Source organism: Ambystoma mexicanum, chromosome 7q (genome assembly GCF_040938575.1).
Source record: "Ambystoma mexicanum isolate Mex_15411 chromosome 7q, UKY_AmexF1_1, whole genome shotgun sequence".
Taxonomy (NCBI): domain Eukaryota; kingdom Metazoa; phylum Chordata; class Amphibia; order Caudata; family Ambystomatidae; genus Ambystoma; species Ambystoma mexicanum.
This window is the reverse complement of record NC_090941.1, coordinates 424,290,313-424,434,491: the sequence shown is the minus strand read 5'-3', so window position 1 is coordinate 424,434,491 and position 144,179 is coordinate 424,290,313.

Sequence of the window (144,179 nt, the reverse complement as noted above, 5' to 3'; positions counted from 1 at the left end):
AATGGATTCATGCGTCTTTAAATTCACCTCTAAGGCATAATGTTTGCCTAACATTGGATAGATACCCCAGATACTACCAAACTAAGCTTGTGTAAGGAAGCAGATATCTGGCCTACATGACTACAAATCATTCTGCCGTAAGCTACATTGAATAGGTATAAAACATCTATCAAGAAGACAGTGAGCAAACCTTCACTGAGTTAGCTACTAAGTCCCTTAGTCAGAAACATATTGCCCAGTACTCTGAATTTAATAGACCTGGTACCAGTTGGAAAGAATATCCTCATAACTGGATTGTTAAAATATATATGGGAATTCAATTCAATAATGTGGCATCTTTTGAGGTGCTGGGTGGAAGAATGGGCTTGAACAGAGATGAGCGCTGCTGTAGATGATGTGGAGTGCAGGTCATTGAATCGACTAAACACTTGCTATTTGATTGTAAAAGCATTGAAAATGTTAGAAGATCCATACTTTAGCTTGTGGATCTAAGGTTTTGAGCTTAAATATGAAGAGTTTGTGGTCAGCATTTTAAAAATCCAATTATGTAATAATTGATCTTGTATGGACTTAATTGGTGATTAATGATTGTTTCATACATGACTGTAGAAGAAGCCTTAATGGGCTGCATTGTACTATTTTATAAATAAACTATCTGAGATATCTGGTGTTGCCCGGGCTTTCATTCCCTCATAGGTACAGGTAACTGTGCACAATTTGGTGCAGATTGGTGAAACGGTGTGTATCTGGATGAGGAACAACAATTTGCCAAGCCACAAACCCACAAACAATGTTTGACCTCTGCTGAATTTCAGGGAAAGGGCTGGGGTCATTTGGCCAGTAATGCCTAGAGCATCCTAACAAGTGACTGCACAGAATTTGGTACATATTGGGGAAACAGTGTGGAATTGTATAGGAAATATACTCAAAACACAACCCTGCACCCACATTTTCACTTTTGCTGAAATCTGGGGAGAGTGGTGGGGTGTCCAAACGTCATGTAGCCCGTAATGTCCGCAGGGTCCTAACAGGTGACTGTGCAACATTTGGTGCAGATTGGAGAAACACAGTGGAATTGTATAGGCAACATACACAAAGCTCCAAAACCACAGCCAAATTTGCACTTTTGCTGAAATCCAGGGAATAGGGTGGGGTGTCCAGAAGTCCTGTAAGCAGTAATGTCTGGAGGGTCCTAACAGGTGACTGTGCAACATTTAGTACAGATTGGTGAAACAGTAAATAGCAGCTCATTATGCCTGCATGGTATTGAGATTGCTGACTATATCTCCATGCATAAGCCTAACATGTTTGCAGTTACTGAAACATGGTTGCATGAAACTGCCCAGATATCTGCCGATAATGCCACCCCTGCAGGATATGAAAATCTACAGAGCAGTCTGTATTGGGAAAATAGGTGGGGGAATGGCGCTCATCTTAAAACACCTTGACTGTCATCCCATATATGTCCTGTGCTCAGAGGGATGTGAACATCTCTTCCTAAAGATGATAGTCAACCACAATGTTTTCCTGACTTTGCTCCTCTTGTATAGACCACCACAGATTTGACCTCTGTTTGAGGAACAAATCCTTGCATTACAGAACAATACCAGAAAAGTCAACTCGCTGGTATTTCTACTTGGTGATTTCAACTTATGGGCGGACGATCCTAACAACCCTAAGCCACTATCCTTACTATTGTCCTTAAAGCCATTGGCTTCTCCCAATTGGTAAATATCCAGACTCACCAAGGTGGTCATACTCTCGACTGGATTTTGACCCAAAACTACCTGACATCTATTTTCACACCCAGGCAGGTCCCTGGTCTGACCATTGTCTAATTACCTTTCAAACATTGTTACCCACGGCTCCATTCAGACTGAGATAACATTTAGGATTTTGAAAAACATCTTGCCTACTGACTTCTTTACTCTCCTTGCCACAAGGCTAGATACGGGAGAACAATTTGACAACTGTACTGAACTGGTATGTCACCTTTCCAAAGCTAATAATACAACTATTGACACTTTAGACACTGAAAAAACAAAGAAAGTTCAAACACAATCTTTAAAGAAAAGCTTGGTTTGGTGATAACATTACTGAGTCAAGAGAAATGAAAAGAGCCCTAGAGCATGAATGATATGATTGGTTATTTATAACACACTTAATACCCAGAGGTGTCTAAGCACGGACTTGATGATCGAACCTGTGTTGCTCAGTGTTGTCTTGCTTCCAAGGCAAGCACGTTGCCCCTGAGCTATCCTTCCGAGACTACAGAATGGCGTAAACATCCTGATCCCCTTATTCTAGGAAATACAAAAACGCTGCCCATACTTATAAGAGCACCATCTTTGAAGCCAAGGCAAAAAATGATAACTATCATATCGATAAAGCTAAATCTTTATCAAATGAATTAGTCAAGATTCTTAAAGAAATTTAAAATCACACCTCGTCATTTCCACCTGTTACTAAAGACTCAGCTTGGTGCCAGACAATTCAAGATGAATTCCTGATTAAAAACACTGGTCACCAATTGAATATTACAAATCAACTGACTCACCTAGTTCCTAATAAAAAAGACCTCCTTTAACACCAATACAAAAAGGAACCCTATGCCAACGACTCCCACATTTAAATTTCAATACTGGACCGAGTGTGAAGTTCATGACATCATTATAAACCTCAAATCCACAACATGTGCAGGGGACCCTTACAGTTCTAACATCCTGAAGGACTCACTAGATGTCCTTAATCAATGGATTACTTGGATGATCAACATGTTATTCAGGGATGGCATGGTGCCGGCCTCTCTAAAGGACACCTGGATAACTCCCCTATTGAAAAAGAACACATTGGACCCAGCCGCAGCTAAACATTATCGGCCAATAACCATTGTGCCATATATATTAAACATCATTGACAGAGTTGCATAATTGCAACTACAAAGCTTTGTGGAGGATAATAAATTCTTGGGCACTCACCAGTCAGGATTCAGAGCACAGCATGGGACTGAAACAGCACTATTAGACATTAAATCCAACATCTCAGGCATTGTAGAAAAAGGCCATGCAGCGTTATTTATGCTGTTGAACCTTTCTGCAGTGTTTGATCTTATTGATCATAGTCTTCTTTTGAAATACTGATAAACATTGTTAACTGCTCAGAGAAAGCAGTCCTTTGGATGTCATCATTTTTGGGCCCTAGAACATCAAGGGTGGGCGTTGAGAAAGATGAAGCCTCTCCCATTGTGTGTTCCACAGGGATCTTGCTTGTCTCTGACTTTATTTAACATAAACAAGAGACCCCTACTAGACCTTCTTGATGGACTGGGTGTCCAATATGCTAATTATGCTGATGACACCAGTCCTTTTCGAGTTGCGAGTTGACCGATACTTACACCACTCACGTCAAAAATGTGAACAAAATCTATAATGAAATTAAAACCTGGATGGCCTGCAATTCACTTGCGTTGAACAACGAGAAGACTGAGCTCCTCATTATCGATTTGAGCCCTCGTTTAAAGAAAATTGACTCAAGGTACTCCCATTTCTCTATCATGGGCAACCAGATCCCTGTCAGCAAGTCGGTTTAAATCTTGCGCATCATGCTGGATTCTGAGTTGTCAGTGAAACAACAAGTCTCAAGTATGTGCTCCTCTTGCGTATATGCCATTAAACTGCTCCATCATATCGGGCCATATTTTACCATAAAAGAACAGATCCCTGAGGCCACCAGGGGGCACATGTATGGTAGCTGCGCAAATGTCAAACTGCATTCCCAGTGGGTTAAGAATGGACTGAGCCCCCATTTATGAACCCTGACCAGCAGGTAGATTATTGTATATGTGTGAGGTGTTGATGTGGGGACCACCTAAGTGAAATCTCAGAACCTGATACCCAAGGGTTGCAGAGAAATTTGCAGGCAACGTCGGGCCCAGCAGTGTGGCCTGGTTTGGTGGGTAAAGAGCAGTGATGGACCTGGTGTTCCCACACTGTGTGGTTGAGGTGATGGACCCTGGGCAGTGGTTTCATCCTGGGGCAGCTGATGGAGAGAAGGAGAATGGAGCTTCTGGGTAGCTGCTGTGCCCATGCATGGTTACACCACCTGGGAGGCCTGGGGATCAGGAACTCAGCCGTGACTGCCAGCGCTTGTCCTGTGTTTTGGCACCACGTAGGCACCTAAAAGGAAACAAAGCAGGGGCCGGAGACAGGAGCTTCACTGAGACTGCCAGCACTAGTCCTGTGTGCCAACGACAAATAGGCACAGAAAAGAAAGCAAAACGGGGGCTGCAGAGGGCCCGGATCTTCCATGGTGCCACAGTTGGGAGTGTCATTCCCACCCAGGTGATAGGAGAGGTTGGCTCGAATCCACTTCCCATGTGGGTTTATATAAAAAAACAAATACAAATAAACTATCAATATCAATATTTAGAAAAAGTGGAGAAGCAGGAGGGGGAGAGGTGTCCTTGCCATAATATGAAGTGGTCAGTGGGTTTGTGCTTTCCCACCCATTGCCACTGCGGTGTGAAGCTGGGATTGGAGAGCCCACTCTTGAAGGGACTCAGTGTGATGCTGGAGGTGGGAAAGGGAGACTCCTTTAGGCCAGGCATGCAGTGTGGACTGGCCCAATACCCTGGACTTTGGTGGAGAACGGGCCCAGGGAAGGTGGAGGAGGCCTCAGGCAGGCATGCTACTGGGTATGTTATGATATGATATGATGTGATATGATACAACATTTATAACGCGCCTATACACAAGTGTTTTGAGGCGTGAAGTGCCCATCCCATATACTTGGACTGTGGTGATAGATCCCTGGAGGGAGTGTTGGCCCAATATAAAGACCCAATAGGTTGGTGGGATCCGGCGGATTGGATTTGATTGGAAGGGCACTCTGGGGAGATTTGCATTCAGGGAAGACAGACAGCATCAGAGGCAGCAGGCGTTGGACACAGGGAAGAAGCAGTGCAACATGGTAGGAGCGCCTGAGGATGTGGTCTCCATAAAAAATGATATTGCTTCCTTGATGGAGGAGATCAGAGGAATCTGGGCCGATCTCGGGGTTAAACTGGATGCACTGGACACACGTGTAGACAAACTGGGTGACAGGCTACAGAATGTGTATAATAATATGTCCTCATTGGACACAATGAAGGTTCAAGTTGATATGGGAATTTTTGAGCTTGAAAGGAGAGAGGCTGAAGTAACCATCAAAATGGACGATTTAAAAAAACCTGAGCGGATCAACTAGTGCTTTTTCTGTTTTCCCGAAAAGGAGGGTGAACAAAAATATTGGTCTATGAGGTCATTAAACTGCTGTTTGGGAGTGACACCACATGATAGACAGAGTACATCGGGCTTGGGGTGGTGGTAAAGGCCTGAGGTCCATCTTGGCGAGGTTTCACTACTTCGAGGAGAGGATCCATATACTTAAGAGAGCAAGAAGAGAGGGGCCGGTTTCTTTGGGGTCGGCCAATATAGGCCCTCTCTGCCCTCACGTTGTCAAGAAGAAGGATTTGTGGCCCCCTTACCAATTGGCTGAGCGAAAAAGGGTGTCAGATATTGTTGGGGGTTCCCCTTCTCTATAACATTTGTGCATGAAGGTCACAAGTATAGACTGATGGCAGAGGACGATACTCAAAGAGTCAGAGATGAACTCATAGGTGTGTCGGTGGGGCAAGAATTGGAAGGGTTGGAACCAAGCTCGCAGAGTGGAGAGAGAACAGACGACGCAGGGTCCGTGGCCTGAGGAAGTTCTGGAAACTGAATACCCCACCTAGGGGGAACTCTTGACTTTGACACAAAATCTGTGGAGTAATATTGGGGACTCTCTTTGGGGTCCCCTGTTGTTTTTGTTGGCAATATGTTTAGCTGATGGAGAGTGAACCCTGGGGGGGAAATGGCTCACAAGAAGAAGGTTCCTTTGGTTGAATGGTGGGTTTGGGTAATCCTCTTGGTGGTGGGAGAATGAACTTAACCTTTTTTAGTGGTGAGGTTGGGAAGTCTGGACTGGGCATTGATTATGAGTGAACAAAAAGTTGGGGAGATGGGGGCTCGGTTTTGGGGGGCTTATACCATGATCCCTGGGGTCTCGGGGTCAACTTGTTGTTCGGTCCTTTTCCAGTGCATTTAACTGGATGGGACTGAATGCAGAAGAAGGTGGGTGGTGGGTGGGAGGGGGATCGGGGAGGCCGGGGGGAGTTGGGGAGACCAATATGAAACATTTAGTTTGAATAAGTCAGAGGGGTGTGACAAACGCTACAGGTGTGGGGGTTTCATTTGAGGTGTGTGTTTCTGGCCCTGAGGGCAGGGGGGGGTGACTTCGGGCCTGTCTTGAGTTTTATGATTTGAGGGATGAATGGAGGGTTCTCCATCTGCAGGAAATGAGGTACACCTTTTACTCCCCACTGCATAGCACAAACACCCGGATTGATTATTTCTGCACCTTTGGGGACATGTGGGATAGGGTGGTAAGTTATGAGATTCTTCTGGTTAGTTGGACAGACCATGATATGATGCTGATGGACCTGGTAGTAGTGGGTCTGAGGAAGGGCAATTCCCTGTGGTGGTGCAATGAATCTCTCTGGAAGGAGAAGCCATTTCTGGAGGAATTGGCGGGGTCTATTAAGGAATTTCTTTGAGATTAATGACACTGGGGAGGTGGATTTTGCATGGTGTGGGATGCAACTAAGGTGAGATGGTGGGGTCTGTTGATAAGGGAGGGGATGAGGTGCAAGAGGGAAAGGACCATCTTAGAGAACAGATTACAGAGATCGATTTGGATGTTGGAAAGGAGAATTCGGACTTTGGTTGAAGGGGTTGGGGAATTGGTTAAGGAAGTTAAGGGTAAGAGGGAAGAACGTTTTGTTACAACCTTTAAAATATATACATCATATCGAAATGTATCACAATTACTCATCAATTTAAATCAGAAAAATTATCGACATAAAATGTATTATGCTTTGTTACAAAACAAGTATCCCAATTCAAAATAGATATAACTGTTTGCCTCAATCCTTCCCCATACATCAAATACATTTCTAGTTTATCCAAGTAGAATAGTAATGCAAAAGTTAGTTCTTTATCAGAGCCATCTGCCATATACTTCCACCAATCTTCAGCAATCCGATGCTCCCACTTTGTAAATATCCTACCCATATGAGCAGATCTTAGATCGCCGAATTTCGTACAATACAACACCAAATGCTTTAATGTTTCTTTTTCATTCTCATAGAACCTACAAGAATCATCAACCAAATCCCCTTTAGTTCTCAACTTCTTTACAGCTCTCGTCTGGAACAGATTAAGCCGAAATTTCAAAAAATATCCGCCTCTTTCGCAGATGGGAAGATGCTTAGGTACCCAGGTAGTGTATTCATTGCTTTTGCCTCCGGCGCCAACCTCAGCTATACACCTAGGTACTGCTCTTTGCTCAGAGTTCTCACACCAATCCTGCATCCATAGTTTTTTTTTACAGCATTTGGATTTTGAATCAAATTTTCAATATTTGTCTGCAATTGGGTAAGAATACAGTCACATGATTGTTTCCACACATTTAAGATCAATTTGCCTGTTGATCTTTGGGATACTGTATTCAGGATTTTAAATTGTGGTAATTGTCAGCTCCACATACTTTCCTATATAAATTATCCGTCTGCCATGTTATGTTTGCGTGTATTCAAGTGGCACAGCGAGTAGAGCGCTCGCTTTGACATCAGTGCAGAGCCTGCGAACGCAGGTTCGAATCCCGGCAGCGCCAAACTCAGCGTTTCATCCTTCCGAGGTCGATAAATGAGCACCACACACCGTGGGTAATAATAAGCAGCGCTCAGATACCTGAGGGTTCGTAGCGCTATATAAATGCCAAATTATTATTATTATTATTATTATTGATATTAAACCAAGTTCGAATCTAATGCAAGCAGTCAAGGTGCTTCTTCTCAGCAGTATTACAAGAAGGGAGACAAGGCTGACGCACTGTTGGCAGCCCATCTTCTGGGTAAGATAGATGGGTATCTTCGGTGAAGAGGTCAGATGTGACTGTGGTGGTAAAGGCAGAGGAGGTGGCAGAGGGGTTTGCCTCCTTTTACAAAAAAAACTTTATGCCACAGAGGGGGTGGGTAGATGCTGAGGAGAGGAGGACATTCCTTGCAGTGATCTCTCTACTGGCCCTGACACAGGAAGAGGCAGCATCTATTGCTGGTCCCATAATGGAGGAGATGGGCTCTTATCTCAGTTTTACCCAAAGAGGGCAAGGATCCTTCCCTGTGTGGCTCATATAGACCCATTTCCCTCCTCAATATTGATGTTAAGATCTTTACACAGCTTAAGGCGAAGCGACTGGAAGGGCATATGCCTAGACTAGTACACTCAGATCAAGTGGGTTTTATAAAGGGATGACAGGGGGCAGACACTATGAGAATAAAAAAAACATTTAATTGATTGGGCACCAACTAAGGAGGGCAATCCCATGTTATTGTTGATAGGCGCGTAGAAGGCATTTGACAGAGTTGATTGAGTCTTCTTGGAGGCAGTGCTGTGTAAATGTGTGCTGGGCCCTAAGATCCGTACGGGAATTTTGGCTTTGTACCCGTGCACCCACGCATGGTAGCAGTGAATGGGAGGTTCTCTAGATGGTTTGATCTGGCCAGGGGTCTTTTGCCTTATCACTGGAGTCATTGGCCCAGAAATTAAGGGAAGACTCTCGGGTGGAAGGCATAAGAATGGGTGAGCGAGAATATAAACCAGGTGTATATGTGGATAATATTGCATTACATATTCGGAACCCGTTGCTCTCGGTCTCGACAGTGGTCGAGTTAATTGAGCAGTTTGGGGGGGAACTCAGGATAAAAGATTAATAAGGGAAAGTCAACTTTGTTTATACTGGGACAATTGACAAGAGAGGATAGATTAAGGTTCAACCATATAGGGATGGAGCTGGCAGAGACCACCTTGTGGCACCTGGGGGTGAACCTTACAAGGCACTTGGAAGGGTTATATGAGGACAACTATCCACCCCTCTTGGAACAGATATATGATGACATGAAAAGTGGGATAAGCTAACTATGTTGTGGATGGGCCATTTAAATGCAGTGAAGATGAACTTCCTCCAGAGGTTGTTGTACTTATTTCATTTCCTCCCTGTAGTTGTCCATGATTTAATGTTCAAGGAAATATAACACAGGGGAAAAATGTGAAGGTGGCATATGACGTGTTGGTACTTCCAAAGGAAAAGAGAGGTGTGGTTCCCCCAGACCTCCAGTTATAATATAAGGCTGCACAGATTTGTGTGGTGTTATGAGGGAATGGGTAGAATATCAGTGGGTGGGCATGGATAACCATTTTCTCAATCCAAGTACGGTGGTGGAGTGGCTCTGGGCACCACAGTAGGTGATCCCTCGGAGGATACAAGAACACCCAATACTGGGCACTGTTTGGAAAGTATGGTCTAAGGGTGCAGATATGACAGGAGTGACCACTAGGGCCTCTCCTCTGAGCCCAATTTGGGCCCCTGGAGTGAAGGAATGTATACCAAAGTTAGAAAGATTCCAGTCCTTTTTCAACCAGGCTTCACGAGAGGGGGGCAATTGTGGACTAAGGGGCAGTTTATCTCCATTGGGGACTTAGATGAATTTTTGGGAATTGGAACTCTATCAGTTCTCTCTTTTTTGCAACTAAAGGGAGGGATTGAAGCACACGGTGGAAGGAGAAGATACAGCAGGAGCTGACCCCCACGAAAAAATTATGGATACACATACTGAAATGAAGGGGACAATTTCGTTAATCTATGGGGCTTTTGTGGCAGCAATACATTACATTACATTTGTAATGCGCACTATTGGCCCTCAGGCATAAATGCGCAGACAAGACAAGTAATATACAACAGTAGGACACAAAACACATCTTCCTCACAGAGACGGGAGGGAAAGAGGCATAAGGGGACAGCCAGAGTATGTAGAGCTGGGTCAACCCTAGATATCAAATCTCAAGTGCTAGGTAATGGTAGAAAGAGAGGTCATAACGAGGATTTCTCTTATTTAATTAAGCAAAGAGATGTGTTTTAAGTTGTTCCTTAAAGACTTGCAAGGAGTTCTGATTCCTTAATCTGACAGGAAGTTTATTCCACAGAGAAGGAGCCCTAACGTTGAAAGCCCCATTTTCTGCCTTAGCAGGCCTGCTTCTGGGCTGCACAATCAAGTTATGTGTTCCGGATCTGAGGGATTGTTGGTTAGATTTCTCTTTTATGTGATTCTGTAGGTATATAGGCACAAATTGTTGCCTACACTTAAAGGTGATTACCAGCACTCTCAAGTCTATCCAGGCTTCTATCTGAAGCCAGTGAAGAGATCTCATAGCCTCTGTTATATGACAATACTTGGGAGTCTGAGGACTACTCTCACCGCCCAGTTCTGAGCGACCTGCAATCTGTGTAATTCAAGTTGACTAATGCCTAGCAGAAGACTGCAGCAGTAGTCCAACTTTGCCCCAATTATTGCCTTGGCAATAGCCTCGGCACATTCCTGAGATATCATAGGCCTCAGGTGAGAGAGATGCTCAACATAATACGCTACTCCCGCCACTACCGTAGAAACATGAGCCTTCATACTCGAATTTAAATCCAAGGTAACCCCTAAGATTTTTGTTTTCGTTAGAGGAGAGATGATGTCATCCCCTAGTTTGAAGGAGCTATATGCTATATCAAGGTTTTTTAATGCCCTTGAGCTACCAATGATCAGAAGCTCTGTCTTGCTACGGTTCAGAGCAAGGACATTTTCCAACATCCACCTTTCAATTTAAGTGAACATTCTATTTACCTCAAGCTCATCCCTATCGTGATGTCCTGTTAATGAGATGACACATTGGGCCTCATTAGGACCCTGGCGGTAAGGGGTTTGCGCCAGCGTTAGCTGCGCCGACCCCTTACCGCCAACTACGAGTTCCCATAGCGCCATGGTCATTTTTCCGCCCGCTTTTTGCGGGCGTAAAAATCCATGGCGCTATGGGACCTTGGTGTTAATTACGCCACCGTAATTTACGGTGGCGTAATTAACTCCTTCCCCACTCCCATTATACCCTATGGGGCCGAAATGGGAATGGGGAAGGGTAAATGGGTCAATGGGGACTTACCGCCCCGCCGACCTCGGAATGGGGCGGTAAGTCCACCATCCGCCATGGCGTAAACGGACTTTACGCCATGGCCGGAAAGTCCGTCGATGGCGGAAAAAATCCGCCAGGGTCGTATTGAGGGCCATTGAGTGTCATCTGCATAATTTGAAAATATGACCCCCTCCTCCTCAAGCATGAAGAAAAAGGGTGCCATAAATAGGTTATATAGACAAGGTGACATGCTCGCCCCTTGGGGAACTCCATAAAGCACCGATATGGGAGTGGCTTCTGCCGAGCAGACTCTACTACTTCTATGCTCCAGGAAGGACTGAACCCACTGAGCTGCTGAGGCCGAGAGATTGGCCACATCTTGTAATCTAGGAATAAGAATGGAATGTTCAATCAAATCAAAAGCTGCTGATTGATCTAAGGAGATTATTAATGACAAACCCCTTCTATCCATATCTCCCAAGAGTTTAGTTTTAAGCTCCAAAAGCATGCAGGGGGAATACCAAGAAGTAGCAGGGCAGATGGGATTGAGATTTGAGGCAGGCAGTGGATGACATGTTATGGTAGACTATGTGCAGGTGAGCTTTTAAGGTGTCTATATCATGTCAATACAAGCATCATTCTATAAAGTTGTTACATCGCTGGTAATATGACCCTGTCCGCTTATTTAGGATGTTCCAGCAGTGAGTCCTCTGTGTTGTCTTGGATGTGGGATACAATCAGACTATTGGCATATGTGGTGGGGATTTAATAGGAGGAGGTGTTGGCATGGATAAGAGAACTGGAGAGGATTATATGAGGACTGAGGCCTTTGCTGGTACTTTTTGGCCTAGAGGACGTAGATGGGGATCATCTGTACCAATCTCCTTTGGTACGCTCTCTGTTGTTAGTCACTACAGCTTGCCGGGCTATGCATTTGAAGAGGGAGGCCCTGCCTGCAAAGAAGGAATGGGTCAGTGTGGCGAAAAATATATACATCATGGAAAGGATCACAGCCACCCTCAATGGACAGGGGAGCAACCTGTTGATGGAATGAGGGAATTTTGTAGCAGATACATCGAAGGCTGACCTTTGTATCTGGGGCCTCCTGTGGCGATGAATTCGGACCCTCCCCAGTAGTTGTTTCAAAACATGTATGAAGCCATTTTATGAGGAAAGTGGGATTTCTGTTTGGAAGCATGTGGGGAAGAATTGTGAAAGTCCTGCTCCCTGTAACCTAAATGTTTCCTGTCAACCTCATTGCTTGCATACCAGGGGTTGGGAGGGGGAGCTTGGGGTGAGGGAACATGTAATTGGAACCGTTTTAAATGTTATGATGCTCTTATATGTGATGTCTTCTTAGTTCCTTGAAAATCTTTTCTTTTAAAACAGATCCCTTCTGGCAACCGCATTAGTCAAATCGTGGTTGGATTATTGGAATAGCCTGGTCATTGGCACATTTCAATCCAATCTCGCCTATTTACAGACCATGCAGAATGGTGCAGTCAGAGCAATTTATGGTTTGGCTAAGATTGACCATGTATCGGGTTTCAGAAAGTGGTTACACTGGCTTACAGTTAAAAAGAGAATCAGGCATAAGATTCTATCCCTGACTTAAAAATGTAAGAACTGTGCTGCCCCACAGTTCTTGAAAAAAAGGATTCCCCTCCAACAATCACAGGTGCACTCATTAATGCACGCTCGCTAGGAGCACATGCTATAGAAATTCATGACTACATTATCGACTACAAATTAGACCTCCTAGCAATAACGGAAACCTGGATTCATCAAGCCTCGGGCCCTCTCCTCTCTCTAGTGCTACCACCCGGCTTCATTATCTATAGGACTGACAGAATTAACTCTCAAGGAGGCGGAGTGGCCATTATAGCAAAAGACAATCTCCTCATTATAACCCGCCCAGTGGATCAAATAGAGAGATATGAAATCCTCCTAACTAAAATAACAATTGACCCCAATACCACCATAAATACTCTGCTAATCTACAGATCTCCTAACAAAAACTCCAACCCTGATTCCGACATCCCACTACTCCTCACGCCACTCCTTAAACCCAATACCAAATGTATCATTCTTGGCAACTTAAATTTAGGATTTAATGATCAGTCAGATAACAAAGCAACTTCATTCCTTGAAGCATTCACTGATATGAAGTTCACCCAATATATCAATGTCCCCACTCACAGTCAAGGAAGAACCCTGGACTGGGTACTCACGGCTAATAGCCTAATAACCATTGATTCCATTCTCCCTCTAAACTGGGCAGACCATCATAGTATCAATTTCACCATAAACTGCCCAGGCAGAACTAAAGATACCACGAATAATCAAGAGACCTATGTAACAAGAAACACCTTTAAACTGACTGCTGACTCTCTCTCCCCTATCATCAATAGTAATCTCCAAACTAATGGATGCAACACCAGTAGCCCCATCCTACTTGCAGACATTTACCAGAACTGCCTCACCACTACTATAGACATGGTGGCCCCTGTAACCTATAAAAATCGTAATACCACTAAAGATAAATGTTATTGGTTCAACGAAGACCTAGTAGCCCTAAGACGCTCAAAACGGGCACTGGAAGACACATTTAAAACAAATCCAAATCTAGATACCAAAACTGTGTTCCAGTCAGCCAATACCAGATATAAATCAGCTATCATCAAGCACAAAGCTAATGCTTACAATACTAGGATCTCCAATGCCAACTCCGACGGCAAAGAACTCTTTAGTATACTCAGAGAGATAGAGAACCCCACCCCAAATTCTACCCCTAACATTGCCATCAAAGAGTGTTGTACCACAATTCAAAATGCACTAGCCTCGAAGATTGACTTACTGCAAACCAAAATTAACAAAAAACAGAAATTGCTAGCAGAAAAAATGAGTACTACTAACATTCCTAAAGAGACAACCCCTAATGCTATCCCTGTCTTCCACTTTACCCCAGTCACTCAGGACCAAGTGCTTACAACCATACTAAGCTTAAAGCCTCCAACTGTAAACATGACCAATTCCTGGTCCACTTTGTCAAACACTGTGCACCCACTCTCACCCCCATCATCACTGATTTCGTGAATGCATCTTTCAGCTCTACCTTGTGCCGAGCAGCATCAAAGAAGCCTGGGTTACCCCCTTATTAAAATAAAAACACTGTCCCTACTAACTACCGACCCATCACCACAGTACCTTTCTTGTTAAAAATGATTGACAAAATAGCCAAATTCAAGACCACCCAGAACAAAACCACTTACTAGGCACCAGACAATCAGGATTCCGCCCCAACCATAGCACAGAAACAGCCCTCCTTGATCTTAAAATCCAGATGGACACTATCAGAGACTCAGGGAAACTATGTATCCTTCTATTATTAGATCTATGGGCAGCTTTTAACCTTGTAGTCCACGATTAACTCTGTACCACCCTAGCAAAAGACTTTAGGATCTCTGACGAAGCAACATTCTGGATTATATCTTTCCTAGGGAATCACACTTCCAGAATTTGTATAGGTAAAGAAGCAGCCAATCCCATCCCTGTACCAATTGGTGTCCCCCAAGGCTCTTGCCGCTCACTCACACTATACAATGCCTATATTAAACTTCTCTTCGCTGTACTAGATTACATGGGTGTCATCTACACCAACTTTGCCGATGACACCCAAATACTCATACCACTCTCTGGAGACTATGAGTCAGACACCGTTCTACAACATTTATGCAATTATACAGAATTGGATGGCCCTAAACAGTCTCTGTCTTAACAATGAGAAAACTGAGATTCTCATTGTGGGCTCACCCTCCAAAATTAGCACCCTCCATCCCGACTACAACTCAATCAAAATTGATGTTTCCATCATACCTGTACTTAAACAAGTCAAAACTCTTGGTGTCTTCCTCGATGCCAACCTATCCATGACAAAGCACACCAACGCCCTAGCCTCATCTACCTCCTACACAGCCAAACTCATAGCCCTTAGCCGCCAGTTCCTCACCCCAGCCAACTCTATCACACTAGCGAGAGCCTTTCTATTATCCAAAGTAGACTACTGTAATGTTCTGTTGTTAGGTACTTCTAAGGCGAATTTAGCCAAACTCCAACTCATCCAAAACAAAGCCCTCCAAGCTTCATTAGGATTAGGAAATTCAGACCACATCTCCCATATCAGAAGAGTGGTGCAACAATACAGCACCTAGATATCTTAACAAATCCATCACAAAATATCATTAATATAATCTAATGCTGAATCTCTTCTGGCCATCCCCCTTTACAAGAGTAGTAGGGCTGGAGGAACTAGTTCCCAGGCTCCCACTCTCTGGAACACCCTTCCTAAGAATCTCAAAACCGAATCATCTTTCCCTATATTCAAGAAAGCACTAAAAACATGGTTATTTAATACAGTCTGACCTAGCTCGACCCCATCTCAGAGCCAGTCCCCTGCCCCCGTTCCACCTATTGTAACCAGTCCCACTGCCAACTCCTAATGCATACTGCCTTTACTTTGATGTTTTTACCCTTTTGCGATTGAAATTGCTCACTAATTCTGTACAAATCTACCATCATACTTGTATATTTTACTGAACTATGATTGTAATTAAGTCCTAAACTGTCTGTACTATGCCGTGATACCTCCGGGTCTGGGTGTATAATAAATGCAATAAATAAAAATAAATAAATAAAATAAAAACAGCCTACCAGAGTTTTGCACTCTAATGACTTCAACTCACTGCACGATCCCCGCTTTTGTCTGAAAATATTTGGATGGAGGCACAAGCTTTGCAGTTTGGGCACCTCGAGAGTGGAATGCACTTCCATCCGCCATGAAATCTCCCTCTTCTTTGTCAGTCTTCAAGAAGACCATGGTGGGCAGATTCCGTGTGCTGAGACACAGTATTTCTCCTCTGAGACGGATACTCTTACCACTAGGTTAATGGAGTGACTGGCTTATTGTCACTTTGATATATCCTGACCTCCTAATGAGTCTGAAAGGGCAAACTCCAAGATTATACCCCCACAACATGTTGCATTAAAACAACAGATATTTTGCTTCCCTAAAATTAAACATCTCCCTCAGTGTAAATGCTATACCAAAAGGAATGACGGAAATGGAGCCTTTCCAATATCATCTGTCTCTAAAAAAAGGATAAACCAAACATTCTTTCTTCTAAAAATATTAATGGAATTAAAACCACCCTTAAAAGTGTAAAAGAAGTCAAAAAACCTAATTTCTTAAAAAATGAACTCAGTGTCCCAGAATACCTCAGGGTAAATGAAAGGGAAGGCAAATGGGCCTAACAGCCTTTGCCAGGGTCAGGGAATTGACATTAATTGCCTGCATCTGAAGTTAATTGCCCCACCTGAGAGGCCTACAAGGCTGCAGCAGGACAGAGCAGTAGGAAGGAACTGGTGCAGGAGCATGAAGGTTAGCAGTAGTAGCAGAAGGAGAAGAGCACAAGGCTGGAAGTTCACAAGAAAGTGTGACCACTTAAGAGACGCTGGGTTGAGAGAAGAGCAGATTTCACCTGCAGGTTCTGAGTTTGGACTTGTGTTCACAAACACTGCCTGGCTGTTGCTGCACTGAGAGAAATCTGCAGATATTAAAGGTTTCCCCAGGTGCACCTAATAGCCGTGACTGCGGAGCTGAGGTTGTGCAACTACACAAGGCCCATGTACAGAAGCAATTTGAGGGAAATAGCAGAGAAGGAGACTCTCTGTGGTCGAGGCTAGATTGGAGACACCCGTGCTGCAGAGGGGTGTGGTCCCAAGAATGCCTGCAGTAGTTGTAGCAGTGAAAAAAGTTGAGAAGTGGAAGCTGTCTGCAACTGGAGTGTTTTTGGAGCCTGCAAGTGAAGCTGCTTACTCCAATTCTCTGGAAACTCCTTGCTGTTAACTGTAACCAGCTGAATTCGAACAGGCGCAGAAGTTGTTTGTTGCCATTGAAAGTCTTGACAACAAAGGAAATGTATCACTCGCACATTTTACACAACTTAAAGTGCTTGCTTATAAGAAAAGCCTTTTATATTCCATTGTTGTATTAACTAACTTTATCAGAGTAGCCCTGGGTCTCCAATTAAGAGGAATAACCCTGTTTCTAATCACTCAAAAGGTAGCAGCTGACATTCCCAAATTGTTACAAGAAAACCTACATCAAAGAAACGTCACATATGAAGGATTGTGATTCCCAATCCATGTTAAAAAGTCTTTACAGTTCTCCATTCAAAGAGTGGTTGTGTGTACCTAATTATGTTTCCTTTGTGAAATATGAACCTTGTAAAATCCAGAACAAATACTTTGTAATTGTAGAAGTTGCTGAAATGACAAGAAGAACAAGCATTACCCAAGCCAGTAGTTAAATGCTTTGTAACCTGAAACCAGCCCTATTAAGATCTAACCACCTATATTTTGAAGCTGTCAAAGTTGTTTCAAATCCGGTGTCCTATGATACAAGGGTAACAAGGTTATCAAAGGCTGGTTTGGGGTAACTGCTGGAAACAAGGAGGTATACATAAAGCTGGGGAAGGGAGCTGGGTGCTTGTAAAAATAACTAAATCAACAATCTGTAAAGCTGAGACTGTTGAAGCTGTGAGAGAAGAGCAGGCTACAAGCCAAGACAGATTCTAGTGGTAGCTGTAAAACAGACAGAAGAGGCAAAAGGCCTGCCCCTTTCCTATGGCATAGGAAGGAAGATTGCCTTGCCTACCCGTGGAGGTCGAAGAGTCTTGTCTTTAAATTGTCTAATACATCCTCAAAGTACCAAGTTGAGCTAAGAGAACTGTGGTTGTCTATAATATTGTCAGAGAACATTATATTGAAGGTGGGTGAAGCAGTAATATCCCGTGAAGCAAAGTAGCCTGCTTTCACAGTGCCATTAGCCGAAGGGCATTGTCAAGAGGCAAGCCACCCCCTAGAAGAAGCATCATGACAAGTAATATCAAAGACACTGCATATGTTACAAAAGATGGACAGTTGTTGGAGCAGATGTGGTACTTTTGTTTTAAACATTGTCAAGTTGATCCTGGAAAGAGGTTATCCAGGATTACCATTTTTGTTGTTTTCTTTGTGGAAATTGGAAAGGGAACTTTTTAACAGATGCAGAAAGAACTGTTACGGGTGGATTTTTGTTTAAGTTAACTTTTGTTTCTTTTGGAACTTTCAAGAACTGGTAAAAGACTTTACTTTTCTTTGTGAGAGAAACCCTAGAGACAGCTAGGCATTTATTAACTGAATGTCATACTATGACCAAAACAATTCAGTCACTCTTGTGCAAATATGTACATAATTTAGAAACCATTTGTGAATTGTCTTTCTGTCAATATTGTACGAACTCGGGGAATATGAGCTTGTTAGTTGCCCTTTATAATATATGGATAAAGATATAATCCAGATTGGGTCCTTTGCTATGAAATCTTGATAAAGTAGCAATAATACTTCCCTAGATAACTGATAATTTGTTTTGTTACGGGAGAACACTAGAGTTCATATTTACATCCAGCGGAGGCTTTCCATTGGAGAACATTGTTAGTTAATGCATTAGCATTCTAGCCTCGTTAAATGCATAGGGAAACTTTGGCACTTATATTTATCTCTAGTGTGTTTTATAAGCTTGGATAGGTATTATTTTAATACTATAGGATGTGTTGTTTAAAAAGATATTGTGATGTTTCTGGATTTATATTGAAATATTATTAATGTTATTTGAGTATTTTAGGATACAATGTATGTATAGATACTGTATGTTTTTTTTTCCTCCTTTTATATATGGTTTACCTGTATGACATGTGTAAAGTTTAAGTTGCTTAGACTAAATAACACTAAATAAATTAATTTGTGAGAGATTGACTTCGAACATACCTGGAAAAGGTATCAACCCAGGACAAGTGGAAGTTATCCAAGTTACTGGTTATTTGGCAATGATTTATTTATGTTGTTTATGATTTACTTTGAATGTTTTGTTGTTTACTGTTAGGGACAGTTTTGTACATCCTAGGAGATTTTCCCTTAGAACCTAGACTAGGTAGGGAACTCTCTGGTAGAGTAGGCTTAGTTAGGTTTTCTTTGCATTTTTGTTCATTAACAAAATAAAAAATGCAAATAAAACTACAAGCAGTTGTCCACCTCGTATTACTGACCTCTAACAACATTCCAGGGAGGACAAAAGCAATTGAGGGGGGTGGGGGAACAATGAAAAGAGGAGGGGAGAACTTGGTGAATGCCTGTGAGGACAGGGAAGAAACATATTTGATCCTTGTGTTGAAAACCTTGTCCCTAACACCCTACAACTCCAAAATGTCACTTGGTGTCCTCTTGCCCCCCCCACACTTCTTGCTTGATGATATTTGAATGGTTTTTACCTGGGAAAGCTATTTGTCTGTGTTTTGTTTTCCAATACCTTTGGCTGTAACCTGGGGTATAACCACAGATATCTCTGGCATTGAGTGAAAAAGAAGATGATGGCTGTTTCATTTATAGACACCGGGATTCTTCTCAATTTACCAGAGATATAACTATTAAATGTGGAAAATGGGGGCACCCCCTTCTCCATCAAATCTTAAAAATATTACTGGATGGAATAACCCCAAACCACAAAAGGATTGTGAGTCAGTGCTTCATGCCCAGGTTGTTTCAAACTAGGTCCAAATCTGACTGCAGGTTTGGGCTGTGCGTTCTGACAAACATTGACCTTGTTTCTCTATTGGAAAATGAATGGGGAGTAGGCCAAATCAGCTTTTATTTATATCTTAATAACCTATTTATTTTTTAACAAATCTTTCCAAAAATATGCTGTCTGGGGTGATGGGTGGGGTTTGGGAGAGGGCAATGCATACCTAATTGTCTTCAGAATTCCAGCCAAAAAGTTGCAATAAGGACGCTGATGTATGAACATCCAGAACGCTCTCCAAGATAAAATCACTTGACTACAGTCTAAAATTGAAGCCAAAATAAATAGCCTAGTTCAACTCCCTAATCTGCCTAATCATCATAAGAAGGACCCGATCAACAATGAAGTGCCACAATTTGAATTTACTGAGGTAACTAACTCAGAAGTCCTTAAAATCAATTCTAGCCTAAAACCGCCAAGGTCCCAAAGAGACCCCTTCCCACGGACAGTCGTTACAGGCTGCACACCTCAACTCATGCATTTCATCACCAATCTCATCAATGCTTTCTCTCTGATAGAACAATGAATGTCTTCTCTCCGAAAAGCAGAATCACCATCTACCTATTTCTTGCGTGGAGTTCCCCAAAGATTGTGTGTCTGCGCAACCTTGTACAACATCTTTACGAAGCCACTCTTCGACACACTTGACGACCTTGGTGTCACCTACACCAACTATGCAGATGACAACCAGATCCTCATACCGATCACTGGGGACCACGACACAGACTCTGCCACAGCCAACGCTGCTCCTCATAGGATCCCAAACTTAATGATGACTTCAAATCCTTTGACATTAATGGTAACTCTATCAAAGTATCTAATGAAATAAAAACACCAGGATTCTACTTGGACTTGTCAATGACCCTTACAAAACAAATAAATGCTACCACCTCAGCCACTACCTACACCTGCAAGCTCATAAACACATGCAGATAATTCCTATCACCTGACAGCTGCATCACTCTGGCTAGAGCCTTAGTTCTGTCCCAACTCAATTACTGTAGCGTTTCATATTATAGCACCAATATACACAACATCCATAAACTCCATGTCCTTCAAAATAATGTTCAACATCCCTAGATCAGAGCACATCTCCTCTACTAGACAAAAACTCCACTGGCTAACAATAAAAGAGAGAATCTTGTTCAAAACTCTAACCTTGTTGCACAAATGTCTCCACCCGGTGGCCCCCAACTACTTATCAGAAAAAATCACAATACCACACCACAGAAGACCCACAAGAACTCCTTACCTACACCTCATTGCAACCCCCAGATACAAGCTCCAAAAAGCATATGGCAGTAGCTTCCCCACGATTGCCAGCAAACAATGCAACACCCTGTCGATTCTCCTTAGAGCACAATCATCCTTCTGGCTATTCTGTAGACAGCTCAAAACACACCTCTTCCTCTTCACTCAAGGCTTGGGTAACTAACCCAAGACTGCTAAACTCTTGGAATCTCCACCAGCCATCCAAGCCCCGCAAAATGCAGCTATGGTAACTATGTAATAATAATATTGAATCTGAATTGTATATACTATGCCTTGGTTATATATAACCTTTTAATAATTGTAACTTTAATTGTAGCAATAATATTGCATCCCCACTTAGCAAGCACTGCCCACCTGGTGCCTTCCAGGTTGATGCTCTTTTTCCGTACTTAAGATTCCCTCCAGCCTCTTTTCCTTTGCAGATGGGGAGCAGGTGCAAGTGGATCTAGGTCACCTGGCCTAAGCACCACCTTAGCCGTGCCTCTTCATTCCTACTCTTAACTCTTAGATCAAGGGTGTCTCTCACCCAGGCATCCCAAGTGAAGGGCATACAAATAAAAAGGCAATTCCTGTTTGGACCTGTTCGGACCAGGAGGACCCAGGGCACAAATCCCTGTTCAGACAGCAGGTAAGCATGCACCAACATGTGTTTACTCCTCTGCCCCCACAGGCCCTCTCCACCCCCTCTGGTCCCCCCGTGATGTTCCCTTGTACCCCCCCTTCCCGCACAAAGATGTTGCCTGTTTTGTTTGATTCTTCTATCCAGCTCCGCCTGCCCCCCTTCAGCCAACTTCTGCAGGAATCTCTCCTGATACATTCTGTTTTCACCATCACCCTCTTTTGGTCAATGCAGGATTTGACTTTTATGGACTCCATAGATTCACGGTGCATCACCCTTTCTCAACTCTCATGCTGGACTTCTTTTGCATCTTCTACTCCTGGTGGCCCTGAATCATGCTGTTCCCATCTTCATCTTGTATCCTGGCTTGCAAAATTATTTGTTACTACTGACTTCTGCAATTGTATTCACTCTCCCCTCTTGCTTCTCCACTCTTTTGACTGCTTACTTTCTGTTCTATCTTCCTCTCCCTTTCTCCCTTAATCTATCTCCTCCCCTACTCCCCTTACTTTCTTCTATGCACTTACTCTATCAGAACTCATTTGTTTCTGGTTTCCTATGTAAGTCTGTCTTACGCCATATAATATATATATTACACAGCCTGCGGTAGCGGATGCATAGTTATGTTTAAGTTGCCCAACCCATAGGAAGAGCACTTATTGGGTGGCTTATAACTTTGCCCGCCTTGGACGAATCTTCACCAAACTGTGCAAAAAGGGTATATGGCCCACTCTGATTGATCCCACAAAGTTTGGTGAGATCTTGTCCAGGGCGGGGGGCAGTTATAAAGGGGTCAAAAATTTGGTGGTTTTCCTCATAGATGTAATGGAAACAAAAAGTTTGCTTATGCCTATGTGCAAACCGCTGCATGGATTTATACCAAATTTGCAGAAGGAGCTGCGGCTTGGTCCCGAAAAGTGCTTTTGAAAATGTAAATCCGTCCAGTAGTATTTTTTAAAATGGCAAAAATGTAGGTAAAAAACAATTAGTAATATCTGGTTTCAGTCCGCATCTCACATAACTATTCGGCCTACGGACAACCCATGGTCCACTCAGGGGGCAACGAGATGTCTGCAGATAATGGACACACCCTCTGATTGGATGGTGAAAAGCATGAGGTGCGTCATATTTTTGGAAACGCCCGCCATGTTGGGTCTGCAGACAACGGCCAGTGTACAGGGACATTGTGCTGGGTAAAAAGTCTAGAAAACACATTTTGGGTTATCGGATGGCCGAAAGTGGGCCTGGAAATGGTTAGGGAGTGGAATAAACATGATATAGAGCTGTTTTTCTAGGTGGAAAAAAGTGGGCACAGTGCACCCACTCTGTGGACACCGCAGTAGTCCATGGACAGCGCCGTGAACAAGCAGGATGGAAAACACGGCCACCAATTCAATGCCTGGGGATTCAGGGCAAGTTTTGTTATTTGCAGGAGTATTGTATGTACTTGTCATATGGTTCAATTATATTGTAGTGGTTGTGGCCAGTGGCCCCTTTTTTGGGGGTATGGCTATAGGCCATGGCTCCAGAAATCTTGCCACTGGCCACGACCATTATAGTAAGATGTGTATAGTAATTATAGCTACTCTAAGGGGAGAAGAAAGTATTTGTATTCATATTTTATTGAATTTATATAGTGTTTTAATCCAACACGCTTTAAAAGAGGAACCAACAATATACAGCAAGTATTACATAACAATTGAATTAAACTAGAAAGCAGTCCAAACACAATTTACATTATGGAAGGGGAAGAAGAGGAGGGAGGGGTGAAGGAGAGAGAAGAGATAAAGGGTGGGGGATAAGGAGAGAGAAGAAGTATGAGAGGAGGGAGAGGGAGTGAGGAGAAGGAAGGAACAGAGGATGGTGAGAAACGTACAGGAAATTAGGAGGGAGAGAGTGGAGAGAAAGGAGAGAGAGAAAGGGGGAAAGAAGTAAGAAAGGAAAAGGAGGGGTTGGGGAGAATATTAAAAGAAGTAGGAGAAATCAAAGGGTTTTAAGGAGGTGAGTGAAAGAGATAGGAATTTAGGGAGGTACGAAAGTAAGTAAAGGAGGAAGTAGAGCGGATTGAAAGAGGGAGGTGGTTCCAGTGGAAAAGGGCAAGGAGTTGAAAGGAGTGGAAGCGAGAAGGGGCACATGGTGGAGGTGGAGAGGAGAGTAGGAAGAGATTGGAAGAACGGAGAGAACAGGCAGGAGTGTAGAAAGTGAGGAGGGAGGAGAGATAGGGGGTGCAAGACAATGCAGGGATTATAATACGAGACAGAAGAAATTGAATTTGAGCTGGGAGTGAAATGGGAGCCAGCCTAGAGAGGAGAGAGAATAGGAGATGGAGTCATGGGGAGATACAAGACAGAGGGAGCGGATTGCAGAGTTGTAGATAGACTTGAGAGGGGAGAGGTGAGAGAAGGGGTGTCCAAAAAAGAGAGTAGAGCAGTAGAAGAGTCTAGAGAACAGTTTGGTGGCATGAAAGGTTAGGCAGCAGCGAATTCTACGGATTTTGTAGAGGTGAAAGCAGCAAGATCTAGCAGTAAGAGAAATATGGTAAGAAAGGGAGGGGTGGGGGTCAAGATAAAGACCAAGGTTGCGCGGATGGGGAGAGAAGGAGAGGTTGGAGGGGGGAAAGAGGATAAGAGGGGGAGGAGAAGGAGGAGGGAGAGTGCATGCGGGAAAGAAAAGGACAGTTTTGTCGGTATTGAGAGTAAGGAAATCAGAAGACATACTGAGAAGGAAGTATGTGGTATGTATGATTGTATTACCATTGTGGATAGTGCTTAGGGAATATGTATTTTTTTACAGTTGGTACGGTTACTTAGTTGTACAAAGTAGTAAAACTGGGATCTCTGGTACGTTTTCTGCAGGGAAACATGTATAATTTGTCAAGCCAGATTGTTGAAAAGGTTTAATGGCATACAATTTTACATATACATTGACTTTTTCTGACACTCATAAACAGTACATTCTATATAATATGTTTGGTTCAACATTATTGTGTGGTACACTGTTGCTGTATTGACTTCAATAATCATTGGGAAAATAATCCATAGAGGATTAAAATAAAAACACTACAATAATGTCTGTTGAGTTAATATTTCCATGACATCAGGAGCAGATGTCTTTTGCCCATATAGCTCATGAATTAGTGTAGTATTTAAGATGGATCTTGCATCTTTTGGAAGCAGACCAGTTCTGATGCTTTTTTAAATGTTAGCATAGGTGAGGTCTGCAGACTGACACATGTTTTGAGTTAGTTCCCTGTACTGCAAATGTTGCCAGAGTTGCCAGAGTTTTACATTTCCAATGCTGTAGAGTCTGTTGCAGCATTGTTTGTGTCCTAATGTTTTTAAAATAGGGTGACCTTCTACTGGTGTTAACTGTAGGAGGTCCCCGAAAACAATAACATATTTTCCTCCAAACAGTTGTTCGTAGTCAAACTTATTGCATTCTGAGGTGAATTAAAGCCAACATGAGGTTGGAAACCAAGCTTACCTCATCTATTAGGAGCACTTTAATTTGTTGTAGAATTCTGTGTACTTTAGTAGCAGCCTCTGCTGAAAATGTGTAGTATTCTAATTTATTTGGGTGCTCTACTGGAAGGAGGAAGAGTCAGTGTAAAGTTACACCTCCCTGTAGGCAGCTAAACCTGCAGCAAAAAAGGTAGCCAGCGCTCCTCTCCAGAAAGAACATGGCAAGATAACCTGTTCTGAGATAAGTGTTAGCAGTCTCACCTTTTGCTCACTGACCTTTCACAGATGGAAAATATCCATTTCCACATCAGTCTTTGTCCCGCCCACATGGGCAGCCCAGCACCGAAATGCCATGGCAATTCCTCTCTGAACAAGAGTACCAACAGCAACCCCATACACGTTGTTCATCCTTGTTGGGCCTCATCAGCGAGGTGAAGCTGTGCCTCTCTGAGCACAGTGAGCAGGCAGGCCAGGTCTGGTTGCCCCCAGCAAACTTAGGGTGACCAACCCCAGGTTCCTTGCAAATATTTCAAAAAAGGTAGCCGGCACTCCTCTCCAGAAAGAACATGGCATGCTAACCTGTTCTGAGATGAGAGTTTGCAGCACTCACTTTTTGCTCCCTGCAATATATTGTATGTCTATGTTTGCATTCCCTAAGAGGGCAATGATTGCATTGGAATCATTGGAATCATTGATGAACATGGAGGCTTCATATCTTTTAATGTTGTATGTGTTTTTAGGGGATTTGCCTTTTATGCTGTGTCTAACAGAATACATACAGCTATTTACTTGTCCTTTTTTGAAAATCGTATAGGGAAGCCAAAGAGACATTTGGTATAGAATTGACCTTTCTTATTATATCTGCGTTTGCAGTATTTGCCACATTTATGTTTTTGGAAGTGTAAGATTTTTTTATGTAGGTCACTATCTGTGTTTTCTGAAGGGATGTCAGAGGTAATGTATTTTTCAATAAAGAGTAAAACAGTAGTGTCACTGAAATGGTCAAATTTGGGAGCATCTATTATCCACAAAAGCAGGTGGATGTGTGGTGCTACTTGGATTGATATTACTTTCTCCAAAAGAAGTCTTGCACTTCTCCGTGCAGGGGGGTATTTGTATTACAGATAAAAAGCAGCACAGTAATGAAGTTATGGTGAAAGCACCTTGATACATTGACAGGCTCAAGAGAACAGAGTTTTCCTGGTGTTTTTATATCTGTTCCCTCTTTATTTTAGTTTGCAGTGTGTAAGAAGTCATGCAGGTCATCCCATGCATACTCTGCACAAGTTAAAGTAACAAACCATGTGAGTGGGCCTAGGTTCCTTGGCATACAATGTACATCAGCGTGACGTCGGAAACAGTATTCTTTTGTACCACGCATGTTTGCCTAGATATTTGTGGTACTTGACTTCAAAACATAATCTTTGTCCTTTATCTTTTGAAGCAGTTGGGTAGCGGACATGTTTAAAAAACGTTGAGCCTGTTTTTAAGAGTTGCTGGTTCACTTTCGAACAGGAGGTGAAAAATGTACATCTACATTTTTTCTGAATCTGGTATCTTCAGAATACATTTGTAAAGAGTGATATTCCGATGCACTTATTTATGTGGACCTTTCATCATATTGTCTTCCTTTTCCTGTAGGAAAGCGTAGAGGAAAAGAATGTGCTTCTACACTTTTTTCCCATATGCTAATTGGTGATCTTTTGGCTCAACAAATTTGATATGTTTTTAATGCATCTTCAATGGTGTCTTTGGATTGTAGTGGGTGAATTGTATACTGTTCTAAAATGTTGACTGCAGTAACAGGATCTAAACATTCAAATTGGCCAGTTGCTGGTGAATCTTGCATTATTTGCGTGGTTTCTCTTACGTTTTACTCTATGTTTATATCTTTGTAGTATTCATTGTTTTCTTTTTGATATTGCAGGGCTTGTCAAACTTTGTTTAAGTTGACGAATGTGGCAAATTTTGTTTTCTTTTGATGGTACACCATTAACTAGTACAATCAAAAATTGATCTATTGGTTGTTGTTCTCCTATAATTTCTACATGTTCTTTCAGATTTAATGTCAAATATACTATTTTGCCCCAAATTCCCTTTAGTAACTCAAAGGGAGGTGTATTATAGCTTGAAATGGGTGTACAGTTGGGATTATAATTGCCTCATACAAGTTAAGGTGTTGGAGAGCTTTTCGGAGAGGGAATATTTCTACGTTATTAGTGATAACACGTGATGGCATTTGGTTATTGTCATGCTTTGTGTTGCAGAATGTGCAAACTATTGAGGGGTCAGTTATTATGTATTTAGATTTTGCTGTTAGATATAAAGCTAATTGGAACCATGTGGTGAAAGACCTAAGAAATATCGAGGCTTAGTACCACAAATGAAATATGCCAATCACGGGTTGAAAAGATACAAGTATCTTTTATTACTGTACAGTTACAAAGAAAAACAGATAGCTATCTGGCTCCCAACACCTCGCAGTGTGTACCAGCAGCCACAGTGAGGGGTGAGAGTGCAGTTTGTGCCTAGTTCAGAAGTTACAATATTACACAAAGGATTAAACAAATTTGCATGTCCATGAAGTCACAATGATGCTGTTGGTTCTCTGATCCGCAGTAAGCCTTATTCCAAGAATCACTACAATGCAGTTCAGCCAGAGCACACGACCAGAGTTTGTTTTCCATTGTCTCTTTGTTTATACGAAGTTGAGGCTTGTGAGCGCATACAACACTTGAATGGCAGTTTATATGAAGCACAAGGTTTCTATGTATAAGTCAAACAGTCTGATCTCAGTCCGCCTAAACATTAACAGAACTCAAAGGTCATTTGGCTCGACTGCAAGTTGAAAAAACAGTCCACCATTTTGGGACATGGAACAAGAGTCGAAATTAAAATGGTGGATGAGTCTTAAAAATGGCAGCGAAGATAACTAAAAGTCAGAACATTACAAACACAGTTTTCTGTGTAACGCAAACGGGTTTAGGCCAATATTCATATTAAGGAGGTATTATATGATTACGGTTTAACAGTGGATTCCTCATTGTCTTCTATTTTGTAGGCTGTATCTACTATGTTTGTGCTCTTTTTATAAAAAGTGTCTGCGACAACAGGCACATACTTGTTCTGGTATTGCAGCAGATGTGTTTTGAAATGTAGCTATTTCTTTTTGTATGTGTTTCTTAGGAAGGAGGAAGAACAGCTCAGGGACAACATGTTCATCTTGGAAGCAAAACAATGTGGCACAACACAGGTTCAAATCCCAATCTCGTGCTTAGTAACCCCTCGCTGGTATTAAGAATGTTAGAAATGAACGATAAAATAAAACAAAAATACATTAAAAAAAATAGGAGGTTGGTGTTTCCAAGGTTGTTGGCAATGTTTTCAGAAGTTACTGAATGTTCTAAGTTAACTTCAGTTCCAAAGTATTTACTTTGGATGTGCTCTATTTCTTGAAGCAGTTCTTTGGCTGTTCTGTATAGGAGAATGTTATTTTACTTTTGTAGTTCTAGAGCAGGACTTTTTGCATGTTATAGTCTATGCACAAGATTCCATATAGCAGAATGGTGTGTTGTTAACATTTTGATGTGGTGGAAGGTGTTTTTATAACAAGTTCCTAAAATGCTGGCTAATGAATGTCCTCAAATTCCAGTGTGGCTGCGCACTGGACAAGAGTCCATGGTTTGTAAAGATTTCATTTTACTTTTGTTTTTTAGTTTCACATAATGATTGAGGAATTGTCGTAAAGATTTAAAGGATTGTTGGCGTAAGTTACAAATTGAACTGCATGTCCATTTGTACACTGAATGTTTGGATGAAAGGAGTATTTGGTTGAAAGTTTGTTGGGGATGTTTTTGCTATAAGGGTTCCTTTTTCCATTATGGTTTCTCCTACCATATCATACTCTCGACCATTACTGTGTATTGCAATTAGTTTTTGTTGTTTTTGTTTATAAGCTTCTTCATTGAAATATGGTTCTGTGCTGCTTGTATGAATCCATTCACCTTCACAGAGTTTGAAAAGGTATCTTTATTGACATTGTGCATGTTTAGAAGAACTTTCTGTAATGTATTGATTATTTAACTTAGTAGTTTAATTCTGTTTAAAATTAATCTAAACAATTTTCTCTTTAGGCAAAATGCACTGTCAATTAGAGCTTTGAGGATTTGTCTCCTGCTGTAGTTTTAAATGGTAGATCATGAATTTTCAGCTGTTTTCATAAGATTGTGAATAACTCCACGTTGGAACATTTTTATCAACATTAATATTCGGTATTTCTTTACTGTGACTATGTAAACACTAGTAGAGGCAGTGTTAGGTTCATTAGCAGGTCTTCTTTATTTGCACATATTTTCCTTTTAGTTTTTGCAAGGGGGGCTTACCTTTTTGAGTTGTGACTGGTTTAGTTTTGTTGAGTGAGGATAGATACTATCTCTTTTGTTTGAATATGTTCTGTACATTGTTTTAGAGTTAGATGGCAATAGGGTTTGATTTTATTCTTATTTGCTCTATTTCCCATTTCTTTTCTACTGAGTTGCTTTTTAGTAGGCATTTTGTTGTGTCTGTTTGGAAAAGAGAAAGTTTAAGTTTGAAAGTTATGGAATGGATATGTATGTATTGTGAATCGGTGTGTGGGTGCGATTGGAGAGGTGAATAGAGTGCTGTTTAATTGTGAGGTGGCATACTAGGTGCGGTTAGGAAGGTTGTGAGAGTAAGAGTCTTTAAAGGTGTGATGGGGTTGGGTTACTGAGTATGGGGGTGGTGGTGTTATTGAATCAGTAGCGAAATTCTGATGTTTTCAGGAAAGCACTGGGTGTAGCAATCATGATGTTTAGATAGGAATAGAAAGAGTGTGAATGTTGCAATATAATGAGTTAGAGTGAAATAAATGTTGGTTCAAAAAGAGTAGTCTGGAGTAATATATAGTTGAACTGTACTGTTGCAATTATATACATATACATTGTACATTAATGTACTTTGTAGGATGTAAAGGGTATTCTTTTTTCTGTACTTGTCTTCGGCAATGTGCTAAAACAAAGTTAGTGGGGATATGTGGTAATGGTGAAATACTTTTAGTAAGCAAGGTTGAAATATATGTAGATAGGAGGAGATGTTGGGAAAACGAGTTAATGTAATTGCAGGACGTTTACAAATGTTTGTTTTTAGGAACATTTTCATGAAAGTTGAAATGCATATGTACATTTATAGAAGCTCTGTTTGTAATCGTTGGTAAAAGAGGAGAAAGGTTGATGGAGAAGATTTCTACTACAGTTTCAAATGGCACTTGGTGTGTGGAAGTTTAATATGTTCAGAGTATATGCTTACTTGCCAACCGGATTCATTCTAATCTGTAGGCGTTTATGTAGTCCTAGATTTGTTGTTTGCATTCTGGGACTTGTAGTTCCACTTTTCCCATTATAAAAGTTGGAGTACAAGTCCCAGATTGTAGAGAAGTAATTAGGTCTGGATAAGCACCTACCAATTGGAATGGGTGATGTTGTGATGTATACATGTATTGCCAACATTTTAAACTGGCACACTCTAACTGCTGCTTAAAAATGATCTACACATCTATTGTATTTGCTTTTCCTTTCTTTTCTGAAAAAGTGACACAGTGCTGCTATAAATGCAGATATGCATGTTTTACTTTTATCAAGATGCTTTTAAAAGGAAACACACAGCATTTTACATGTTTCATTCAATATGAATGTCACTGTTTCGAATCTTCTAGTCAAGTCCTGTTTATTTGCTTTGCATTGTGGGATTTGTGGAATTGGAAGTCACAGAATGCAAAGTAAAAAATGAAGACGTGATAAGCACCTACAGATTTGAATGGGTGATGATGGGATGTATGCATGTGCTGCCAACATATTAAAGTGGCGTACACTAAGTGCCACTTAAAAATGATCGACACATCTTTTTTATCTGCTTTTCCTTTATTTTATGAAAAAAGTGACACACAGCACTGCTGTTAATGCACATACGCATGTTTTAACTTTCATGAAATTTCTCTTAAAAAGAAACATTTTTAAACGCAGAACATTGTACTTTTTTGCTGCTACATGTGAGCAGGTGCTGAATGCTGCAATGCATGGCATTTTCTAGACTGGTTAAAAACTAAATATGCTTATTGAGAAGCTTATTACAGGGTAAGTAGCAGGTAGCCTATATATATTTTTTTTTGAAAGAGTTGAATAAAACATTTTTTTTTAATGTAAGCACACCTGTACTATGTCATGTTAGATGAAGATCTTGGTGAATCTGGAAATAGAAATCTTGGACAGTTTCAGAGTAGTTTTTCATGCAGATGCCTTTGATTAACATGATATGTGAACTCTCAGACTTCAAGCACACATTTCAAGTGTTGAACTGAGATGACAGGGTTCAGTGTAGAGTTTTTGGATGTGCTTCGTGGATGGTTGTGCGACTCTTAGAAAGCAGCCAATGAGGGAATGTTGAGAACATGAAAGTGGAAAGGGTAGAAGGGCTGCCCCTGTGCTGCGTTTTCCATGGACCCCGCAGTAGTCCGCAGATGGCACGTGCCAAATCCAGGTCTTTTGAGGATGCCTGGAATGGAAAGGGGACTGTGGGGATTAGCCAGAGAGTTGTTTTGGTTGTGGTATATGGGAAGATAGGGTAATAGGTGTTTTCTTTGTTCTGTGCAGTTGAAGATGGGTGTGTCTATGGCTATTAAGAAGAAGAGTGTATGGATTTTGGGAGATTCTTCAATTCAGTCATTGAAGGTGTATGTTGAAAATCAAGGCATCTTTGGAAGTATTGGATTGGCAGAAGTGAAGGTTTTGTGGCATGGAGTTTGTGGCTTAAACTGGGCAAGCTTGCTGTCATTCTGTAAGAGCATTGCTCACTTTAAATGTCCAGACATTGTAATTGTGCATTGTGGTGGGTACAGTTTGGGGTATGTGACTCCAATGTATTTGCAGATTGCCCTGAAGAATTTCTTAAAAAGCCTTATGGGACAGTTTCATGCTGCATGATTACTTTTTCTGAAATAAATCAGAGGCAAAAATGGACATGTCCAAACTTTTTCAGTAATGAAATGGAAGAGTCGAGGCAGCTTGTCAATAAAGCTGTATCCATTTGTTATATGCTATATGAATGTCATCTTTTGAAAATTACAATATAAGGTCTGATGGTGTGAATTTCTTTTGAAGATGGAGTACATTTTACAGATGTTGGAGATGCAATTTTTTCTTTACAATGACAGGAATTTATTGAAATAATTCTTGTAATAAAATTGTGTATAGTACTACTGTACATAAAAGGAAATAAAAGGGAAAACAGGAAGAAAAGGTGTTGGTTAAACCCCCAAAAAACAACACAAAACTGTTCTTTTCAATCCACCACTAAAGAATAAATAATTGTAATTGAGTTTAATTCCCCCCCACACCACTTTGAGTGGTCACAATGTCCATGGACACTGACACCACATGTACTTCCAGGCCTGGCATGGAAAGGGGACTATCAGGATTAAAAAAATCAGGTTTACTGGGTGTGGTGTACAGGGACAAAGGATAGCAGTAGTTGTGTTTGCAGGAATTTTGAAAGCACTGAATATGGCTATGGCTATGTCTTTGAGGAGGCAGAGTGCATGGATTTTGGGGACTCTTGGATCCATTGACTGAAAGTCTATGTTCAGCACTGTGGATTGGGTAAACATCTTAGTTTCCATGAAGTTGAAGAGGGCAGACTTGCTCCTGTTTTGTGAGAATATTGTTTACTTAAAACATCCAGACATCATTGTTCTTCATTGTGGAGGGAACAGTTTGCGGTACGTTACTGGAATTCATTGCAGTTTGCAATGAGAGAGACATTTAGAAAGTTGAAGGAAATGTTTCCAAATTCCAAAAATATTTCTTTTTTGGATTGCTCAGAAACAAATATGGATGCATTCAAATGTATTTTGTCTGCAAATGGGAAAGGCAAGGTGCAGCATGCATAACACTGTGTGTGCTTTCTTGCAAGATGTTGGCATGACATCTTTTCCTAATCAGAATATTACATTTGATATTGTCAACATTTTTCAGAGAGATGGAGTGCATCTAACTGATTTGGGCAACCAGATTTTTCTGGAATATGTTTAACATGCATTGAAGCAGTTTTTGTGAACACATTATAAGTACTTTGTGCAGAATCGTTGTTCGTTTATTATATAAATCAAAATAATCAAACATATTTTAAAAGTAAAAAAGAAAAACAAAAAGGTTCTTTTAACAGCCACCATTTTTGCGTGAAAACCAATTAAAATTATTTTCATGCCCCCATCCCTCGCACAGGCTACAAAAGGGCCTGTGACTTATTTTATCACTACTATTTTTTTAACTGGGAAAGGTGGTTCCTAAAGGAACCGTTTCTGTTGAGATTTTTTGTTTGCTTTTTTGTGTGACTTTTTAGTCTTTTTTTCAAGGAGAGGCAAAGCAGGGTTGGGGAGGAAAGGGGCACCAACCACAGAGACAAAGGGGCAGGTGGACAGAGGGAGATGTTGGACGGGCCTTAATTAAGGTAGGTGGCAGTGTTTCTCGTGCTCCTTGCCTGTGGCCTCGAAAGCACTCAGAAACTGCTCCCACATACAAATCGGTGCTTCACAGTACAAACTTAGCACTGTGACCCTGAAAAAGTAATGGTCGACAACATTTTTTATGATCTGTGAGGCAACTGCTGGGATCCTCTAACCCCAAAAGAGTATCCTTTGAGGTAACAGGAGCAGTTGAAGAAGATTGGGTAGAGGGCGTCAACCTACTTTTCCCTGAGAAAGGTACCGCCTTCCTCGGAACACCTGGTGGTTGGACTTGGTGTGGCACTGCATGGAGGTGGTGCTGTAAGAATACAGCCCCGGTTTTCCACGACTGAGTACAACTTTGCATTCAGTGCATCAAACCTTGGCTGCTGGATAGCCAGATTTTAAATGAGGAAAGTAATGGGTGGGTCCCTTCTGAGGAACCGTCCAGAGACAGTTGTGCTGTCCGTGGTCAACCAAGTCATAAATAGGCCTTGAAAAGTTGTCACCAGATCAACTAAGAATGGGTGTGGAAGCTGTGGTAGGGTGACGTTTCAGCTTGAAACACCATAGATTGGCAGAAAATGAACTATTAAACTGTACACGGAGCACAGACACTGTCAGTGAACAGGCTCACATGCTGCATGGGTGCGGTCATATGATGATATCCAGGGATAGCCGCAGCCATGATGGGTGTCCGTGAACACCCATCAGGCAGGCAGGAATCACAGGGCGCATGTGCGTGGGTGTCTGTAGAACAGGTGTGCTGTTTGCGGAATTAAAAGTGAGTCATGTGAAACCAGACATGTCCGGAGATCGCGCCTGTCAGGGGCCACTTCCATTTTGAGTTTGGCCTCCCGAACATTCATTGTGTCCGTGGACTCATACTTGGGGTTTAAAAATATACAACACATGTATACTATAAAAAATACAATTATTCATGAAAGGGTTGCGGTATCGGAATTGGAAACCTAAAAGGGAGAATTAGGAATTTCTCTCTAATAATGATCACGGGAGGAAGTGAGTGAGGTTTCCTTAACACATCTTTCTTTTAAATGTTAGGAATTTGATGGGGATGATTGCTGGGGACAAGGGGGACAGTGATAGGAAACAATTTTTAGGACATGATTTTTGACATATTGTAAAAGTTCCTTAAATGCAATACTTAGTTCATCCAATGTTGCAGTCCAGTTCATGATTTGATTATGTACAGTTAAGGATAGGGTTTCTCTTTGTGAGTCTTTTCATTGTGTATAATTAAATCGGGGTGTGGTTTCTTTATGAAAACTATGTGCAGTAAGAAAAAAATAAATTATTAATTTAGTGAGGTCTGTATAAATTACATGACGTGTTTATATTAAAATATGTATTGTATACCATTAGCAATGTTATCACCACCCATTTCTTCTTTTGGGAAGTTCTACTCTAACCACTCAAGTGTGTTTGCCATTTCTGTCAAAATGAAAACATGGTGCTTTTTTTAATAATACATGTCTACATAATGAATACTAATAATAAATAAATACATACAGTGTACTTACTGTTCGGAGAGAGATTGTTTTAGAATAAGCGCTTGGTGTATATAAGTCTCTATGAACTGTTCTATTGAAGTGATAATATGAGGTTACAGTTATGGATTATGCTTGGTGCATTCTATTATATTGTGTGATATGAATAAAATAATGTGTACATTTTAAGTAATCATGTGTACAAAAAGGTATAATTGGGAGCAGTGAATATAAGTAACATTGTATTATATATATATGTGTTTGGTGGCTGATTGGTTCAACATTTTCTGTTGTCCACTGTGCTTCTGGGATTTGTGAATGTTACCTGATGGCCTCAGACTCTCGTACTGTCTGTGGACTCTACAGCTGCTACATTGGGGGGTGAGTAAAATATAAGGAACTTGTATTAGATTAAGGGTGCTTTGGTAAAAACCTATTGAATTAACTGGAAAAACTTTGTTAAAGGGATGTTATGGTTAAGTTGCAGCAATAAAAACCTGTGAAATTCGGTGAAATAAATGTGTTAAAGGGATGTTAGGGTTACAGGTAAAACTGGAAAACCATTGAAATCTGCCAGTAATGGTAAGCTAAACAACCATAACTTGAGCCACCACTGTGCACTGCTAAAACGAACACCCAGGACATATAAAATGGCACAACATCACTGATGACATCACAGATCAAATTAATTCTGATGAAAGGTCGATAGAAGGGGTTGTATGTACAGTGTTGGTAGCACCGTATCACGGCTGATCGGGGGACCTATCATGAACTATTTAATGCATTGAAAAATGTACTCATATAAGCAAAATGTTATATTGGAGTGTTCTTGTTAACAAAACAAACTAATAATACACACACAACAGAAGTACAGTATTTTTAATCTGGTGATATTGGTCAGTAAAATAATCAATGCAAGGCTATCAGAATGTTGTCTAATGTTAACGTGAAATTAATAGCTAACAACACAAGACTTACTACAGACTTCTGTTAGTACAAAGAATCTATATGAAGAGACGCAATGCATTGGAATCTTAGGCACATACAGTTAAACTCCATTAAGAAGGAGAGAAAGAGTACCACTAGAAAATGGGATTAATATCAAAGTGTATTATCATGTGTACAAATGAATTGTGTGTTTGAGGCGTGCTCATTTCCCCTTATATTTGCACCATGAGATGAGGCCAAACCCCAAGGAAAGTACCTTAACAACATAGGACAAGGCTAACAACTAGATATAAAGCATCTTTTCAATTTTAAAATTCTTACTGTCAGTAAAGAAAACCACCAGGCCTAGATTTGTCAGTGAACAAAAAGAAGTGGACTAGCTATGTGATGCCATCAGTGATGTCATCAATGAGGTTTGTCATGCCATCTTTGATGTCCTGGGTGTTATGTTTAGCAGTGAACGGTGGTGGTGTAAGTTATGGTTGATTAGCTTACCATTCGCAAATTTCAATGGTTTTTTTAGTTTTACTCGTAACCATAACGTCCCTTTAACAAAGTTTTTTCACTGAATTACACGGCCTGTGGTAGCAGGCGTGTAGTTATGGTTAAGTAGCTAAACCCATAGGAAGAGCAATTTTTGGGCAGTTTATAACTTCGCTCCCCCTGGACGAATCCTCACCAAACTTTGCAAAACAGTGTGTGGCACACTCTGAATTATTTTGGTATGGTTGTTGAGGTTTTGTTAAGGAGTGGCAAAGTTATAGGTGGGTCCCACATTTTTTTTCCATAGACTGCATAGAAAAAGAACGTTGTCACAACTACAGCCCAAACCACTGGATGGATGTTCACCAAATTTGCAGCAGGAGCGGCAGCTTAGTCCGGGTAGCATGCTTTTGTAGATTTGGTGAAAATCCATCCTGTAGTTTTTTTAAAATGACCAAAAAGTAGGTCCAAAAAAATGCATGATATCTGGCTCCACTCCGCAGACCCATTTCCCTGTTCGGTCTGTGGACAGGCCTCTGATTGGCCTATCGGGCGATGTGAAGTCTGCGGACATTGGGCTCGCCCGTTGATTGGATCTGAAAAAGCGTGAAATGGTTCATTTTCTGGAGATGGCCACCATGTTGGATTTGCTGACTTTTGCCGGTGAAGCCTAAAAAAAGAAAAAGCAACATTGTACTTGTCAAAGTCAACAAACAATCTCTTAGAAGATGGGGGGTGATGAGGATGGGATATGGCCATAAGGAGCCAAAAAACAGGTGTTTTTAATTCCTGAAGTCCGCAAACACTCCAGATATCCTAGGACATCTGTGCTTATTTCTGCATTACAGGGTGGGTGAAAAGCAGTGTTGTCATCAATGACATTTGTGATGTCATCGTTGATGTTCTGGGTGTTAGTCTTAGCAGTGCACAGAGGTGGTGCGAGTTATGGTTGCTTAGCTTTCCATAACTGGCAAATTTCTATGGTTTTTCGGTTTACTTGTAACCATAACGTCAACTTTAACAATGTTTTTTCAATGCATTTCATAAGTTTTTATTAGTGTAATTTAACCATAACGTCCGTTTAACAAAGTTTTTTTCATTGAATATATATATATATATATATATATATTATATCTCTGTGCTAGTGCAAGCCATAGTTACGAGTAAGACATAGGGCCTCATTCCACGTTGTGCGCTAAAAATCTCAAATTACCGGCATGGTGCTCACAAGAGGGCGCTAATAGCGTACCATTACGAGTACCCGGACACGAGCATAGCGCCATTCCCATAATGACCCTACCGCCATGCCGCTAAAGTCCCCAAAAAGTTTCTTACCGGCTTCGACGAAAGTGCAGATAGCACCTCCGCCCTCACACTGCATGCAAATAGCGGTCACCGCTATAAGCGGTGACCATTAAATTGCAGAACCGGAAACAGCGTCATCGCGCAGGAACGGGAAAGAGCACGGCTGCCATCTTTAAAAACTCAATCCATAGCCATCCTCTGCCCCCTGGACCTGTTCTGAGTAGTTTGCAGTAGGAAACCCACAGGGACACCCTCGACATGCCCAAGGCAGTAAATAAAACCACCGACCGGCAGTGGAAGGAAAAATTTACCACAGATGACCTATTAATGCTCACCCAGACCCTAGCTGACAATGCCGCTGTGGTCTTTGCCAGCGACATGCGGCGGGAGACACTCATCAAAAAGAAGGCAATCTGGGCTGAGGTCGCCTTGAAAGTCAGTGCTGTGGGCACCACCACCCGCAATGTGCGTGAGTGCAGAAAGAGGTGGGATGACCTCAGACTCCGGGTGAGAAGCATCCTTGCAGAAAACTACAACATTGCCACAGCAGGTGGATCTGGTTCGCCCATAAAACTGAAAGAATGGGAGGAGACCTGCGCCAACCTCATTGCAGTGGAATCCATAGAGGGAGTCGGGACGATGGAGCATGGCGTGGTAACCACTTCAGATGGAGGTGAGTGTACACATGAACGCATGCAACGTGAATCTACTCGTCCCCCCAAATGTGAGCCCAGAATCACCTCATGGATGGCCAAACATCCACACATGCATCCAACCCTGGCCATGTCAGTGTCAGACCCAAACACACACACATGCACACATCACCAGAGACAAGTGCCACACACAACCATGCATGGATGAGCCACTGAACTGACACATCTCCTGCATCTTTTACAATGAAGTCCAAATGCCCACAACTGCATTATTGATGTATACTGCATTAAGTACATAGAACCGTAACCAATGCCATCCCCCTTCTTGTCCCCGACAGGCTCACATACAGACAGTGAGGATGCTGGCAATGCATCTCAGGCACCCCCTGCGCATAAGAAAACAAGGGCACAGGACACAGAGGGCACCCCCACAACATCAAGGGGCAAAGGTAGAATGGTCCAGATGCAGAGTGTGAAACATCAGTGGAGCGCCACTGCCAAGACACAAGTTGCCACACCACCAACAACTGCCCCACCTCTGGAGGTAAACCCACCACCACCGATCCCAGCCACAGAGGGCCCAACCTCAGCTGCAGCTAGTTCGCGGCAGCCACTGCACCACTATCAGATGTGGAGGACACAACTGATTTCCACATGGAGATGCACGCCCCAACCCCCCCTGGAACTCCCGAGCCATCGCCACAGCAGACACCAGGGTCTAATGTCACTGGCGATGAGAACATGGGAGCTTTTAGTAGCCCCCGGTGGCTTCATCTATTGACCTGGTTGCATCACAGGGCACAGCAGTCACACCACCAGAACCCAACACTGCCCTCGACCTGATCAGCATCAGCCAGCGGCAACAGTAAATAACTGTGCTGGTTGGGCAGCATGTGGAGGAGGCTGCCCGTCTCAGGGCGGAGATTACGGAGACAGCAAGGCATTCCATGGAGCCAGGGAGGGGATGGAGGCATGTACAGACAGGCTGTGTGGGGCGATTATCCGAGTTATTGAAGTCCTCACACGGATAGCGGATGCAATGGACCGCCACTTCCCACCACCACCACCAGGACAGTCTGCCACTTCCTCATCCGCCAGTTCGAGGCAGACAAGCCCCCTCCGCCGCTCCTCACGCACCACCAGGCACACGTCTAGGCAGCCTCCCAATGCTGGTGTTGGCAATGGCCAAAAGGGAGTGCATGGTCAAGCTTCCGCGTGCATGGCTGGATGGAAACATTGTGGCAGACACATGAGGAACTGTTGTGGGGGTTGGGGGGGAGCGTGTTATGGGACTGTTGTGGGGGTTGGGGGGAAGGGTGTTATGGGACTGTTGTGGGGGGTGGGGGGAAGGGTGTTACGGGACTGTTGTGGGGGTTGGGGGAAGGGTGTTATGGGACTGTTGTGGGGGGTGGGGGAAGGATGGTGGGATGTTTGGGGACATGCACATTTTCTTCTTTACGTTCCTTAATACACTGGTGTTTGATCAAAACACAGGCTTGGACTTCTTCATTGTCTATGTGTACTTTATTGACACCAGGGTCAATTGTGCGCTTCCAAACAGACACCAGTGCATTACTACCCATATCCATGTGACAGTACGAAATCATGTTACTCAGAATATTTGGTTGTTCAGATGCTGTCTCACAGCACGTCCCTCCTGGCCATCCCCTTTTGCATGACCTGCATCCCCTTCACCTCCGTCCTCATCACCATCATCATCCTCATCAGGTGCTTCTATTTCAACATCAGGGGGCAGTGGCACATTCCGTCTGATACACATATTGTGCACCATGACACATGCCATGGTGATCTTGGCCACCTTCTCATAGCCATACAGGAGAGCGCCACCAGACCTGCTAATGCACCTAAACCGGGTCTTCAAAAGGCCAAAAGTCTGCTCGATCATGATGCGGGTACGGGTATGTGCACGATTGTATTCCTCTTCGTGCCTGTTCTGCGGGTTCCGTACAGGGGTGAGGAGCCACCTCTTCAGGGGATAGCCGGCATCACCTGTATGGGGGGACAAATGGGGTCCTGTTACTGTTCACCTCAAGAGCGGCCTGTTCATATCACACAAATTGATTTTGCATTGTGATTGAAGTACACAATTAACAGCATACATGCAGATGGTCTGTGAGACTGCAATGTGCAAAGGTGAGCTCGAGCCTGAAAGTAGACATGCCCCATTAATGCCTCCAACAGTAATTGACATGTCCTGGGTGAGGCCAGGTCTTAGGTGTCCCTGGGCCCAGGCAGATTTGGTACCACACTGCTGGTGTACTGCCATTCCAACATTGATGTTGCCATGGTGTGAAGCATCACTTCAGTGGTGCTATAGGTGTGTGGTGCAATGCTATGGCTAGGGTTGATCCCTTTGCATGCATTGAAGGGCACATTGCATTATTGATGTTGTGCTGGACTAATTCTGTATGACTATCTTGACGGCATGTATGACATTTGTGTATTTTGTGGCGTGGAATGTTTTACAATGTGGATGTGGATGGATGTTTAATGTTTCTAGACCTGGATTTTCATCTATGTTGTGTAGCTTATACTTGCATGTCCGTTCATCTCAAGTATGTTCCGGCCTTCGTTCATCTCAAGTACGTTGCAGCCTTCCCAGATGGACATTGGTGTACATCTGTATGTGTATTTGTCTGACGGATGACAAGCTACACCCATTTCGAGTATGTATATCTCCCCCCCGACCACACCCAGTTGGAGTATGTATCTCCCCCCCCAATCACACCCAGTTGGAGTATGTGGAGTATGTAGCTCTCCCCCCCAATCACACCCAGTTGGAGTATGTATCCCCCCCCAATCACACCCAGTTGGAGTAGGTATCCCCCCCAATCACACTGCCATGTGCTTGCCCTGCTACACACCAAGTAGCCACGAACGTTGTCCGCCTTGTCGCTCCATGTAGCGTGGGATAGTTGAATTCCGCAGGACCATGGAATCATGGATTGATCCGGGAAATTGGGCACAGCAATGTGTGATTATCTTGTTGGCGTCACATACCATTTGGACATTGATGGAGTGGAATTGCTTCCTGTTTCGGTAGACTACTTCATTGCGATGTGGGACCACCAATTCCACATGGGTACAGTCGATGGCCCTGATGCAACTTGGGATGCCTGCCAGTGAATAGAACCCAACTTTGGTGTTTGCAATCTCCTGGGCAGTCTGTGGCATGAATATGTGTTCAGGTGCATGCTTCAGGAGGGCATCGAGAACCTGGTTCAGCGTGCGTGAGAATACTGGTTGTGAGATACCATGCATCTTCCCCACTGTATGCTGGTAGGTGCCTGTGGCCAGGAAGTGGAGCACAGTCACCACCACCTTGAGTAGAGGTGGGATGGCAGTTTGGATGTCTATGAGGCTCACAATGTCGTTGTGTATCATGTCCAGGATGCTGGTGATGGTATCCCGGTCCAGACGGTACAGGGTGTGTATCTGCTCAGGGGTTAGGTTAAATGGACTGGCTCTTAACCTCTGGATATTCGTGGGTGCCTCTGTGGTATGATTAGGTGGTGCTTGATGTGCCTGTCTTGCCCTACTCTTCCTCCTCCTCCTCCTCCTGCGTCTCCTCTATGCTGCCTGTTGTTGTTGCTGCTGCGCTGTAATCATGTCCTTCAGCCCATGTAATGCTGCTAGCATTGGAACCACCTTGGTGTGGGAAGGGGTGTGGGAAGGGGTGTGGTGTGCTCCTTTTGAGCTGCTACAGTCTCCATTGCCTCCACCTGTGCTGATTGTGTCCACCTGTGGCAGGTGGGAACACTGCTCAGTTCTCTTAACGGGTGGTTCGCGATGCCGGTATTAGCGCCATGGCGGTAAGGGGTTTTGGGGGCTTTACCATGCTGCTATTGGCATGTCCACTTGCCTTGTGATGCTGTGCTATTAGCGGCATGGCGTTATTTACGGGATGGAGGGTCGCGCGCACGCGGACTGCCCGCTATTAGTGACACCGTACTTAGCAGTGGCGCTAATAGCGGTGAGCCGGGTCGTAATTCGCAGGGGGATTTAACGTTACCAGTATTCCATTACCGGTAACGTTAAATCCCTACCGCCTACCGTGTAATGAGGCCCATAGTCTCTTTGGTGTTTTAGAAAATTACTTTACTCAATAATTTTCAAACACTAGCACGAAAATATCTGAACATATTCCTCAGTATTTTTTTGGGGCCAAAATATCAGAATTGTATATTAGCAGCTTCATAGTTTATGACATGTTTTGAACAGCTTTTACTGTGGGGTTTTCCCATAGGAAAGAAAAATATATTTTTTCAAATGATTTGGCAGGCACCTAGATTTTATCTGAAATTGGTGCATGGAATAAAAATGCTGAAAAGCGATTCAGTGAATTTTGATATATTAACGTTCAAAACCCTATAGTTAAGGTGAGTCGAAGACACATAGGAGGAACTCCTCAAAATTCTACTGTTAATAACTTTTGATTTGAGTTACAGATTTGACCGAAATTCCGAAAGTGATTAAGTGTCAACAAATGTTTATTTTTTCTCCAAAAGTGTGGCCTACTTCCCATTCAAATTCCCATATCCAAAAAAGGTCAAGTTATTCCAAAGCATACAGCTTAAACAACTGGATGGATTTAGATCAGGTCCCAAACAAGTTGGGTGCGAAGCACTGACTCACGATCCGTGAGTAGTTTGGGGTTATTCCGTGCCATAATTATTTTAAAATTTGACAGAGAAGGGGGTTCCCTCTTCCCCAAACATTATAGTTATATCTCCCATGGTGCATCGCAGGATCATGGGTTCCAGAATGAAATGACTGCCATATTGCTTTTCTCTCAATGTGAGAGATATTTGCGGCTACAGCCGAGTTTATGGGGAAATAAAACACAGTAAAACGCTATTTGCAGGTCAGAAAACATACAAATGCCATCAGGGTAGTGTTTGGGGGATGGCCAGAAAGCACTGAGTGAAATATGGGAGTTGGAGACATCCAGGAACTAAGTTTGCAACACAAAACTTTCTGTAGCATCGGCTATAGCCGACATCTGAAAGCAAACTTCATCACAGAAGCAGCGTGTGCTCTTGGGTGAAATGAAGAGGGCAGGGGAGGTGAGAAGACTGTCTGGGGAGGGGGGAAGCTGGCACAGATGAGGGGGGTGCTTGAAGTATTTAGTTTCACCTTTTTGCGACTATATCTGAGGTTACAAAGTACTACAGATAAAAGTGGGTATGTGTAGTTTATTATGGCTTTGGGGGTGAAAACTCACTAGCCACCAGTGATTAAATTTCCATCCAGTTCCCCCATTCATGCAGGAACCAGGACAGAGTATGCTTCCCTTCAAAGTGAGGAAGGTGCCAGCCTCCTCAGGCCATGTTGCATGATAACTGAGACAAACTTACAAGACCACTTAGAGGAAGGTCCCGGCCCTTTTCTTATTTTGAAGCTAAACTGGGACAGCCCTGCTTTGAAGCTAGTCTGAAGGTCAGACCCAGTTACTGCATGGATGGGTGAGCGAATAGGCATCTGAAATATTTACTTTTTTTAAACCATGCTACTGTCAGTCCTTGAAGGGTTTGCACGCAGAGACAAATTTTTGCCTTTTGTTAAATTGCATTCTGGTATTTTACAGCAACATTGGGTGTCCAATCCCTGCAGTAACATAGATGACCCCTGCTTAACTTCAAAGTGAGGATGAGGTCAGCCCACTAAGGCCATGTTGCCTAATATATGGGCTCCCTCTTTAGAAGAACACTTAGAGAAACATGGACTAAGGGGGCTGGATCCTTCCTCGCTTTGAAACTAAGCAGGGTCAGTACCGGTTACTGGATGAATGCCATGTCTTTTCTTCGTTTTAACTATCTCATAACACTCAGCATCCACATTTTTACAAAACAGAAAAAAAATGATGTAAAAAAAAATCACATTTATGCTGAACACTGATATCAGAGAACCCTGGCCTTAAGGAGTTTGAGACACAGCGCTTATCCATTATGCTACAATGATGTTATTTTTTGGATTTTCACAAGTTTCATACCTAGCCTTTTATCATTGAACATATTAAATTATAGGCTAAGTATGAAATGTATGCAAAAAGAAACAGCAGGCAATTGTGGCCTAATGGTTAAATGCTGGGCCTGGAACTCTGGCACACCATGTTTCAAGGCTTTATGATTTTTTTTTAAATGTATCTAATTTGATTGAATTAAAAGGAAAGCAACACAAGTGGGAGGTGGCTTGGTTTGTTGCAGTGCAGTCCTGTGATCTTATTTAGCATGAGGGCATTTAGACATGACTGCAATGTCAGCCACGTCCAAACATTTCTTGTGCCAAAATAACGGCGCCGGAATGGCTTTCGTGCCAAAAAGGGCACGCTGAAAGGGGTGCTGCAGCAGAATGCCTGTGCCAAAATGATGGCCCAGAAAAGGGATGTACCGCATATAGAACACTGCTTAACCAAAGTGTGTACTCCATGCCAAATAATTTAATCTCACTGCACATTACCTAAAAACATTGTGAGTTCTCAAAGTTTTAAATACCTCATAACACACAGCATCTTTTAAACCGTGCTAATGTTCGTCCTTGAAAGTTTTGCACTCAGAGAATTTTGTTTGCCTTTTGCCATGAGTCATGAGTATGTGCCCATGGTGGCAAGAGAGATTGCAATCCTGAACACTGGTGCTGTTATTTTCCCCTGATTGTGGTTGCTTTTCAGGGTAAAAGTAAAGGACACATGCAGGTGGACAGCATAACTTTTTATCAGAGGGCGTTTGCAGCCCCTTGGTTTTTTTTTGAGGTTGGTAAACTTGCTCAAGTATTTGGATAGCAGGATTTTAGTCAGGTTGTCAAGTTCCTGGTACAGACGCTTACCCACAAGACCACTAGCACCACAAGCACCTGTTTCATATTGGAATTGTGTTTTCCATGGAATATTTCACTACAGATTGCTGGGTTTTTAAAAGGTGAACACCTTTTATACTTTGCCAGCATATTTATTGAACAATGTGCTCTCTCAGGTTATTTTTCTGGTGTTCATTACTTTTTTTAAATGTCCAATTCTATTTTGTCTTGCACACTTTCTCCTAAGTAGAAGGTCAATTGAACAACATTTGTAGGTTCACTTTAAAATATGTGGCCACATACTGTGCGTTTATTCATGAGTGCCAGCTTTTGATTTTCGCTATGGGGGCAAAATTACCTGGGAATATGTTATTCTTGCACCCAATACTTTTTATGCTTTTCTGTGCTGCTTAACAGTCACCAAGAGACCGGCCATAAAATAATAGGTTTGTAGCACACTGCTTAAACAAAGTGTGTGATCCTCGGCAAATAATGGAATCGCGTGAGGCATTGATTAAAAACATTGGGAGATCTCAAAGCCTGCAATGTTTTATACATAATAAAAAGAAATCAAAATATTTACAGCCACAGTGAAATCACAGGTGAAAAATCACTGGTGATTCTAATCTCGCATCCATGCAGTAACCAGGACTGACCCTGCTTAGCTTCAAACTGAGAAAGGGGCCAGCCCCCTCAGGCCATTGTGCCTCCTAAGTGAGGCAAAGTTACAAGACCACTTAGAGCAACATGGCCTGAGGATGGTGGCCCCTTCCTCACTTTGAAGCTAAGCAGTACTGTGTGTATGTTCATGGGTGACAGCTTTTGATTTTCGCTATGGGTGCAGAAAGTACCTGGACATATGTTATTCTTGCAGCCTGTCATTTCATTTCCCATTTCCATGCTGCTTAAATGTGGTTAGTTAGGGTTTTGCAATGTATCACAGCAGTTACCAAGAGACCAGCCATAAAATAAGGGGCTTGTAGCATGGGACAGGACATTTTAGCAGGGAAAGTTAGGTTCATGCCATTATGGCGTGACCTTTTCCCGCAGGTTCTGTTTGGGCGCGCCCATTTAGATGCAGCCAATTGGGGCAGGGACCTCTCGACGCAAGGATGTTTTCGCGTGTGAGGTCGCAATTGGCATGAACCTGCAGGCACTTTCCATTTTGTAATATGGATTTAACATGACAAAGATGTGTTTACTGAAACATTGTAAAACAGGATGGGACATGTATTTACTGCAGAATTATAAACTGCATGAAACTATCCCTCACAAACAACTGCACACCATGTACACACACACACAAGCTCACATCAAACACACATACATTGCATGCACATCCTCTCAGATGACACGCACACCCTCAAACCACACTTTCCCCCTTACACTGCACATACATTCCAAAAGAGGACTACACCGTCTCTGGGCAACATAAAAAAACAGAAAAAATTAAATTAAACAAATGACATTTATGCTGAACGCTGCTATCAGAGAACCCTGGGATTAAGGAGTTTGAGACACAGCAATTAACCATTATGCTATATAGATCATATTGTTTGAATTTTCACACGTTTCATACATAGCCTTTTATCATTGAACATATTAAATTATAGGCTTAGTATCAAATGTATGCCCCATGAAGCAGCAATCCATTGTGGCATTGTGGGTGCATGCTCTGCCTCGAACTCTGGCAGAGCTCAATGCTGTATGTTTTATTTTAAATTTAATTCATTTAATTAAATTTTTTAAAAAGCAACGCAAGTGGAGGTGGTTAGGTTTGTTGCAGTGCCGTCCTATGATTTTATTTAGCATGAGGGCATTTAGACGGGGCTGCAATGTCAGCCACGTCCAAACATCCCTCGGGCCCAAATAACGGTGCCCGTATGGCGTTCACGCTGAAATGGACCCTGCAGTGTAATGGGCGTGCCAAATAATCCTGCGCCAAAATGATGGTGCCAAATTGGGGTGTACCGCTTGGGGAACACTGCTTAACCAAAGTGTGTGCTCCATGGCAAATAATGTTATCTCACTGCACATTGCCTAAAAATATTGTGAGTTCTCCATGACTGCAATCCGAAGGACATGGCTAGTGGTCTGGTTGTGTTTTATAATGGACAATGGGCACGGCCAAAGGCCATGCCCGCTGACCATGGCCGGAGACCATGCTAGTGGTCTGGAATCATTCTAAAATCTATGGAATAACAAAACCCTTAAAATTCAAGGAAACAACTTTAGTTGCCGGGACATTAAGGTGAGCAATACTTTGTAACAAAACACATGAAATTCAAGGAAACATGTTTGTGTTGCAGGGACGTTAAGGAGAGCAATACATTGCTACACAACCTTCCCAATTCATGGAAACAACTTTAGTTGCAAGGACATTAAGGTGAGAAATGCATGCAACACAACCGTGGAAATTCAGCTAAAGCCATCTTAACGTTTCACCCTTTATTGTGCAGACTATGACCACAATGATGACATCACAGATCACATCACTGATGACATCACTAATTACATTACAGCAGTAACTGGCAGTAAGCATGGCCTTTACCAGTGGATGCAGCTTTCAACAGTGTTCACTGTATATTATATACAATAAAAAGGCACTAGCCATGGGCTTCAGCACAATACTGGCCAGTGGTCACAATCTTTGACTGTGCCCACTATATATTCTAAAATATAAATGGGCCACTAGCCATGGCTTTTGACCTTGATCAGTTTTTACATCTTTTGGCCATGTCCACTGTACATTTTAAAATAATAAAATGCAATAAGCGATGGCCTTCAGCCGTGCCCACTGTGTATTACACAACACTAAGCAGCCACTAACTATGGCCTTGAACCATGCCAACTGTATATTATATACACCAACCAGCTGCTAGTCATGGTTTTCAACACAATACTAGCCAGTGGCCATGGTCTTTGGCTCTGCTGACTGTATATTTTGAAATATTGATTTGCACTAGCTATGGCCTTTAGCCATGGCCACTGATTACAGCTTTCATTGTTGCCCACTGAATATTTTAAAACAGTGAGGGGCTTCTAGGCATGGCTTTTATCCATGCACATTGGTATTTTTGAACACTAACCAACCACTAGCTTTGGCCTTTGGTGCTGGTCATTGACACCATCCTTTGTCATGGCCAAGTCCACGGCCTAAATTGTTGTTAAGGTAATCAAGGTTTTTTTTAGCTAACTTATAAATTATGTTATGTCTAACTCCATTTTTGATGCAATCATTTATATACAATACAATTAGAGTTGTTACCAATTATGGCATCAGTGATGTGATATGTAATGTCATCAGGCTTCCCATACAACACATAATTAGTGATGTCATCAGTGATGTGATCTGTGATGTCATCATTGTGGTCATAGTCTGTGCAACCTGGGGTGCAAAGTTAAGGTGGTTTTAGCTGAATTTCCAGGGTTTTGTTGCATTCAATTCTCACTCTAACATCCCTGGAACTAAAGATGTTTCATTGCATCTATATATGATACATTCACAAAATAAATGTGCATATTTCATACAAACTACAACTGACTCTAATGTGAGTTTTAATGTGATGGAATAAATGTACAATTTTTCATATGAAAATGTACATTTTAATGAGAAATTGAAATTTTTGAGGGATACAATGATTAAGCAGAATTTATGAACATTTCACAGTAAAATCCTACACGTACATTTGTGATATTAAAATGATGTGTATGAACACTAATAACACAAACACTTACTATGCACCCTCTTACAACATATGCTCCTACAACACAAACCTATACAACACACAATCATAAGACATGTGCTCCTACCACATGCACTCCTATGAAACATGCTCCTACAATACAAATTATATGACACACTTTTATAAAATATACACCTATGATGCATGTACCTATTACATGTACTTCTATTACTTGCACTTTCACAACACTGTTGTCCCCCATGCTCCAAACATATGCTTATATAACATATGTATCTACAACACATGCACCTATAACATGTGCAGCTATAACACTGGCACCAACATCACATGTACCTATGACATGTGGATATACTACATGTAGAAGTACAAAATGCCTCCTATGGCATTTCTCCGATAACACACCATCTGATAATACACACTCTTATAACTCACACTATTATGACACATGCATTTTCTAAATACACTCCTACAACACACACCCCTACAACACATGCTCCTTCAACACACATTTCTACAACATGTTCTCCTTTACCACATGGTCCTACAACTCACTATGACACTACCATGATGTGTGTACTTATGACCATGCTGCCATTAGTCACTCTCTTACAAAACACTCTATTATCATCCACACTTCTAACACATGCTCCTTTAACACATGCACCAAAATATGTGCACCTACAACACTTGCACTAACAACACATGTACCTGTGACATGTGGATGTAGGATATGTAGTTATTTGAAATATGCTCCCCCTGCACTGCTCAGATAAAATGCCATTTCACAATACTCACTCTTGTAACACACACTATTATGATACATACTTTTATAACGCATGCTTCTATAACATACATTCCTACAACACACATAGCACATAATATTATTGCACACACTTTTCAGCACAGAAATATACAACACATGCACTTACAACACATACACTTACACCGAACACTGATATGAAACATGCTTGTATGTCATACACATACTTATACTGCATGCTCCCACAAAATGCTAGTGTTACAGCCTACAGCCAAAATCCTTATTCATGTAACCCTAAAAAAGTTACAATTATTTGGAATAAAATATAAAATAGTTAAGGGTAAACCAACAAAAACGTAATGTTAATGTAACAACATAATACACTTTAATACACTTAAAAGAATATATTACAATGAAATATCATGGTAACCCACACACTTGAAAGCATTCAACATTACCATAAATTATAACAATTTCACATAAAAACAAGTAATTGTATAACATGTAACATCATTCAAAAGTAGATTAAATGTACACCTATATGTTAAAAAAATATATAAAATATGTTTCTAATATAAAATGACTACATAAAATCATACTTAAAATATAATAGCCACAAACATAATCCCTCTAAAATATAAAATAAAAAATAAACAGAATATTTTAAAATCATACACAATATTAAAATATGCATAAACATTTAAGTGTCATACTTTACACACACATCACTATCAATTAAGAAGGTACATGTCAACACATCACTAAATGCTGTGCGCGACGCGCGCAGCGAAAACGCACAACGTGTAGCGCACACCAGAAAAAGGGTGGAACATGGGGCGTAACACGCAGAATGGGGAACAACGCGTGAAAATGTGGGCAATACGGGGGAATTACTGCAGATAAATGCTCCCAATGCCCACACCACACGCGCGCTAACAACACATATTCATGGAATCGAACAGGGGACACCAGTGTGCCAAAAAAGACGCGCTAATCCAGAAACACGTAAGCCAGAAGGAAGCAGGCGTAAGAAGCCCCACGCAGCATAAAAGTGCACGCAAACAACAAACAAGCTCATACGGTACGATGAATATATCGTTCCTCGCAGCAGTAGTCGTGGGACACTGCAGGAGGAGGAGGATAGCCAGGTCCCGCATTTTTTTACCCAGGACCAGCTTTTTTGGGATGCCTGATGACCAGGTCTATGGGAGGTACAGGTTTCCACCACTAACAATCCTAGACTTGGTCAGGGAGTGGGTGAATGACCTCACATCACCCACCCTGTGCTCCCAAGCACTGAGCCCCTTGGAAAAGGCACTCAATGTTCGGCACTTCTTGGCAACTGGGTCAGTTCAGCGGACAAGTGCCATAGTTGGGGGTGTCTCACAGGCCACGCAGTCATGCTGCCTACACCAGGTGTTGGCGATCATGACTGCATGCCCCTCAGTCCGCAGGCACATATACATGCCCAGAACACCTGCAGAAAGGCAGGCCGTCGTCCAGGACTTTTATGGAGTCGCACATTTCCCCAAAGAATCTCACCCCTAAACCGGGACATGGAAGCTGGGAGGCATGGCGACACATGACTAATTGGTGGATATAAATGTCTCTGCACATGCATGCATGTCAGACACTGAGAAATGGGAAAACCCAACTAATGACAACCATTATCACCTCCCCAGGGGACAGTGCCTATCCTCTGAGCATCTACATGATAACGCCAATACGGAACCCCACCACACCACCCGAGGTAAGATACAACACAGCCCATATTGCAACACGGGCCAAATTTCTTCACCTAAAAGCCGACCCCTGTGGAGTGCACACAGGCCTGGCACATACCAGCTGACAATGTATGATGATGTCAAAAGGGACAGTCAACTGTCACAACCATACCACCCTGAGATAGTTTACCTGGAAGTGCTACATTGTGTGCATCCCTAGCTACTTAAACACACCCAATGCTGTGTCAGTAAAAAGTCCACATTCATGCAGCATGAAGGACTACCCCCCTAAAAATACTACATCCATATAGTGGCATGTCACCCAAACCCTCCCCAACCCCATCTCAGCTACCCAACACACCATGACATGACATGCGATGTGAAAGCAACCAAATGAATGCACAACACATGACACAAGTGTCACAAAGTGCACCATCCCAAATGGAAACAGGCCAGAAACAATTTCCTCTCACTGATGAAAAAATAAAACAGCACTCATGAACAAATACTTACCTGCAAGACAAAACATCAGTACAGGTTCCAACAGTGGAAATATATGACAGTAAAAAATGAAAGTAGTGAAAGTGTCACAACCTGACAAAGGCAGCCCATCAACCCCTTCCAACTGCAGTGTGTTGCTGGTAGTCAAATGTGTCAGTATACTGCATACAACATGAACTGCATCTGCAATGGAGACAGGCTTGTTAAGACATGAAGAAGTTACATGTATATATGCAAAAACTCCTGTATGTAAAACCATATACAAATCCACCATGCAGTGGATAAATCAAAACCAATACCCACTAGGGATGTATAAACAGTTTGGACTACAGACTGCCCCCACATTTTATGGGAGCCCAATGCCTCTGTGTACGTTACTGTTACTTGGTCACACACTTTGCGAGCCCATGGAAAGGGGAAGAAGGAGGGGCGTGTGTGGCAGCAACCCAAGTTTCTAACCCAAAGACAGGATAAGCTTGCATGTGCCCAGCTGGAATACACAGTTGATGCCTAAGGGAGCCAGACAAAGCAACACACTGTAACATGAATTCACAATCTGAAAGAAAATGGTTATGAACAAAAAAGTAAATGCAAATTAAATAAAGAAAAAGAAAAAGTAAATGTAAAGTAAACCAAATAAATAAAATAATAAACTAAAAATCAGAATACAATTTAACTAAAAAAAATCTATAAAAATTAAAATAACAAATTAAAAATGAAAATAAAATGAAAATAATAAATAGAAAAAAAGAAGATGAAAAAAAGATAATAAATACATAAAATACAAATTTTATTTTTGCAATGAAATATGAAAAAAACAAAAGAAAAAATTATAAAAAGAAAAATCAAAAATGGCCATGTGTGGACCAGGGGGGGACACCCAGGAGGGAGGTGGTACAGGGCGCTCCCCAACACCCACATGCAGGGATGTTAAAAAAAAAAACCTTCCATGGGCTCATGGCCTGCACGGCTACCCTACAGTGGGAGAACTGCCATCACTGTCATCACCCTCTGTTGGTACATTAGAAGGTGCGCGTGATATGAGAGGCAGACCACGCAAAGCCTTGGCATGCTCCTCCATGGCAGCAAGCATGCAGGTCTGAAAGGTTTGGTTCTGCAGGATGATGGTACGGAGATCCCCATGCAGCACCTCACGGTTAGCGCGCATTTCTGCCTGTAAGGCCTTGCGTGATGCCCAGATCTCCACACCGGTTGCCTGGAGCTCAGCTGAGAGTGTGCGTGTTAGCTGCTCCACCTGCTGTTCTGACCTTGTACTCTGGGATGCCTCAAGTGCACCCAGAGTATCTCTGAAGGACCTGTGTTCTAACCTCAGGGCATCCTTGTGGGCCTGTGACTCTGCAGATATGGCTGTACACAGAGTCTCCAGTCCACCCCGTTGGTCCCTGGACGGCAACATGTCCTCCCTGTGTTAGTGGCACATGGACTCTGTTGCCTGCTACTGGAGCTCCACCTGCCTTTCAGGGGGGAGAATGGAGGTGGCCACCTTGTCCACGGCCAGAGCCATCATCTCACACGATGTCCCCTGTTGTGTTGCAATAGTATACATGGGGTTCTCCCACACAGTATTTCCTGGTGGCGCATGGCCACCGCGTTGGCGGGCACCACACCTGTTTGGGGCAATGTGATGTGCACCTTGCTGTGCTGGCACTGCCTGAGGCTGCAGGACTGCATTCCTCCTTTGATCTGCTGGCCCAGGAACAGGAGAACATATAGTGGAGTGTGACCCTGCATCCGTAACCACCACAGGCAAACTTTCCAACACTGAATGCCCCATAGAGGGGTCTACCCCCAGTGCAGGTGGGTTGGACAGAACAGCATCCCTGCCAGAAACACTCACCTATGATGGGACATATGTCTCAATGTCAGATTCAGCACCTGATTCATAGAGGTCTCCGGAGGTGTACCCAGAGACACCCGTGGAAAGGATCATCTGTAGGAGTAATGGATTTTGACCCACCACCACCCCATGTCCTCCACTGGTGCCTGGTTGTGGTTGTGAGTACTCCTGCCTCTGTTCCATCTTGATCCTCCAAAACAGCATCTAGTGCCTCATCACCTGCAAAAACATAAAAGAAAAGTAATGAAAACAGGCATGCGAAATATAGCCAACACACATAGGCATGACGAGGTAGACATCGAATACGCAAATTACACATGTCACACATGACAGTAACTCTGGCATGCATGCACTGGCAATGAAGTGGAAGGGGAGCCAAAAAGCAGACACTGAGGACTCCAAGATGGAAAAGCAACACATGTGCTGCATGCTGCATAGCACCTGCATCACACATCAGCCTGTGAGTGGCATGGACAATCCACATACATGGCACATGCCAGCACACAGATGGCACGTAGCATAGCCATGGCACATTTGACAAGGACACCCAAATGGTAGCAAATCAGTACTGTCATCCATCCATGTGAGATGGACATCATGAAATAGAACATGCAAAAGAGTGTGACAAAACACGCATGTGCCACACGCTGCAACAAAGCCAGTGTTCACTAATGCAGTGATAGGAGGCACATGGATACATCGATGGTTGGTCACTTGGACATGACAGAAGACAATTGTCATGTTGAACATTCAAACAGGGCCCCAAAGTGATTGTGTGCAGGGCATGTGTAGGTGCACAATACTCAATCAGCCTGATTGATGAAATCATTCCCACAATAAGTGAAGAAATGTGGGGCATTGTGGGGTGTAATCTATGTCTGAAGTATGTTATATTTGGGGCACAACGGCACAAAAATGTGTGTTAAACATGAAACGGATTCCATCAATCAGGCAGAATGAACAGGAAAACAGTATGAACAATGTTGTGCCATGATGGCAGTTGAAGGGCAAGTGCAGTAATCAGGAGGAAATTGTTAACTGCGGTCAGAAGGGATACTGTAAAACCCAAACCCAAGGCCGAGGGATGGTTTGGAGGCACCACATGGGTGGCCCATAGCAGTCATGACTACACAGCCTCACCTGGCACTCAATCAGAACACATCACCCAAGCAACATACACATGGTTTGCACACACATGCATGGCCACTCACCGGACATTGCCATAAAATCTGGTAGGTCTCCCACGCCTTGGGTCTGATCCTCTGTGATGAAGCCTCCAGCGATTGACTCAAGTTCTGTGAGTACTTCCTCCTCTGGTGGAGACCCAATGCCAGTCACCAGAGTAGAGGCATGATTGGAAGTCAGCTTGTTTTTTGCTCTGCGTTTGAGGTCATTCCACCACTTAGAGCAATCATCAGCTGTGCGCCTCACAAATCGAAGGGAACTAATCTGGTCCGCGATGCACTGCCAGTGGGCCCTACGTTGAGCAGTCGTAGTCTTTCACCCTGCAGTCACCAGCATTTTGCGACCATGGGCCGACGTGTAGCCCACAAGTGCATCTAGTCCCACATCATTGAAACTACGCTTCCTTGATGTACTGGAGGGGGGAGCCGTGTCTGGGGTCCCAGCCTGTACCGTAAGAACACCCTTCTTCCTCTTGAGAGGTGGTGCAGACCCTGAGTGGCTTACACCGCTTTGGTTGGTAGGGGCTGGAGCGCAGGTGGACTGGGCACTGGAAGTAGCCAAAGGCACGATGACCAAAGGTCTCACTGCAGGCAATGGCTGCTGGGTGATGTTGGCAGGACCAACCTCTGTGTGATGGACTTGGACCAACACTGTCCCGGCTGGGTGACTCTGAGCTGGGGTGGATTGAGCTGCAGCTGCCCCTCCAGCCTCCTCACCCTGGCTACTTGGGGCAGCAGATGACACAGCTGCCCCAGATCCACGTGGCCTGGTGACAGCAACTTTCACTGCCACACGTGGCTTTGACTTGGTGACACGGAAGTCAGCCTGGGAGTCATCCTGTGCCGATTCGGTCAACAATATGGACCGGGCTAACAAGGCCTGAGCTGGGATGGAGTCAGCTGCATCTCCCTGACCCATTGGGGGGGCATGGGTGTCCCTGATTGGTCCTCCACACACTGGCCTCTTGGGACACCCTGCACATCCTGGCCACGTCCCCTACCGTGGACACCTCTTAGAGGTCGGCCATCTTTGCCTCCCTTACCACTTGGTCACCTCCCAACCATGGCACTGATGTTCTTGTGCGAATGGGAGGTGCAGTAAACAATTGTCCTGGGCAATTGAGGTGAAAGGGGCAGGGTACTAGATGGCATACATACCCTAGTGCTCCTTGGGGGAAGATGACGGGTCACGCAATGCTCAGGCACCCCGAAAACAAAATTTAACGTGCATGTGACGCCTGGTAGCCCACGTGCATGCAATAAACAACCCACACTATGCTATGGCACCCAGAAACACAAAAATAAGCATACGCGTGGTACACACAAGCTACAATGACCTCTGAATGGGAACGCAGTTGAAAAATACGTGCGTGACTCACCGTCTGCCTGGAAAAAGAACGTGAAAAAGATGCGCATGTGTGCGTTGGTAACACCCCGCCAAAAGAAGAACTGAACGCTGTCTGAGTATACAAGGAGTACGAACTGGAACCGTTGTGAAGTAATCGGGTGTGAACCTACAAGAAGTACAAGAATCACCCGCTTGCTCCCCACAAAAAAGCACATACACAAAAATGGCATCTTACGCGTACCTATTAACCCAGCCCACACATGCAACGTCACTTACGCGCTAAGGGCCTTTCCTCCAATTACATGCAGAGACACACGGACTTGCAGTTTTTGCACGTGAACAATCAACATGCACCCATGTGGAGGGAAATGCCCATGCACGTTACGTCGAATTACACGCTGACGTGAAGTTTTTTCGCGTGCCAAATCCATGACAAGCTGGCCACGCAACACCACGCTCCTGCCCAGAGGGCCATTTGCCTGCCCCCCAGAGCCTCGAGCATGCTCCCACCTGCCATCTGCTGCTGCCTGCCTGCCTGCTGGCCACATGCCCTGCTATTTGGTGCCTGCACGTCATCCATCTGCAGGGGTCCAGTTGCTGTGACCACCCCTGCTGGAACAAAAGACACCCGAGTGAAGTTCCATCGCTCCACAGCCCAGCACCAGGACCCAGTTGCCCACCCACACCTGCCTCAGTGGTTGCCATGTCGGGGGAAACACCATCGGAGACCAGTGGCAACCCCCAGCCAGAGAGGCAGAAGGCTACCAGCTTCAGTGCCGCAGATGTTCGTATCCTGGTGGAGCAAGTCCTGGTGCATTATGATGCCCTCTTTGGAAGTTCATGCGCCGAAAATGAAGGATGGAAGAGGATCTGGAAGTACATCATGGCTGCCATCTACGTGGAAGGGGTGGCAGCCCATGACATGGCATATTTCCTGAAGCGCTGGGAGGACTTCAGGTCCAGGACCCTCAGCAAGGCCTGGCGCCTCTTGAAGGCAGTGCATGCAGAGGGGTGCTGGGTCTGCCTTACCAACATCCAGATGAAGGTGCTGGAACGCATACACCCAGCACTCCACCTCCAAGTCCTTCAGATGCCGACCCGTCCAGAGTCGACCGGTAAGTGTCCATGCGTCCTGATGGGACGCAATGCATGTTGAGGTGTGCCAGGAGTGTGCAGGTTGGACATATGTCTTGAAAGGCTCATGTATGGATGTGTATGTACAAGGACATGAGCCTGCTGCATGTGAGTCCAGTCATGTGTGAGTCACATCAATGGTGTATGTGTTCAAATGCATGATGGCCAAATGCATGTGTGGGTGCACAGATGTTTATATTTCTATGTATGTACTATGGCATGGTTGGGGTGTGATACATGGATGGTGGTTCCACCTTCATGACGTGCACAGTGTACATGTGCGTGTGTGTGTATTTGACATGTTTGCCACTGTGATACACCATGGATGCATGTGACACCGACATGTAGGAGGCTGATTGGCAGATGTGACATAGTTGCTGATGATTTCACTGTGACATGTGGTGGAGATGTACAGATGCATGTACGTCTGGTGCGGTGTGTGCATGTGTTCGGCACTCCCCGTGTTGCATTTGACATCAGGCTGACCTTTGGATGTTCATGCTGTTGTATGTGTATGGATGGTGCTGCCTGCTGCATCATTCCTGTTAATTTGTGCATGTGTGTGGCTTCAAATGATATGTGTGCTGCGGAGTGTGATGCCATCTGTGAAGTTTGAGACTGCCACTCATGTGCATCTGTCATGTGTGTATCAGACCATTGTACAGTGCCCTGATGCCTGTGTTCTGTCTCTCCCTGTCTACAGCATCAACTGATGAAGAGGGTGGAGACAGTGCTGTGGAGCACAGCGGCAGGGATCCCACCGCCAGCCGGAGAAGCAAGACCCAGCTCCCCTCCCGGGTTGTCATCTCTTCGGGGAGTGAGGAGTCTGGTGCCACGTCGACAGCCACAGCTGCCGAGGTTAGGTCCAAGAGGCAGAGGTCAGAGGTGGACTCCTCAGCAGCAGAAGGGGCAGCTGAGACCCCACAGGGGCCTATGGAGGAAGATGGCATGGAGTCATCCAGGTTGTTGGGGGGTTTGGTGGAGGAGGAGGCCGTGGAAGGCCCACGCACTGGGCCTGGAGGGGAGATTCCACTGGTGCTATTGGTGCAGTCCAGGGGCAGGGACAGGAGGCAGCACAGGCGGCCGTGGAGGTGCCTGTGTGTAATCCTGTCCCCAATCCTTTGACTGAATCATCCCGCACCAGCAGGGATGCCTTCGTCCAGACCCGTTTTCAGGGAGGGGATGCGCACACAGCAACTGGCCTTCCTCTCCCTGCGGATGTGGCAATCCGGAACCCTGTTGAGCCTGTCCTGTTTGGGGTAGCGTTGCGTCAAGGTGGCATTCGGGATGATGTGCAGGCTTCCCGTGTGGACAATGCACATTATTTTGGATGCCTTGTTGACCGCATCGACCCACTAGGACGGGTCACCAGTGCTGGGTTCCTCCGTGTACTGGACCTTCTACCGACCCCCTCTTCAACTGAACCCCCTATGCGCCAGTCGACCTCCGTGCCATCTTCCTGCCCAAGTATCAGCTGGGCACCCTGTGGAGTTGCCCCTGACCCAGCGGCCAGGCTGGTGGAGGACACATCCCTGCCACAGTCGGGAGTCAGAGGTCCAGCAGGGATGGCCACCCCAACAACTGGACACCAGCAGGAGGAGGATGAGCAGGCATTGACAGGCAGGGCACATGCACGGCAGCAGCAGGCTCAAGGTGGGAGCGATGATGGCTCGGGCCATCAACATCACAGGGGCAGGCATCGGCCAGAGGGCAGGAGGACCCTGGATTGGGAGTGTCTTCCGTGTGGCAGCGGTTGGGCTGGCAAATAGATGCGGAGTGGCAGCGGGCAGAAGAGGCATGGCTCACTATGGTCAGGACAGAGAACTCCATGCGCAGGGTGTTGAGGCGGGATGAGTGCCTCGAGGCAACTCGCAGGGAGTTGGAGGAGGCCATGGCTGCATCCCTGCAAGACCTTGGGGCCAGGGAAGAGGCCCGCCTCCAGAACATTGAAGAGGAGTTCGATGATGCCTTGGCCGGGGACATCAACATGTGAGCCGTTGGACTTGCCCGCAGCCTTTGTAAATAGTTCTGTAGGTGTAAGTTTCCTTTCTATTTTTTTTTCCTTTGGGGTGCTTGGACTATGCCCCTCCTTTTTGTATACAGTTATTTATTAGGTAGAATTTAGGTTAGGTTTCCTTTGGATTGTTGGGCTCATGGATCCTTGGATGTTCATTTGTAAATGGTTTTGGACCTGGATTTCATTTTCTTGGACCCATGGTGGAATACTTTGCTTTCTTGAAATTCTGATTTTTGTTTGATTGACGGACCCATTTTACTTTGGATTTTTTTGGTTACAGCATTCATTTTTATTTTCATTTTTGGACTTCCGGACTTGGAATATGTTTTTTTATTATTGTGTGTTTTTGTTTTATTCATTTGGTTTATTCTTCAATACACTTTTTTTCTATACTTTACTTGTGTGGTCTTCTCGCATTTGTTTTGTGCATGTCACAATGTGGTTTTTCACAGTCATGTGTTGCCATTGTGTGGGTCTGAGGGACATGTATTCATGGGCATGCTGGTTATTTATTTTCTATCATGGCATTGGGAATTCTATGTGGAATGGATGGAATGCTTAGTTGGGTGTTTGGACTGGGGTGGCATGGGGTGGGATTTGAGTGGCCATAAGGGCCCTGGGCTGCAGTGTGATGACGTGTAAGGTGGGGGGACAAGAGTCGGGGCCTGCTGGCAGGAGCCCGTCAATGGTGGGTGGGTGGGGGAATTGAGCCGAGGCCTGCTGGCAGGCGCCCGTCAATGGTGGGTGGGTGATTGGGTGGGGGACATGAGTCGGGGCCTGCTGGCAGGTGCCCGTCGATGGTGGGTGGGTGGGGGACATGAGTCGGGGCTCACAAGTGCGCTCACAAGTGCATGGTGCCATGTAAGCTGCCTGCAGGGCATGGTGAGGGTTGTAGGGTAGTCCTCTCTGGTGTGGGCTGCCGAAAGGGCATGGGGGGGCACCCACAGGGGGGGGCCACAGTGCCAAATCACATGTAAAACTTCCCACGCACCCCCAAAATACATGTACCCTGCTCTCGCTAGGACTATCACGTGTGAAACTTCCCGCGCACCCCCCAAATACATGTACCCCGCTCGCCCAAGGCCTATCGTGTGTGAAACTTCCCGCACACCCCCGAAATACACATACCCTGCTCGCCCAAGGCCTATCCAGTGTGAAACTCCCCCCGAAATACATGTACCGCACTCGCCCAAGGCCTATCGCATGTGAAACTCCCTGTGTACCCCTGAAATACATGTACCCCGCTCTCGCCAGTACTATCGCATGTGAAACTCCCTGTGTACCCCTGAAATACACGTACCCCACTCTTGCCTGGACTATCATGTGTGAAGCTTCCCGCACACCCCCGAAATACACATACCCTGCTCGCCCAAGGCCTATCGAGTGTGAAACTCCCCCCGAAATACACATACCCCACTCGCCCAAGGCCTATCACATGTGAAACTCCCGATGTACCCCCGAAATACACATACCCCGCTCTTGCCAGAACTATTGCGTGTGATACTTCCTGCGCACCCCCGAAATACACGTACCCTGCTCTCGCCAGGACTATCGCATGTGAAACTCCCCACGTACCCCCAAAATACACGTACCCCACTCTCGCCAGGACTATCGTGTGTGAAACTTCCTGTGCACCCCCCAAATACACAAACACTGCTCGCCCAAGGCCTATCGTGTGTGAACCTCCCTGCGTACCCCCGAAATACATGTACCCCGCTCTCGCCAGGACTATCGTGTGTGAAACTTCCCGCGCACCCCCAAATACACGTACCCCACTCGCACAAGGCCTATCACATGTGAAACTCCCCGCGACCCCTGAAATACACGTACCCCGTTCTCGTCAGGACTATCGCATGTGAAACTTCCTGCGTACCCCCGAAATACATGTTCCCTGCTCGCCCAAGGCCTAGCGTGTGTGAACTTCCTGCACATCCCCGAAATACACGCAGGCACCCCATCCACCCTGGACATGTCCCACAGGCAGCCCACACCACAGGGGCGTGCTTTTTCTATGCAATTTACCTGGCGCAAGCGGGGTACGCGTATTCCGAGGGGTGCGCAAGTACATTTTCAGGCGTTTTGGCTGCCGTGAGCGGGGTACGTGTAGTATTTTCACGCCATTACAGTGTACCAGTCCTGTAAAATGGTCTAGGGTTAGCACAGCCCTTTGCGCTGCATTTTGGATTTCAATGGCTTTTCCTTGCACAAGGGGCGTTCTTGGAGGCGTAACTGGCGCTGCGGGATGTTCTCTACTCCAGCGCTCAAAATGGCTTGGAAATTCCATGAATTCTCTGTGCGCCAGAATGCTGTTTAGCGCACAACGGTGGCGCACGCTGGGCCACGCTCCCTCTCTGCGCTGCTCGCGTGCACTGCCTCTCCGCTGAAATCTATGAATTACCCTGTTAATGTCATTACACTATACTTAACACATGGAAAAATAATATGTGTGCTAAATTAAATCTAGTGATTAATGTGAACTGCAAATACTAACAAAAGCAGCACAAATGTAATACAAATTAAAACATGCATACATAAAAACAGTCTCTCATTATTATTAAAAAGAAATATTAAAACAACACATTGTATTACATTGACTATGAAGCATTTTAGAGCAAAAATAAAATATTAAAAATCTAAAACAGGGTGAGTTAATGTTATCATGATATTTGATTTTAATATTTAAATTATTAATACAGTTTGTTATGGTGTTACCTTAAAATTATTTAAGGCTGATGTTTGTAGGATTTAAATTGTTGTTGGTTTAACCTTAACTCTTTTGTAAACATTTTTCTCCAAATAATACATAAACATTGTTCTTGTTCTCTACTTAGCAACATTTTTTGGAGAGTCATTATAGGGCAAGCTTATAACTTGATTATAGAGTCTAGAAAAATGATCAGCTTGAGAGAAGAACATGCCACCTACCTTACATCAATGTTGATAGGAAGATCTGATTAAAACAATCAGGAGAGTTAGGTCCATTAAGTGAATTGCAAAATGGAGATCTTCTAATTCCACATCAGATTGTAATTTGCAATTACAATCTGATGTGGAATTTCTGTAAATAGTTGTCCCATTGTTTTGCACACTTGATAATAGCATGCTATCAAGTGTTGGAAAAACATGATTCTGCAATGTTATCAAATACATGTATCCAAAATGATTATAAAGTCACAGAATCACAAACACAAAGACAACATCTCTCCAGAATCATAATTTGGCAACAAGCTTGATATCAAGCAGGTAGTAGCCAGTCGTCCTACCAGCAACACAATCAGGATACTTGTGAGTGTGGAGGACTGGGGTTGGGAGTGAAGGGAACAGTGTTGGAGACAAGGTGAATAAAGTGCTTAGCAACATTGGGGATAAGGTAAGAGAATATTATGGAAAGGTGGATGCAGAGAGCAAAATCTGGGGCTGGGAAGGAGGTGAAAGGAACCTTGATGGGTAGATGCCTGATTAATGAGTTGAGCAAAGGGAAGGGGAAAAGAGCAGGCATTTTTGATTTAGTGAAATTAATGTACCAAAGGGAAACCCGTAGTTAAAGGAAGGTAAGCTGGAGATCTATTAATCCTAAACCAAAATATGCTTTTTCGTGAGTTCCAGTCAACGAATCATCATTCCAAGAAAACATTTATTTTAACACCAATAAATGCCTCATAATCCACCCTCACCCTTTATCAAGGTAAATAATGACTCAGATCACTTAAATGATTGTTTACTTTACTAATTTAACACAACTCTAAACATTTCGTTATAACACATACACAACTCTGTAAACAAAACACTAACAATGTTACAGTGCATACTATTGAATAACAAACAATTTAAAATTACTCAGTACATATTTGAAGAGTCATGTGACACAATGGACAAACCGGTGATCAGCAGCTGATAAACACAAAGGAAAAGTCTAAATACAGCATTAGCAACATTTATTTTACCAGATAGCTAACATGAAATCATATTGTAGACAGGAAATCATATGGCCGACATGTTGAATGTGTGTTTACATCACAAGATTGTCTTGCACCTTCATCATGAGGAATAATGTATGCGTCTAAAATAATTGCACAATATCAAGTTATCCTGTGCCTTCACATGGACCACATATTATATGTCCATAACTGGGTTTCCTGCAGAGTCACCTATGGCAGTACACCGTACAGAATTACCAATCTTAATTACAGAAAGAGAAATCATGATAAAAAACAACTACTGCGTTGTGACTGCAACTGCAGGTGAAGTGCTTTAATTCCTGTTGCTGCTTACTAGCTCTGGTCACTGTGGTGTAGCTCGTTGCTATTTTATGAAAGAGAAAATGCATATTCATAAACATGTAACTTACAAGCGAAGGGAGAGATCAAATCAATCAAAGTAATGTTTATTTAGTTGTATTCATTTATTGTGATATGTTTAAAAATGTTAAAAAAAACATGTTCACAATTATACAAATCTCAATTCATAATACATTACATAACACATTCAAATTCGGCATTTGGCTACATTAAATCAAAGGATATTATAAACTCTTAACATCAATAATCAAGTTAAAATCATTATTAAAAACATTATATCCGCTAAAATGAATGAAATGTGTTTTCCATTTAGAATTCTTTTGTAGATACAATACTTATGTCATGTTCAAAATGAAAGAAAAATGCACTTTCATTGATTGAAAACTAAGACATTAAAAGTAAGGTGCTCACATTTCAATTTGTGTCATTGCAAATTCAACAAAACTACACCTCTTTCAGAATGTGCAATCTGGCCCCATTGATTTTGTGCAAGAGAAACAAATGTAAACAGTGTCTTAGAAACAAATGATGCCAAGTATGACTAGGGAATTTTTCAAGATATTTTGGTAGAAAATGTAGTGGTCTTTCTGACAATTACACACATTTAAATATGGCATCTCATTTGCTGATGCACAACTATAGTACATTTAACGTTCTCTACTTCTCATCCAAACAGGCAATCTCTTCCTCTATCCCTCTGCTATTAGTCTCTCCTAACTGCTTTCCATACTCTGCTCACAATGTTCGTGTCATATTTGAACCTTCTCACACCTTCTCACTCTTCATCTCGAAATCTGCACAATGCCATTAAAAAAAGCTTTGTCAATCAGGCCCTAAATCTCAACATCAGAACAATAAGAAATGGTCTTCTCTTCAACATAGCTAAGTACCTAATATCCTCTTTAGTACTCTCTCAATCTAAATATGGTGCCAGTCTACTGTGAGGGGTCAGTAATGCTAGACAGACAACTGTTTAATGATTTATTAACATATGCCATTTTATTCTTAAAAGACATATGACCAAAATGCCTCACTATCCCTACTCTGGTGAGGATTTCCCTGCCTAACTAAAGCTAAGGGAAAAAACAATCTAACACAGCATAACTAGCCCTCACACTAAGCAACAAATACACAAACACAATATATGGCAATTCAACATAACATGAACAACATTCACAGTCTTTGAATAACCTTCTAATGTACTGGATGATTTTCTTTGCCCCGGATTCAAGGTCACATCTGCTAATGTTTAACCAAAGAACGACATTTCTGAAATAATTTCTAGATGTTTCAAATTCAAAGTCAAAGTTTGTTAACCAAAGTTCCAATGATAGCAACACTCTTCTCCTTAGTTATATATCCTCATTTTACTGCCACCAAATAGCAGCAATGGTAATCCCAAACACAGTGCCTTGCCATCTCTTCAAGAAGACTTGCCACAGCTCAAAAGAAATGTAATATCTGCAATTGTCAGTTATACACAGTTCTTGGTTAACAATTAGTATTCTCCTAGTTATAGTTTTAGGAGTCACAATGGTATATTTGTCGGGATGACTTCTCAGTGCTGCTGCTTCCACTTCAACAACTTCACTTCTACTTGACTCATTATGAGAACAGTCAACTTTGTCTCACAGTAGTCTACTTTGTTTAGACTACTACAATGTTTCATCTACTGACAACCCGAAATACCACCACAGCTTCAGTACTTTGGACTACTACCAAAGCTTGAGTGAGCAGTGCTCCTACACAGGCATTGACACAATATAATTTAAAGTACTTCAAGCAGGCAAAGCACTCTTACTCTGAATAACTCTCTTCAACAAGGGACAGCCTCTTTTCCTCTCCTGTCCATCTGCCACAATAGTCAACTTCAAAATATTCTTTACAAGCAACCCGTTTCTGTTCCACAACTTTATCTGCCAGTTATCAGAGCAGGTAATTACACAGAAACTTTGGTGCCACTCTATTAGCTTCAGGTAATGCATGCTTATTTGTATCTTGTGTCAATTGAACTGTTATTAACTACATCGTACAGTTAGATTGCTTTTCAACTCTGAGAACGGCTGGTTTCACTGGTAATATGGGGAGACTCTTGGCTTGGGCAATGCATGTTCTCTTAAATAATATTTACACTTTGACTTCTTAAAAATGAAAAGTATGAAGCATTAAAGTACAGAAAAGAGTTCAGTATGTCTTTGGAAATCATAACTAGGCACATGCAAACACTTCTTAATGTAGCTTTCAAGGTATAAAGATTGGTATTCAATTGTATTCCTGTGTGAAAGTGAAGGATAGAGTTCAGTCCTGCTTTGTGAATCACAACTAGGTACACGCTACCACTCCTTGATGTAGTTTTCACAAGTTAACAAGTTAAACAGTTGTATTATCAAGGTTAGATATTCGATAATGGTCTTCGCAATGCTCACTCGCCTTAATTAGTGACACGTGAGCACTCTTCAAGACAGTGATAGTCTTCTAAAGATTAAACAATGGGTTTAAGATGAGTCAGCTTCTCATGCGAGAAAAGGACTTTGACTTCATATGCAATTGCTACATTTCCATTGTTCAGGTATTTCAGCTTCAACAAACAACTTCTAATCACATTAAAACTTAAGCAAGTGAATAGGCAACTGGTGTCACGATGCCCGCTCCCGGGGAGCCGGCTCAGGCCCTGCGTCCCCGAAAGCGGACATCAAGTCCCCGGGGAAGGTCCCAGCAACCCCTTATAGGGGCCCTTGGACAGCGTCCTGGCGCCTATGGCGCCTGGCTCATAGAAAACGTCAGTCCTGGCGCCATAGGCACCAGGCTCATTATGAAAGTGTTTGGGTGCACTTACCTGATGCAGACCATGCTGCAGAACCCCGGCCTCCTTGAGGCCTGAAAGGAACTACTTTACCTGTGGGACTCATTTACCACCCGGGCGTGGTCGGGGAAGGATACATACCTGATTGGCGGAAGGACACACTCTAGGAACTTCTTCCAAGGCTATTTAAACCACACCCGATCAGCCACACGTGCTTCGCGTTGTTCTGCATCTAGCAGCTGGACGCTCACCGTGTCTGCTCCTGCATCTTGACTTCTGCCACACCTGCCAGCATCCTGAATCACCTGCAAAGGAAGGGAACAAGAGAACAGAAGAAGGAAAAGGCCTCACCTGCTAAATCTGCATCCCAGAGACATTTCGCCGACAATCCTGAAAAGGAAGACATTTATTTTTAAAAGCACATCGCATCGATCGCTGCAGCGCCGCATTCTACTCACCTTTACAGGGCGCCTCCATGTTCAGCAGCGACCATCCGGATTCGCAGTCGCGCCCCCGCGCCTAGGGAGAAAAAGACAAGAACAAAGGTGAGAGAAAGAAGGGAAAAGGGAAGCTAAAACTCCATGTCAAGATTTACCTGTTGGGTCATTCCCTTTTCATTTTGGGTCCGCGCCGCATCCAGGCATTTTCGGACCCCGGCCCCTAAGGGGAAAAAGACATCAGCGTTAATGAGTGAATGAAAAGACAAGACCAAAACACTCATTAAAGACTTACCTGATTTCCACAAGGATTTCACTGCTCACCTCGGGTCGGTGCCTGTTCCCCGGCATTCCGAACCCCGGCCCCTATGGGGAAAAAGACACTAGCATTAGAACATTAATGCATGGACACAAGGGGAACCACTTATAGAAAAACGTACCTGGAAGCCAAGCAAGTTTGGTTCTCACCCATCCGAAAATCCAGTGACGTAACTGGATACCAACGCGCCCCTGCATCAGAAGCAGGATGGAGAGCTCGTCCTTCCAGACCCTAAGGTGAGACGCTACGGGGAAGCACAGAAGGGTTATTGAGGAGGGTGCGAGGGGTAAGTGGGAGGCCGATTGCATTACCCCGCAGACAGTTAACCCCCTATTCTCACCTACAGAAGGATACTTCTGCGAGTCAGACAAGCCAGATCTGGGGCCCGGTCCGGTCCATCTTCGGAACCCTGCGCATCACCTTAGACGAGGTCACAGCAGCGCAAACCAGGCCAGCGCCCCCGTGGGAGTCAGGTGAGCGTTACAGAACGCGAAGCCTTCCTACAAATTCCCACCCAGGCGCTATGGAAACTTCTGAGACTGATCAGTTGGCCCAATTACTGGGGGAATTACGGGCCGAAGTACATGCCGCTCGTCAAGAGACTAATGCCCTCAAGAGGGAATTAATAATATCAAAGGAAAGAACTGATGACCTGGCCAGACAGCTTTTGCAAGGTCAAGCTGGACAAACTCCTCTACCCTGTTCCGGAGGAAACCCCGCTCCTGTGGTTCCCAGTAACCCTGTGCAGATTAATCTACCTGGAAACATGCCGCTGGCCCCACCTGAACGCTTTGCTGGGGACCCCAAACGATTCGCCGTATTCATGAATCAGTGTCGTTTGCACTTCCTATGCAGACCTGGGGCCTTCCCTAATGATCAGACCAAAGTAGCCTTCGTATTGTCATATCTCAGCGGCTGCGCTGCCGATTGGTCAGTTCCACTGGTTACTCAAGATGACCCGATTCTCCGTGATTTTCAAGGATTTCAAGCAAGCATGGAAAGGTTATTTGCTCGACACTCTCAGGGGCAGGATCTGGATGACGAACTTCTATCCCTGCGACAGGGCAATCAGGACCTCTGATCCTATATTGCAACCTTTAATAGACTAATTGTGGAAACGGGATGGCCAGAGGTTAAAAGAGTCACGTTATTTTATCGAGGTCTACGCGGAGAACTTAAAGATGTCTTGGCCCAAGTTGTAAATCCGCCCTAAGAATGCACAGAATATATAGAATTAGTGGTCCAATTGAATCACAGACTTCAAAACAGAAAAACAGATCGGTCCAGGTTTGAGAATCGGGTGTTGGTCAAGACCCACGCTAACCCCAAGGGAGTTGATGTCTCTGAGCCTATGCAAATTGGAGGGGTTAAAGAACCCTTAACTCAAAAGGAACATGAAAGGAGGCGGCAGTTAAAATGATGTCTTTATTGTGGGAACTCTGGACACTTTCTACGAGATAGCCCGGCAAAACCGCCCCGAAAAGCGGTAGGAGCCGCTGATAAAAACCATGAAGACTCTGTTTCGGGAAACGACTCAGCCCGACAAGCGTAGGGGTCCGCTTGCTGAGCTTGAAAACTAACTCTCAGACCTCGCATTTCATTGTGCCAATGGTTCTCGTAGATCCAGAAAAGCCTAAGCGGTTGCATGAAATAAAGGCATACATCGATAGTGGGGCTATTGGAAACTATGTGGACGTGAATTGGCCTCTAGGATTAACCTCCCTCTCTGTCCTAAAACCAGCAAAGATGTCATCACCACAGTCGATGGAACTGAAATTGCCTCTGGACCGGTAACACATTCCACTACTGGTGTGACTCTTATTGGTCCTGACGGCCATCGGGAGGCAGTTGTGTTTGATGTAATCAAGGCTCCACAGTTTCAGGTTATTCTTGGAATTCCTTGGTTAGAGACACATAATCCTTGAATTGATTGGCGAGCTAAGAGAATAACCTTCCCGGATTGTGCACAAACATGCTACCCAGAAAACCTGAAGATTAATCTAGCATCTGTAACCTCTGCCTCCATGCAATTGCCTCCGGAATACCAGGACTTTCAGGACGTCTTCCAAAAGGAACAGGCCAACACGTTACCTCCTCACCGATCGTACGATTGCCAAATCGATCTGGTGCCCGGTGCACAACCCCCTTGTAGCAGGATTTATGCCCTTACCGAACCTGAGAACCTGCATTTGAGACAATATTTGGATCAATACCTCGCCAATGGTTTTATTCGCCCGTCAAAGTCCCCGGCATCCTCGGCTTTGTTCTTCGTGCCTAAAAAAGAAGGCGCCCTTAGAACTTGTATCGATTACCGCGCATTGAACCAGATAACGGTTAAAAACCGTTATCCTCTGCCTCTGATTCCTGAACTCCTTGACCAGGTGAAGGACGCTTGCATTTACACCAAGTTAGATCTCCGGGGGGCATATCATCTGGTGCGAATAAAAGAAGGCGACGAATGGAAAGCAGCCTTCCGTACAAAATATGGATTATTCGAATACCAGGTAATGCCTTTCGGGTTGTGCAATGCGCCTGGTGTCTTCCAATTCTTCATGAATGATGTCCTTCGGGAACTCATCGATGTTTGTGTTGTCGTCTATATCGATGACATTCTAGTGTGCTCCTCTTCAGAATCTGATCACAGAAAACACGTTAGGGCAGTTCTGGAAAAACTGCGCCAACACAAACTATTTGCTAAACTGGAGAAATGTGTTTTCCATACCACAGAAAGAAGTTGAGTTTCTCGGTTTCATCCTGACACCCAAAGGAATCCGAATGGACTCAAGAAAAGTGGATGCCATCCCCAAATGGCCATCACCTAGCTCTGTAAAAGGGGTTCAAAGCATGCTCCGCTTTGCCAATTTCTATCGCAGGTTTATCCCGGAATTTTCACGCATAGTACAACCCATTACTGCACTCTTGAGGAAAAATAAACGTTTTGAATGGTCTGAAGAAGCCGAGCAGGCCTTCCAGGATTTAAAAGCTAAGTTTACCTCTGCACCTATATTGAAAAACCCAAGTCCAGATCTCCCGTATGTCGTCGAAACTGACGCATCCAGCCTAGCCATGGGAGCAGTTCTGTCTCAAAGAGATCCTGAAACCAACCAACTGCATCCCGTAGCATTTTGGTCCAGAAAATTCTCGGCACCAGAGATTAATTACGCAATCACTGACAAAGAACTGTTAGCCATAAAGTCCGCTTTTAAAGCCTGGGGGCATTACCTGCTTGGCGCTCGACATACCATCACGGTGATCACTGATCACCGGAATTTACAGTATTTGAAAACCGCCAAGGCTGAGTCATCACGGCAGCTCCGATGGGCTTTGTTTTTCGCTGAATTTGATTTCGTGATTACCTATCGACCTGGCTGCAAGAACAGCAAAGCAGACGCCTTATCCCAAATTGGAATGGGAGAATCTGATACAAACTCAGAACCAGTACCAATAATTCCCGAACAGAGAATTCTAGGCATGACTTTGTTACAGACGCTTGAAGACATTCAAGTCAGAGTGAAACAACTCCTGGACCCTACAGTCCTACAGGATTGGATACAAAAGGGATCAGACTTTACCATAGATAATGGTTTACCTTATTACCAAGGACGCTTATTCCTGCCGCACACGGATTTACACGAACTAGTTATTTCAGGTTATCATGATACATTAATAGAGGGACACCCCAGTATTGCCAAGACAATGGAAAAGGTGAAACGACAATTCTGGTGGCCCTCTTGGTGAAAAGATGTTAAAACTTTTGTGATGTCCTGTGGTGTTTGCGCCCAAATAAAGGTCAAAAGAAAAGACCAGCCGTTCTCCTTCAACCTCTAGACATTCCGCCAGCACCCTGGCACACCCTATAAATGGATTTTATTACGGACTTGCCTCCTTGTTCGGGATACAATACCATTCTGGTAATTGTGGATTTGTTCTCCAAAATGGCCCACTTCATTCCTTTGAAAGGTTTACCTTCAGCTTCTGTCCTAGCCAAAGAATTCCTCGAAAATATTGTTCGGCTACATGGATTCCCATCTATACTAATCTCTGACCGAGGAAGCCAATTCATTTCCCACTTCTGGCGCAAATGTTGTCAAATGGCACGAATCGACATAAGATTATCGACCAGTCACCACCCTCAGACCGATGGTCAGACCGAGAGGACAAATCAGACCCTTGAGCAGTACTTACGGTGTACGTTACAGCAATCTGAAAGCAACTGGAAAGACATTCTTTGGATAGCCGAATACGCATATAATAATTCGGTACACTCTGGAACTGGCCATAGTCCATTTTATACCTTGTTTGGACATAACCCTCGAACCTCAAACCTCGACTCACCTCAGAACCTCGGAGTGCCCGCAGTAGAACATCTGCATTCTACCATTACTCGAGCCTTCAAAGAGGCAACCACGCATTTACAACAAGCCAAGAGAAAATACAAGGAGAATGCTGACCTACATCGGAGTGAAGCACCTCCGTATCAGATTGGGGATCAAGTATGGTTAGTTACCAGACATTTACCGCTCAAAGGGCCTCGAACTTTTAACCCAAAATATCTGGGACCTTATTCTATTACAGCAATAATTAACCCAGTAGCGGTTAAACTTGATTTACGAGCTAATATGTGAATTCACCCTGTTTTTCATGTGTCACTTCTGAAACCAGTGGTCCCCGGAACCCGACTACTCAAACCTCCAGAACCTATTCAAATAGATGGGGAACCCGAATTCAAAGTGAAGAACATTTTAGATTCAAAAATGTTTAGGTCAAAGCTTTTCTACCTAATTGATTGGAAGGGGTACGGACCTCAGGAGAGGTCGTGGGAACCCAGTGACCATGTGCATGCACCTCGATTAGTCAGGAAATTCCACCGACTCTTCCCAAACAAACCAAAACCCCCGGAGGGAACAACCTTGGGAGGGGCCTTGGGGGGGAGTGCTGTCACGATGCCCGCTCCTGGGGAGCCGGCTCAGGCCCTGCGTCCCCGAAAGCGGACATCAAGTCCCCGGGGAAGGTCCCAGCAACCCCTTATAGGGGCCCTTTGGAAAGCGTCCTGGCGCCTATGGCGCCAGGCTCATAGAAAACGTCAGTCCTGGCGCCATAGGCACCAGGCTCATTATGAAAGTGTTTGGGTGCACTTACCTGATGCAGACCATGCTGCAGAACCCCGGCCTCCTTGAGGCCTGAAAGGAACTACTTTACCTGTGGGGCTCATTTACCACCCAGGAGTGGTCGGGGAAGGATACATACCTGATTGGAGGAAGGACACATTCTAGGAACTTCTTCCAAGGCTATTTAAACCACACCTGATCAGCCACACGTGCTTCGCGTTGTTCTGCATCTAGCAGCTGGACGCTCACCGTGTCTGCTCCTGCATCTTGACTTCTGCCACACCTGACAGCATCCTGAATCACCTGCAAAGGAAGGGAACAAGAGAACAGAAGAAGGAAAAGGCCTCACCTGCTAAATCTGCATCCTAGAGACATTTCGACGACAATCCTGAAAAGGAAGACATTTATTTTTAAAAGCACATCGCATCGATCGCTGCAGCGCCGCATTCTGCTCACCTTTACAGGGCGCCTCCATGTTCAGCAGCGACCATCCGGATTTGCAGTCGCGCCCCCGAGCCTAGGGAGAAAAAGACATGAACAAAGGTGAGAGAAAGAAGGGAAAAGGGAAGCTAAAACTCCATGTCAAGACTTACCTGTTGGGTCATTCCCTTTTCATTTTGGGTCCGCGCCGCATCCAGGCATTCTCGGACCCCGGCCCCTAAGGGGAAAAAGACATCAGCGTTAATGAGTGAATGAAAAGACATTACCAAAACACTCATTAAAGACTTACCTGATTACCACAAGGATTTCACCGCTCACCTCGGGTCGGTGCCTGTTCCCCGGCATTCCGAACCCCGGCCCCTATGGGGAAAAAGACACTAGCATTAGAACATTAATGCATGGACACAAGGGGAACCACTTATAGAAAAACTTACCTGGAAGCCAAGCAAGTTTGGCTCTCACCCATCCGAAAATCCAGTGACGTAACTGGATACCAACGCGCCCCTGCATCAGAAGCAGGATGGAGAGCTCGTCCTTCCAGACCCTAAGGTGAGACGCTATGGGGAAGCACAGAAGGGTTTGTGAGGAGGGTGCGAGGGGTAAGTGGGAGGCCAATTGCATTACCCCGCAGAAAGTTAACCCCCTATTCTCACCTACAGAAGGATACTTCTGCGAGTCAGACAAGCCAGATCGGGGGCCCGGTCCAGTCCGTCTTCCGAACCCTGCGCATCACCTTAGACGAGGTCACAGCAGCGCGAACCAGGCCAGCGCCCCCGTGGGAGTCAGGTGAGCGTTACAACTGGAGACTGAAATCTGGCATTCACCACTCATACAATAAAATAACCAAATAATGGGACACCAATGGGCACACCCCAGTAGGGAATGAGACCAGGACAATTGTGAGTGAGTAAAAGAGAGGCCTTTATATAAAGTTAAAATGGGGCACACAGAGGACTCTGGTACTCCGAGAGCGCTCTGCCCAAACAACAGAAAATACACATTATATTATAAAAACACGTCACTGATGACGTGTGCTATAGGGGATGCAATAAGTATTGCTCATTTGCTGGGAAAGACATCACAGAGGGAGGATAGCTCATCGGCAACGTGTTTGCCTTGGAAGCAAGATGACAAGAAGCAACATAGGTTCGATCCCCTGGTCCGTGCTTAGAAACGTCTGGGTATTTAAGAGCCTTATAAATATGCAACTAAGATAAAAAAAAATATGCAAAAAAAAAATAATCCTGTAACAGTGCCTTGATGCCCGCGGGCCATGTGAGCACTTTAAAAATATAAATAAAAATTAAAAAAAACATATAATTGTGTTGCTCCAGGATTGGTCAGCGCTGAACCTGCAACTTCTTGAGCCACACGGGTCAGCTAGGCTTGTCTGGGAGGGGTGCGTGGTCAGGCGATATGCATGCAGTCATATTTCTTGCTATCTAACTATTCACACAAGATTTAGTATAGTACATACACTTCAACATAATATATATCACATAAACATTTGATCTGGGCCACAGAGAGAGCTAAGGTACATGAGTCCAGGTGCCTTATCTTACACAGTAGTTCAGAATACATTGGTAATTCATTTCTTAGATCAAACATGGGTGTTTTACTATTTGTTAGTACAGGAAAAATAAATGGCCTCACATGATTAGATACATGGGGTAAACTGGGGTGGCACATGAGCAAGGGTCTTGCAACTGTTACATCAAAGGGACATAAGGTTAGGGGGATTGAGGTGCATAATTCTCGAGGAGGAGGTTGTTGGAGCAGGGGCAGGTTTGTGGAGATGGATGGTTTTCCTACAGCCAGGGTCTTGCCCGGTCACTTACAGGGCAGTGATCTCAAAGGAAGAAGAGATATACAGTGTTAGCTTGCAAAAATTCATGCCCAAGCTTCTGTGAGAACAGAACAGCCACATAGTCGGCAGAGGGGAGGAGGTGAGGGGTGCAGGCTGGCTGTAGGCGGAGAGAGAAGGGGAGAGGTGCAGGATCGCATTCAGGGTGTATTTGCGGCCTAGTGGAAAATTGAGTCTACGGTTCATACAAAATGGAGTCTCGTGGCTCATAGGCCACGCACTGTTAGGTATCATTCAATGGCCATCTCACACCTTGGTCAGAGGTGCACTGTCAACCATGGGATAAGCATATCTTGTGTGTCATTAAGGAATGAAGGGGGGTCTGGGAGACCCTTCCTCCCTTACAATACTGTTGACGGCAATGCGTGTACAAGCAATTAGAATGCTGTACTTCACTCAACGGCTTCTTTAACACTTGCTCTTCCAGCTGCCCTGCTTCCACTCCTTATGCCACATCTATTGGTTCTGGCTTCTTAGAGACCCACACCCTTCCTCTGTAAAGGTGTCTCTGTTCCAGCCAAATGTTTATGGAGCCCCTCTCGCTCCTGAGACCCACGGCTTGGTAACTGCTCCTGACTTCAGTCTCCAGCACGTACGCTGTGCAGCAACCATTGCAATTAGAACCACATGAGGAAACACAGCTCTCCTGCATGTCTTCCTCTGTGCATCCTCTGCACTTCAGAGTTTGGGGGAACAGGACCCTCTCATAACAAGCAGGTGAAATCTGCTGTCGCCACAATTTGCCATCCCTCTTGTTCACCCACTTTTGCTTGCTTTGCTAGCCCTGTGCCTTCTTCCTTCTGCAACTACTGCCACAGCTTGAATTCTAGTCACAGTTCCAGCTTTATCCAATTGCCTGCACCTGAGGGGGCCTTTTGTGCCTTTCATGTTCCTTCAGGTGTAGGCTGTTAGGCTTAATTGCCTGACTACTTCTACAGCATGCCTCTTTTAGCCCTCTTCCTTGTACATTTCTTCTGGGACTATGGGACTTGTAGTCCCCTACAACAGAGGTAGCTCTTTCAACGTCTGCAGTTTGGTAAACAGCCATCAAAAGTGTGGGATTATGGGGAAAATTAAACAGGGGGGTTTCTCAGTCTTCTTGGTCTGCCCAACCCATGTGATCCTCCTGTAGTAAACCACCCCCAGGGTCAGGATCAGGAAGCATCTTCCTTTCCCATGCCACATGAGGAGGGTCCCAGACCAGATGTCTGGGATGAATCATCACTGATTCATCACACTACTCTATGACATTCCAAACTATGCTTTTTAACATTTTGACAAAGTCCACACATTTGCTGTCTGTATACTCTTTAACCATTGCTGCTTCACCTCCACTTCCCCAGCCCAGCATCAGTGAGGATAGTTATCTTTGAGAGGGCAAATTATATACTCATTCTCATGATTTTCAAAACTATACATGACTTGTTCGTCAACAGCCTATGTGACTCACTAGCGGCCACTATAGATAACCACCATGCACTCACCCTGCTGGGGGACTTCAATATCTGGTTCGCCGTGTACTAAACAACTCTATGACTCCACCCTTGGTCGACAGCCTAGAAAAAAAGGAACCTCACTCAGTAAATCACAGGACCCAAGCACACTGCTGGCCACATCATTGATGCAACTTTCACCTCCTCCTTCCTCATCTCCATGTCCTTCCATAATGCCCTCATCTGGACAGACCATTCTGCCGTATCTTTCTCTCTCCTCACACCACCACCAACCCCCAACGTTTCGTATATCCTGACATCTCAGTTCAAGTGCTGGGCCAAGGTCAAGGTACTAGTGGACCTGGCTGAAACACTGCTACGTACCCTACTCTCACTCATGGCCACAGATAAACCCTTACTCATAGACCTCTTTGACTCCTGGCTTAATGACTTACTCCTTCCCCTTGCCTCTTTGAAATCTGCATCTTCCCACAAATGACCTACTCCCAAATGTTTAACCTCCCACTTGAAGACTCTCAAAACTCATAAGCACTCTCTCGAGCAAAAATGGAAAGCCTCTAGAAGCCCTGCAAAGCAAATCAGTGTTCGCCCACCATCACCGAAATTACAAATCAGAGATATGAAAAAATATAAAAAACTATTATAACAAAAGGATCCTGAGCTGCCAGAGCAGCAGCTAAGAGCTCCAAGGGATCATCACAGAATTCCTGAACCCTTTCTGCACAACAGCCTGACTGCCTCCTCACAAACGCTCTGCAACTCCCTCTCTGAACATTTCTACAAAACAGCCCTGGACAGGAAAGCCACCCTCGAAGCCAAACTCTCCAACCTGGCTGCCCATCCAAATCTGGCTCTACAAGAATCAACCCTACTCCACCCTGAAAACCCTTTGTTCTTTTCTTCCAACCCTATCACAGGCAAGTAGTTTGTTAAACTACTATCGGGCAGCCGACAATCTGGCTGCGCTCCTGACCATTGTCCCGCCTCTCACCACAAAGAGTTCTTTATCTCCACATATACAGGAGAACTAGTGAGGTCCATCCTTAATGACTCCCTCACCTCCGGCATCTTCCCAGAACCCTTCAAACTGGCACATGTCCAACCTCCTCTTAAAAAATAATCCCTCAACCCTCTCCTTCCAATAAACTGCAGGCCCATTTCCAACACCCGATTCTTGGCAAAGCTCATTGACCACACTGCATACTCACAGCTCAATTGTTTTGTGGAATCTAACAATCTCCTAGGTCCTGCACAACCAGGTTTCCATCAGCGCCCACCACGGAAAAGAAACCACACTCTCTATCTGGGATGACCTCAAAGTCACAGCAGGCTCAAAGAGATGCACAGCACTTGTTCTTCTAGAACTCCTGGCAGCGTTTGACACCATTAACCACATGATCCTGCTTGACAGACTGCTTCCCTAGGAATACCAGATTCAGTGCTCACCTGGATTGCCTCATCCTCATTAATAGACAGAAAATCACCCTCCTCCCTTTCCTCTCCACTACACGCCCACTGAATAGTAGAGTACCCCAAGGCACCTGCCTGTCACCCCTTCTCTTCAACCTTTCCATGATACCTCTGCCCAGGATCATTCATTCACACAATCTCACCTTCTATAACTATGCGTATGATACACAAATCATCTTGAGAATTCCTTAATTGACCTCTGACACTCACCCTGACCTAGCAGCATGTCTCACTGACATTGACCACTGGATGACAAATAGCCATCTCCTTCTGAACCCAGAGAAAACAGAGATCACCGTATGCAGCAAAACTGCTCTATTCCCCCAACAACCTCCCTGGCCACCCTCACTCAGCCCTCGCCCCAACCACAACACTGTCAAAAACCTTGGATGCACAATGGACTCTGACCTACCTCTGTCTCACCTCATCAAGAATGCATCCAAAACCTGTAATTTCCATCTTAGTTTCTGAAGCGCATCTTCCCTTACCTCACCTACCCCAATGGACTGGTTTAAATGATGTCCATTGTCATATCCAGACTTAGTTATGCAAACTCCCCCTACCTGGGTTCACCGGCCCACCACCTAAACAAACTCAAAAGATTCCAAAACACGGCGGCCAGACTGCTTCTTGCACTGGGACAAAGGGACCACATCTCACCTGCACTCTGCATCCTACACTGCTTCCAAATTGGACATAGGGTCACCTTCAGAATTCTGTCTATTACTCACCGAGCAGTGCACAAAGCAGGCCCCAAATACCTACAAGAAAAGATTACGCCTTGACACACAACCCACACACTAATGTCAGGCACATCCCTCTTCCTAGTGGTCCCTGCATCCAATTTGGCCAGGGTTGGAGGGTCCGCCTACACATCCCTGGTGCCAACCCTCTGATACTCTCTTTCTCCCTGCATTAGACACATCCAAGATAACTTGACTTTCCAGAAGGCACTCAAAACCTGGCTGTTCCCCTAAAAACATGTAAGGGGATGCTCTGGCTACTGAACTTACCACCACATCCAAGGAAGGGCTTGCTAACCCCTTCAATATTGGCCCTTCAATAGGCTCTTAGGCCAGCATATATATACTTCCAACTATCTGGAGACATTGCCCTATACTAAAAACCCAAATCGTACTAGTACTCATGTACCTACTCCATGACAGAGTTGAATCATTGCCTCCCTCAACCAGGTATAAACTGTACTCTGAGGTCATAAAATATCTATCTCCGATTATCTGGATCGATTGTGCTAGACTCGTAACCCGAGCACTAATAGCACTTATGTACCAACGCCATGACTGAGCTTCATCATTGCCCCCTTCAGGTATGCACTATGATTTGAGTCAAAGGAGATGGCTATCCTGCTTTTCTTAAACATCTGGAAATCTTTGCCCAGAACTACATTCCAAGGGAATATCTTTCCAAATCTCACCTATCCGGGAAGTGTATTTAGCAGAACTACCGACCAAGGACCTCTCTAGCACCTTAATTGAAACTATATGATTTGGGTCTGATCTGGTTGCCATCGTCCAACAAACAACACCAATAAACAATTGCAGACCCAATAAACACATAGAGGACCTTAGCCTAATAGAGCCCGAATCCTAAAGAGTGATACCATCTCCTCAATAGGCACTGGAAGCGCATTAGGAACAGGGTCCCCCTCTTATCTACACAGACACTCAAGCACACCAATATGCTAACTCTCTACTGCACCAACAAACAATACAATGCAGCTATACCCCTCGATTAATTCAGCCTAGCTGCACACATACTTACACACTTCCATGATCACCTTTCAGTCTTTAGAACGCAGCTATATGCCACGAAAATCAGCCTAGCTGCTCACATAATACCATTCACATAATCCACTGCCTCCAGAATGCTGCTACCCAAGTCCAATTGATCTTGCTGCACACACTATACTGATCTCATAGAACCACTGCACCATGCCTAGCACTAGAATGCAGCTACACACCAATTAATCTGCCCTTGCTGCACACATACCGAGTGCACCCAGGCGCTATTTTCTACACTACTCTCGCCACTGACCTGAACTCAGGTCCCCAAGGGTGTTCAACCCACTAAGCTTTGGAATCATACAAATGTTACCAGGCGCTATACAAATGCCCAATAACATAACTTGCCCCACCATATCAGCCAATCCCACCCCCTACTCTCCCCCTCACTTCCTACAGTCATCCTAGGCTCACATCCTTGCCATCTCTTTTGCCCCTTGCCCTCCCTCTCATTTTCACTCTCTCCCTCTCCTCACTACCTTACTCTGGAATGGTCTTCTTCTACCTTTCTGCATGTCACAATTTGCTCACTTTGCACTCATTCCTGCCACTTTGGGGTGCAATTCTGGGGTTTTCCCTATTTGTTTTTCTTTCCGAACCTTATGAACAGTGCTGTGGTGATTTGAGAGCTTTATATCCATATGTTCCATATTATTGACCTTCTGTATCCATTCCAGGCTTTTGGCAGCCAGTTTGCTGCTTTAATCAAAACATTATGATTCCCAGAATGCTTGTCCCACTGCTTCATCTCCATCCTTGCAGGACAAGATAGGGTGGAGGATAAGGAGCCTTTGTGGCTTGCAGGTGCTAGCAAACAGCACACCTGATGCATGTGATCGCTAGCCAGCTTTAAAAGCCTTAGTTTGCTTCAGTCCAGCACTGGTCATTTTTTCAGCGTGCCTGTTAGACCGGCCTCTTGTACCTGGTTTGTAAGCTTAGTGCCTAGTTCCTTATTCCTTGTTCTTGGGTCCCTGTTTTCGAATTGTGTGTACTTATTAGTATTTTCTGCATCCTGGATTCCCTTTCTGTCTTCCTCTGTTTTGCTTTGCAGTCAGCACTTTCCAGGGCTGTCCTTTTCTGTGAAGCCCAGTTTGTCTGTTTTCTTTATTCCTTTGACCTTGAAGTGTAACCGTGCTACTTTAGACACCCCTCATTGAGAGTTTTCCTATTGTGTACTCTTTTAATTTCCTGCTCTGGTTGGGGTGGGGAGGTTTCGCACTTGCAATTTTGTTTTCCCTGGTACGGTCTCTTTACTTTCTCTCAGAGTCTGTTCCTGGTTTTCCCTTGGATTTCTCTCTTTAATTGTTAGGTGTGGTTTGCTGTAGTGTCCAGCTGCTGTGTGAATGTCTACAATGTGCTCTCTATTTTGTAAGCACTGTTCCTACTTGTTTCTTGACAGGAGTCCTATGTATTAATTAATCATCCCTTATCTGTTATAGCCTTTCTGGGTTCCAGTTTGATGAGCAGTGATCGTCGGTTTTGCAGACATTCCGAGTGGTGTTTCTTGTCCTCATGAGTATTGTCTTTAAGTTACCTTATAAAATACTATCAAGTTAGCTTAAAGACCCTGGGCCTCATTACGGATCTGGAGGTAATCGTGCCGGAAAAAATGGCGGGTTAGCACCAGACTCCCATGGGGATGGGGACAATGGAAACACTGGTTCCGTCTATGACGGAGCCGGTGTTTCCATGTCCGCCTGCATGCAGGTGGTGTAAATCCCGCCAGGTCAAACCTGGCAGGAGTGACACCTCCTGCCTGCAGGACTCTTAATCAGCCGGTCCGGAAAGAATGGTGGTGGCGGTTTTACCACCACTGTTCTTTCTGGACCAGCAGGGTCGTAATGAGGTGCCTGTCATTGCTTTTCCTGTATGTGGGATTAACACTGACAGTAACCATAACAGCATTGTCTGTGAAGGGCTTGTTGACTTTCCTTGTAAGCATAAGGAGTTTCTAAGTGCTTACCACCATCCCTTTATATATATGTATTGCGTTCCACTTGCACATTCTGGGGTTAGCATGCATGTTTCTTGGTGCCTGAGAGCATGTTGTTTGACATGTATTACTCACTGTTTGATCTTGTGCATATTTACCTGACAATATTCACTGTCTAATGTCACTCCATGACACCACACTACCCCCACTCTTTCTCTATTTAAATCCAACCTCTAGCTCTCCTCCTTTCTGAAGTATCACTTGCATACCATTCTACACCACCACATCCCCATGTTCTCCTCTCCTCCTATCTCTCTACAACAACCCCACAGCACTTATCCTTCATCCTAAAATGTGACACTTACTCCACTATACCGTTCCTATATCATGTTCTACATTCTCATCTCTGGTTCATGTTTCTACCTCCCCTGCATCATCTGATCTTGGATCCATATCCTCCCACCCATTGTTAAGGACACTGGTCCTCCATGCTGTAAATTAATGTTAAATGGTTTTGTAAGCTTTCCAAAAATGCATTGCTTTACCAGTAGTTGTCATTAAATAAATAAAGGTTATATTGAGTACTCTTGTCTTTCATCTGACACCAGTCAAATTGCCACAACTTCCTTTTGATGTCAATAGAATTGTGCTAATAGATACACAAAGCATTGTTTCCATTTTGTAATCTTTTGAGAGAGATTATCTTCTAGTAACGGTGCAAGGTTGCAAAATAATAGCTTCCTAGGAGGATTTAAAATGTTGGTGTGAAGAGATGAAACGTTTCAACTATCACTAGCCCGTAAGGATAGCAAATACAGCTCATAGCAAATAATAGGAAAAGGAATCCCTTTTTGAAGATTTAAAACACACCTCCAATACAACCCTTCTTGTGTTGTCCTTATGATGTTATTTGGTGGATATATAATCTCAGCTACATAGATTAAATAAGGAAGTACCTTTGATGTATAATTTTACTTGATGCATAAGCGCTTTACAAACGCACAATATATAAATACATAAAAAGGATATTAAAGACAAAATAGAAAAAGTAATTCTTACTTCCAAAGTTTTGTTCAACTGACGGAGTGTTTATGTCTGCCACCTAGAATCTGATTTGCTGCACTGTGTGAAAAAGTTAAAACGAGCTCTAAAGTATGTATAGAGTATTCTTGTTTGGTTTATATCTACAAACTCATCAGCATTTTGAGACATTACACTAATCTGTGTTGGAAGAAATGGGCAGACATGCATTACTTGCTGCCATCACATACACTGAAAGATATGCAGTGTTTGGTTCAACATTCATAAAACAACTGTGTCTGTCAAGTTAACCTGAGACACCAGATATTCAACGGCTTCATAAGAGGCATCCTTTCTGTAAGAGGATAGTGAAAACACAAAACACTCAATGCATAAAGGATTTTTTTGCAATGTCATGGACATTAATAATAGGTTGGACCATCAGTTGAAGATGTTGCTTGTGCACTTGTGCTATTATAATGGAACAATATATACATCTTAATAGGCATGTTGTGATCTTTGAGAAACACACTTTTATAAGAAAACATAAAAACAGTGCTGTCCCAAGCTGAAAAATGAGTCTATCTATCTTGCAAGTCTTCTACATGTTCTCATAGGGATAGACAATAATACTTGCGGTTGGGAGCTGTCCTATGCAATTAGTATGCATTAGTACCCGTTGAGGGTCAACCAGAATGCAACAGACATTCTGATTGGCCCTTACCAGGGAATTACCAGGCCAGGAATCCCTTGCACTCACTACATGCCTTTTGGTCCAGGCAGCGGGTGTGGTGGCCCCTTAGCAAATGAGGAGGCTCAAAACAGGGAAATCCCTGCTCTGAGCCTCCCCGTGGATGGAGGCTGCCTTCGTCCTCTGCTAGGGACTCAGGTAAGTTTATTTTTTTCCTCCTCCACCCTCCCCTACAAACAATCATCTCCTCGCCCTCCCAACCCCACTTACCTTCTTTTTCATCTTTTCTCAGGAGCGAACGCGCTGGGAACACTTGTGTTCCCAGCGCATCCACTCCCGATGGCCGCCATGGAAAGGGAAAATGGACTACATTTTCCCTCATCCAACGGCCATTTGATTTGATTTTTTTTTTAAGCGCAGCAGCGTTTCGGAGCAGAAATGTTTTATATTAGTACCCCGGTCTAATGGGCCGGTGTACTAATGGCTATAAGCCCCTCAACAGTGGGCCAATACCACCCACTGTAATGCTACGGGCCTCGTTAAGGCTCTTGCTACGCTCAGGCCTGTAACTACAGGCCCCGGGGGCATTACCTCAGGTGGTATTGGCCCTCTGTCTTGGGGCTTATTGCCACAGTGATGCATGCAATGAATAATACTAAACTCTTCTGCATGTGTTAGGTTGATGTGGATGACTGTTTCTCTTGTGGGGTTTAAAAGTAGCCCTAATACAAAAGGAACTGCATTTGGCTGACTGAGAAATAAAAGTGCAGAGCATTGAGCACGCTATGACTGGCAGACTTAAAGGCCAGCATGGACATTTCAACACTGCCAAATACACCAAGATTGTTGTCAGAAACCGGAATTAAGTATGATATTTGTTTGAATGACAAATAACTAAAATCGGAGGCCTACCTTTCACTACATTATGAAAAAATGAAAGGCACTTTTAACAAAAAAGGCACTTTTGACAAAAAATGAGCAGCATGGAACAATAAATACAACTGCATCTGGGATTAAAAGCAACAGTTTCACGGTGAAACTCAAGTTCCTGAGCCTGTTCAATGTAAAGTATAATTGAAAGATGAACATTGATGGTATGATGCTATGGTTTGAGGTCAAATATTAAGACAGGACTCATGTGGAAGGAATTGCAACATTCAAAATACCAGTTTTCTGTGCATGAAGAAAAGCTGTGCTAGCCAAAATGGCATTGCTTCATGAGATTTAAAAGCCCAGGCACTGCATACCTCCCCCATATCTGTGAAGCTCACAGAGACAAGAAAAGAGGCTGGGCTTTTCCTAGACAGAAGAGTTCATGTGGTCAACAGATGGCGCTGTTAAAACAAAATGCAGCCCTTAATGGGTTGAACTCTGAATAATCCTTGAAAATAAATGAGTGGTCCCTCTCCCTGGACATTTGACAGACAACAGATAGTGTTACATGAGAGAGAGGGTGGAGTTGTCTTCCTTTGCATCTTGAGATAAGAAGACACATGGCCCGCCTTTGACTTGGCAAGAATATTAATGGATTTATACTAGTGTGGGTCAAAAAAAAAAAAAAAATAGAAGAAACAGATGGCTGGACCTACATCTAAGTGGAGAAAGGAAATGTACTGTTTATGAAACAAATAATTTGTAAATAATTAATATGAACAATCTGATTATGTTGATTATCTTGGGAACCATAAGGCACACATAAATCATTCAAATAGTTTTGAAAAGATCATGCAAAGCCTTATACTTTAGAACTAAAGATACAACTTGAATTGTGATTATGATGTCCCAGTAAAAATTTCACAAATATGAGATTCTGGGAGATAATAGTTTAGGGAATTATCTAACTATATGTACAGTTTTGTGATACTGACTTTTATCATTTTTGAGTAATTCAGTAAAACAACTGTCATACGAGCCTGCATCTTTGTGCCATCACAGGACTCATTTCGGTAAGGCTGGCATGATCAGACAAAGCCAAAAATATATACTGTAGGATGTTTATCTGTAGATTTCAGTGTTTCACCATGTTGTTGCAGTTTTTTCACTTCATATTTGAAATTATGAAAATGCTATCCCAGATAGGTGGAGTCATACATTCACAGGGATGATGCCCAGTAACGAAAAGGGGGAAATCAAAGAAAAAGGACTAGGCCTGGGATAAGGGGATGGAAAATAGTTGTTCAATCCCAATTGAGAGCCAATGAGCTGGCACCTCATAATTTAGTCATTTTTGTGGGAATGGTTAAACATGAATAAGGTGAAATCCATGGAAATTGGGGAGAGCTGTCTGATATCATCTGAGTTGGAACTGCTGACAGCATTTCTGGAGGCAACCAGGGAAAGACTAATATCTGTCTGGGATATATACAACACAAGGCCTCTAACCAACTCTGGATGTATTCCCTGAGTATCCAGAAGCCTTGAGGACTTTTCCTGAGTGTTTTGCAGTAAACATGTCCAAACAAACCAAGTCTTGTGAGGATCTGTTTGATTTAATAGTGTTCTCATTATTGATTGGATGGACAGACAAAGTAGATCCCTGGCATTTTCTTACCAAGTAATAATGAAATTAATTCCTTTAAAGCCAACTAACACAGGGTGGTTTCCTTGAAATTCAAAATCAACATCGATTCTAGTCTAGAAAAAAACATAATTTGGTATAGTAATTGGGTACTCCTATTTCTCATTGTCAGTCCCAAAATTCCTTAAAGGGGAAGGGATATATGTCAAAACGAAATTCCTAACTTTTCACCATTTCTCAGACTCTTCCTTGAAGCAGAGGGTTGCTGAATGTCAACTGAATATCTGGTTTTGTGCTGGTGCGTAAAAGTGACTTTCCAAAGTTAAATAAACTTAAGTCCCTGATTGAAAAGCATACTTTCAACATAGAGTGGGAAAGTGACTCCTGGTAGAAGAGAGATGCTTCATTGCATTCTGGTGAAGGAAGAAGGGGTCTATATATATATAACACGTTTTTTTTTTAAAGCCTGTTGTGCTCCAACACTGCTAGCCTTTCCAAATACGGAGGCAGATTAAAAATACAGAGTGCTGCCTGTGTGAAACTGTTTTTGCCATTAGAAAAGTATTGCATGTTATTTAGCTAAAACTTAATGTAAAGTGTATTGCTAAGTGTGGGATCCAGTCATGTTTCAAAGTGCTACATGTTATGAAATAAACCCCATGCAAAGTATATTTTTGGGTTAAAGAGTCTGTGATCTTTGTTCTCCTAAACCAACTGGTGTTTTCAATTTGTGCGAAAAGAAAATTGGTAGGAAAGAAAAGCATTTGGACAACAGGGTGAGGTGGCTTGATATGTGATTTTGAAGAAATATTAATTTTCTTGATTAATTAATAAATACATATTCTTTTTATATACCAGCCTGGTTCTTGGCCTACCTATTGTTGAGGGGTGAGCGATCTACATGGTTCTATATGAATCACAGACAGGACTAGATCAAACATAAGTATGTGTGTGGCGCTCTTGATTGGGGGGCAACATTAAAACTGTGCAGAAAAGGCACAAGTTAAGGACATTACAATAATTGTGGATTGATTAACAATGCAAATTCACGACTGAGCAAAGGCAAGAAAATGGTGTTTGGGGAACTATTGTTATTAATATTGGGAAGTGATGAATGGACACAGATATGGAAAACCAGTAACCATGAAAGACACAATGATTACATTAATACTGCAGACAGACATTTAGAAATTATTAAACGTCATAACCCAATCTTATAGATATAATAGAATAATACGATTTGTGAAAAGACTGAAAGATGTGGTTCGTCCACAGAGTTGTTTTATAAAAAGTTCAAGGGTCAATGGCATGTATAGTGTTAAACCCCTTTCAGCCTAATATCAATAATAGAATTAGGGAGGGGCTGGTTCTGGCCCTAGACTTAGCGACTTAGATGCTGAAAAGGCTTGTTATGCAGTTATGATATATGATCTGGCATTTCTAACGTGCCTATATACAAGTGTTTCAAGGCATGATGATGCAAGGGAGGGGGAATAAAGGGAGGACAGACAACGATCATACTAGGCCAGGTGTCTTTCAGATCATGCAAGTGCATGGGATGGGGGAAGGGGGAAAAGTGTAGGTGGGGGAAGGGACAGTGCAGTACATGGGAATAGAATAATAACAGTAAGTAAAGGAATAGCCAGCAGGTGGCAAGTGCAAAGGTGAGTCCAGACATAAGGTGTCAAGTGGGACTGAAGGGATACAGAAACAGTCACCAAATGTGGGGGATGCCAGGCAGGTAGTGCAGGTGTGTGTGACTGGTGGAGGACGGACATGGGCCCATGATCACAGGGAGACCAGGTAACCAGTGCAGATTCCGAATCAGCCAGGAGGTAAGCAGGTCAGAGGAGGAGAAAAGGCAGAAGCAAAGAGAAAGGTTTTGAGGTGTTTCCGGAACCGGAGATGGTTCTCTTCAAGTTTCAGGCAGGCAGGGAGGCTGTTCCAGAAGGAGGCCCCGGCCGAAGAAAGAGATCTACCACCAACTTGTTGCTTGGAGAAGCGACTGACCCTGAGGGAGTTGGAGGCGGATGAGCGAAGAGCTCGAGAAGGAAGATATTTAGGAAGAGAGAGTTGAAGGTATTGAGGCCCCAGGCCCTGGAAGGCCTTGTGGACAATGCAGATGGTTTTGAACTTGATCCTCACAGCCACTGGGAGCCAGTGCAAAGATTTCAGTCCTGGAGGGAAACAATACCTGGGATTGAGGCCAAGGACAAGTCTCACAGTCCTGTTCTGGATGAGTTGCAGAGGGCGGACAGTAGAGGAAGGCAGATTTAGAAAGAGGATGTTGCAGTAGTCCAGCCTAGAGGGAACCAGAGCTCTGGAGACAGTGAGCTTCTGGGGGAAGGAGAGGAAAGGTAGACTACCTCTGAGGAGGTGCAGCTGGTAGTGTGATTCTTAGAGACATCAGAGATGTGAGGAGAGAGGGAGAGTGCAGAGTCAATATGTCCCCAAGCTTTTTAGCCTCACAGGTTGGAACAGGAGGAGTGCCAAGAGAGGCCGGCCAGAGAGTGACAGGAAAGGAGGGATCAGGTGTGCTGATGAGGAAAATCTCAGTCTTATTGGCATTAAGGCAGAGGTCGCTGGTGGCACACCACTCCTGGATAGCAGACAGACAGTCAGAGATGAGAGACGGAGAGGAGGTGGCCGAGGGTAGCCTGAAAATGAGCTGTCATCTCCATAGCACTAAAAGTTAGGGCAGAGAGCGGCATTGCGGTGGGCAAGAAGTGCCAGGTATAGGTTGAAAAGCCAGGGAGTGAGGTTAGACCCCTGGGGGACATCACAAGTAGAGAAAAAGATAGCAGAGAGTAAGAGCCCGAGTTGGACCTGGGAGGGTCAGTCAGAGAGGAAAGTAGTCAGCCACTACAGGGCCTGACCGGTGATATCAAGGTTATCACAGAGACATTTTAGCAGGATGGCATGGTTGGAAGTGTCAAAAGCAGAAGAGACATCAAGCAAGATGAGAACACAGGGGGTGTTAGAATCAAGGTTAGAGATCAGGTCTTCTAAGATGTTCAGGAGAGTAGTTTCCATGCTTCTGACAGCTCTGAAGCCAGACTGATGGTCCTGTAGACAGCCAACAGATTCAGTGTGGAGATTCAGCTGGGAGATGCCCAGTTTTTCAAGAGGTTTGCCCAGGGAGTGGTGGATATTGGCGGGGAAGGAGGGGTCGACAGAGGGTTTCTTCAGAAGAGGGTGCACAAGGGAGTGCTTCAGGGGGATGGGAAGACTCCAGTGGTGAAGGAGTGGTTGCAGAAGTTGCCCAGGGCAGGAGCCAGGGGGTCAATGTGGTCCTTGATGGTTTTGGATGAACAGGGGTGAACCTGTTTTGACGAGGCTTTCATAAATCGGACTTGTCTCGAAACCTCGTCAGCTGAGAAAAGGGGAAAGGCAGAGAAGGAGGGAGGAGAGGTGACTGCAGAAGGGCCAGGGGAAGAGCAGGGATTAGAGGGAGGTAGGATAGAGGTGGATAGTGAGGACAGGATGTCCTGAGTTTTAGAGATGAAGTGAGAAGCCAGCGCCATGCAGAGGGCCTGGGAAGGGACATGAAAGGTAGAGACTGCGGCGGTATTGGCCAGTTCCATGCAGATTTTAAAGAGTTCAGCTGAGTTGTTAGATGCCGCAGAGACGCGTGCTTGGATGAGAGCTCTCTTCTTGGTGAGGACAGAGAGCCGGTATTGCCTTTGGAGCAGGCGGCAGGCCAGTTTGTCAGAGGATGTACATAGAGCAAGCCATTTCCTCTCGGCCACCCTGCACTTGCGTTTAAGGATGATGAGGTCAGAGTCATACCAGGAGTTGCACTTGGCTTTGGGCTTCAGGCGGATTCTCATGACAGGGCCAAAAATATCCAGAGTTCAGATATAGCAGAGTGGAGCAAGGAAAGGGCTGTGACAGGATGAGAGTCAGCCAAAGGGGGATGAGTGGGTGAGAAAGTGGTGGTGAAAGCCTCAACTGACACACACTTCATGGGTTGGATGACTGAGAAGGTGGGTGGCAATGATGGTAGTGCCTTGGCCTGAGGGGTAGAGAAAGTGAGATGGGAGGAAAGGAGAACGTGATCACTCCAGGAGAGAGGAGTGGTGAGAGGGGCAGAAAGGGGAAGGTCTGAGGAGATCAGAACATTCAGAATGTGCTCTGCAGAGTGAGTTGGGGCAGAGGGGAGAATAGAGGCTGAGAGAGAGTCACAGAGTCGCGAAAGAGTCCAGAGGGAGGACAGGGAGCATCCAGGCGGATGTTAAAGTCTCCAAGAAGGAGGAGTTGAGAGGTTGAGACCAGAAGTGAGGAGGATAGGTCAGCCCACTCAGAGAAGAAGGAGGAAATCTGACCAGGTGGCCGATACATAGTAGCCACAGTAAGGGAATGGCTAGGGGAGAGAGATAGCCCGCAGATGAGTAGGCCTGCATAGGAATGACAGAGTCAGGAATCCATTCAAGGAAAATCAGGTCTACACCCCCACCGGAGCGGTTGGGCTTGGGCACGGAGAGGATCTTGTAGCCATCAGGGATGAGCATGTCAAAGCTAGTGAGAGGGCTCGCCGTGAACCATGCCTCGGTGAGACCAAGGACATCGAGGTCCAGTTCCTCCAGAAGGTGGCAGATGTTGGTGGAGTGTTTGACAGCTGGGCGAGAGTTAAGAGTGGCAATATGTACATGTAAACCTTGTCACCTACCTCAAACTCCTGTTTTGTGGTCTTCGGGTCATGGAATGATTTCATTCCTTCAGCCAACTTCTCTATGTTGCGCTGGACACAAGAAAAATCATGTTGGATGTGATCCCTTAGGTTCTCAATGTTCTCATGAGTAGTGGACGTGTGAATCACTATCTGCTCCTAAGTTCTATAGAGCAGATGCTGATGTAACAACATTTTTCATCTGGTCATAAGCTCAAAGGGAGACATTTTAGTTGCAGAAGATGGTATAAACCTAATAGCCATCAGGTGAAGTGGAAATCCAATGTCCCAACTCGGTCCAGAGTCAGCCACAAACATCTTCAGTATGCTTACAATAGTTTTATTGTACCTCTCAACCCCTGCGCTTGATGATGGTGGTACGCAATGTGGAAATTTCTCTTTATTCCTAGAATCTCCCAAATCTTGGCCATCACTTCACTGGTAAAATGACTTCCTCTGTCCGACTCAATCCTTTGCTGGGGGGCTGAAACAAGAGAAGATGTGGTTGATCATTAGCGGGGCAGCCTGCCTTACAAATCAGGGCAGGAAGAAACTCTACCCACTTGGTAAAAAAGAATGTTGCAGTCAACATGTACTTGTTTCCTCTAGAGAAGCAAATCACTGGCCCAATGAAATTGGCTTGCAAATCTGACCATGGCAGTGCCATTCACCTTTTCTGTATAGCGGGTCTGCGTGTGAGAGAGCTGGGTTTAAATTAAGCACACACAAGACACCCCTTTAATAAATGTTGGGGTCCTGGCACATGTTTGGCCAGTATGCAATCTCACGCACAATTTCCAATGAAATATGAAAGCCCTTATGTCCTGCAATGGCTGCGTCAATGGCATGATTGAACATCAGGCTCAAGAAAGAGGGAGCCACCACTTACTAGTTACATCCAGATAGGGATCTCCATATCAACAAACCATCTTGGATTCAGAACATTTTGGAAAACTTCATCAACAGTCACAGATCCTCTTTACTGGTATAATCTTATTCTGTTAGAGGAAAATGCACTGGTTCTTCAAGGTACTGAGAGAATTTTCCAATAATCAGGTCCTCTTTTTGGTGCAGCGATCACATTTGCATCCGGGGAATCTTTACTACACTGGGCAGTTGAGAGTTCACTGTTGGCACAAGTTTCAGGCCTGATGACAGCAGGGACTTGGATTTTAAACAGCAGGGATTGCGTTTCTATGATGTCCCCCTGCATAGGTCCAGTTTTAGCTAGCTAGTCAGCCAAGTCATTCCCAGTCTTATCCAGCCCCTCTATTTTGGACTGACCTCTTATCTTCTTCCAATAGATGGTCATCTCATTAGAGTTTACCAGATCATCAACGGACTGGATCAGTTTTCCATGTTTCAATGGTTTGTTATTGGCACGAAGCAAGCCTCGATTATTCCAGTTTATCAGGTGATCCAGGGACCCATCCCTGACATAATCAGAGTTAGTGATTATGACCTGGTCTTTGAGTTGATGGTATATGGCATTGAGGATGGCTTGATAAACAGCCATTAACTCTGCCACCTCACTATTTTGCATTCTATTTTGTGACTAGCAGTGGGCTCTGGGGAATCATTCACCCAGGCGTTCACAATGCCAGCAGCAAGCTCAGTGGGATGCTAAGTACACCTATTGTGGGATGCTAAGAATGCCTCAATATCGTTTTTAGTTATTAGACTTTCGTCCTTGAGACAATTTTCTTGATTACAAACATGCAAGTCAGCCAATCCTTGCACTAGAGCACTCTTCATGTTTTGGCCATATCTGACCTCCACAGGAAAGCCTTGTATGGACATAATCCAGGAAGTAATTCTGGAATGACTTACATCCCCCGGCCGGATCCTGTCACTTTGAAGTATTGCAAAGGTAGGTGAGGAGTCTCTACGATGACGTGCTCCCCATGGATGAATGGGTGGTCATTTTTCAATGCCCACACCATTGCCAGGAGTGTTTTTTTTTCAGTCGTTGAATTTTTCCTTAACAGAGAACAAAGTCTTGCTTGCATATACGATTACTTTGTTAACCTACATGTGCTTTGGATACAATACTGGCATTAGGGGGGGTTCTGAAAACCCAGTCTCCAAGAAGAACTCCTTATTCTTAATGGGGTACACCAAACAAGGAGCTTGGTAAAGCTTCTTTTCAGTTGTTTAACTACCTTCGATTTTTACGGACCCCACTCCCCCTTTACTCAGGTCTTTAGTAAATGGACCAAGGGTTCAGTGGCCTATGCTTAGTCTTCAATGAACTTTTTCAACTACAATTAGTGAATCCAAGAAGTCTTCTCAATGCTCGCAGCATCATAGCGTATTTTAATTTCAATAACGCTTCCACTTTCTTCATCTGAGGATTGAGACCCTTAGGGGTGAGTTTGTGCCCTAGGACGTTCACTCTGGTCTTACACCACTGTGCCTTCTGAAAGAACAGATTTGCTCTGGCTTTTTTCAACCGGGCCAGAACATAGTGAATGTCTGTGATATGCTCTTCCACAGTTGAGCTCTTGATCAACACATCATCTACACAGGCCAGGTTTCCCCTTTTGCCCAAATCGGGCATGGCCTTGTGCAGGAAGATATTGAATTCATTTCTAAAATGTATGTATACAAAGGGTGTCCGAGCACATGTTTATTGCTGCTACGAGAGGTAACTGGTATTGCTTAACAAATACTAGAACCATCTCTGAGTCCGTGGGTATGGTGGTTGAATGGATAGATGTAGGTCCACTGTCGTATGACTCTATTGAAAAGATATCCTGGAAGTCCAGGAATACCTGCTTCAGTTTTATCAGTGTTCTTCAGTCTCAGAGGCATATTCGCAAGATTGATCCTGTCCTTGACCATCTGCCTGAAACCTGGAAAGACCTTGTGCTTGGTAATTTCAGCTGTATCCTCCAGTTGGGTGGAGAGAAGAATTTTTATGATGTTCACCTAGACAGGAGGTTTCATAGATTCAAGGTAGTTGTTATTCACTCTAAATTCCACCTCATCCTTCCTGATGTCACAGGTTACCACTTCAACCCCATAAGGGCATGAAGAGTACACAGAGAAATTGCCCCCATGATGGGAAAATATATTTTATGGAGGAATACTGTCATTAAAGTCAACATATTAGTGAGGAATTGGCCCAATAATATCATTATTATTGGGCCAATAATAATGATATTATTGGCCCAATAATAATGTCAACAGAATAGTGTTGGGCATCAACCGCCATTCCAATAGAGGTGTCTGCAGATGTAAATACAAACCTTGTTTTTGGAGATGTGTATTCAGATTTATATAGGCATCCTTATGTTTCAGATTCTGTCCTCGCCTAATTTTGTGGGAAATCGTATGTTGTCCTGGGATGGTAACCTTGTCCCGTACTTGGATATCAACAGCATAAGGCAGCATTTGAGCTGACCGGAATGCTTTTTGGTATTGTCAAAGATGGAGTTAGCCCCCATTTGTGACCATACTTTATTATTAATTAGATCTAAACTGATTTCAAATTGAGTTAGAATGTCACTTTCAAATACAACTCAGAATGGACATCTCTAATGACCCAACCTGTGTGTTCTATAATGTTATTGCCAATGGAAATTGTTTTGCATACACCTGCTAGTCAAGACATGTTTAGAATTAGTTTTTTCTAGGCCCACTTCCCATTTATCATCCAAATCAAATGTGGCAATAGTCTTGTCTTTTTCCTGAATAATACCTATGCTGATGGAGCTTTTTCCATTATTCAGGCATACTCGGGTGAGTACCTGCTCCTCTCTTTCATTTATTTGAATGGAGAAAGGCAGGTTTTCACCATTTTCTGAATGTTGGTCAGACTTTGGGCTGGTTTTTCTCTTTCCTCGTTCAATTGATTCAGGAGTTCGTCAAGATGTAGATTCTTAAACAATCTCAAAGTTTTTCCTTCCAGTGTGGCATACCCTTTGGAACTCTGAGAAAGTTTGATGGAAATAACATTCACATAAAAATTTAGGAGTTGTCCAGGAAGAGGTATTATGGGAATCTGGTGACCCTCCCCCTTCTTATATTCAGTTGGTCAAATGCCTTTTGGATAGAAGGGTGGATTGCGATCCAGTATCCACCAGAGCTGATAATTCACACTGACCCTGTACCTTGACAGGGGCATAAAATCTGCCCTCTTTTTTCTCAAGTGTACAAAGAAACTGTGAGTTATTTGACAGTTTGGCAGTATGTTTTGTAAAGTTGGACTCCTTCACTGTGTGATCTCGGGTGATTTTCTGTGTCGTAGATCGGGAATCTGTAGGAAGGAATGGACATTTCTCAATGTGCATATTTGAGGGATCCTTTTTCTCCCCTGAATCTTCGCTGTTTCCTTTACCTGAAGACAGTTCTCAGAACTTGTTTGTGGAGCGGATACCTCTATAGTTTCTGTATGACCTGGCTTGCACGGTTGGGGTCTTGGAATCTCTTAATCTGGGTTGGCCTCCATGCTTACCTTGCGAAACTCAGGGTCCCTTGGGTGCCATTTATCTTTGGGAGGGATCCCCATTCCTGAAAGAGAATTTTCTTTACCTGAGTCCTCAAGGGATTCTTCTCTTTCAAAGGAGATACTTCTGTTTTGTTCCTCTACAAAATTAGTTTTTCTTTGGCCTCATCTACTTAACTTCTGCTCTATGGTTTGCTAACTTCCTAGAGGTAGAAGAGTTGCTATCATGCTGAGAGGGTTCCAGTCGCTCTGCACTGGTAAGAAAGGACGTTTGTTCTATGGCTTGGCATTTCCCTTCCTCCCCGGCCCCATCCTCAAGAACCTGTTGCCTGTCGAGACTTTCCTTCAGTCATTTACCCCCGGGGCATTAAACCAAGGCGTTGGGGAATTCTGTGAAGCAGGGTAAGTTTGAGGGTTTGAGTGAGCCCTCAGCATGCACCCAGGTCATCCGTCAATTGTTGGGCATGTGGTTCAATTTGAGTAACTTTCTCTGATTTGTAGGGAGGTATCTGCTCACACCCCTTCTTGCCCCTAAAGGGGTAACTGTCCCTTCTTGTGGAGTAGCTTGGTACTGGACATTTTCCCCCTAATTTTCACTCCTGATTCTCCCTACTCCTTGGTTCAGGGATCTGTTAGGGAAAGGATTGTTTGAAAGTTTGGATTTGGAGGGTACCTGTTGAAAATTCTCAGGTTGGGAGGTGGAGTGGTACTTCCCACCTGCGAGAAATTGGGAGGGTAGTTTCCCAGGGAAGTACTTACATGGTTTGGCCCTCCCTCTTGGGCCAGGAGTTGGGGGGGGGGTTAAACAAATACCCCACGATTGGTTTTGCACCCTTATATTGAGGACTTACATAGGTAGCATGGTCAGAGGGGTAATTTCTCTGATACTCTGCCTGGCTACCACTTGATTGGGGTCTACCTCTCATTCTGCTTATCCACTGGAGTATTTGTAAGCCCCACCATCTCCAGATCCAAAGGAGGGGTAGTTTTCACACCTGCCACCTTGGCAGAGGCAGGTGTGGTAGATGGTTGTGTTGCTTTATGGCTGTTGTACTGTCAGTGGGGTTTCTGGACCTCATAGATCCTATTGGGATATTCTATTACCCCATCCAATGTCCTGCGCTCATGGAAAACACATATGTCAACTGTTATTGTTTTCTTTTCTAATATTATTAAACAGATCATCTGAATCTTTTAAAAATAAAACAAAATGTTTCAAAGTCCCTTATTCCCTGGATTAAAATACAATGCAAAGAGAAATACACATTTTCCATAACACAGTGGGCATGATTTAAACAAGTGTTTTATAATGATGGAATCCAATTTAAAAACGCTTTGTAAATCGGGCCCTGTGTATCAAAAAGAAAAGAAGAACATTAATGAGACTGAAAACAAATGTAGTGTCCCACTTGCTGGAATAATGTTGCCAATCTAATGCGCCTTTCCAGAATGTAAGATCAAAGCGGAGGTCTACACACCTTGCCAAAAATCCCCCCTTCAAAAAGCAGTGACCGAACCCAGTAAATATGTCAACTCTTTTCGATTCATCAAACTAAGTTCTGGACAGCTGATATGTAAGTGGTTGAATGCCCCCACCAGGTAGGGCATTTCACCAAAATGCCAGGGGTAGCGGAAGTGACATCACATGACCCTTGACCCCCCGCCCCAAAGTGATATCGCAGGTAGCGATGGAACATGACATTTAACCCGTTGACAAAACAGGAAGTGGCATCACATAGCATTGTACACTATGAAAAATATAGTTACAATATCACTATGTGATGTACATTTCATACAAGAATTGATCGCCATATTTACCATTAAGATCAGTGTGCATAGGCCCATATTAACAAATTACTGTGTATGCAAGCAGACGTCCATGACTAAATGATAATGATGTGTTATTATATAGCACTTACGCGTAAGAGCTTTATATAGAAAAAATATACACCCAATATCACCCAATCTGTGTTGGTACTCATTTATGGACCTCAGAAGGATGGAAGGCTGAGTTAGGCGTTTAAGAACAGACTAAATCAGTGACTCACCCCCTGAAGTGTGGCTGAAATAAACATTTAATGAGCCTAGCAATTATTGTATAGAATTCCAGAAAGACACATTATTTGGTATTCCTATTGTTTCTTATTTAAGGTCAGTGCTGAAAGTGTTAGACTTGTGGCACTTCTGTTCTTATTTTTCTTCTTTTTTTTAAGGGGCCTGAACAAGAAAGCCAGCAACCCCAGAAGTAAAGAGCCACAGCCCAGGAGCTTGCATTTAGAGGTTGCAAGACAGACCACAGAGGTCGCAAGACAGACCACAGAGGTCGCAAGGGAGACCTCAGAGGTCGCAGTTGCGACCTCTGGCGACCCCTAAATGACGTCCCTGGCCCCCACGTCATTGATGTGTTTATAAAGTCTACAAGATAATAATAAACAGGATCGAATTTGCCTAACAGATTGATAGGAATTTCATAATATTACATCAGGTCTGCATACTGGTTATAACTACTGCACAGACAAGTGAGACACTTGATTATAAAACGACAGTTTCTACTGTTTCAGCAACCAGATTTTTCCAAGGCACTTCAGCCAGTGTAATTTGTCAAGCATTTATGAAAGAAAGAATCCCAATTTATTGGGAATTAGGTAGAACAAATTGCCCTTATTAGTGCTAAAGCCCTATGCCATAATTAACCTTCTAAAATGTCGAACCATCTGTGTCGTCCGACATTTCCTCTCCAAACAAGCTAATTAGAACTATCTTGGAAATATATCCTGTAAATAGTGGTATAGCCCCATACTGATCATCAAAGTCCCTTTGTAGAGGCATCGTGGAGAGACTGTCATGTTTTCTCTGCTCGCAATGGTTAACAGTTTTGCTGGTGATCTGTACGTTTCACTTTTATGGGCATCACCCAACTTACAATACTATTTATTGTTTTCATTTTTCAAAACAGATGACTTGCGGCTTAAAACTGTTCATTTTAAAGTGGTTTAATAAGGAATATTGAACAACTTTGTCCAGCAGTTGCTGGAGGACTATTTGGGTAGGGGCACAGCCCTTTTCGTAGGCTTGGTTATGTAAGTGATATGTGCTTAGGCTTGTTGGAAAAGTTCTTATCTCCTGAAGGAAACGGGGTGACATGAAGATTTTCAATGGGTTATTTCCTTCCCGCATGTTTGTGCAAGTGCATCAGTGCTTGTGAACGGAATTTCTCAAATCTAAAATGAAGAACATTTCAGGGTGGGCTCAAGACAGTGGCGCTTGGGACATTGGCTCATCTAATTACCTGGAATTATAATATTCAGGAGGGCTAATGCAATAGGTCAGGTACAAGAAAGCACTGATTTAGATACTCTGGGACTGATTTACAGAGCGTTTTCAATGGCAATTTCTCACTGAAAAACGCTTTTGTAAATCAGGCCCAATTTAATACTGGCAATAAAGATTGCCCATGCTTATACTGCTAGGTAGTCTTGATTCTGTTAAAGACAAAGGAGGTGAGCATTATGCTTTTCTTCTTTATTACTGCTTACACCGCCTTTTCAAACTGGTGAACACATTTTGAATTATCTCCAAGGATCACTGGAGGCCAAAACACAAAAAGGGGCAAAGTTTTGATGTTAAAGAAAATGTCCTCAGAAAACGACCAATCCCCAAAATCCTCTGGTTTTGGGTAGTCCAGGGCTGTTCCTTTACCCAATCAAGCTCTGACCGTGCCTATAAGAGCTCCTCTTTGCCAGCCCAACTCCACTTTCTTTGGCAGTGAACACCACCATAACAAGAATTCCAACGGTCAACATGAACCAACTGATGTACTTGAATATCTACAGCGCTGCTGCTCCGGCACCGCCAACAAAGAGCCCTTCTCTGAGACCTTCATCCCGAAATTCCACCCTGACTCCATTCAGGTCGCCTTCTGCTCATCTCCTGAAATAAACGGTGAAGCCATCATAAGGGTGGGTCCTGCTAGAACATACCTTCTCGGTACAGGCTCGCATCTTGTCTTAAAATTATACGGGGTGGGATATCTCCTTTGTCTTTAATAGAATCAGAACTACCTAGCACTATAAGCATGGGCAATCTTTATTCTATTACAAGACAGGAGGCAAGTATTATGCTTGTTCAAAGCTGGCAATCACAGCATTCTCTATTTGAGAAATCGGCTTGAAATAAAAGTCTTAAAAGTCGACTCATTAGACCAATCAGCAGATTTCATGATATCTTGCAGAGGCACCCCTACAGAAAATGCCCTAGATGCGATGGCGCCCCTTGCTGAATGCACGCCAAATTGAGATAAAGCAATACCTGCCCAGTGCATTACTTCCCTAACCCATCTCGCAATCGTGGCTGTCGCTACTGTGTGGAAGGGTTTCCTGCGTGCAATCAGAAGCTGAGTAACCCCTCTAAGCCTCACTGTTGCTGTGGCCACCTCATAGGCTTTAATACATTGTGCTACGCACAGATTGCTATTATCTGGGAAGTATGACAAAGAAATAATCGACGAGTCTGACTTGGTCCTCTGCACCACGCTAAAGGCTAGCCCCTGTGGATAAAAAACCTTTTTATCTCTAGTGCTTTCCCATCTGAAACTCTTCTACAAGCGATTAGGCATAGAAGCATGGCTAGCTTTCCTGATAATTGGGACCTCGAAAGGGCCTCGTTGTCCGATCAGGATAAAAACAATTGGAAGACTAGCTGCATGTCCCAGAGCACCAAATACTTAGGCTCCGGGGGCTTTCACATCCTTACTCATCTAAGCAGGCGTAGCACCGCCGGGTGTTGCCCCATTGGCCTACCCTCCATTCTATTGTGGCCCACTGACCTATAGACGCCAATCATCTTGTATGCACATCCTCCTCCGAACCTTTCTGCTAAGAAGTAAAATATGTGCACTAGAGGGCCCGAAACAGGATTAACACTGAGCCCTGTGCAGTAGACAGCCCATCGCCTTCACGGGGCACCATAGCTCCTGATGGTGGAAGGCACTCCGGAGCCTCTTATACAGTCAGCAGCGAGTTGAGAAATGCCTGGCAGCTGCCACCTTCAACTACCAGAGGGTGAAGCTGACCGCTTGGGCCCTGAAGTCTCTCCTGAGGGTAAGCACTCTTGGGAAATACGGGGACAGTTCCATTGCTACTGGAAACCATGGTTGGGACTTTCATACTGGAACTAATAGCACTATCTCTGCTTGCTCCCTGTGCACTTTCGCCTGTACCCTCGTCAACATGATGAATGGGGGAAACGCATAGTCAAATGCCCTCACCCACTGCTGCAGGAATGCATCCGTCTCTGCTTCTTCCTGATCTATCCTCCAACTGAAGAACTTGGGGGGTTGTGTATTGAGCCTGGATGCGAATATATCAGTGTCCATGGGCCCCAATATTTCCTGAATCTGCGGAAAGATGTCTGGGTGTAGCTTCCAATTGCTGGAGTCTATGAATATCTGGTTCCAATCCCCTATTAGATTCTGCGCTCCTGGAAAATATTATGCTGATACAGAAATCTGCTGTTGCAGACAATGGTGCCAAAAGTCTTTTGCTAACTCCGCCAGCATCTTGGAGGAGGTCCCTCCCAGCTTGTTGATATAGCAAATGGCTGAAATATTGTCCATCTTGAGAACAACGCAACACCTGGCTCGGTCTCGGGTAAAAGCTTGCACCACGAAAGACCCTGCTAAAAGCTCTAGGCAGTTTATGTGGAGGCGAAGTTCCTTTTCAGACCATTTTCCTCCGGCTTCCTGATTTCCGCATTGTGTTCCCCAGCCAGCCCTGCTCGCATCTGACTCTATCACGAGGTCTGGGGTACCGCCAAAGATCGGCCTGCCATTCCAGCCTTGCATGTTTTGGAGCCACCAATGAAGCTCTGCAGGGGCTTCCTGATCTAAGGTAACCAGTTGATGATATCCCAGGCCCCATCTGAGGTGCCTGATCTTCAATCTCTGAAGAGCACTGTAGTACAGCGGGCATAGAAATATCGCCTGGATCGAGGCAGCGAAGAGACCCTTTATCTGAGCTAGATTACGAAGCGAAATAACCTCTCTTGCTATAACTGTCCTCATTTCCTTTTTTTTTTTTTTTATTTAAAATTGTTTATTTGTTTTGGTAGCAAAAATTGATGTACACCTTTACAAATATTAGAATCTTATACTAATACAAAATCAAAATATTCATGTTAATAATGCTCCTAATGAAGCGAAAACTTCAGAACACATACAACATACAAAACACAAGAGAAGTTATTATTTAGGACATTTGACACATAATAAAAGATTTAAAAACACATTACAACCACATAGAAACATTCTTTAAACCCATAACAAGATAAACAGATATCCCACTGCTATAATCACGCACAGCAGCCTCTTTATAGTGTAAGAGAACAAGGGACCAAAAATGTAGCAGAATCACAAAAGCATCTAAAATAGCAAATGTCGGTAGCATAAACAATACTACGCAAATTCTACTTAAATGGCCAGAGGAACTCCACAGACTGCCCACACAAAATGGCGATGTTACATGGCAGAAGGTGCTCCTCAATCATCGCAACCAGTCTAACCCTAGCTAGCATGATAGGGATGGTGTTGCCCTGCATGCATCGAAGCCAGAGTAGATGACATTCAAAAGAGGAAGAGGAGGTCAGATATACACCCAAACAGCGTTGCCTTTGATTGAAGAAAAAGTTACAATAGATAAACAGGTGTTCTAAAGTCTCACATTCAGTCGCTTCCAGGCAAAATCTGCAACCCTCCCACTTCACCAAATCCCTAAAACCAAGCCAATTTCTTATCCTAGAGCCCGTATGGATGAGATCCATACGGAAACGCATATAGGTCCTTCTTGCAGTTTTATCAGGAAAGCATAGAAGATACGGCAGCCGAGGTGAAACTGCATGCCTAAAAGTGGCATAGGTCCTAAAGGATGAATAACCACCAACCATATCAGAGTTGCGGGCCCAAGAATTTTTAAAGAACCGAGATTTAACCTTACATGGAAAATCAATCAGGTCCTGTTGCGTCATATTCAATGATGTTAAAATGTCAAATACTCGATCTTTGAATTCGGAAATCGAGGAGGGACAGTCTTGTGCAAGCATTCCCTGGAAGTCCTCATAAAGAGAGTTTGGAGGAGGTGATAACATTTTAGCATAAGCATTCACCATCCGCCATAGATGTTTGTCTGCTAGGGGGTATAAACCTAGTTCATGTAAAATGATGGCGTTAGGTAAGTAACCTGGAAGCCCCAAAATTTTCTTCCATAGTGAACCTTGTAAAAGATTTAATAACGGTCCCAACTTCAAAAGACACACATCCACTGCATAGATTAGAATAGGCTCCACTTTCATAGTATAGTATTGCAGAAGAGGCACAAGTGAGAATCTGCAATATCTTTGAAAGATAATTCTCATCTGTGCCAAAAGAGGGTTAAACTTAGCGTGCAACACTGTGCGCCATGCGCTGACAGACAACCGATTTGATAAATGGTATCCCAAATATATGATCTCTGCTTTTCTCTGGATAGGTTGTGCATTGATAACAAAAGTGAATCTCTGTAAAAAATGTTTAGGGGTGAAAATCATTATATGGGATTTAGCTGGATTGATGTGCATATTATTAAGCACACAATAGTCATGAAAGATCTTCAATTTATTTTGGAGACCAAAAGGAACCCTATCAAATAGGATGACATCATCCGCAAAAGCGAGCCAGTGGAGCCGTAGGTTACCCAGAGCTACCGGAAAGGAATTTGAGCCCTGCCAAATTTCCTCAATGTCAGCTAAGTAGAGATTAAATAATACTGCTGCCAAATTACAGCCTTGTTTCACTCCTATGCACGAGGGAATGTTGTTGGTTAGAAGCCCTTCAGGGTTAATACGGACCTTATAGGACGTATTTTGGTGTAACGCGGCCATAATAGCAACCAATGGAGGAGGGATACTGTAGGACAACATCTTTTGCCAAAGGCGATTACGCAATACATTGTCGAAGGCAGCAGACAAGTCTAATGCTGCCATATATATGGTGCCATTGGGCTTAGAGTGGGCGGTCCGGAGAAGGTGAGCAAGAATTGCAGCATTTAACTGGGTACCCATTGCCCGCCGAAAACCAACTTGTGCTTTTGAAAGAATGTTCGAGGATCTTAAATAAGCTTCCAACTCACACAAAATTAGCCGAGCAAAGATTTTTGCAGCAGTGTCAATTAGAGCAATTGGTCTAAAATTGCTTGGGTTGCTCAAAGCACCCTTTTTGTGGATGGGAATTATAATGGCCGTTAGCCATGATTGTGGCACTCTGCCAGTTTGATAAATCAGCTGATAACGAGGAAGCAAGTACCTGGCCCAAAAATAGGGATCATCCTTAAACAGGCAGGGGGGCAGCCCATCCGGACCAGCCGCTTTCGAGAATTTCATTTGGGAGATGGCCCATATGATGTCCTTAAGGTCCCATGGGCAGACACGTGTAAAAGATAGCTGCATGTTAATTGATTCTGAGTTGAGATGTGCTTCCGGCACTGCATATTTCTGAAAAAAAGCACTCCCATTCCGGGCCCGAAATGGTTGCCACCAATCGGGAATCTTCCTTGCCAGCCGGGTTTCATAGGATAGCCCATAACTCCCGCGTTTTTTTTTTACATAACAGCTGGAGCATGTATTGATTGGCTATGTTAAACGCTGTCTGGCGAAGATTCTTAAGGTGCTTCTTAAAGCAGGCGATAATATAGTTTTTTTCCTTATAGTACTTAAGCAGGCTAGTAGACTTACGTCTTAAGATACGTAGGTCCCAATTTTTTTGCTTTTTTAGGATTAAAACCAGATCCGAATTAAGATGGACATCAAAAGGGGTCATCTTGGCATGGGAGACCTTCCCTAAATCGGATAGATGCCTGAAGATCATTATAAGGTTTATTTCATTTATTTTTTCCACATTACCCGGCGAGAGAAAGTCGTCGTGGCATACGAGGAGATCCCTATTCACCAGGAACACTAATTTTCTACAGACCGCAGGATGCCAATTGACAGAAATAGTATGCCTATCGCATTCAGCCAAACTGGCTGGAACAGAGGGCTTGTATGCGTCAATCCCCAAGTGTAAGCGTGAAAACAGCATGTAATGGTCGCTTACTCCCAAGTCTAAAATCAGAATTGGGTCAAGCAAACCGGAACATACTCTGGATGCAAACAGGTAATCAATAAGAGAAGACGCTGTGCCACGTCTCCAAGAGATTTTCATGGAGTGTGGCACAAGTTGGATTGGGTAAATACCCCATGCTTCAAAGAAGCTTGTCCATTTAGATCCTCTGTGAAATGCTTGTTGTGCATATAGAGAGGAAGAACGCGCTGGCTGTACTACATTGTGGAGTTCTAGGTATGAATTCAGGTCGCCTCCAATCATGAGCTCATGATTGGGACAAGACACTGAGGCATGGCCCAATATCCGATCCATTTCCTCTAGAATCGAGTTCAATGAGGCTGCCTGTGGATTCCAATATATAGACAACAAAAGGAGAGATGGCACGGTACAGTGCTTGAAGGACAGTTCCACCAATATACATGAATCAGATTTGTCCACCAGAGAGGAGACAGCCTTCAGTCCGAGGTTAATAAGGACGGCAATACCACCAGAAGGACGGCCTGCACGCACACGACGGGCCGGAACAGAAAAACACGTGAACCCGTCAAGCATGATCTCATTAAGCGCCATTGTTTCCTGTAAAAATAGAATATCGGGTTTCTTCTAAGGCTCAACCCATCTATGCCATACCTCAAGGTTGCCTAAACCACAGCAATTCCATGAGGCAACTGTCAAGCTGGTCAATTATGAGACAGGAGAGGGCCCTTTCATGGCGACAGCCACTTTGATCAAGGGCTCCAACCAAGAGAGGCCACTCAATGCTTGCGTAAGAGAGGCAAGCTGTGCAGACAATTGCGAAGCGTGGGAATCAAGAGGGCCCGAACCCAGGCCTACAAGACATTCAGTGTGAGGGGGGGGAACCCAATCAAGAAAAGCCCAAGCACTCTCCATATCCAAAAACAGGGTAGGCACAAGGCCAATAGATTGAAAATCATCTGCAAAGCATTTTAGCTACGATCTGCGATTGTACTCTACAGAGTACTCTATGGTTATTATGGGCCGCTAGCTTGACCCAATCAAGGTCCTTAGATGACAAGTTTCTTAGAGCCGGGATCTGAAAAAAAGCGTTCATCAGAAATGACCTGTTTACACGCACTGGACCATTGATGTCCGGATTACTTGACCATCCGAGGATTAACTTCATGTCCTTAGGAATATGCGAAAGGGACAAAGCAGCACTCGAGGGCCTGACAGGAGAGGAGTGATGACCTATCACGGCTTCATCTGGACCAGGTCGCACTGGACTCAAAGGGGCCTGCGCAACCTCTAATTGAGTGTCAGATGCCGTCTGCTCTTCAGATACGGCTAAAAGAGTGCCCGGGTTAACCAATTCGACTCTCAAACCGCTCAAGGTCGAATTCAGGGGTGGTGAGATGATGTCGGGACTTGCAGTGGATGCCACATGCGGGCCAACTGGCAGCCGGACAAGCACTTTTTTAGACTCGATCTTTGGAAAAAAACAATGGAGCTGAGCCTGCGTCTTGCCCGTTGGCATCTTAAGAGAAGCACCAGGGCCAATCTGGACATTGCCGCTTTTAAGGGCGGCAATCTGTAGATGTTTCTTGCTTTCCTCATCAAGTTCACATAGGTCCAATTCCAGCTTGTCCTGGTTAAGTACGTTACTGGACGCCAATACTGGGCTAGGATCAACTAACACCTGCCCACCCTTGACAGGGGGTGTTTTAAAAGCAACTTTCTTCTGCATGGCTTTTGTCTGGTTTAAATGTTTTTGGGCTCTTAGAAAGGACTTGCTTGCCTTCCGAGAAACAAAGTGCCTACCTTCGTGTACTACCGAGCCCTCCTCAACATCCAGAGGCAAGGCAGAGGCCAATGGAGGAAGGAGGGGCTGAACGTCAATTAGATCCGTCAAGGGAGAGGGGCTGTCCGGAGTGCCAACTATCCTCTCGACAGCCTCCGGGTCCACACTGGGACAATCGGACGGATCCAAGTGATAGTGGGGCGCAGCCAACTTATATAAGAGGTGCTCCACCTGCAGGAGACGGTCATGCTGGAGTTTAAGAACTTCCAACAGATCGATTGCCTCTGAATCTCTGTGCTCCAATTTGACCCCCAAGTCACCTTGCACTACTTGCGAGTAAGATCTCTGGGGAAGGAGAATGGAACAGAGCCCAGAGTCGGTTTGGGAACCTTGTGAGGAAGTCAGTTTACTACACTGGGGTTGTTGCGAGATTGAGGCAACACTCACCAACATTTTTTCAAATTGGGCCAGATAGAAGGGTTTAGATTGTTCTTCTGCTAAGATGAAACCTTCCAATCTAGACATCTTGTCTTTCATAAGCGCAAGAGAAGCCTGCATCTCTCTTATTGAGCAATGGGTTAGCTCGTGACCCTTGTCCAGCAGGTTGAGAATACGCGAGATTACTGGGAAGTTAGAGGTCTCATTGAAAAGGGGGGAGGAAGAAAAGTCTTCCGGAGTGGAAGCCGCTCTTACTTCCCCCTGAGGAACAAAAGGCTCTTTATCTTCATTGGCAAGGATAAAGGGATCCACACCAGGGGGAGGCAAATGGTTTGCCAACATGAAAGTGGTCGTAATGTGGGACAGAGCCCCCTTCCAAGCCCATACTTGACATAGCCAAGGCAGCACGTCCAAGGTCGACCATTTTCTTACCACTACTTTCCGATGGAAGATGGAAGTGAACTTGTTCACGAAATGGGAAGGAGCAAGAAGCTGGAGAAGAGGGGCCCAAAGAAAGCCACACTCTTTTACTTAGTTCACTCACAATTGTTGGAGCCAACATTGAGGTGTCAGAGATGCAGGGGCGAACTCCACTGTCATGCACGGCGGAACAGAATAACTCCAGATCATGAACGGCCGCGGCCCCCTTCTTGTCCACATTATCGTTGGCTTCCAGAACAGAGAAGGTTGACGGTGCCGAGACAGTAAGGGGGCCAGATAAAGGAGGAGCCGTAGCAAAAGAGGATGGTACCGTGGCAACCAACTCAGAGACCCCGTCCGGAACCAGCCCGGCAGCCCTCTCCACCAGTGCACTAGACATTGATAAGAGAGATTTTTTGGTTGAAGATAGATGGGGGAGGGTACTAGGTAAAAGATTCTTGGCAGATTGAGACTCGCTTGACTTCGATGGAGGACTTGTCTTACAGCCACTTCTCAGAATCGGGCTCATTCTCACCTACAATACCCACTGCAAACCAACAGGTGGATCAACCCCCTTTGTATTTAAACAGGGGCAAGACCAACAACACAAAATGGAAGGTACCCAAAAATGTGTTACAATACCTTCACGAAGAGGCAAAGAACCTCCCCTTCCTTCACACCACACTATTTTGACAACTGTGCCTAGGCAAAATCTACAAACACCAATACAGAGTGGGATAAAGAACAGGTCATTAATTCAGAAACTTGTCATTTACATACATAGCAATCGATAAGGGATCATAGACAAAAGGTCACACCGTAATCTGTAGTGTGAGCTAAACCAATACACAAAGTGACAATGGTATCTGTTCACCAATTAAAGTTTGCAGCCATCATTTAAGCACATACTGTGAGCAAAAGGGGTGGAGAAACCGCAAAACTCTTCAAATGTCCTCAATCCCACCAAACACACAGGAACAAAGGCCTTACGCCCGCAGTCACCTGGGAAAGGGGAAAGCCGGAGATGAGGAGGGGAGTACACAAAAGCCCCTCTGAGAAACCAGCATAGGTACCCACCTCTGCTGACAATTGTGGCGGTGCCAACCAAGGAATACCCTCGGCAAAAGTGTACCTCAAGAGACCCCCTTACCCCCAACACCCTGCGACCCGCGAACAGCCAACAGTACTTGTCTGTACTTTGCTGGTGCGCGGCACGGGTGCGCAGTGAGGTTGGGTTAAGAAGAGGCTGGAGGGGCGGCACACACCATAGGGGTAAAGGTGAAAAGGATATAAGAGAAAATTAGGCACAGGCCAAATTAAGTTGCACTGAAATGGGGGACACTTCAAAACAGTGGGACAAGTTTGGTCGGGGGGGGACAAGTTTGGTTCAGGAGGGGGGGCAAACAGTCACCTCCTTTGTTTGGCGCAACAGGGCCAGGCAGGCAGGGTGTTACCCTGTTAGACTTCCTCCAGGCGCAGAAGCGGTCTCTGTTCCTGTAAGCTGCACGTTCCGGCGGCAGAGTGGAAGCAACGCGTTGAGGGACAATTCCGGCAGCAGTCCCGCAGCAGTCCGCAGCCACAGCCAACAGTACTTGTCTGTACTTTGCTGGTGCGCGGCGCGGGTGCGCAGTGAGGTTGGGTTAAAAAGAGGATGGAGGGGCGGCACACACCACAGGGGGCGGAGCCTCCGACAGGAAGGAAACCTCCTTTGTTCAGCGCAACAGGGCCAGGCAGGCAGGGTGTTACCCTGTTAGACTTCCTCCAGGCGCAGAAGCGGTCTCTGTTCCTGGAAGCTGCACGCTCCGGCGGCAGAGTGGAAGCAACGCGTTGAGGGACAATTCCGGCAGCAGTCCCGCAGTAGTCGGCAGCCACAGCCAACAGTACTTGTCTGTACTTTGCTGGTACGCAGCCTCATTTCCTTTTTTATGGCTTTTATCTTTTTCGCTGGCAACTCTAGAGAAGCCTTCCTGGTGTCTATAACGAACCCCAGGAACTCTATCCTCTGTGCGGGTCACAGGTCTGACTTTTCTGTGTTTCTGTGTTTACAACAAAGCCTAGAGAAATATTCTCTCAGGCTGCTGATGCTGTGCCGTAGGATGAGTATATCATCTACATAGACTATTATCCTGATGCCTCTCTCTCAGATGGCTGCCGCTACTGGACACATAATCTTCGTCCACACCCCATCAAAAATGGAGATATTTCCGATGCTCTACCGCTATCGGAATGGTAAAATAAGCATCTTTCAAGTCTAATCTCACTAGTCAGTCCCCTGTCCTGAGTAAGTCCCGTAGCAGGTGTATCCCTTCCATCTTGAAGTGCTTATATGTAATCCACTTGTTCAGACTCTTCAAGTATATAACCAGCCTGATCTATTCTCGTGTGTGCACCCGGCACATATTGCTGAGGAACACTTGATCCACCTGCCCTTCCTGCTCTATCGCCCCTTTGCATGCTAGCTTGCACAATTCGGTGAAGAGCAGCTTTCGCTCTTCCTGGGGCATGCACATGGGCGGTGGTTGTGTTGCTTGTAAGGGGAAGCCTACAAATTCTAGCCACATGCCTGAAACCGCTTGCAGACCCATGCATTGGTGGACAATTTGCGCCATGAATGCAAAAATAACAGCGTCCTGCCCCCCACTCTTGGGCCATGTGTATTAGGGTACTCCCACCTGGAGCACTTTGCTGCCTGTAGGCGCCTCTCCCTCTGCTATTTCTGGGGAAACGGGCTGCTGGCGCTCTGCCCTAGGATGAGGATATCGTCTAGATAGACTATTATCCTGATGCCTCTCTCTCTGATGGCTGCGCTACTGGATGCATAATCTTCGTAAAAGCCCATAGGGTAGATGCTAGGTCGAAAGGGAGGCACGTGAACCTCCAGATCTCTGAGCCCCATCAAAAACTGAGATATTTTCCGATGCTCTGCCGCTATCGGAATGGTAAGATAAGCATCTGTCAAGTCTAATCGGACTAGTCAGTCCCCTGTCCTGAGTAAGTCCTGTATCAGGTGCATCCCTTCCATCTTGAAGGGCCTGTACGTAATCCACTTGTTTAGACTCTTCCAGTTTATAACCGGCCTGATCTATTCCCCCCTGTGCATCCGGAACATATAGTTGAGGAACCCTTAATCCACCTGCCCTTCCTGCTCTATAGCCCCTTTGCATGCTAGCTTGCACAATTAGGCGAAGAGCAGCTTTCGCTGTTCCTGGGGCATGCGCATGGGCGATGGTTGCGTTGCGTGTGAGGGGAAGCCTACAAATTCTAGCTGCATGCTTGAAACCGCTTGCAGAACTCATCCATCATGGGACAATTTGCACCATCATGCAAAAATAACAGTGTCCTGCCCCCCACTATGAGGGCCATGTGCGTTAGGGTACTCCCGCCTGAAGCACTTTGCTGCCTGTAGGGGCCTCTCCCTCTGCAATTCCTGGGGAAATGGACTCTGGCAGGTAAAAAGGTGCCTTGCTGATGGCTTTCCCAGTACTGTGCACTGGGTCCCTCGGGTCTCCTGTGTGTGCCAAAGCGACCAGACGCCCGTCCCCTTTGCCATCTGGTCCCCTCGAAAACCTGTCCAGGGAATATCATCCTAATGGAGCTTTGTGCCTTCTCGGGGCGGAATATGTCCAGACGAATTGTGCCATCTTCCTGGCGACGGTGTCCCCAAACAAAATACCTTTTGCGCCCACTCCTGCCTCGTATGAGGCCAGGTTGCTGAGTTTGTTGTCTATTTTCAATAGAACACCTCTTTGCCTTTCTGCAGACAGTGCTCAATTCACGTTTCCTAACAGGCAGACCGCCCGTCGAGACCAGCTTCCCAGGACTCAAGCATCCACTGGTGTGCCTGTGTCCACGGCCTTCTCGGCCAGGTCCATAATTTTTGCGAGCGAGCCCGCGATATCCAAGAGTTTGTCCTGGCATCCAAGCCACGCTCGGTCCACCTCCTTCCTTATGTCTTTTGACTCTTTGGTGATAAACATCACCATTTTAGGATCTAAACCCAGAGTGTCCAAGACTTTTTCCTGGCAATTCAGGCCTAGGGCACTCTGCCCTCATTCTAGACCGGATTTCCCTGTCCAACGGCTTTCTCATGTGCCAAATCATGCACTGCGCCACACTGGCCGACGGCTCCCAATCTGTGGATATGGGGTGCCTTATTGATTCCGGTTTGAACATGTCAGTCGGACCCTCATCTTCCTCTGGAGGCTGTTCGAGGGTGGCGGGTCTCTGAGGAGCTTCCTCTTCCTCCTCCTCTTTGTTGTCCTGGGAGTACCTTGCATCCTCTTCCACTTCTTCCTCTTTATTGTACACCCCTGGGGCAGGGGGTCGGGAGCCTGGCACTGCTGACCTCTTTAAAAAGGCCTCCTTCAGCCTGGAAACTGGGTCGACCGGCTCTTGGGGTCTCTGATCCACCCCATCTGCGTCGCTTGGGGGCATCAAAGAGTCTGATCCCTTCTGAGCCTTTTTACTGCCCTGATGATCAACGGCTGACTTGGGTTGTCCAGCTGAGGTTCCCTCTCCGGGGCTGAGCGCCCTCTTCCTGGACCTCTCCTGCTCTGCCTTTTGCTTGTTGAGCAAGGCTTCCAAGTGGTCCAACCTTTGTGCTAGTGGTCACAGGCCACTGCCTGTGACAAAGAGTCACCCAAAACTCTTTTAAAGCTATGGGAGAGGGCCTCTTCCACTTCTGTGGGCTTCTCTACCCACTCTTCTGAGTTCCACTCAGGGGACGTGCTCTTGGACCCTCTGGGCTCTGGACAATGTGCCATAATGCTGTGCTCGCCCTCACAAGCTACCTGAGGTCCTCAGCTTATATAAATATGCCCACGAGGTGTCAGCTGAGTGCTGTGCGTGTATACTTTTTTTTTCTATTTCAGAAAACTCTTGCACTTTCAGCGAGCCGCGCCCCCAGGGAAACGGACACTTTCCTATTGGCCTTGCGAATCCCTGCGGCACGGGGCTTGCTGAGACTTTACTTCAGGCCAAAGCACTCGCACGGGGGTCCTATTCGGAGCATATCACTACAGTCCGATCACTGGAAGCGCAAGGAGGAAGGGCCAGCTACCTAACGCCGGTGCGATCGCCCGCAGCTCCGGACCCAATCTCCTAATGTGAAGAGGAAAACTGACGAAACCACCGGCGAACGCCGCATCCTTGCCTGACTACAGGCATTCGCTAACAAACGTGCACATATCCTAATAAAACCCTCTGTGAAATCATAAAGCAGCAGCACATACATTATATATCGTGAGCGCATTACCAATAGCATTCCCAGGGTATTATCACACTTAGATACGTGCATACAACTACATAATTCGCTTGAGGCGAAGGTCAAAATCTACTTATCTCTGTGCAGCAGCAACAAAGAAAGAGGAGTTGGGCTGGCAAAGAGGAGTTCTCATAGGCATGGTCAGAGCCTGTTTGGGTAAAGGAACAGCCCAGGACTACCTGAGACCAGAGGTTTATGGGGATTGGTATTTTTCGAGGACATTTTCTTCAACATCAAAACGTTGCCCCTTTTTGTGTTTTAGCCTCCAGAGATCCTTGGGGGAAACTCAAAATGTGTTCACAAGTTTTGAAAAGTTTAAAAAATGTTATTAATTTGAAAGGCTCTGTAAGCAGTAATAAAGAAGAAAAGCATAATGCTCGCCTCCTGTCTTGCCATAGAATATCCAACCTGGACAATGCTAACACATATGTTTTCAGATTACTAGGGTTCTACATGTTTTATACTGCCAAATATTTAAAGTCTCCCCATTGCATGTTCCATTTCCATCATATGTGATTGGCGATTACACACGGTATGGAATTTGAAATGCATTTTTAGCAAAGTTAAAAGCTGAATCACAAAAAAACAAGTTTGGTTACTGCAGTCTTATTATATTTTTTTTCTGCATGCGCGATTTAGATTTCAAAACAAATAGAGGGATGTAATCATGTCAAAAGGGCTTCGAACAAGCATGGATTTCCAGTGGTTTTGCAAGAGCCAGGTAATGTCAGGATGGCCCATGGAACGGTTTAAGAAGGCCATATAATCGTGACCTTTTTTCGCAAGCTAACAAAGTCTGCTGGTGATTTCATGCTGTGATTATTACAAAGGGCATATATGTATTGAGCACCTTTGATTTATGCCCAGAATAGATGAACACTAGATGCAAAGTGTGGATGACTTCTGGAAAAGCAGCTAATTTCCAAATTCATCAAATGTACTAAAATGTATTGGATGCTTGTTAAGAAACAGATGAATGGGATTAAAGATAATGGCTCTTTTGCTTTCAGCAGTGCATATTGTCAAACCAGATTTTTTTATGCTATTAAAGACACATTTAGATTATGGTAGAGGTGTAAAGTTCTGCTTTTGGTTGGAATTCGCTATTCGAGGAATACTGAGAATTTCTGGTCGAATGTTGCCGTCCCAGCGCAGCAGGAGAAGGACATAGAACTACTGGAAAGGAGTCGGCCATCATGCAAAGGAGGTTATTTCTCACCACTAGAGCATCAAAGACTATAGTGTATTTTTTACAAAAGGGATATTTAGGGAAACAACACTAAATTGGAATTGTGAGTTTATTTGGCAAATACAGTGGTATGTGTTACCTAGTGTTGTGTTATGTGGTCCTCTAATGTGTCTGTGTATTAGGTAAACTCATGGGTAATTATGGATTATAGCTTATAAATGCTATATATAATTTTTACCGAATAGGTTTAAGGGATGTAAATCATTCTAGTATTTGTCATTGCCACTGAGGTGCTTGCCATTAGCAATGCATGATTTACTTAATATATGGTCATATTTATTTTGAACCTCATGACATATGTATGTGCAGCCAGGGACGTCATTTAGGGGTCGCCAGAGGTCGCAACTGCGACTTCTGTGGTCCCCCTTGCGACCTCTGTGGTCTCCCTTGCAACCTCTGTCTTAAAAAAAACGAAATAAATAACTATTTTTTTTTATTTTTATTTTGGTAATGCAAGCTCCTGGGCTGTGGCCAGCAGCATGTGGCTCTTTACTTCTGGAGTGGCTGGCTTTCTTGTTCAGGCCCATTTAAAAAGAAGAAGACAAATAAGAACAGGAGTGCCACAAGTCTAACACTTTCAGCACTGACCCTAAATAAGAACCAATAGGAATACTAAATAATGTGTCTTTCTGGAATTGTATACAATAATTGCTAGACTCATCAAAGGTTTATTTCAGGCACACTTCAGGGGGTGAGTCACTGATTTAGTATGTTCTTAAATGCCTCAACTCAGTCTTTCATCCTTTTGAGGTCGACAAATGAGTACCAACACAGGTTGGGTGATATTGGGTGTACATTTTTTCTATATAAAGCGCTGAAAGTTTGTGTTCCATCGCTTCCCGCGATATCACTTTGGGACGGGCTCAAATGACATCACCTCCTGTGATGTCATCGGGGGTCAAGGGTCGTGTGATGTCACTTCCGCTACCCCAGGCATTTTGGGGAAATGACGTCCCTGTGTGCAGCTCTGTATTATGTAATTCATACAATTGGTACTTGTTATCAAATATTGCTAAAATAGTAAACCTTTGAAAAATACAACAATGTCAGACATTGCAAGGAGGACACAAGCAAATGTGCAAACATGATGAATAGTGAACTCTATTTGTAAAATTAATATGTTTTCAATGCATTTACATCGGGTTATGTTGTCAGACACAGAGTAAACATTACCAATTGCATTTGGGCACTAATATGACAATCTCAGCCAGTGTGCATTATCTACCGTTCTGCACTGAACGACACTTTTGGAAATAAACCATCCTACGGATAAAGCAGCATGTGTTAAGCATATTTTAGCAGGTGGCTTTACACTGCAAATTGCAGATCCAAACCACATTAAGCTGAGGAGTGTTTTAATCATTGAAGCTGACTTAATAAAATATGGAGCTGCGCTCGGTTTCATGTTTATAAACAGTGCGACCTCTTCGAGTGCTTTGAATGCACAATTGCAGCATTTCCATAAAGCGCTATCATCAGCGTGCATATTGTGACTAGAGTCTAATTCAACCTTCTTTTTTCGGAGTCAGGCAGGAAGGATTCGCCAGCCGCACCACACCTGCAGCGTAGCTCCTTATCTCCGCATCGTTCTGTGTCTGAACATGGCAGGCGAATCCCCCGGGCATCAGGCTGGCAATTTAGCCATCACGTGCTCCCACCGCAATCAGACATGACAGCAGCTTTCCGTACTAAACCACAGACTGGTTCGGACATCTTCCCTGTCCTTCTTTCAAGGTGGTATGAGCAGTCGTATCCCCCAGCCCATTAGCCCACCTCTCTCCCAATGCACAGCTGTCACATTAGCTAAACTCAACTCCATTATACTGACTGCACTGTGCAGAGCTGCACTATCCGTCTTCCCGGTGAAAAGCATATCTAGAATCATGTTACAATAAAAGCTTTAATAACTCGCAGCGTTCATTGGATTTTAACTGTGGAGCTGGTTGACCCATGCGTCATGCGACCGCATTTCTTTCAAGTAGCGTGCATTACGAGTACATAGCAACAGATCACAATGACGGCCATTATACATTATAATCACATCTTTAAAATTAAAGAGAAGCACTCACTGCCTGCATCGCGTCATGGGATCACTGGTCACTGGGACCGGTTGCAGTCGTGGGTGGGCCTGCCGAGCAGAATGACGCACTCCAATTAGGACACGGACACAGAGCCTTACATGCACGTCTTCCTTTATTGAATACAACTTAACCCGCCCTTGCCCCGTCTCCCCCAGCCCGTCACTTCCCTTCCTGCGTCACTTTCCTTGCCCCAACAACCCGCCTCCCGTGTCCAAGGAGACATCAACGTGACATCTTCTCCCTTTTTAAACAGTCACCAGACTTTCATAACAGGCGTACATCCGGTGCTGGTACCTAACCCATTTCTTCAATCCAGCGGCACGGCTTGTTTCGAGCATGCTGCAGACGTGTTCTGATGAGCTCTGGAGGGTTTCCCATAGCTTCACACTCTGCAGGACCTTCCAGGTCTGACTCCCCTGTGTCTCCATGATCTGCCTGATATGGATCGTCTGAGGCATAGTCAATGGGGTCGACCACTCGTCCACTTAGCCGTTGCAACCCCAACAGTGGGATTTCCTTGAAATGGTATGAATTGCGAGTGATAGGGCCTCCCGGGCTTTGCGCGGTGATCAAGGATCCTTTCTTCTGAGTGACAAGTAACAGCTCCTACTGGAAAATAGAGGTGTGTTTGTGAGTCTGGGGATGCTTTACAGCCACAAAGTCTCCCAGCTCTATCTGGGGCATCCTCGCCCCTCTGTGGACGTCTGCATACTCTTTCATGCAATCCTTCGTGGCATAGTCTCTTTCTCTCATTTCCTTGTCTAAGTCCGGCGCAGGGTCACCCCTCTGGGCATGCAGTATTCTCATTTGAATGTTTCTTCCGAACATGACTTCAGCAGGTGTTTTCCCTGTGGTGCTATAGGGAGTGCCCCGGTAGTCCCGCATCAATTGGTTCAATACCTGCTCATAGGGCTGTCCCGTGAGCTTCGCTATTTGGAGCGCCCTTTTCAAGTTGGCCATGAACTGCTCTATCATTCCATTTGCCTGAGGCCACAAGGGAGTTACCTTGCGATGATGAAACCCCATGTAGTTTGCAAACTGTGTGAACTGGTGCCCATTGAATGGGGGACCATTGTCTGTTTTGAGCACTCTTGGGATCCCATAAGCAGAGAAGATGCGGTCTAATGCCGAGATGACATGATCAGCGATTGTCGAGGAGATGAGTTGTGCCTCCGGATATCGGGAATATTCTTCCATTACCGCAAGCACGTACTTCCCTCCTTCAATGGGCCTGAAGAAGTCCGCAGCCACCGCTTCCCATATCCCTTGTGGAAGTTACAACATGTTCAAAGGCTCTGGGTGTCGGTTAGGCGTAATGAGGCTGCACGTGGGGCATGACATTAGGGCTTCATCAACCATGGAGCCCATGCTGGGGAACCAGACTTTCTGGCGAAGCATGCGCTTGGTCGACACCATTCCTCTGTGGTTTTCGTGTGCACACTCAATGACTTTCACCCATAATGATGGTGGGATTACCAGCTTGCAGTCCTTCACCTGCACCAGTCATTCTATCTGGGTGTGCACCGGATCTCCGAAGGCTTTTCCCCTCTCTCTGGCCCTTCTTCACATGCCAGACCCAAATCCTTCACAAATGATTTGGCACGCCAGGTAATTCTCCATTTCCCGGCTATAACTTTAATGTCTATCCCTTCTGGGGTGGTTTGGTGAATGAGGTACCAGAGATACCTGTCTGCCACGGATGGTTCTGGTGTGCACCCCTATCCGGGGTCTTCTGGAAAGAAAATCTGCCAGGTTTTCCCCCTTTCCTGGCCGATGAACAATTTCGAAAGCGTAGTCCTGCAGCCGTAACCCCCATCAGGCTATTAGAGATGGCATTTTCGCCTGTGGATTGCCATACAGGAATAGTAGAGCCTGATGGTCCGTAATGACCCGAAAGGGCTTGTCGTATAGGAAAAGGTGGAAGTGCTTGCACGCCGATACCACAGCAAGGCCTTCCTTCTCAGCCTGGGAGTATGCCTGCTCAGTGCTGGAGAGTCTGTGGCTGCATAGGCGACCACATATGTTCGAGCGGTGAATCTAGGGTCCACTTCAACCAGTATGGCCCCAAGTCCTAAGGGACTGGCATTCACTGTTAGCTCTGTCTGGCAGTTAGGGTCATAGTACAACATGTTTTCTGCCTTGGCATCTCTCTCTGACGATTTCAAATGCCTTCTGGCACTTGTCAGTCCAGTGGAAAGGGGCGTCCTGTCTAGTTAAAAGTCTTAGGGGCTCACTAACTATCGCAAAGTCCTTAATGTAGCGTGTGCAGTAGCTGGCTAACCCCAGAAAGGAGCGCAGCTCTGAAACGTTTGCTGGGGATGCAGTCTCGTTTAACGCAGCCACTTTCTTGGGATCTGGTGTCATGCCCGACTCCAAGAAGATATGTCAGAAAAATCTCACATGCTCTTCTAGAACTCACACTTGTCGCGGTTCAGCATGAGATTAGCTGCCTCCAGTGCCTTGCAGACCTTCATGAGAGCCTTGTCATGTTTGTTGACATCCGTGCTGAAGATCAGGATGTTGTCACTGTAGTTGAGGCTCTTCGGTATGTGTTTGATGATGTTGTGCACCTCGGCATGAAATATTTCCGTGGCCGAGGAAACGCCGAAACTTAGCCTCTTATAGCGGAAGAGGCCCAGATGAGTGACAAATGTGGTAATGTTCCTGCTTCAGGGCTCAGAATGAGTTGGTGATAACCCTTTGGCAGGTCTAGTTTGGAGAACACTTTAGCCCCGTTCAGTAGCTGAATCATGCGCGGGGCCAAGTGTCTCTCCCTCCTTATGGCTTGGTTGGGGCGTCTCATATCCACGCATAACCAAATTGCTTCTGAACCTTTCTTGGGAACTGGGAACTGGCACTATGGGGGACACTCAGGTGGTGGGGCCGGTGGCCAGCTCGATAATGTCCTGCTCAAGTAACTTGTGTAATTCGTCATCAACCTTTCATTCAATGTTAACAGGGATTCCTCTGTAGTGTTGCGCTGCGGGGCGTATGGATTCATTTATGTGCAGCTTTATTTGCCTGTTTTTCAATTTGCCAATGCCCCGGAATAGGCATGGATACAGGTTATTGATCATCACAACGTGGTCTATGTACTTGTGGACCATGATGTTGTACAGAATGTGGATGAGTCCCATGTCGACAGCAGCCTTGAAACTTAATACGCAACCACTGTCTGTTTCAGTTACCAGGACGTGGATGGATATCTTCTTCTCGTGTCCCTGGTACCTACAAGTGCCCTCAAATTGTCCTAGGCATTTAAGAGGAGTTTTGGCGCCATAGGCGTATATATGTCCACCATTGCAGGGCCCAATTTGGGCCTTTGTGGCAGCCCCTTCAGGATGTGTTCGCTGACTATGTTCACCGTGGCCCCTGTGTCAATCAGGAATTCTGTGGGTTGCTCATTCAGTTTAATGATTAATGTGGGGCTATGGGCCGTGGCCATGGGATTACCTACCACATAGATTTAGGCCTTTTTCTTGTGGTCGCTTCCCAATGAGCTGGGATCTGAATCAGAAGGCGATTGTTCCACTAAGTAGCGTACATGGCGCCTAGACCTTCATTCTAGCCTCGAACGCATGACATATCTCCTATCTCTTCTTTCCTTTCTTGGTCTGTCCTCCCCTGAGTCGCTTTCCCTTGGTTCTGGGACTGGCTGACTCAATGACGCTTGCAATGTGCTTCCAGGGTGACTCCCGGATGGAGGGATGGTCTTTGCTTTTGGCCTGGGTAGCATGTCTCTAGCTCCATCTCTCCTTTTGTCCCGGAAGAGCCATCAGACCACTTTGAAATAGCCTTCCTCGCAACGTGCTGGCCTGTGTCTGGGCAGATGCCCTCGTGGGGGTATTCAAACCTGCATTTGTAGCAATAAAGCTCCTCTGATCTCCTCTCTAACTGGAGTCTATGGATATTCTCACCTGGTGCTGGGTTGTTAAAGCTTTCCACCTGTGAGTTTATGGCCCTCTCTGCATGGGCAAACGCAAGTATCTCATCCAGGGTGCGTTGCTTTTGTAGCAATTTCTCCTAAATGTTTGAAACTCACATCCGGCTATGATTTGTGATCGTAGCGCCTCGGTGTTGGAGTAGTTGGTGAAGTCACAATGTTTCATCTTTGTGCGCAGTCTCATGACATAGGCGTCCATGGTCTCACCTTTGATTTGCTTGGTGCTATGGAACAGATGCTTCTCATAGTCCATGTTAGTGTGTCGGGTGAAGTATGCTGCCAATGCATCCTTACGGTCCTGGATGGAGTCTATGGAGTCAGGGGGCATCTTATTGATGATATCGCGCGTGGCGGAGCCCACAGCCAACTTCAAAAGACACATTTGTCGAGCATCTTCTATCGGTCCCGTGGCTCCCATGTATAGATAGAAGTCTCATATCCATTTGGTCCACCTGGGACCCATGTTGCTGGTATCAGTAATGTGGAATGTGCCTGGCATCTAGGCTGCCAGCGTGTCCGCTAGCCTGTAAGCGGTCTGATCCCCCCCCTTATGGACACTGCCCAGGCTGTCCTTGCCTTTGGGCCTGTGCCCCTTGGTTGTCCTCCTGCCCTGAAATCTTTCCTTGATGCCTTTGTGAAAATGGGGTGTTACTGGTTCCTGTGCACTTACCAAGTGCAAAAATGGCCGCCTGAAGTAGGCACGAGCATCATCACTTTGAGCAAATAGAGTCGTTGGGGCCTTCTCCCCTGGGGTGTACTCACTCTAGGGTCCAGTGTGTCCTTGCAGCACCTCCCCCCACTCAGCTCGACGGAATGGCCGCCTACTCAGGCACAAACACCATCCATCATGAGGCAGAAGCTGAATGAGGCCTGCAGTCTCAGGCAGCACCGCCGTTTGTGCCTCCTGCTGTTTTGCCTCCTGGCGGGTCCCAGATGACTCGCTGGTTGCCAGCGGCAGACTAGTTCCCCTGGAATGTAACAGCCTCTCACCGCTGTGGCCCGGACTATTCCTACGCCCTCTCCGTGTCAGTGCAGAGGAGCTGCTAGGCGCTCCAGCGCCTGGGATGTACCGTCACGGTGCAGTGCACCAGTGTTGTATCGAAGGACGGTGCTTCCAGGCACCTGCCCACATCAGCGTCTCTGCGCACTCTGCATGCTCCTAAGGCCGCCCGCCTCGTCGCCAGTGTTGCAGTTGTGGGTGGGCCTGCCGATCAGAATGACGCACTCCAATTAGGACAAGGACACAGAGCCTTAACATGCACATCTTCCTTTATTGAATACAACTTAACCCTCCCTTCCCCCGCCTTCCCCCAGCCCGTCACTTCCCTTCCCTGCGTCAATTTCCTTGCCCCAACCACCCGCCTCCCTGTGTCCATGGTGACATCAACGTGACAGGTCCTAAGGCAGTTCTCACCCATGTGCAAACTAAGTGTCATAGCATCCAATCACGGCCGGCACTATGCGTGTGCAACATGTGCAGCTGCACTTGGCCCCACGCCTGCTAGGACCCCACACCAAGGGAGCCCTTGGCTCCCTCTGGCAGGCTGCAGCATGGGCCGTGTGCTCAAAGTCCCTAAGCTTGCTGCAGTCGACTCTGAGCGCACAAGCATAAAATAAAGCAGCATGCATGATGACGGGTAAGTTTGCCGGAATATCTTATTCAAAAGTGGCTGTCCCTCAACGTTTGGCTTCCTTTTGTTTCTTCCATTGAGAGGCACTGCGGCTTCATAAGCACTGCTGATTGCTTTCTTTCTTAAAGCAGAGCGTTTAACGTGGGTGCAATTTACTATTGAGGGCCTATTTAAGAGACCATTGTAGTATTAAGAACTGTAATGGGGCATTTTCATTTTGAAGGCACATGCAAAGCAGCAGTTATCTGCTTAAAATATGTGCCTTCCTCCAGCACAATTAAACATGATATGATATATGATATGGCATTGATAACGCACATATACACAAGTGTTTTAAGGCACGAGAAGGCAAGGGTGGGGAAACAGAGGGAGGACAAAAACAACAATCTTACTAGGCCTAGTGACATTCAGATCACAGAAGTGCAGGTGGGCGGGGAGGGGAGAAGTGCCGGAGCGGGGGGGATGAACAAGTGCAGGAGAAGGAAACAGGAACAACAAGTAGAGCAGCCAATGGGTGGTAAGTGTGAGTGTTAGAGGTGTAGACAGGACTGTAGGGTTACAGATACAGACCACAAGTGCAGGGGGTGCCAAGAGGCAGTGCGGGTTTGCAGCTGAATAGGCGGGGAGCGAGGCCAGAATTCAGAGTGTTGCCAGGTGATCAGTGTGTGTATCAGACAGGAGCTTAGCAAGGGAGAGGAAGAGAGAAGGTAGAAGCAAAGAGGAATGTCTTGGGGTGCTTCCGCAACTGGAAATGGTTCTGCTCAAGTTTCAAAGAGGCAGGGAGGCTGTTCCAGAGGGAGGCACCAGCCAAAGAAAGAGATCTGTCCCTAACTCGTTGCTTGCAGAAGCTACTGACCCTGAAGGAGTTGGAGGTGGAGGAGTGAAGAGCTACAGTAGGAACATATTTTGGTAGAGAGAGTTGGAGGTATTGCAGTCCCAGGCCCCAGAAAGGCTTGTGGACAATGCAGAGGGTCTTGATATTGGTCTTTGCTGCCACTAGGAGCCAATAAAGTACTGGAGAGATACGATCCCTGGCCTTGAGGCCAAGGACAAGTCTCACAGTCCTGTTCTGGATGGGTTGTAGAGGAAGGAGAGTAGAGGCAGGTAGATTTAGAAAGAGGTTGTTGCAGTAGTCCAGCCTAGAGAGAACCAGAGGTCTGGAGACTGAGAGCTTCTTTAGGGAAGCGAAGAAGGGAAGATTACCTCTGAGGAGGTGCAGCTGGTAGTTTGACTTCTTGGAGACGTCAGAGATGTGAGGTGAGAAGGAGAATGTGGAGCCGAAGATGACCCTGAGGTTCTTAGCCTCACAGGTAGGAGCTGGAAGAGGGCCGAGAGTGAGAGGAAAGGAAGGTGTTGGAGAGCTGATGAGGAGGATCTCCGTCTTACTGACATTAAGGCCGAGCTCATTGGTGGCACACCACTCCTGGATTGCAGACAGCCAATCTGGGATGAGAGAGGGAGAAGAGGCAGCTGAGTGGAGCCTGAAAGCAAGCAGAGTCAAGTCATCCACATAGCACTGAAAGTTGGAGTAGAGAGCTGCTGTGCGTTAGCCAAGAGGTGCCAGGTATTGTTTGAACAGCCAAGGAGAAAGATTAGACCCCTGGGGAACACCACAGAGGATGGTTAGTGTCAAGGTTTGAGAGCAGGTCTTCACAGATGTTCACGAGAGCAGTTTCCATGCTTCTGGCTGCGCTGAAGCCAGACTGATGGTCGTGGAGACAATCAACAAATTCAGTGTGAAGGTGAAGCTGGGAGATGGCCAGCTTTTCCATGGGTTTGCCCAGAAAAGGAGTAATGGAGACCGGGCGATAGTTAGCCGGACAGGAGGGCAACATATTGCACAAAATCGTTTTAGCTATTTGCCTTATTTCCACGTTTATGTTTGCCAAGCCAAAAAGCATTTAAATAGAACGCAACATTTTCCTCACATTGTATATGAAGCATGCAAGTGGGCCATGAATATTTAGCAAGAATGTGACAAGAGAGGTTGTCATTCTGGAGACTGGAGGGGATATTTTCTCTGGTTCTGGCCCAGTACTGATTTTCAGGGCACAAGTTGATACTTGTGGGTGGACAGCGTCCGCCAACTTTTTTCAACGGGTTGAATTAACCCCGGTTCTGAGTTTTTGAGGCCAGCATTAAAAGAAATGTTGCTCGCTCAAGTGTTCAGCTAGGATTTCACACCAGATTGTCATGTTTCCAATGCAGATGCTTACCCACAAGAACACATAAAAGTGTCATTAAAGCGCACATCTCATGTTTGGATTTTCTTTTCTTTGGAATATTTCATTACACATTGTTGGGCTGAAAAGGTGGGCACCTTTTATTATTTTCTAGTGTAGTTATTGGAAATTCTCCTCTTGGATTACCATGTTTTCGCTGCTGCCTACATACGTAGTGGTCATCATCTTGTGATGCCACTTTCTGTGATGTTATGAAATGCAAATTACGGGGCCCGCACTTAATGTGCCATACTTGGCCCCGCAAAACAGAGGTCTGGCCCTGAAGCCAGCATACATATGACTTAGATTGGTGAAAAGTCTTTCAGGAGTAACTTCTGCTATTCCAAGTGAGCTCCCGGGAAATCAGGAGGCTAGGGAAGTCTGCTGTATGTGCTTGGATAAAACGCACGTTGAACTCCTTCCTCCTACCTCATTTTCCAGGACCACAACGTTTTGACAGCTGTTGCTGTGGGCTTCGCATTCCCCGATACCCGCAAACCTCTGCGCTCTTTTCACACTACACATCAGCTGCTGTGCTACAACCAGCTTCGAATGACATTATGCTCTCAATAAGAGACCACTATCCTCTGCTAGAGTATCACAACGACTAGCCTTACATACTTCATTGGTTTTCACCACGATAATGTTTGCAGCAGCCTTATTCTATGGTGTAACTGGGGCCCCTGCATCCCCCACGGTGTGGGGGGCCCCATACATGTCCTGGCAGGGGCCCTCAGACAACAAAAAATATTTTTTTACACATTTTTTTAAAATCGGAAAAATAAAGTTTCTTTTTGAAGTCACTCTGCCTTCAGGAATATTTATCTTTACAGTAATAATTTCTTTATGAAGGCAGAGTGACTAAAAAAAACATTGTATTTCTGTATGAAGTCTGAGGGCTCCCGCACCTCATGATGTGGAAGCCTAAAGGCTAGTGGCCTCCAAGGCATGGGGCGGGGAGCCCTATGACTTCAATAAGAAATAGGGCCTCATTACGAGTTGGGCGGTAAACCGCCGGTACGACCCGTGGGTTGCCGCCGACCTCGTAACACCATTTCTCACACCTAGATTCCCTGTGCTACCAGGACATTTCAAGTCCCGGCGGACCGTGAAGTTAGGTGCTGGATATGATGGTCCCCATGGGTTCACGGAAGCATTGGCACCATAACTAAAGGTGTCGGTGCTTCCGTGATGAGTCTGCTTTCTGGGGCAACTGGGTCCACCAGGGGGTCAGACCTATCAGGCACAGTAGCCCCAGCAGGCAGATTCTGAGTGTGGCAGTCCACTAACAAGGGTACCGGTAAGCTTAACGACACCTTTGTTTCCAGACCACCAAACTCATAATGAGGCCCATAGTTTCTGTTTGAAGACACTCTGCCTTCATAAAAAATCTGTTCCTGTTTGGTCCTTTAACAGAAAGAATTTCTTTATGAAGTCAGAGTGACTTCAAAAAGAACCATTTATTTTTGAAGTAATGGGACTCCCCTGCACCCCATGACAAGGGGGCCACCCGATCCTCTGCAGATGACGGGAACACGCATTCCTGGCTACTGCAGGGAGCTGAAGGTATGGTTCCCTGGACCAACGGATTAAAGGTAAGAAAATGTATTTTCTTTAAATGTGTGTGCATATGTATGTATATAATGTAATGTGCTTTAATGAGTGAGTGCATGATCCCGCCTGGGTATGCCTGTGTGAGTGTATGGTGAAAGTGTGCACAATCAAATGTATGACTGGATGTCTGGGTGTAGCTCTATGGTGAAAGGGTCCGCACTTAAATGTACAGGTGGCTGTGTGGGTGTGACTGAATGGTGAAAGTGTACACACTTAAATGTATGGGTGGCTGGGTGTGCGTGTGTGTGCATGTATGTGTATGGTGAACAGTGTATGTGCTTGTGTTCAGGGGCTCAACAAAACCTACATTTCGGGAGTACGCTAACACTTCAAATGTTAGGAGAGGCTCTAACTTCACAAGCGTTGTTGGAGGGGCAAACTTATTTGTGTGGGGGGCATCTAACTTCTTTACACATTCGAATGAGGCTATTCCAGTGCAGCTGCAATTTTACAAGCAGTTAACTCTCTCCTTTAAGTCTGAAGGCACCCACTTATGAACTGGTGTCCCCTCTTTACCCTTCCAATAACTCCCCTGGCATGCAAGTATTGACCCACATCACGATTTCAACTGCCTAAAAACAAACAGTGAAATGCTTTACGTTAGTATTTGTGGGGCCTTAACGAAGGAAACTGTCTGGAAACAGCATTGTAGGTCAGCCAGGTTGCGATAACATAGCCCAAAATTTCAGGGGGTGGGGGAGAGGACTGAAGCCCAGTCAGATCAATGGTGGTGTGCCACTGCTTGTGTTTGATGCCATGATTACCTATTGGTAATCTTCATTACTCGTACCCCCATTCTCCCTCATCCCAGTACTTTGCCTCATACACAAGTACTGGGATGACGTAGCGGGACATGGAGGTAATGCCTGGCTTAGGTGCCTGTAATCTTAATTACTTCTAGCCCCACACTTCCTCGTCCTACCTATGAGGGAAGGTGCCTCATACGTCAGTACTGGGCTAAGGAAGGGGGAGGTGGAGGTAATGCTGGGCTGATGTGCAGATTTTGGGGGTTGGAGCAGGGGGTTCGATGGAGAGGGAATGTGTGGGGGGTGGGGATTGTGGGATAAATCATAATGGCAATCCATCTCCAGGCTAAGCATGCATGATATCTGGTATTAGAGGCTAGAGAGTCATTTTGGTGCAGCCAGTCTAGTCATTTCTTAGTTTTGTTTGACTTTCTCTAACTGGGCATCTCTGATAAAGCAGTTCTGCTAAGTGTAATTACCTGGCTAGAATGCCATTTGGTTGCTGCAAGTCTATCCATTTCTTACTGTAGCATTGCATTTTTTTTAAATATCAAATACATGTGTACCTATTTCATCACAAAAAAATCATGACAAAAGAGACATGGACATCAATCAATATCTGTACATTAACTGCCCATAGAGACGACTGTACTAAAAACAATCACCTTTCATATGAGCCTTCTGATTACTACATGTGATTCCTACATCTAAGTGAGGTTAGTATAAGTGTGACACAAATTACACAATCAATGTTGATATATTGGGCCTCATTACGAGGTTGGCGGTAACCCCGTAACACTGAATCTGGCAGCAGACTTCCCTGTGCCACCTGGACATTACAGGTCCCGGTGGCGCAGGAAGTCAGGAGCCAGAGTTTGTAAGTCCCCATTCCTATAGAGTCTGATAGGACTCTATGGGATTGGGGAGACGGAAGCACTGGCACTGTTGCTAACAGGGTCAGACCTGCCTGGAGTACCGGCCCCGGCTGGCAGACTCATAGTGTGGTGGTCTTGAAACAAGGGAGCTGGTGAGCTTACCTGCACCTTATTTCCGGACCGCCACACTTTTAATGAGGCCCATTATGTTTCTGGCTAAAGGAAGGGCTCTGTCTTTCACCAGCTTGCAGATTTTCTGATCCCAAAAAGCCTTCCTCAGGACACCCAACTCAAAACCGACTCAGATACGGATTCACTGCTTTTGAAGAACACCTCCAGTATGTTAATGAAATATAAACATAGACCATTGTTTTAAAAAACGGACCATACAAGGTTGAAATGTATTTAAAACCCTCAACCATACCCATAGCTGGCCACCAACCTTTTATTTCCTCTACGAGTCGCTTATTAACACAGCACCAATCTTGTGTTTACAGTTGTTCCTTTCTAAAATGAAACAGGAAGTTATCATTCTTTTGCTTAATGTGGTAACTTCTGTGCCAAAAAGTGGTTAGGTAAGTTCTGGAAACATGTTTTACCTTGCTATTGGTTGCATCCAGTAGCAAGACCCAATACTATCCAGGTTACTTTGTGTTTGCAAAGGGTCTGTGCAAGGTATTCTACCTATAGTTTGAAGAGGAGGGGAGACAGAGAGGATTCTTAGGGATCCCCGAAAAATGACTGTGGTGGGATCATTTTAATAGTAGTGCATGGAGAGAAAGAATATCCTGTCAGTAAGAAAGGAAGTGAACCAATTGAGAACAGTGTCTGAGAGCTTCATCTTTTGGCATAGGATGTTTAGGACAATACTGTGTTCGATGGTATCAAAGGCAGCAGAGAGCTTGAGGATGAAGGGGTGGCTGTGTTTTCTTGGTCAGTGATGTTATGGAGGTCATCGAGGATGAGAACTGTATCAGTCTGGGTTCTCTGGATAGGTCGAAGCTTAATTTGAAGGGTTTGAGGAGGTTGTTTATGGTGATGTGCTATTGGAGTTGGTTTGTGATGAAGTGTTCCATGATTGTAATGGGGATGGTGATGGGACAGTTGGTCATGGGGATTGTGGCTTCAAAATATGTTTTTTTCAGGAGGGGCAGAGGTTTACTGTGTTTTGTGTGGTGGGGCGAGAACCATGTGTGAGATAGAAGTTGATGATGTTTTAGCCAATGTGGAGCCAAAGTGATGATGCAATTGGATGCTGCTAGGGGTGGGCCAGGTCTGGTTCAACCTGATGGTCGGGGGTCCCCTGCTTAGAGCAGAAACAGTCTGGGGCAATCGTGGGGTGCATACATTACAATGGCCACACAGGTAATGATAATAGCTGCCAATTATCACAAGACGCCAAGCCAGCAGGGAGATTAAATAATACATGCCCACTGGAGAGCTCTAAACCCTTCTTTGTCAGCAAGTGGATGATGTGAGGAACCAGTCTTAGAAGGCAATGAGGTAATAACATTTCTGTATATCCTGTGGGAAGAGAAAACACAGCTTATAATGCAAGTGCTATAAAGTGCACAATTTAAGCTCCAAAACAAAAATGGAGATGTTAATTTATTGCCGTGTTACAAGATTGCTGATTGGCAAAATGGGGCAATTATTTGTGGGCTCTGAGTCTCAATGCCCATTTCATTTGAAAAAGTTGAAAGGCGCTAGCGCCATCCCTAGGGGCAGACTGGCATTATCTAGAAAGTGTGCTTTTTTGTCTTTTTCGTGAGGTTGATAAAGGTGTCATGGCCAATGCGGTGGAAATATGTCCCATGTATTGCCAGGTGTGGGAGTAGGGAAGGAAGAGAGGTAGAGGAAATGGGAGTGGGACTGCAGAGGAGATGGCTTTTTATGTATTTTCGAGTTGAAGTAGTCCATGTGGGAGTTGCATACTGATGTGGGTGGGGATGTGGGGGCTACATTGGACGCACAAAGGTAGGTGCCTTAGTTCCCACAGTAACCTGAAAGTTGTTCCAAAGGAAACAGATATGAACGAGGAATAAGAAGGCAATCCTCTTTTCAGAATCTCTGAAGCAGCTGTACAATCATATCATTCAGGTAAGGAGCTGCATGAATGGTTGTAAAGCTTTCAAGATGCAAAATGTTGGCTTCTAAGGAGGGGATGGGATTACACTCTAACCATAGCTGTTAAGGAGAGATGGGGAACATGGAGTTAGTCATAGACCATGTGCAGGTTTTAAAAAAACTGCTAGCACATGCATTTTGGGGGGCTTCCAATGAGTGGAGGGGTTAAATCAAACCATATCTTTTAAGGAGACAAAAAGAGTATGTTTATGTTCTTTGTTTTCCCATCCGGGGACCCCAGTTCAACCAAATTCCTTATTTGTTCATATTCTTTTAGACACTTGCACCACAGACCTTGGTTTTAAATTATTTATCCCTTAGCCATGACACTAGCCCGCAGTGTAATAGATAATGTCAAAAGTTTACTATAGCTTAAAGCTTGCTAATAAGCAGTGACGTCTGTGGGTATGATTTACAAAAGCAATTTTGAATGGGAACGTCCCACTGAAAAAAGCTTTGTAAATCAAGCACAGCATGTGGTGTAGCAGCATGTAAAGACAGGAGTTTTGCAGTTAGTTTTCATTTAGGCATACTGGCTATGTGAAAAAAAGAAATACATGGGTTCGAGCTGCTTGCCTGAACATGAGTTCCTAAACGGTACATCTTGTGTCTGCTGGTATTTGAAAAGGTGATGAAAAGTAACCTCCGGGGCATCACAAATGTTGCCAATAGTCCAAAAGCTGGCAAATTGTTTGAGTATCACGACATATGATGGGAATGCCTAGCAAAAGCAAAACCAATGTCTCTAAAAATGTGGCTTTTCTGACATTTATTTGAGTGTTTAGTATTTAAGCTTTTTACCTCAATACCATAGAACAGTCCATCCTTACTGATCGACTACACACTCTAGGCATCAGGGATCTAGCTCTGAAGCGGATATCCTCCTTCTCTCCAATAGATCACAGCATTGTACACTTGTCTATGTTCTGCTTGGCACTCCTCCCAGTCCTCGATGTGGTGCCGCAAGATGCTTCTCTCTTCCCACTCCTCCATAATCTCTACCTAAGCCCGAGCTCACGGTTTATCATGCTACACAACAACACCAACTCATCTTCACAATTTCGAATAGCCCTTCCTCTATCTCGCCCCATCTCACAATCTGCCTCTCCGATACTGAATAATGGATGATGGCATATCACCTCATACCCAGCCCAGGCAAACCCAAGATCATGCTATTTGGGAAAACTGCTCTCTTCCCTCAATCCCTGAAACATAGTAATTTCAGCTCACAAGTCCTTCCACACCTTTTGAGCAGTCCCTTTGGTTACTCTCTTCCCTAAATCCATCCTAGGCCTCCCTCTCTGCACCCACTGCCACCAAAGTAAATAACTTTGGTTGCATGATGGACACAGACCTGACTTTGTCACATCACATCAGAAATACAATTGTGTATCCTCCACATCTGTATCCTTTACCGCATTTTTCCTTTCCTGACCTTACCACACAGAATGACCACATTTTTCCCAATCATACTTTCACATCTAGACTGTGCCAATGCACTATACTTTGGAGCTCCTGACTTGCAGCTGAGAAAACTCAAACAATTGCAAAATACTACCGCAAGACTCCTCCTAGCTTTAGGTCGTAGAGAACACATCTCTCCCACACCCGAAGAGTTTTCCACTGGCTTCCCATCAGTCATTAAACAATTGCAAAATATTGCCGCAAGACTCCTCCTAGCTTTAGGTCCTAGAGATCAGTCAGCGCGCTTTCTTCAAGATGATGTCTTTCACTCATCGAACCTTGTACAATAAAAGACCAAATACCTGCAGCAATGCTTTACTCATCACAGGCTGAACAGAAACCTAAGATTTGGCTCACAACTTCTACTCATAATTCCAGTGACCAGATCAACTCGTATGGGGGGCACCTCCTTCTCAGTACAAGCACCTACAATATTGAACTCTCTTCCTGCAATCAACCGCCACATAGAGGACCAACTCACCTTCAGGAAAGCCCCCACAACTTGGCTCTTCCCTCCGTGCTCCTTTGCATACCTAATCTGAGCCACTTTGCCAGCATGGCAAACAACCCCAACATCCACTTCAAACCACACTCCAAATCTCAGCACACCAACGCTCCTCACACAGCCCTTCTATCAGCTTTCCTACTCATTCAATCCAGACCTGGCCGCTTTACATGAGCCTTGAAAGACACCGAGCAGAATCAGGCTCTCCCAGTTTAACCCATTCTGGCCCTTCCGAGACCATTCCTTTTACCTGAATATAAAGGAAGTTCTCTCAATCCAAGATGTCCTAGCAGCTCACTGAGCCCTCTCGTTCAGCATTTTATGAAACAAGGCTCTCCTAAACATAAGCTTCTCTATCCCCCCATGTACCTCTGGATACTGAATCGTTTCTGTGACTTGTCTCTCCTTAGTACACACCAGTAGGTACTCTGTCTAGTTCATTTTTCTTGGCGATGAAGGGGAACCCGAGGGAGAGGCTTTCAGAATCCTCCCATGTGGGGAAATTGACTTCCAGGGGACTCAGGTGGGTGGTTGTTCGAGGCAGGGTTAGCAAGTGGTTTCTCTCTAGAGGACTGGGTACTCCTGTAGACTAGCAATGGCACCGACGGCAAGCTCGGTATTTGTTTTCATAGGTGATTATGAATTATCAACACCACATTTGAATTCAACTTAGTATTTTTACTCAGAAAAAACAGATTGTTGAGACAAGGGGACTCACACTGGTGGTATATGTGTCTTAAATTTCAATTGTGCGTGTGATTTGCATGTCGACTGCATGTTAGCTATTGATGCAAGTGTCCTGCATATTACGTACAACAGCAGATAGGTACCATAGGAATGGAAATGCTTCTAACATCACCCTCATTCTCCCTCGTGCTACAACCCACAGAATACAACTGAGTCCCACGAAAAATGTGGTCCAGCTGTCACATAGTCACTGACACAGCATTCTTCCTTATGCCTTTGCAATATGCGCTGCATGACTACAAACAATTGGTTTAACCTAGTAATTTCTGGTTATCACCGATTTTGCAATTAATGTCTGCACGCATTGTACTGCTTCTCTCATTTACATGTCTGCTCAGACTACGGGTCTTACAAAGGGTGTTTATCCACCCAGTACTTCGAGGACAAAAGTGCCATACAAATATCAAATAATATAACATAACATAGATTCATTGGTTGAAGTGGGCTGTAGCGGAGCTCCTCTAGTTTTTTTTTTTTTATCATGTTTTACCGTTCCTATACTTTTATTTTAAAAAGAAGAGGTTCGGAAATGGTTTAATTTCAAACAAGGTTTTACTGCAAGATGGGCTATTTACTTCCTCTCGGTGCATGCAACTCTTATTTTTGATTGCCGCCACTGAGTACTTCACATTGTGTGCATTCGATTCCCAGCACAACCTGCTCTCACCGTTGTGTTGAATGCCACAAATGATTTTAGAATGATATATGTTTTCTTGAATACGTTTACTGTATGAAAAAGTAGAGGCCAAGGGCAGCATTTGTTCCATAACTGAAGTTTCCCAGAGATAGGTTATTTCACTTGCACAAAAGAGGGAGGGGTAACCTTACACTTGCTTGTTCTCTTGTCAAAATATTAGCCTTGTTTTCGAGTGAGGTCCCCTGTAAACAAAAAAAGAGGGGCTGACTCATTGTATATGAAACTGCTTGAGATAAAGCCCATTCCCCAGCCCCATCGTAGCCTTGCTCGTGCGGTAATCCTAAATTTTCTTTTGCATTTAAGAAACTTAATGTGGAAATCCTGCAGGCACTGCTGTACCTGCAGTTAATGGGCAGGTGGGATGGTGGCTTTAATCATTAGCAAGCCCCATAAGAACTGCCAAGGGTGGGTGAATAGAAAGAGGAGGGTGCGTAAAGCTGCATGGTGTAGAGGGCAATGCATCAAAGCAATGGGGTTCATTTAAAATGCAGTTTGCATTTTCTTTCACTATGTTTCGTTCAGCCATTACACAGTGGAGGGGGTGGAATGCAGGAAAGCTGGGACCCAGGAATGCGGTTTGTATTGTGCGTGACAATGGGGGTTGTGAGGAGGGGGGGGGGCATAAGGGAACATAGTTCCACTACTTCTTTTCATGCACTGCATAGATTGATAATGTATTATATCATTGAAGTATTTCAGTGATATAATATTCACTGTTAACTAAGTCGTCTCCGGGTGCACTTTCCCAGGCGGCGTAATCACTGCCGTGGAGGGATGGATGGTGGCATAAAGAGATGGCCACCCATCACCGTTTTCATTATGCATGTTGGTTCTTCATTTAGGGTGATGGGGCTAGGTTTGATTATTCATTGGCGAGGTTACGCTTTTAGATTTTCAACTTTGAGGGTAACATATCTTGGTTCTTAAAACTTCACGTTTGTTCAACTGCTTCCTAGCTTTCTGACATTTGCCATTTCATTCCAATTATTTCCGATGTGGAGCAATTATAGGGAGATTTTCTCCATTCCACATGTTAATGAAGGTTATGGGAACTATGCATACAACTCATCCCATATCACGTAACTCATTATTAATGATTCTTTAGCCTATATTATTCTGTAAGAAGCCATTTCCAATATCAATAAAGCCCCACGGGTAAATATATTAAGAATTTCAATGTGCACAAGGAGCATTACTGCCAACACAATTGATGAGTGTGTTTGTCTTGTATTGCCAATTTCAATGGACTATATATATGTATGTATTTATGTATGTAATTTGTCCAGTGCATATTCATGCCGCTCAGTGCGGTGGAGGCGATTGAAGGCATGACACAGGCTTTGTGGTTGATGAAAAGGAGCGTTGTTGATTTCAATCAAAGTTTGGCCCCCGCAATAGCTTAGATGTGCACACATTACACAGGGCTCCTAATCAAATAGCTGTACATGAAAGGCACCTTTCAGCGTGCTAAAGCTCTCCAGTTGTTGATGGCATGTTTATATGGCACGAGTCGGAGCAAGTACAGGGATGTTTTATTTTTTGCTTTAGATCTACTGGCATATTTAGATATGGATTTCGTGAAAGAAATATAAAGTGGAAAGCTATTTGTTTTAATATGGTGGTTGTTCTTTGCTGTGGAGTGCATACAGTGTTATCATAGTACGAGGCACTCTTTTTACGGATTTGACTAGCAGAGTGTTAGCTCTCTGAAAGACCTAGTGATTACAACTTTACATGCATGGAACCTTGGTGCTGCTCCCTCATTTGGTTCATCTCTTCTTGGCTTTCACATTTTAATGTGGATGTTCCTGTTTCACAGGTCAACATATGCAACATGCTCTGTTCGGGTGTGCTCCATGGTTCAGTCTTGGGAGGATAGCTCAGGGGCAACGTGCTCGCCTTGGAAGCAAGACGACACAAAACACAGGTTCGATACCCGGGTCCGTGCTTAATGACCTATTGTATCATAACACTATGTATCCTTGATAGCCAGTATGTTTTTGTTATTTTTGTGGTCGTGGAATATTTGCCTGGTTCAAAGTGAATTTGCACTGCTGAAAAGTGACTTTGAACTGCCAACACAAACCCTGATTCATGGAACCATGCAAAGTGTATTTTTGCAGTGCAAAGTCGGGGCTATATTCTGATAGCCACCCTTAACTATAAAGAAGCTGTACGCCAGGCAAAAAAAGATTCTTATAATAACCGCATTATGTCAGCCCAGTCCAATACTAAGGAACTCTTTAATATCCTTAAGGAACTCGAGACACCTGCAGCCCCCCCTGACTCTTGCTCCAAAGACAACACTTGGTGCACCAATATTCGGTCAGCACTCCTGGGTAAAATTGCTACCCTCCAATCTAAAATCAGGGACAAGCAGAAATCCCTACAGCTTGACCAACCACCGACCACACCTACACTTAATACACATTTAACCTATCCGCATAAACCTTTCTCCTTCTCCCCACTCACTACTCTCGAAGTAGAAAATATCATAAACAATTTAAAACCTTCCAATGCCAAGGCGACCCCTGCCCAGCACCTATTATCAAGGAAGCATCTCATGAGCTAGCCCCGTTCATTACAGCATTCATAAATGCTTCTTTCAAGACGGGCATTGTCCCCCACAACCTAAAGGATGCATGGGTTATCCCACTCCTCAAAAAACCCTCACTTGACCCTAATATCCCAACTAACCTCAGACCTATCACTACAGTCCCATTCCTGCTCAAGATCCTGGACCGCGCAGCCTACCTGCAGATTCAGGATTACCTCAAACTAAACAATCTCCTGGGCTTAAGACAATCAGGGTTCCGCCCTAAACATGGCACGGAGTCAGCTCTGATCGACTTGAAAACTCAGATGGAGTCACTGAAGGACAATGGGAAGCTAGCTCTTCTCCTTCTCCTCGATCTCTCCGCGGCTTTTGATCTGGTCAACCACCAAATACTCTGCCAGCATCTCAAATCCGCAGCCCACTTCTCCGACTCTGCCAATGCCTGGATCCACTCATTACTGAGCAATAGATCCATGAGGGTCTTCTCACCGCTGGCATCAGCGGATCCCTCCCCTATTCACTGTGGCATTCCTCAAGGCTTGTGCGTATCCCCTACATTGTATAACATATTCACCAAGCCCCTCTTCGATGTGCTTGACTATCTGGGTGTCTCCTACACTAACTATGTGGACGACACCCAGATACTCATCCCTATCACAGGAGACTACAGAGCTGACACCAAAGCCCTTAACGATGTTTACTCGGTCATCCAGGCCTGGATGGCACAGCACAAACTTTGCCTTAACAATGATAAGACTGAGCTCTTACTTTTAGGATCAAATCATTGGCTCAACAAACTAGACCAAACCTACAAGTCCTTCATTATTGACGGCAATGACGTTAAAGTCTCCAAAGATACTAAGACGCTAGGGGTCTATCTTGACTCCTCGCTTTCTCTGAACAGACAAATAAATGCAGTTAGGTCAGCTTCGGCCTATACCTGCAAACTTATCACTACCTGTAGACCCTTCCTAAACTCCACCAACTGGATCACACTCGCCAGAACTCTTGTTATGGCCAAAATCGACTACTGTAGTGTTCTCTACCTAGGGACCAGTCAGTCTAACCTTAATAAATTGCAAACTGTACAAAATAATGCAGCCTTAAACATCCCGAGACGCTCTCATATCTCCTCCGTCAGATCGGACTTACGCTGGCTCCCGGTAAAACAGAGAATTGCCCTGAAAACCCTAGCTTTGACTCACAAATGTCTGAACAACAACGCCCCACCTTACCTGTCCACTCGCTTCTCACGTCACACCTACACTCGACCTACCAGAGCAGCCCAAACTCACAGCCTCATCGTGCCTAGATGCAAACTCCAAAAACCTGGTGGGGTGAGCTTCCCCGTCCTGGCCTCCAAACTCTGGGACACCTTGCCCACACCTATCAGAATTGAACCATCATTCCACTCCTTCAAGAACAATGCTAAAACATGGCTGCTCTCCCAAGACTCATGAGACCTTGACACAGTCCAGGCTCCATGTGGGGTACAGGACTGAATATACATTTTCTCTCTGCTCTGTCCCTGTATTATACGCTGTTAATGGTACCCTTCGGTACATGTATATATGCTGTATATTTTTGTAACTCACTGTAACTACTGCTTTTTGTAACATGTTTAAGAGTATGTACATGTATATATGCTGTATATTTTTGTAACTTCTGTAACTAATGCTTTTTGTAACATGTTTAAGAGTATGCTCCCGGTTGCCCCTGGGCCTGGTTTTTTGTGCTTTATAAATAAAATAAAATAAAATAAAATAAAATCAAAGTCAGCGCATAGTCAGTTTTGCAGGACAAAATTACTTTGCCCCGATTTTGCACAGCAAAAATACCCTTTACACGGTTCCATGAATCAGGGTTTGTATCAGCAGTGCAAAGTCACTTTTCAGCAGTGCAAATTCACTTTGAGTCTGGCAAATATTTCATGAATCGGGCCCTTAGTGTCCATTGAAGGGGTCGAATTTCAGAGGGCGCCTGGAGTCGGTCCTAGTTACTGACCCACGACTGCCGTCCCACCGTCCCGGGTCTTCCCCTGCTCTCATTCATTTGTGGATGAGTGGGGTGCACAGTGAAGTGCTGTGGCAAATGAGGACTACTGTGGCGTTCTATTCATTTTCCGAGGACCTACTGTGGCCTTATTGTAGAACGGACCCAAATCTGTGGATACTACCCAACTTTCACAAACTAGTATGCTGACATTCAAGTATTAACTTGTCAAACCTCATACAAACCACTCTAAAATTCAAACTAATAGTATTTATATCCTTTTTCCTTTTAGCACTGCTAAGTCATGCCCTTCGCCCCCCCCCACTTCAAAGGTCACCAGCTGCGCACGTGTGGAGTGCACTGTCGAGCGCTGTTGCACTGTTGCAGCGATGCTCGGTGCTCGACTGTAATTTCTTCACTCCACGTGTAGTTTGTAGTTCACCCCTTTGTTGAATTCTAATTACATGCGTGAAGAGAAGCCTTGTAGCGTGCCTCTATTTTCTCTTTAATCTGTGCACAGGAAGCGAGTGTGAGTCACTTACCCACAGGCAGCAGTAAAATGGCAGCATACACTCTATGTAATATTATGCCGGCCCGGGTAAGCATGAACATTGAAGAGCAAGCTGTGCTCAACATGACTGAAACGGCATGCGCTTCATGCATTTCTCGATCTACACCCAATGCACAAAAAACAAAACAACGTTTTACTGAAAAAGGAATAAAGATATCAGGCAATTCTGCAACAAGAGAAAAGGTCCATTCCTACAACTGTCAATATTGGTAGGATGGCCAGCGTCACCAGTAAGGTCCCAGGTGCAAATAATGAAAGCCGTCTTTGCCAAAGTGAGTATTGAGGGCAGCCATCGGACGCTGAAGTCCTGGACTGCTTGACGCCAGTAAATCTAGGTACAGATCAAGAATTATTCGCCACTCCTATGGGCATTATGACAATTGGCCAAATACAGGAAAACAACATTGTGATTCATGAAACTGAGGGCACACAACGCCCAGTGCTTTACTCCCAAGTTATATAAAATGGACAAGAAGCAGAGATGAACAATGACAATGGCAATGACCGAAACACTGCTGCATTTGAGCCTAAGTCAGAGAGGGAATTAGCTCAATCGTCGCTGAGTCAGCTCAATGAGGAGATATTAACTCCTCCACCCGTTGAGGTGCCGAAGACTCGCCGTCCCTCAACGACCGGCTCAAACCTGTCCAATACACTGATTCTAATTCCAGAAACTTCAAATGCAGCAGACTCATTATGTTCCTCGAGTTCATCAGCAGCTTCCTTTGCAAGACCCACACCACGACCATCATTTGGATTTGTGCAACCGTCGTCCTCAATGATAGAGTCTGCGTTCTCTGCCATTAACACAACCATGTATTCTCTCTTGCAAATACATGAAGTGCAAGAAAAAAAGAGTGACTCAAACAGAGAATTATTGAAATTGCTACTAGCAAAGGTGGACTGGTTGGCCGCAGCTGGGTTCTGTAACCATCTAGAGGATCAGGGCGAGAGCTGCATCCCAAAGGCCCACAGCGCAGAATGCAGATGATGCCCTGGTAGCGGAAGGAATGTTAAGATATCGAGTTCAAGAACCAACACAGAGCATCAACACACCAATTACAGTCATTCCCTCCCAAGATGTGGCGTCCAATGAAGCAATTGACATTCATGTAAAAACAACTGCGGAATTGGCTTTGACTGAGGCACATCATGAAACTCCATCACCTGAAATGTTGGAAGCTCCAATGTATGAGCTATTTAAACCTCTACCACGAAAACATAAGAGTAAGAGAAAGAAATCTTCACTACCATCACAAAAAGAGACTGTAATGTCCTTTCATCATTTCATCACGGGACCTTTCGCGAGCTCCCGTGATGGAAGGGTGAATAGAACATAAAGATGTATGTTCTGAATGCGAGATTCAAATGGTCTCATGTCAGTTGCTTTCCACGGTCGGTGGGGCCGATTGACTTTCACTTAGCTGTAAATGTAAATAAACAGCTTGCCTATAAATCACGTCTTCCTGCGTGTAATTGAACGCTTCAAGTGGCGACGAGGATCTTCAGGCCCCACCGCCCCTTTGTGTGCCCCAGGCGTTCATCTTATCCTGAATTGTTTACCATCTTCTATGCTCGGGTTGCCAGCCGTGATGATTGCGTGAGCTGGCCCTGCAGCTGTTATAAAAGCTGTGGCCGCTCCGCTCCACTCCACTTCCAGCGACGGCCAGTCAAGGTCAATTATGTGAGTGGTTTTCTTTAATCCTGCTTGTGTTTACCTTTAATGTATATGCCGTCCGGACACGCCTTTTGGCCTGTGCTGTTAGGATTACCGTATTGCACAGAATAGAAGTGTTTATTTTCTGTCTGTCACAAGTCTTCCATCTACCGTAATCCTCAGTATAAAGGCGCAATCACATGGAAAGAGGAGGTACATTGAACTTATAAGCGTTAAAAATTGCAATTTAACATTGCAGTATGTCATATTGTTTGGCTGATAATTTCAAGCCCTCCACCCATATTCTCTACACAGTGTGCAGTACAATGGAAACAGAGAACTAATGTGATACATTAATGCACTGCAGCAACTTCCTGTAAGTGAATTTAGAAGAGACATTAAGGAGACCAGATTTCACATATTTTGGTCAACACTTTTCAATTTTGTGACACATATACTGAGTGGTCAGCATGTCTTTCAATAGTGTACCACCGCCAATGTTTTTCCTTTCGGATGTTGGTGAACCAACTATTCCATGGAAAAGATGGATTAAATCATTTGAACATTACGCTGGCGTTGTATGTGGTCAGAATTGCAGCGTGGAGAGGAGGAAATCTCTTTTAATGCATTGTTTAGGCCCGGGGGGGCAGGAAAAATTCGAAGATCTACCAGAATTACTTTCTGATGAAGATAATGACTTAAATGAATATGAGCGGTCGGTGAAGAAGATGGGGAAACATTATGAAAAGAAACTGAGCACTATTTTGGAACGTTATAAATTTGGAAAAAGAACTCAAGGAGAGGGTGAGAGCATAGAACAGTACATCCCTAGTTTGAGAAAGCTAGCCAAGACATGCAATTTCAATACTCAGTTGGACGAGAGGTTGAGAGATCAATTCATGCTGGAGTGTAGGAGTAGCAAAGTAAGAGAAAGATTATGGGCTGAGGACGACCCCAACTTGGACACAGTTTTGCGTGTGGCTAAGGAAGTGGAGCACACTGAGAAATGTGTTAAGGAATTAGAAAGCAGGATGCAAAATACTGATATTAAACATGACATTTCAAAAGAGAAGCATAATGCACTTACTACAGGTAAAGAGAATGAACCCATTGGCCAAATTTCAGGAAATTCCAACAGGAGATACAAATCAGAAAGAAACGGGAGATTACAGTGGAATGATAAAAGAAAAAAACCAAGCTCCAGAAATTATAACAGTGATGTGAGAAAGAAAAGTCCGCACAGACATGGAGACGACCCCAGAAGGAAGAACACAGGGAGATGTTTTAGATGTGATAGCATGGATCATTGGGCGGATAACCCAGAATGTCCTGCTCTGAAAATTATATGTGGGAAATGCAAAGGCAAGGGGCATTACGCACGATGTTGCAGAAGGCAAAACACTTCCACTAACTGGATAGGAAGCGATGAAAATAGTGATGAAGGTGAAGAAGAATGTGTGTTTGTCGTGACGGACGAAGAAAATGAACAAGAAATTGAGAGTCCCAAGGCCGTAGTTTGTGTTGATGGAACCAACATGCACATGATGATTGATTCAGGTGCAAAATATACCTTGATACCACAAAATTTCTGGGACAGGAAGAAACATGAATACCTGCATGAATCAGACATAAATCCCAGAGCATATGGCGAAGTTAAAATAGATGTCATTGGATGGTTTTGGGGAGCACTCAAATTCAAGGAGAGGAAAGAAAATGGGAAAATATACATAACAAAGAAGGGGAGAACGCCCTTGTTAAGTTGGACTCATCAATATAAACTCAAAGTGAAGTTGGATGCTGCGTCGGATGAGTCTGTATATGCGGTTGAAAGTAACGCTGGAAAACTTCAGGGAAACAAAGAAGTCACCAAGGAAGCTGATATGATGAAAGAAATTTTCAGGAAAGAAATCGGATGTCTGCGTGGATTTGTTCATGAGATCAAAATGAAGCCAGGACATGTTCCTGTTGCGCAGAAGTTACGCAACATTCCACTTTCAATGAGAGAAGAAGTAAGAAAGGAAATTAAGTTATTGGAGGATCAGAAAATCATCGAGAGAATAGATGCCAGTGAATGGGTCTCGCCATTAGTTGTATTAAGAAAAAAATCCGGAAAATTGAGAATATGCGTAGACATGAGAGAATTAAATAAGTGCGTGATCCCGGACAGACATCCACTCCCCAATATTCAAGAGATTGTATCCACTATTGGACCCTTGAAGTATTTTTCCACTCTGGATCTAACATCAGCATACCATCAAGTTAAACTTCATAGGGATTCTAAGAAAATGACAGCCTTTATCACGCCTGATGGGCTGTATCAATACCGAAGATTGCCATTTGGGTTGGTGTCAGCTGCTTCAGTGTTTCAGAGAATCATGCACAAACTATTTGAAGGTGACAAAGGAATTATTTGTTTTCAAGATGACATACTAGTACACGCTGTCAATCAGAAAGTGCATAATGAAAGATTACAACATGTCTACAAGAAGTTATATGAAGCAGGTATGACCCTTAGTAGAGATAAATGTAATATAAATCGTAGCGAGATCGAATATCTAGGACATACCATATCTGCTAGCGGCATAAAACCAAGGAAACAACTTGCAGATGCCATAATGAACATGCCAAGACCAGAGTCAAAGGAGGGCGTGCGTACGTTCATTGGAATGGCAGAGTATTATTCTAAGTTTATAAAGGATTTTGCCATACATACTGTTCCGCTACGTGAACTCCTAAAGAAGAAGTCATTTGAATGGAACAGGGAGTGCGAAGAAGAATTTGAAAATATCAAATCAGAATTAAACAGAGCACCATCACTGAAGAATTTCAAGAGTGGGAGGAAGACTATAATAACAACAGATGCAAGCAACCGAGGGTTAGGAGCTGTTGTCACGCAAGAAGTTGAAGGAAAAGAAGTTCTTATAGCATTTGCATCCAGATTGTTAAAGGGTGCGGAAAGGTCGTATGCTGCAATAGAAAAGGAAATACTGGCCATCAAGTGGGCAACAGAAAAGTTTAGGAATTTCATCTGGGGAGTGGAGGTGGAGATTCGCACTGACCACAAACCATTGATACATGTCATTATGAATAAAGGTTTGGACAATGTATCTAACAGAATTAAAAGATGGGTAGTACTTCTGCAGGAGTACAACTGTACAGTACGATATGTACCAGGAGTGAAGAATCGTGCTGCTGATTGTCTGTCGCGGTTTACCAACAATTCTGAAGTAGATAGTGAAAGTGAAGACAATCCTGAGGTTGTTTTGAACGTCGAAGCGTTTTCCATATCCAAAACTGAGTGGGAAGAAGCGGAAAGACAAGATGATAGTATAATACAGTTGAAACAAATTATACGAAACAATGGAAGTTTAAAGAGAGTTATGTTTGAAGAGTCCGGTCTCATCGAATACTGGAGAGTTGCAGATGAACTCAACGTAGCAAGTGACAGAATTATGAGAGGAGATCGGATAATTCCACCTACAAGTTTAAGACAAAGAATCATCGATCTGGGCCACGAGGGTCATCAAGGAATTGTGAAGACTAAACAGAGAATACGTGATGATTTCTGGTGGCCAGGATGTGACCTACAAATTGAGAGAACCATCAGAGAATGTATCCTTTGTAATCAGAGTGACAGGGCGTGTGTGAGTGAGAATTACCCTATGGTGATAACGAATATTCCAGGGAAAGTATGGGATGAAGTAGGCATGGACATACTAGGGCCTATTCATTGTGATGGTAAACAACAGTTTTGCTTGGTGGTCATTGACCTTCTGACCAGATGGGTAGAAGTTCTAATCAAACCTCATATGAGTGCTAAAATAGTGATAGATTTTTTGTCAGAGATATGCACTAGAGAAGGTTTCCCAAGAAGCATATTAACTGATAATGGTGCCCAATTCAGGTCAAAAGAGATGGAAATGTTCTGTACCAATAATTCCATTGTGCACAAAACTAGTGCAATATATCACCCACAAACCAATGGGATGGTTGAGAGATTCAATAAGGTGCTCAAGGATGCTATTCGGTGGGCTTGGTCAAATGGGCTCAACTGGGAAGAAGCAGTGAAAAGGAAAATAATTGCTCACCGTTTTACTCCCCATAGTACTACTGGTCTATCACCTTTTGAGTTAAGTAGAGGGCGCAGAGCAAACACCAAATTGACACCATCTTGGTTGGAGAGGGAGACCATAGTAAGAAAAGATTTTGGAGAGGCGGTAGAGAACATTAGGAAAATCCAATTTAGGAACAAGGTAGCTCACGATAGTTTAATGAGCAAGAGGAAAAGAAACAAGGTTCCCAGAGTGGGGGGTCTGGTAAGAATTAAACTACCCCCTGTACTAAGAGATGGACCTTGCAAATGGTCCAGACCAGTGAGTGTGATTGAGGTTTTTAGACATGCGGTGAGAGTGCAAGATGGCAGAGTTTGGAATATGGAGAGAGTATGTGTGATGGAGTCGAGTAAGGATGTAAATACTGGTGAAATGGAACACAAGGAACAACTCAGTAGGGGTGACAATGAAAGCATGATAAGGAATGTTCAGCATGTGAGATCTAGGTCGAATAGAAATGAAATGTCAAAAATGTCCTTGCCAACATCTAAACCAGATCCTCTGCATATGTCAAGAACAGGAAGAGTGATCCGCAAACCAAGCCACATGAAGGATTTTGTTTGATATTACTGGGGATACAGAAGAAGCCTAACAGACTGTATTTCATGAATGGCAAGAGACTAAGGAAGGGAGATGTAGAAGAAGACTACTAGACTATGTTCCATAAACAGCAAAAGACTAAGGAGGGGAGATGTGTAATGTCCTTTCATCATTTCATCACGGGACCTTTCGCGAGCTCCCGTGATGGAAGGGTGAATAGAACATAAAGATGTATGTTCTGAATGCGAGATTCAAATGGTCTCATGTCAGTTGCTTTCCACGGTCGGTGGGGCCGATTGACTTTCACTTAGCTGTAAATATAAATAAACAGCTTGCCTATAAATCACGTCTTCCTGCGTGTAATTGAACGCTTCAGAGACCAAAAAAACTAAACATCAACCAGCACTAAAAAGAACTATTAGAACCAGTGCTAAGAAATTAGCACAAAAAATAGTAATTGCAAAAAGAAGAACGTTCAAAAAACAGGATTTTACAAACGATATTAATGAGAGCCAACCACTCAGTGCGATAGAGGTGGTGAACGAGTTCCCCATCCAAATAGACACAGAATATGACAGACAAGAAATGTCAGAGGTTGAGGCAGAACAGGAGATAGAAAACGATGCTGAATTAATGAATTTATCTACCTATGCAATCACATCACTTCCGCTATCTGATGCCATTATGGAAAACCTACATTACCCGCAAGTAACTCAACCAAAAAATAGAACTATCTTCACAAATGAAGTCAAGAAATGAAATCATTTTTGAACTCTAGTACAAAAAAGAATCCAAATGCAAAACGATAGCATGAAAGATAAGAGTCAATAAATAGAGAAGGAAACAAGAAAAGACTGTGCTCACAATTACACCCACGATAATGATAAAGTAGGGTGTAACGATTTTCTCATACTTATAATGACAGGTAGAACTAATCTAGATCAGTTCCCTAATAGAACAACTCTCATCACAGCGTTCCACTCTA